We start from the raw sequence: 128,402 nt of genomic DNA on the forward strand, positions 1-128,402 counted from the left end.
AATTTTATAAAAACAAAATTATCTTTTTTATATTTAGTAATGCTTTCGATATCTTTTTTGTTCCTAAATTCTTCCCTTATCCATAAATCTGACAGATAAACTTCTCCATGTTCTCTTAATTTTTTATATCAGGGTTTATATGCAAATCATTTACCCATTTTGACCTTTTCTTGGTATACACTTAGATGTTGGTCTTTACCTAGTTTTTGCCATAATGCTTTCCAGTTTTCCCAGCAGTTTTTATCAAACAATGAGCTTTTGTTCCAAAAGTTTGGATCTTTGAGCTTATTATATACTATTACTATGGTCATTTTCTATATGATTTGTACCTAATCTGTTCACCACTCTGTTGTTTTGATAATTACTACTTTATAGTACTGTTTGAGATCTGATCTGGCCAGACCATCTTCATTTGCAGTTTTTTTCATTGATTCCTTTGATATCCTTGAGCTTTTCTTCTTTCAGATGAATAACGTTATTATTTTTTCTGGTTTTATAAAATATTTTTGATAGCCTGATTGCTATGTTTCTAAATAAATAGGTTAATTTAGATAGAATTTTATTTTTATTATATTGTTTAGGTTACCCATGTACAATTAATATTCTTTCAATTGCTTAGATCTGCTTCATATGTATGAGAAGTATTTTATAGAAGTGTTCATAGTTTGTTTTGGCAGGTAGAGTCCCAAGTATTTTATATTGTCCACAATTATTTTAGTTTTTAATAGTATTTGTTTTTCCACAATTATATATTGAGAACATTTTTAGTATTAATTTTTACAAGATTTAAAGATTCATATTTTTCTCCTTCATTCCCTCCTCTCCCCTCTTCTGACAATGGTAGGCAATTTAGTATAGTTCATATGTGCGCTATCATGTAAAACATATTTCCATATTGGTGTCAGTTGTCAAAAGGAAAAAATAATCACAAGAAAGAATAAAGTAATTTAAAAATATGCTTCAACATACATTCAGAATAGAATCCATCAGTTCTTTGTCTGGATATGTATAGCATTTCCCTTCATGAGTCCTTTCTATTTGTCATGGATCACTGTGTTGCTGAGAAGAGTTGGATCATTCAAAGATGATCATCACATATTGTTGCTACAATTATTCAAATGGAATTTCTCTGTTTATCTCTTGCTGTTGTTGGACTTTGTTGGTAAAATATAGAAATGCTGATGATTTATGTGTTTATTCTATGTCCTGTTATCTGTATTGTATGACTGTTAAAGTTGTTAATTCTTTTTTTTTTTTTTTTTTAGATTTTTCAAGGCAATGGGGCTAAGTGGCTTGCCCAAAGCCACATGGCTAGGTAATTATTAAGTGTCTGAGGCTGGATTTGAAATAAGGTATTCCTGACTCCAAGGCCAGTGCTCTATCCACTGTGTCTCCTACTCTCCCCCATAAAGTTGTTAATTCTTTCAAGTAATTTTTTAGGTGATTCTTTTAGGATATTCTAAGTATAACAGTATATCACCTGCAGAGTGATAGTTTTGTTTCCTTGTTGTTTATCCTCAATTTTTTCCTTCTTTTATTGTATAGCAACATTTCTAATACAATATTAAATAATGAATGTAATAATGGGAATCTTTGTTTCACCTCTGATTGAATTATTTCCAATACAAATAATGATTGCTGGTGGTTTTAGATAAATATTACTTATCATTTTAAGGTAAGCTCCACTTATTTCTATGCTCTCTAGACTTTTTAATAGGAATGGGTGCTGTCATTTTTTTTCTGAATCTACTGAGATAATTGTGTGATTTCTGTTGGTTTTGCTATTGATATGGTTAATTATATTGTTTGTCTCCCTAATATTGAACCTACATTACCGGTATAATTCCCATATGGTTATATTGTATATGTGTGATTCTCATGATCTATTGTTGTAATCTCCATGCTAGTGTCTTTCTTTAACATTTTTGTATGGATATCATTAGGGAAACTGATCTATAATTTCTGTCTTTGTTTTGGTTCTTTTTGGTTTGGGTCACAAAAGGAATTTGAAGGGCCTATTTTACCAAATACATTATATAGTATAGGGATTAATTATTCCTTAAAAGTTTAGTAGTATTTGCTTGAATATTTATCTGGTCCCTTCTTTTTCTAAGACTGGGTTATTTAAGCATTTTATTTCTTATTCTTTATTTTATTTTATAATTTTATAAAATTTATTGTCTAATTTTAAAAATATTCATTTCATTTAGATTGTAAATTTATTGGCATATAATTGGGCAAAATAACTCCTAAAATTGGTAAATTCATCTTTTTCATTTTTATACTAGTAATTTGGTTTTTTCTATTCTTTAAAATCAAAATAATCAATGGTTTATCTATTTTATTGGTTTTTTTCACAAAATCCAATTATTAGTTTTATTCATTATTCAATAGATTTCTTATTTTTAATATTATTAATTACTCTTTTGATTTAAAGGATTTCCAATTTGATGTTTAATTGGGGATTTGATTTTTTTTCTTTTTCTAGTTTTTTTTTTAACATATATGCCTAATTCACAAATCTTCTTTTCTCTGTTTTATTGATGCAAGCAATTAGAGTTACACATTTTCCCCTAAGTATTGCTTTGGCTGCAGTCTACAAATTTTGTGATATTGTTTCATCATTGTCATTTTCTTTAATGAAAACATAATTTGTGGGGCAGCTAGGCGGCACAGTGGATAGAGCACCGGCCCTGGAGTCAGGAGTACTGAGTTCAAATCTAACCTCAGACATTTAATAATTACCTAGCTGTGTGGTCTTGGGCAAGCCACTTAACCCCATTTGCCTTGCAAAAATCTTAAATAATTTTTTTTACAAAAGAAAATAACATTTGTCTCTGTGATTTGTTTTTTTACCTATCTGTGTTTTTTAAAGATTAGATTATTTAATTTCCAATTAGTTCCTTTTTTAAAATTCTTTTTTTTAATTGAAGTAATGGGGTTAAGTGACTTGCCTAAGACCACACAGCTAGGCAATTATTAAGTGTCTGAGACTGAATTTGAACTCAGTTCCTCCTGACTCCTGGGCTGATGCTCTATCCTCTCTGCACCACTTATCTTCCCTGCTAATTAATTCTTAATCCCTTACAATTGTCCATTAATAAATATAATTTTCATTGCACTAAGATCTGAAAAGGATGTGTTTGCTGTTTTAGCTTTTTTGCATTTTCTTGTGAGGTTTTAATATCCTAATTCATAGTCCATTTTTTGTGTAAGGACAATGTACTACTGAAAAAAAGTTATATTCCTTTCTATTCTCATTCAGTTTTGTCCAGAGAGCTATTATATCTAATTTTTTAACATTTTATTCACCTCCTTCTTTGTTTGTTTTTGTTTAGAGTTATCTAGTTGTGAGATGGAAAAGTTGACCTCTCCCATTAGTTTAGCTTTATTATTTCCTCTTGTAACATTCAATTTCCTGTTTAAAAATTTAGATGCTACAGGGCATTTCTGTTCAGTATTGATATGACTTCATTGTTTATGGTCCCTTTCAGTATGATATAGTTTCCTTCTTCATCTCTTATTTATTTTTGTTTTGTTTTGTTTTTGATGTGATGATGTTTGATCGTGATTTCTACCCCTGCATTCTTTACTTCATCTGAAGCAAAACAAATTTTGTTCCAGCCTCCTAACCTTTACCATGGGTGTGTCTTTCTGCTTAAAATGTATTTCTTGTAAATAACATATTGTAGGATGATGGTTTTTAATCTACTCTGCAACCCACTTTTGTTTTATAAATAAGTTCATCCCATTCACATTTATAGTTATAATATAATATAATATAATATAATATAATATAATATAATATAATATAATATAATAATATAATGTGTATTTCCCTCCATGCTATTTTTTTACTTTTTTCATCCCCTTTCTTTTTTACCCCACATACTTTCCCTATTCTCAGGTATTTCACTTCTGAACATTGCCTTTCCCCATCTACCCTCCCTTTTATCAGCTCCCCTCCCCTATCTATTATCCCATCTGTTTTTGCTTCCTTATAGCGTAAGATAAATTATATATATATATATATATATATATATATATATATATATCTGATTCTATATATTATTAGCTCTTTAAATCAGTTTTAATGAAAGTAAGACCTAAGTGTCTGCCCCGCTATTCTTTTCTTCCATTAAAATAGCTCTTTTTTGTGGGATAATTAACTCCATTCAATATTTCCCCTCCTCCTTCCTATACAATTTTTTCCACACCTTTTTCATTTTATTTTTGGGGGATATCATCCAAATAAAATTACATTTTATCCACACTAATTGGTCTAGAAATACTCCTACTTTCTCTTGTTGCAAATGTTATCGAGTTATACATATTATCTTGCTATAAAGAAATATAAACAATTTAACTTTAGTCAATTTCTTATGTTTTCTCTTTCTTGTTTCTATTTACTCTTTTTATGTTTCCTTTAAGTTTAGTATTTGTAAGTGAATTCTTTTAATAAATATTTTGTTTTCCAATTATATACAATAGTAGTTTCCACTTATCATCTTTGTAAGGTTTTGAAATTTACTATTTTTCCCCACAATCCCTTCCCTACACCCATAGAAGGCAGTCTGATAAGCTTTACATTGTTTCCATGCTGTACACTGATCAAAATGAAATGTGTTGAGAGAAAAATGATATCCTTGAGGAAAAAATAAAATATTAGAGATAGAAAAATTATGTAGTACATAAGACAATTATTTTTTAACTGAAGGTAGTAGTCTTTGGTCTTTGTTTATACTACACAGTTAATGGGGCAGCTAGGTGTTGCAGTGGCTAGAGGCTCTGGAGTCAGGAGGATCTGAGTTCAAATCCAGCCTCAGACACTTAATAATTACCTACTGTGTGACCTTGGACAAGTCACTTAACCTTGAAAAAATCAAACTCCACAGTTCTTTCTCTGGATACACATGGTATTCTCTGTCACAGATATCCTAAAATTGTCCCTGATTATTGCACTGAGTCAATTAAGGTTAATCGTCACCCCCCCCCATGTTGCTGTTAGAGTGTTATTTTATTTTTCTGGTTCTGCTCATCTCACCCAGCATCAACTCGTGCAAGTCTTTCCAGGCTTCTTTGAAATCCCATCCCTCCTGGTTTCTAATAGAACAATAGTGTTCCATAATGTACATACCACAATTTGTTCAATCATTCCCAAATTGATGGACATTCACTCAGTTTCCAATACTTTGCCAGCACAAATAGAGCTGTTGTGAATATTTTAGTACAAGTGATGTTTTTACCCTTTTTCATGATCTCTTCAGGGTATAGACCCAGTAATGGTATTACTGGATCTAAGAGTATGCTCATTTGTATTGTCCTTTGGGCACAATTCCAATTTGCTCTCCAGAAAGGTTGGATCAGTTCACAACACGAACAACAATATATTGTATCCCAGACTTCCCACATCCCTTCCAACATTGATCATTGTCCTTTCTGGTCATACTGGCCAATCTGAGAGGTATGAGGTGGTACCTTAGAGATGCTTTAATTTGCATTTCTCTAATCAGTAATGATTTGGAGCCATTTTTCATATGACTATGGATCACTTTGATTTCTTCATCTGTAAATTGCATTTGCATATCCTGTGACCATTTGTCAATTGGGGAATGGCTTTTTTTAAATAAATTTGACTAAGTTCTATATATGTTTTAGAAATGAATCCTTTGTCAGAAATACTAGTTGCAAAAATTGTTTCCCAATTTATTGCATTTCCTTTGATCTTGTTTACAGTGTTTTTATTTCTGCAAAACCTTTTTAATTTAATGCAAGCAAAATCATCTAGTTTGTTTGATGATGTTCTCCATCTCTTCCTTGGTCATAAAATGCTTCCCTTTCCATAGATTTGACAGGAAAACTATTTCTTGATCTCCTAGTTTGCTTGTAATATCTCCTTTTATGACTAAATCCTGTACCCATTTTCCCAACAGTTTTTATCAGAGAAAGTTGTTATCCCAGAAACTGGACTCTTTGGGTTTATCAAATACCAGATTACTATAATTATTTCCTGCTGTCTCTTTTGCACCTAGTCTATTCCATTAATCCACTACTCTATTTCTTAGTACCAGACAGTTTTGATGACTGATGCTTTATATTATAATTTTAGATCTGGCAAGGCTAAGCCACCTTCTTTTGCACTTTTTTTCATTCAATCCCTTGATATTCTTGACTTTTTATTTCTCCATATGAATTTACTTACAACTTTCTAGTTCATTAAAGAAATATTTTGGAAGTTTGATTGTTAAGACACTAAATAAGTAGTTTAATTTAGATAGAATTGTCATATTTAGTATATTAGCTCAACCTATTCATGAGCAGTTGATATTTGTCAAGTTTAAATCTGATTTTATATGTGTGAAAAGTGTTTTATAGTTGTTTTCAGTTTCTGAGACTGCCTTGGCAGGTAGACTCCCAAGTATTTTATATTGTCTGAACCTACTTTAAATGGGATTTCTCTTTCTAGCTCTTGTTGTATCTTGCTAGTAACACACACACACACACACACACACATGTGCACATGCATACAAACATATATATATGAAATGTTGAGGATTTATGTGGGTTTATTTTATATCCTGTGACTTTGCTCAAGTTGCTAATAGTTTCTAATAGTTTTTTTTCTAGTTTTTTGCAAGGCAATGGGATTAAATGGCTTGCCCAAGGCCACACATCTAGGTAATTATTAAGTGTCTGAGGTCAAATTTGAACTCAGGTACTCCTGACTCCAGGGCCAGTGCTCTGTCCACTGCGCCACCTAGCCACCCTCTAATAGTTTTTTAAAGATGATATTTTAGAATTCTTTAGGTATACCATCATGTCATCTGCAAAGAGTGAGAGTTTTGTTTCTTCCTTCACAGTTCTAATTCCTTTAAATTCTTTTTCTTCTCTTATTGCTCCTGAAGCTAATATTTTTAACACAATATAGTGGTGATAATGGGCATCCTTGTTGCACTCCTGATCTTATTGGGAATACCTCTAGCTAATCCCCATTGCATATACTTGTTAATGGTTTCAGATAGATACTGCTAATCATTCTAAGGAACAATCCACTTATTCCCATGTTCTCTAGTGTTTTTAGTAAGAATGGGTGTTGTATTTTGTCAAAGGCTTTTTCAGCATCTATTGAGATATTTCTGTTGGGTTTGTTATCGATATGGTCAGTTATATTGACAATTTCCCTAATATTGAACCAACCCTGAATTTCCTGGAATTAATACTATTTGGTCACAGTGTATTATCCTAGTGAAAACTTGCTGTAATCACTTTGCTAGGATTTTATTTAACATTTTTGTATCCATATTGATTAGGGAAATGGGTCATAATTTTCTTTCTCTGTTTTGACTTTTTCTAGTTTAGGTAACAGCACTATATTGGTGTCATAGAAAGACTTAGGCAGAGTTCCTACCTCACCTATTTTTCCAAAGAGTTTATATAGAATTCGAACCAATTGTTCCTTAAATATTTGATTGGATTCACTTATGAATCCATCTGACCATGGAGATTTTTTCTTAGGGAGTTCAATGATAGTTTGTTGCATTTCTTTTTCTGAGACAGGGTTATTTAGGTATTTAATTTATTCTTCATATAATCTGGGCAACATATTTTTGTAAATATTCATCCATTTTACATAGATTATCAAATTTATTGGCATACAACTGGACAAAATAATCCGGAATTATTACTTATTTCCTTCTCATTGGTAGTGAGGTTATCTTTTTCATTTCTGATATTAGTAATTTGGTTTTCTTCTTTCTTTATTTTAATCAAATTAACCAAAGGCTTATCAATTTTATTGTTTTTTTCATAAAACCAACTCTTGGTTTTATTTATTAGTTTAAAAGTTTTCTTGCTTTTGATTTTACTAATTTCTCCTTCAATTTTTAGAATTTCTAATTTGGTATTTAATTGGAGATTTTTAATTTGTTCTTTCTCTAATTTTTTTAGATGGATGCTTAGTTCATGGATTTCCTCTTCTCTATTTTATTCATGTAAACATTTAAAGATATAATGTATCTCCTAATAACTGCCTTAGCAATATCCCATAAATTTTGGAATGTTGTCAGGTTATTGTCATTACCTAGGATGAAATCATTAATTCTATCTATGATTTGTTGTTTGATCTACTCATTCTTTAAAATGAGGTTATTCAGTTTCCAATTAGTTTTAGGTCTATCTCTCCATGGACCATTATTGCACATGATTTTTATTGTACTATGATCTGAGAAGGAAATATTCACTATTTCTGCCTTTCTGCATTTGATTATAAGGTTTTTATGCCATAGTACATGGTCATTTTTTTTGTGTAAGTGTCATATATTGCAGGAAAAGAAGTATATATTCCTTTCTATCTCCATTCAACTTTCTCCAAAGGTCTATCATATCTAGATTTCCTAATATTTCAAATTTACCCCCTTAACTTCCTTCTTGATTATTTTGTGGTTAGTATCTGAGAGAGTGATGTTGGGGTCTCCCACCAGTAGAGTTTTGCTTTCTATGTCTTCCTGTAACTCATTCAGCTTCTCTAAGTATTTGAATGCTATACCAATTGGTGCATACGTATTTAGTATTGAAATTGATTCATTGTCTATAGTATCTTTTAGGAGAATATAGTTTCCTCCCTTATCTCTTTTAATGAGATCTATTTTTGTAGTTGCTTTGTCTGAGATAAGGATTGCTACTCCTACCTTTTTAACTTCAGCTAAAGCAAAATATATTTTTCTCCAACCTTTTATCCTTACTCTATATATCTCTGCTTCAAATGAGTTTCATGTATGCAGCATATTGTAGGATTGATTTTTAATTCAGCCTCCTATTCACTTACATTTTATGGGAGAGTTCATCCCATTCACATTCAAAGTTATAATTACTAACTTTTTATTGCCCTCCATGCCCCTCCATCTTCCCTTTGTTTATATTTTCTCCCTTTTTTAACCTATCCTTATTCCCCAATATGTGTTTGCCCCCTTATAGCCAACCCTCTCCCCATTCTTTCCCCTTTCCCTTTGTCCCTTCCTTCTGTTAGTTCCTCTTTCCCTACCCCTTCCATTTTCCCCTTTTAATACTTGAGAGGTAAGATAAGTTTCTTAACTTAATTGAGTGTGTGTATGTTGATCTTTCTTTGAGCTAAATCTGATGAGAGTAAGATTCAGGCTGTTCTCATCTATTCCCTTCTTCCCCTTTATTGCAATAGAGCCTTTGCATGTCTTCATGTAATGTGATTTACCCCATTCAATCCCATCTCTTTACTGTCCCCACCCCCATTTTAAGGAGATATTGTTTTTAAATCATTCTATCAGAGGCATGGACAGGTCACGAGTGTCCATTACTTCTGGATAAGGTCACTCAACTAGGTAATTATTAAGTGTCTGAGGTCAGATTTGAACTGAGGTACTCCTGACTCCAGGGCGGGTGCTCTATTACTTCACCACCTAACCACCCCTCTAAATTGTTTCTTTCTGGCTGCTTGCAACATTTACTCTTTAATCTGATAGTTCTGAAATTTGGCCACAATCTTCCTTGATGTTTTCATTTTGGAATCCCTTTCAGAAGGGATGGATGTATTCTTTCAATAACTATTTTGCCCTCTGCTTCCATTAATTATATCAGGGAAATTTTCCATCACTAAATCCTGAAATATCAGTTCCAGACTTTTTTAAAATCCTAAATGCGTTCAGGAAGCCCAATGATCCTTACATTATCTCTCCTGGATCCAGTCTCTGGGTCTGCCCTTTTGCTGATGAGGTATTTTACATTTTCTTCTACTTTTTTTATTTTTTTTGGTTTTGTCTAACAGATTCTTGTTGTCTAATGAGGTCATTAATTTCCACAAATCCCAATCCTTTTTTTAAGAGAAAAATTTTCTTCATTTACCTTTTGCAATTCCTTTTCCAATTGCTCAGTTCTATTTTTGAAGTTTTCCATTTGTCAAATTGTATTTTTCAAGAATTTCTTTTCTTGATGCAGTGTTTTCTCTTGCATTTCTTTTCCCAATTTTTCCAATTGATTTTTAAACTCTTAAATCTCTTCTAAGAAGTCTTTCTGGGCTGAAGAACAATTCATAATTTCATAAGTTCTAGCTTTCTTTGATTTAGAATCTTTGTCTTCAAGATTGCTTTCAATGGACCCTCCTCAACCCCTGATTTTCATTAGCTTATGTTCATTTTCTTAGGATCTTGTATTGGGGTAGGGCTAGTTCACAGACCTTTGGATTTGAAATTCCTAGAGAATTAGCTCACTGGACTTAGTAACTCCAAGTGGGCCTACCAGTAGCAGATGCTATAGGCTTTCTCTGGAGTGTCTGTGACCTTGATTTGTGGCCCACTTCCTTGGCCTGGGGTGGGGAAGGGAAGCAGCAGGGTCTAGATTAACCTCGAACAGTGTGGGCTGGGCCATCAGGCTATATAGTTAATATCCTTATTATCAATCGGTACTGAGAGTGATTTGCTGCCCACACCTGAGCCTGGGTGGGGTGAGGGTGGGTAGTTACTGTGTTTGTTCTGGGAAGAGTCACTTTCTCCACAGGGATGGGGATGGGGAGGGGGCTTAACTGGATACACAGGGACTCTACTGAAAATACGGGGCTTGCAGCCCTGGTCTCCCAGACCAGGTGAGCTCACCAAATCTATTTCTAGCCTCACTCTGGAACTATCCCAGCCACTGCAATGGAGCTCTCTCTCCAGCCTCACTGGAGTTCTCCTGCCCACCACTCACACAGACCAAAGCTTCCGAGGCTGTTCTCAGATTAATCCCAGGACTTACCCCATCATCCTTGTGCTGGCTCATTGCTTTCTGCCCTTGGCTCACTCATGCTCCCTGGAGACAGACCTTGTTGGTTGATGTTCTTCTTTTAGGTACTTTTTCTGCTTATTGTGTATCTAAATTCTATTAAGAGGCTTGATTCATTTTAGTTCTGAAGGAAAGCTAGGAGACCTTAGCACAGTGCCTGGCTTCTCTCTGCCATCTTGATCAGAGAAGTCTGTAGGTGAAATTTTTTATTCAGCTCTGGTCTTTTATTTAGAAATGCTTGAAAGTTCTCTATTTTATTAAATGTCTATTTTCCCCCCTGAGAGATCATATTCAGTTTTCCTAGATTAGTGATTCTTGGTTGTAATCCTAACTTCTTTACTTTCTGGTGTATTATATTCAAAGTCCTCCAATTCTTTAACATGGAAGATGTCAAATCCTCTGTAAGCCTGACTATAGCTCCACAGTATATGGATTGTCTTTTTTTGGTTGCCTACTATACTTTCTTTTGATCTGTGTGCTCTGGAATTTTGATGTGGTATCCTGGGAATTTGCATTTATGTATCTCTTTCAGTCAGTGATTGATGGATTCTTTCAATTTTTATTTTGCCTTCTGTTTCTAAGGCAGTTTTCTTTGATTATTTCTTGAAAGATATTATCTAGGCTTTTTTTCCCAGTCATGACTTTCAAGTGGTCTAATTATTCTTGTATTATCTCTCCCAATCTATTTCCTGGGTCATCTTTCCATCTATTTCCTGGCTCCATACTTTCCATTAAGTAATTTCACATTTTCTTCTATTGTTTCATTTTTTATTTAGTTTTATTATATCTTGAAATCTCATAGAATCATTAGTATCACTTTTTCAATATGAATTTTTAAGGAATTATTTTCTTCAGTGTGCTTATGTACTTCATTTTCCAATAGGCCAATTCTATTTTTTAGGGAGTTATTTTTTTCCAGTAAATTTTTATATAACTTTTCCCATGCAATTGATTTTTTTCATGATTCTCCTGCATTACTTTCATTTCTTTTCCCAATTTTTCTTTCATTTCTCTAAATTGTTTTTTAAAATTCTTTTTTAAACTATGGTTTTGGGGGCATCTAGGTGATGCAGTGGATAAAGCACGGGCCCTGGAGTCAGGAGTACCTGAGTTCAAATCTGGCCTCAGACACTTAATAATTGCCTAACTGTGTGGCCTTGGGCATGTTACTTAACCCCATTGCCTTGCAAAAAATAAAAAACCCCAAAGAACAAAACAAAATCTTAAACTGTTTTTAAGGGGTTTTTTTTGCAAGGCAGATGGAGTTAAATAGCTTTCCCAAGGTCACACAGCCAGGTAATTATTAAGAGTCTCAGGCTGGATTTGAACCCAGGTACTTCTGACTCCAGGGCTGGTGCTCTATCCACTGTGCCACCCAGCTGCCCTTTTTTAAAAACTCTTCCAGAATTTCTTTTCGAGTCTGAGAATAACATGCATGTTTCTTTGAGGCTTCACATGTAGTCATATTAACACTATTATCCTCTCCTAATTTTATGACTTGATTCTATCAACAAAGTAACTTTCTTCAGTTAAGTATTTTTTTCTTTTTTTGGCAATTTTTGGTTCATTTTTACACCTTTTTTGTGACTTGGTATTTTTATGTGAGAGTTGGACACTAGTCCTAAACTGTCCCAAAATTTGTGTGCTGGGCTGGCTTTCACTGAACTTCATGACTTAACTCTAAGGCTTATCTCCTAGTTTGTACTGGGGGATAGAAGATTTCTCCTGAGTATGGGGTTTAGTTACTGATCTATCCCCAAGGGGACCTGCTACTGAGTTGCTATGGAAGCAGGTTCTCTCTACTGATAGGCCCCAGGGGTAGAGACTCACTGTTGACCAGCCCAAAGGTGGAGTTTCACTACTAGCCAGCGATGGGGTCCAATCCTTGCTAGTGGCTTGTGCTGATGGTGGGGTCACTGGGGGTGGGTCTTGCTGAGTCTTACCTAGGGGAATTCTAGTTTGCACTAAGGTGAGGTCTCTTGGGAGGATTGCCCCAGGCTTGAAGCTCTGCTGTATGCCCCCTGCTTTGAGTCTGACTGCTATTGTTGCTGTTCTTGGTCCTAGAATTTCTCACACCCAAGTGAGAGAGACCTTTCCAGTTAGACTGGTAAGCTGCTTCCCTATTGCTAGATCAATTCTGAAGCAGTTTTCTAGTTGCTTGGAGGGGGTTTAGAGGATTTCTTCCTCACTCCTCCATCTGAGTACCGGAAAAACCAACCTGTTTGTTAATCATCATCATCATCATCATCATCATCATCATCATCATCATGATCAACATCGTCATCATCGTCATCATCATCATCTCCTTTCCTGACCACATTGCTTACTTACTCAGATATCTTCAGTGTATCCCTCTTACCTCTCTGATAAATTGCAAATATTTAAATCCTTCAAGTCCTTTGGCCTCAGTTTCTAGATGAATTTCACATTTCTTTTCTACATAGTTTATGTTCCATTTAAACTGATTCTTTACTCTTCTCTGAACTTTGTATTTCATCTCCCATATCTCTGCGCAAGCTTTTCCCCTTCCTGATATATCTATATCTATATCTAAATCTATATCTGTATCTGCATCTGCATCTGCATCTACATCTAATCTACATTGACATCGATATCGATATGTTTACTCCCTTCTCCTTTTGGGATCTCTAGCTTCCTTCAAGTTTAATTCAGGTGCTGCATCCTATAAAAAAAAACTTTTCTTGACTCACTAGTTGTTAGAATCCCTTGCCTCAAGTCATCTTGATTTATTAGATGTCTAAAGACTGTATTCCTTCAGTAGAATGTAAGATCTTTGAAATGAGGGAACTGTTCTTTGGTTTTGCATAATAGACCCTTCATAATGCCCCTGAATTGAATTTATATATCATAGCTTTACCTACCACAGGCACCAGTATCTAAGAAGTCAACTACTTCCCCTTTCTACTTATGTCCACAACCTGACACAAGGGAGCTTTGATGTTTGTCCTTCATTCTCAAAGAAGACCATGACATCTGGGATATGATGCCATGACAAGAACATGAATTAGATTTGAGTGAGGAGGTGCTGTGCTAAGTCACTAGTCTACTTTCTCCTCTGGAGTCATCAGGGTCCGGTAACCAGATTTGACCAGCTATGATTCAGGATGACTGGAGAAGGTCCTGGATGTGAGACAATCAAGGTTAAGTGACTTACCTAAGATCACATACAGTTGGTAAGTGGCAAGTGTCTAAGACTGGATTCAAATTCCCATTTTCCTGACTCCAAGGCCAGTGCTCTGTCCCCTGATCCACTTAGCTGTCCTAGCAGGGAACTTTAACTGTTCAAGCAATGATTTTCAATTATAAGTTCTCCTAAATTTCTGAAATGTATTGGTTTGATCATTTTTAATTAGAATCTGGAGAAAAGTCATATTGTGAAATTAAGATTTTTTTTAGCATGTAATTTGTAAATTACAAATGCAATATGTAAGAATGCAATATGAAATGCAAACATAGTCAGGAATGGCGGGTGTAGGAAACAGGGAAGGACTGACTCATGCAGGACCTATTTTCAAGGAAAAGTCTGATAGGTTATACAGAGTATATTCAGATATTCCCTGCCTTGTTTTCAATTCAATATCCAGAACTTTTTCCTGGGCATTGTAAAGTCTAAAGTGACTACAGAGTGACCAAGCCCAAGAATAATCACATCCAGCAATAACTGGCATTTACCCTTCCCTGGACCCTGTTCAGAAAAAGGGGGGAAGGATTAGAGTGGTTTCTAGAACAGCAGTGGATAATGAGGTAGTATACCAGATGTATATGAAAAAAAAGAAAAAATCTACCTTTCAGGGATTGTGATCCTGAATAACAAAGAAATGGGTTGGCTATGTACTCTGGAAGGGCATAAGTCCTTGAAACCCATGAAAATTATGCTAAAGAGGAAAATCTTGAGGTTTCCACAATAGTGTAAGATTCCAATTTACAGGTCTTACAAAGTATCCCTTTGCTTACACATGAACCTTATCACTACTGTACTTTAATTTTGACCCTATGACCCACAATTTTTTTGAGCAAGGAGAAAGTATACCTGTAGTTTGGACAGATTGTTTTGTAAACTTTGTTCTTGCTTTACTTCTAGGTAAATCCCTTTTCTAAAATCTAATGTAATTCAAATGATTCTGATTGATGAGGAGCACTGCAGTGAGAGCTAATGAGCAAGAGTATAGTGCCCAACCCCTCAGATATAGTAACTTCTCTATAGGGACTTGACCTTCCAATGAAAATGGGATGTTGAAAGGAATTGCTCTAAAGGGAATGCTACACAAAAATGCAGTCAATAGTTTAAAAAGAAGACTTTTGTTCTAAAAGTAGACACTCTTCAAAAACTCAGTTCTTATCCTTCTTTTCTTCTGACTTTCTACACTCTTATATGGAGAAATATCCAAACTATGAATGGCTCTACATCCTCTATACCAGTAACTCCCAAACCTGTATCTTTAACTCTGAAAACATTAATTTTATATATCTGCTTGCTGAACATCTACATTTAAATGTCTTATAATGATCTCAAATCCAATATATTTATAATTAAAATGTATTCCCCCAAAATGGATGTCCAATTTTATCAATGCTGCCATGATTCTTGCTATTATATAGTCAGATACCCATACACACACGCGCACACACACATACACACACACACACAAATATGTGTGTATGTATTTGTATAAATTGTTCTCTGAATATAGGGAACCAAAGTGAGGAACTCACAATCACCAAATCACAGTCATTCTTTCTTCAGTTTTATTGCTTTCATCCCTCCATCCCTTTCTTTCATATTCACCACTTGATTCAGGTCTTCTTTACCTCATTCCAAACAGGGTTTCTTGTCTTTAGGTTTACCACACTACAGTTCATACTTTATACTAACCCAAGATTAAATTTCATAAAATACTTCTTAGGTGATATATAAACATTCCATAGCTACCAATTGCCCAAAAGAGCCTGGGGTTCATTAGCTTACTTTAAAAATATTATATATGCACATATAGATGTATATGCACATAGGTGTATATCACCTATATGCATATACCTATATACTCAGACACGTGTATATATATATATATATATATATATATATATAATTTTGTTTCCTATATAATCTTATGTATTTTATTCTAAGAATTATTCAGATTCATAGGCTTCACCAATCTACCAAAAGGATTTATCACACATACACATAAAAAGTTGAATTATCCTGAGATCTATATAGGCCAAGGAGATAGCATCCCATGAAGTTAGATTGGGCCACATATACACACATAAATTCATACATACATAGACAAAATAGGATAGTGATGATAATAGGTATCAAGTGAATGAAATAGTAATTTCTGTCAAGATCCCCTAACCTAGTGTACTAGCTCTAAACTCCCTAAGATCCCTCAAGGATCTCTACAATCTGAACCCAACCTACATACCCTCTATTATCCAACATGAATCCCTTGCTTTAATTGTTCCTCCCTGTTTACTACTGCTTTAAAAATTACTGTTATAAATATTTTCTTCATACCTTTGTACATGTTGCTTTCCTTGTTTGAAATGCCATCCATTTTCTAACCATATGGAATTACTCAGACCTGTAGAACTTGATAGCACTTACTGTTTAATTCATTTGCCACTGATCATCATATACTGTATAATTTTGTTTATATATGTATGTATAAAAAAATCAGGTTCATGGGTGGGTGCTATCTCCTTGACCTGTATCCTTGATCTCAGGATCATTCAGTTGGGTTTTTTTTTACCTTTTTAAAGACTGAAGAAACAACACACCCCCAAAACCCAAACATTTGCTATAGGGCCAGGGATTCATATGCATGTACATACATATGTGTATAATTTTGTGTAGAAATATATTCCTACTCCATCATGTCTGCTACTTGAGTGCAGATCCACATCCCCCAAAAGTACTTAGGATTTCAGATAGATATATAGAATTTTTCCTTTGAAATAAACCAAAATACTTTAAGAAAATGATCAATATTGCCCCTATACAGATGACACATAGATCTGTATCCAATGTTAATCTCTTTTCAGAGTTCCAGAATGTAGGAATGTCAAACAATATATAATCATCTTCCCCTTATTCCCTTCTACAAACTTCCCTACTTTTCTTGAGAATGTTATCATGCCAATCATCATAGTTTTACAATTTCAGAATAATTGCAAATGACCTGTTCTATCTAATATGCCTCTCTGTATTTTTCTCTCTCAGTCTGTCTCCATCTGTCTCTCTTACACACACACACACACACACACACACACACACACACACACACACACAGAGATATACACATACCCAATCAATGGTCAAATCTTGGTGATTCCAACTCCACAACACTTTTCATAACTCTCTCCCTTTGTCACACTCACATGACCATCAGCCAAACTCAATATCCTCTCATATAGATTTTAGTAGCTTCATATTTAAATTCCTTGCTTTAAAACATGTAAAGAAACTTATCTTAGGAAAACTTTCCCCAACTTGGTAGCACTCCACTCTATTATCTCAAATTATATGTATATATCTTAGCTCCTAATAGAATTAAAATACCTTAAGGACAGGAGATTTGTTTTAATTTGTCTTTGACTACTACATGTCTGTCACACACTAGGTAATTAATAAAAGTTCATTGGAGTGGATTTCAATATAGTAGGCAAGTAACAATTAGAAAATGCTTAGAGAATTAACCATTATTGACAATAAAAAGGAATGAGAACAAGTTGGAATGACTGGCCTTTCTTCTGAAACTTCCTCACCTACTTTTCCTCTTCCTCATCCCACCAGAATAGGATAGAAAAGGAATAGATAAGATAAACACCAATATACTGAATTGCTTTCAAGATACTATGAAAGGAGTAGTAAAGACAGAAATTCTCACACAAAAAAAGGTGGAATAACACTCAGTCCTTTAGAGGAAAATGGTAATATGTACAATGAGCTAATTTATTTTAGAAGAGTAAAATCCTGTCTTAAAATACTTCATAATAATATGGATTTAGTAACACTGCTGCATAATTTTTGTGTATAAGCATGTCCTAACTATAACATTTATCTCTTTATAACACAAAAAATCTATGTAATATGTATTGTCTCCAGTGCCAGAGAAGGTAATATATCAGGGTCCTTCCTAACTTCCTTATAACTATAAAGAACTATCCAAAAATATATGTAAACATAAAAATTTGAAAAGCATAATTGGAAGGTCATCAGTTTTCTCAGGTAAGTGTCGCTTAAAAAAATAAGTACCTTTAGATATTTCAATTATTTATTTATTTATTTGTTTGTTTGTTTGTTTGTTTTGGGGTTTTGCAAGGCAGTGGAGTTAAGTGACTTGTCCATGGTCACACAGCTGGGTAATTTTTATATGTTTGAGACCAGATTTGAACTCAGGTCCTCCTGACTTCAGAGTCGGTGCTTTATCCACTGTGCCATTTAGCTGCCTCTAGATATTTTATTTCTTAAAGTAGTTATGAAAAATCAATTTAAATTATTTTTTGCTTAATTTTTTTATTTGGAGAATTTGGAAATGTCATAAAACTGCTCCCCTTTGAACATAAAGCATCACCTTGTATTCCCAGAACACACATGCAAAGCATAAACAGGTAGCTTACATACAACCCTTTAAATGGGAACAGTTCAAATGAGATAAAAAAAAATTTTTGATGCTAAAAATGAACACAGCAAGATTGACCTGCATGGTTTAATTTGTACCTGAGGACAATTTAGCTGTCTCTATTGACACACATTCCCAAAGACAAAAGAAGCTGAGAATAAAGCTAGTTCACTTAACCCCACATTTTATGTTCCACTTCATTTCTTGACTTTAGACCTATTATTATCCACTGTTCAATATCATAACACACAATATTTGCATTCCATTCTCAAACAATTAGTATTGGAGAACTCCCAAAAATACTAGATTATGACTTCTATATTTGGCCCACAATACATGTTCTTCTTAATATTAATATTAAATTGATTTTCACTAATAAATATTCATATGGTACTAGCAAGAACTATTGGGCAATCATTCAATCATAAGCAGAGATGAAGCTTCTAAATCCTACTTCTCTAGAGAAGCAGATACCCTAACAGAAAAGAACATTTCAATGTTCATTTGAATTTTCTTGACCCAAAACCAAACAACCCCAGGGAGATTTGAAATTTTTTTCAATTATATTCATTCAATTAAAAGACCACAGAATATATTCTATATATTATATAGGTGAACTACGCAGCCCCTACAAATTATACTGCTAATTAGCATTCATTTTTCAGTAGACATAATAAATACGAAATTAAAAATTTCAGAAATTAATTTTCCTCTCTTTTCAATAGGATGAACTATCTGGTTATTATGATAAAAGTACCTGGTCAGTAACAGTGATCATAAGAAATGTAACAATATCCATTTATAGGTTCATGAAATACAGATTCTTTTGAGAATTTATCATGGAATTGAACAATCAATCTCATAAAACTGAGAATTCCTATTGAAAGAGTTTGAAGAGCACCATGATTAAATAAGTTAGTTAAAAGTGAGGTAGTGAAGCTTATATATATATATATGTATATATATATATATATACATATATATATTGATAAAGGGAGGAGGGAAAAGAGATAATTTAAAAGAGACTACAAATTTACTTTTCTTTAAACAAAAGATATTTTAGGCATTGCTTCAATGAGCTGGTTTATGGAAAACTGAAATAAACTATGAGTTGTTCCGAAACACCTTCAGAAAATTCCTCTACAAAACACTAAATAGTCTCTTTTATCACTCAGGTGAACATCTCTCTGTGCGGTATGTTTAAACTCAGAGATCCTGGGGGAGATGTATCAAAAAAGTACATGAGATATTAAAACTGAAAATGAAAAAAAAATGTGAGTTACTGAAGTTTAGGAATAGATAGGAATCAGTTCATTTAATAAATAAGAATGGGTTCATTTACTTTCAATTGTTCCCAGATCATCAATTACATCTCCTAACAAAGAAATGAGAATAGCAAAGCTGATGTATAATTTTCAACTACACTAAGCATCTATATTTTTTTTGCACCTGAATAGGTATAATACGTACTTTCGTGAACAAGTTTATGTTTATTCCAAATCATTTTTCTTGCAAGATTAAGTGAGGTACAGATCTAATAGTTAAAAGCAGAAGTTATTTCTTGGATCAGCTAGGCATTTCAAGGTAGATTTGAACTTTCTCCCCTACTTGTATTTAGGCACTCAAGTTGGCTGAGAATAAATAGAGGCACATCACTTAAAAGGCCTTCCCCATTACTAAGGGCTAGAAGAGACTTTTTATCATTTCACAAAAGTATGAATATAATGACAATGACTTTTCTACTGGAACACATACAAAGCTGACAAGACTACTGTAAAAATCTATCCAATTTTTCCTGAATACGTGCAAAAGCATCTTTTCCCATGTAGTCTACACGCCCTTCTTCCCATTTCCTCCTTTCCTCTTCTGCACTGGGTTCCTTGACTTTCTGTTGAATAGAAAGTTCAGTTACAGAAAAGGCCAAATCAACCTAAAAGAAATAAGATGACAAAGATCAGCATTTTCCTCTGTTGATCCCAACAAAGAATTAAACTCTTGAAGCACACTTACAGAGAAAGTTTTTTTTTTTCAGGATCATATTTATTAAGTGGATTTTCTAAAGACCTCAGAATTACATATTTACCAACTTCTCAGCATCATTTTAGTGTCATACACCAATCATTTTTTCTAGAATAATATTTGACTTACTATTCCACAAAACTATATGCAGAGACACACAGAGATACATATACATATATTACAACTTTAAATTCATAGGAAATAACTTCAGACTGCTATAAAGTTTTTAATGTGTCCATATAAATATAAAATTCTAAATAATCTATTCAAGATTGCTTGTTAAGAAAAATAGAAACATAGTGATTATCTCAATCTGATAATATTGCCACTTCATCACATATGGGAGGAAGAAAGAAAATGAAGTAGAAATATATATCTATGACTTTTAAAGATCCTGCTGTAGACAATATTGTTATCATGGCTTAAGAGTGTATATATACATAATGTATAACTTAAGTTCCTTTGAAATTGAAAACACATCCAGTTTCTTCTCTGCTTAATACCTGTGACTATTGTTTAGAAGTCTTGGAACTATTTATGTCTCTTTAAGTGAACATGTTTTATTTAGAAGGGAGATGTTTAAGTTCCAGGGATCTTCATAGCTTGTCAACTGTTTGAAAATACAAAGTATAATTTACTCATTCAAAGATTGAAAAAGGTCTTCCCTGCTGAGAATCACCTGCAACTTCATTCAAATTAGTATATGTGACTTTAAGATTTATTTCCATATTACCTAATAGTATTAGATCCTACAGTAAGTCAACAACAATTGTCATCCAATCAATCAGTGAGAATGTATTAAACAGCTACTATGAGACAGGCTACAAGGCATTGAAAATGCAAAGACAAAAATAAAATGATTCCTGCCCTCAAGGAGTTTATGTTCTGTCTACCTAATTTATTATTACAAAATACTGAACACACACACACACACACACACACAGATCATTTGTCAAATCAATGACATGCACTTAGGAAAAGTAAAGCAATATTGCTCAGTTATCAAGCTCATAACTTTAAATTAAATGATGGATATTCTGCTGCTAGTAATAGCTACTGCTAGCTATTTCCAAGCCCTTGGACTCATAGAAGCATAGATTCAAATCTAGAAAAGACTTGAATGCATGAAGAAAATGAAAAAGCTCCAGGAAGTTAAGTGCTTTACCTAACATCACAGAGATGGTCAGTAGCAGAACCAGGGTTTAAATTTTTGGAATTTGTATCTAGAACATTTTTACTTTACCACATTACCTTCCCAATAACTAAATAAAATCTTATATATCCAAAGGTTGTTCTTGCTCCAGGTTATAAAGAGTAAGTTTCAAACGGAGGCAGAAAACCAAAAGTACCAGTAATAGGTCAGAAAGTTTAAATTGGCATTCAATATATTGGTAAAAAGTATATATATATATATATATATATATATATATATATATATATATATACATATATATATATATTAATCCTCATTTCCAAAAATGAATATAAGTCCTTGAAATATTTAATGGAACTTATAAAATTCTTTTCCAAGAGTCCTAGGAAAGTTGAGTCACATGAACTATTGTGAAAAAGAAAAGAAAAATTAAGACTTTTAATGCCAAAAATGACATATCTAAGGAATATTTTTGAAACAAATGATTTTATACAAAATATTTCTGGGAGCAAATGCCTGTTAGAATTAATATTCTCCTGGGCCCTTAGTTTCATTATCTAGAGAACTCTTCTGCCTGTGGAACACAATTTTACAAGTGTTGGACTGGAATAATCTTTCCTAGAAGAAGGTGCTATTAAAAGATCACTCAAATTGTTATTTATGAGTTCCACTTCAAATTTCAACACTAAGTTCAGTTCCCAGGCACTTTGTTCTTTATCATTTAACCAAGAATGTAAGTGTATTAGAACCTAATAAAAAGAATGTAAAAACATGGTCTCTATTCTCAGAGTAGAAATATAATTAAAGAATCCTTTTTTAAGAAAGAAAAATATAAAATAACATACACACTTCATTTGAATCAAAGAAAAAACATTCATTTCTCTTTGCCAGATGATATCTCCTCATCTCTGAAAAACATTAGACTACTTTGTAATCAGGCATTCCTTATTAGAAAATTAATTAACTTCAAATTTATTATAAGATACAGTACTATCCTCTCCAAACAATAATAGCAAGCCCAATCCTTGATTTTTCCTCATTTAATATATTTTTAGCAAATTATTTTTAAAGCAAACATAATTATCACATTCAGAATTATTCATATATTCAATAATTAGGTCATGCAATAAATCAACTACCTCAAGGAAAATCTTTACTGAGAACAGGAATCTGCAATCAAAAGGGAGATTGGCATGCTCTCATTTTGGTGTTGTAAGATTTAAAAATAAAACATCAGTAGAATTGATTTATCAGGTGTATTAGACAAAGTGGGTCATAAGGGTTACATATATCACCTCCAAATTGTGTAGAGGATCAGGGTCACTGGTAAACTGTTCAGATGGTTCATTGTTTGGTTCCAGGAAACACTCAGGAGAATTGGGTTCCTCTTTATGAACTGGCTGCTAAGAATATAACCATTTTTCCATTAGTTAACAATTGTTCTTGGGTGACCATGTATTATGCAATATTGCAAAATTTATCAGCCTACAACAGTTAAGTTGGATGTTTATTCTGTTTTTAATTTTTCCTAGAAAAGACTAACCAAAAAGGATTCAACGTCCCCCTGCAAAAATAAAAATAAAGCTATGAAAAGGTAGATTGGCATGCTTTCATTTTAATAATATCAGAATCAAAAATAATATTGATTAGTTGACCAAACATAACAATGTAGAGCTGATTCATCAATGTATTTAACAAAATAGGACGTAAAAAGGGAAAATATCACCTCCAAACTGTGTAGAGGAACAGGGTCACTGGTGAACTCTAAAAGAGGTTCATTATTTGGTTCCAGGAAGCACTCAGAAGAATTGTGTTCATCTTTATGGACTGGCTGCTAGGAATATAACCATTATTTTCATTAGTTACAATTTGCTCTTGGATTATTAGGTACTACCAAAAAGTGTAAAACTTATTGGCCTACAGGAATCAAGTTTGGAGACCTGTTCTCGTTATTTTTGCCTCATCATCTCTGCCCCACCCTGAAAAAAACTGAAAATTACTATTAAATTTGTAGATTGACACACTTTCATTTTAGTAAGGTAAAGTTAAAAATTACTTTTAATTAGTTGACCGAACATAATATTGTTGAATTGATTCTTTTGTTGGGGTTTGGTGTAGCCAAGTTAAGATTGAGAGCTTTTTGAATAGTGAAAGAATTCACATACAGCCCTGGGATGTTAAACCTGCTCAGTTTTTATTATAGACAGATTTAAACCTCTTCTCCTTTTAGAGAAGAAATAAGCACTTTGAGGACAGGAGTGAATAACAAAGGGCTAGGTGAGGTTTGTTTGGGAGATAAGAGACTAAGAGAGACAGTCAGGGAGTGCTGGCTGGGCTGAGACTTTGGAGTCTGCACACCATCAGGCAAGGTTTCTATATATTCTCTCTCTATATATATATATTCTCTCTCTCTCTCTCTCTCTCTCTCTCTCTCTCTCTCTCTCTCTCTCTTTCTCTCTCTCATATATGTTCTCTAGCTACTGAAGGGTCTGGAGACTGAGGGCAAAGGGGAAATCTCTCTGCCTCTTATGTGACTGAAACCAGGTAAAAGGTTGAAAGTTGGGGATGGAACAATGGGAGGCAATTTACATCACAGGAACAGATAGCAGTTTTTACAAAGTTTAACAGTATAAAGAATTACAAAATCTGTTTCCAGTTACAAATTCCATAATTCCCTGCATCCATTCATCAAGAGTATGGAACAAGATGGTCAAGAGGGCTCCAGTTCATTTGTGGCCTCAGGCACTTACTGGCTGTGTGACCCTGGGAAAATCACAGTCCCCATTGCCTCAAAAAGAAAAGCTAAATTTCCCTCCCCACACCCCCAAGACTGGACATTATCCAAAATTATAAAGCTTATCAGCCTAAAATAATCAAGATGAAGGTCTGTTCCAAATGTTCTTTGTTCTAGAAAACACAAAAGAATCCTGTCCAAACTGTCCCACCTCCAAAAAAACCACACAAATAAAAAAATAACCCTCCTCTTTCTTATAACTTGAATTTTCCACAGCCTCATATTTAGTCCAAAGATCTAACTCCTGAAAGATTATTTAATGTACCAATAGGATGTGTCTACTAGACACTACTAGACTTTTTTTGTCAGTATATTACCATAAAATTCTTATCATAGTAAAGGATTTTTAGTAAACCAAATTTGCTGATAGTCTTGGATAATGGATAAAAAGATTCAAATGGAAAAATAAAATCATTTATTACCAAACTCTCATTCCCCAATCCCGCAAAGCTTTTATTTTATTATCAGAATTTGAATATGACAACACTAAGAGAATTGTAGATGGATCTTCTTCCATTCACAGAATTGATCATAGATTAAGAATTAGAGCAATCTATCTTCACAACTAGGAGTTCTGATAAAGGTCTATTTTCTAAAATATATAAAGAATTACATCAAATTTATAAGGTTACAAGTCATTGCCCAATTGATTAATGGTCAAAGGATATGAAAAGATAGTTTTCAAATGAAGAAATTAAAGTTTTATATAAACATATGAAAAAATGCTTCAAATCATTATTGATTAGAGAAATACAAATTGAAACAACACTGAGACATCATCTCACACCTATCAGATTGGTCAAGATGAGAAAAAGGGAAAATGATCAATGTTGGAGAGGTTGTGGGAGAATTGGGACACTGATGCATTGCTGGTGGGATTGTGAATGAATCCAACCTTTCTGGAGAGCAATATGGAACTATGCCCAAAGAGCAATATGTTCACACCCTTTGACCCAAGAAATTATAAAAAAAGGGAAAAGTACTACATGTTCCAAAATATTCATAGCAGCCCTTTTTGTAATGGCAAAGTATTGGAAATTGAGGGGATGCCTATCAATTGGGGAATGGTTAAGCAATTTGTGGTACATGAATACTATAGAATACTATTGTCCTATAAAAAAACCATAAATAGTTGGACTCTAGAGAAGCACGGAATGACTTACGGGATCTGATGCTGAGCAAAGGGAATAGAGCCAAGAAAAAAATGTGCACATTAACAACAACATTGTGAGAGGAATAAACCTGATGGAAGTAGCTCCTCTCAACAGTTCAAAAAGCTAGGACAACTATATTAGACTGACTATTGACTATGTTATCCCCATCCAGAGGAAGAAAAACAAAACACACACACACACACACACACACACACACACACACACACACACATATGCACACCCAACCCTCCAGAATCTAAGAAACATTTCATAAAAATTATCTCATGTATCTCTTTCCTCTTAATTCTAATTTCTCATACCAAAAATAATTGATACTAATCTGTAAATGTGTTTATCAAAATATGTATTGGAAATGTTAACCTTATTGTTCACCACTAAGGGGAGGAGAGTGGCAAGGGAGGGTGGAAGGAAATTTTGTAACTTGAAAATATGCATGTGCAAATGGATGAAAATAAATAATTAAATTTTAAAAAATTAAAAAAAGAATTAAAGCAATCTTGGGATGGCCATTTTAGTTGAGATCTTTTATTTTACAAAGAAACTAAGACCCATAGAAGAGAGGTGACTTCTCCTAACGTACTCTAAAGTCACAAAGATGTAGAGACAGTGCTTTTGCTTCTTCCAATTTTAAATCTGGTTTTCTTTCCATTGCACAACATATCCTTCTTGTCTGGTTTTTACTTAAGGCACAAGGAAATAAAGAAATCACAAATTAATTAACTGCTTTGCCAAAGCATATTGACAAGTGCATTAAAAAAGAAGAAAACTGAAAAGTTACTGTCCTTATAGTCTGATATTCTATGCTATCAAAAGTAAGTTTTAAACATATATTTCTATAACAAGCAATTAGAAATTCCCCTATTGACCAAATTAAGGAACAGAGAATAGTGGGCAAGATACAATCAAAGCACCTCTTGGTAATTAAGGCAATTATAATTTGAAGAGGGTACATAGAGACTACTTCTTTAATGGCAAAAGAAAGGAAAGAAAGAAAGAAAGAAAGAAAGAAAGAAAGAAAGAAAGAAAGAAAGAAAGAAAGAAAGAAAGAAAGAAAGAAAGAAAGAAAGAGAAAGAAAGAAAGAAAGAAAGAAAGAAAGAAAGAAAGAAAGAAAGAAAGAAATCGAAAGAATGTCTCCCCTCCAACCACCAACTCTTTGACACCTTGCCCTCTCCCCATCCTACGCTGGGGGCTATACCCTTCTTTGATTGGACAAGTCAGCCATCACATTTCAGATCACACCTCCAGATAGACACTACTATTCAAATCTAGAGCTCACAAGTATGTGAGAGTTCTGGCTCTCTGGCTTAACTCCTCAATGCTAGAGTAATTCTTAACTAAGAGAAATATCATTAAATGTGCTTGCTAATCTAATTGTATTTTGCTCTTAAGGCCAAAATCTTTGTTAACATTCATCCTTGAATATGACAACACTGAGAGAACTGTAGTTGGATCTTCTTCCATTCACAGAACTGATCATAGATTAAGAATTAGAGTAATCTATCTTCACAGCTACGAGTTCTGATAAAGGTCTAATTTCTAAAATACAGAGAGAATTAAGACAAACTCTGTGAAGGTTAACACATATTTATTTCTAATAGGTCAAACTCAACCAGAACCTCTCCTGATTTTGGAGAGATCCAACTTTCACAATGACAATGCAGGTAGGCAAAGAGAAGGAACAAAGAAAATGCAATTGTTTTTCATTAAATAGCAAAACTAGACATCAATCTTGAGTACTCTTGAATTAACTATACTCTAATTTGCATAACAATACAATTGAAATGTCTGGGAATGCTAATGCCCAATTTAACAATTAATAAATCACTTGTCAAGTACCTACATTACATCCAACAGTGGTGAAAGAAGTACAAAGAATTTAACAATCTCTACCCACAACAAACTTACATTCTGTAGGAAAAAACTGCATTTCCCAATCAAAACAAAACAAAAAGAAATTCACAGTAAATACCACATAGAAAAAGGGTTTTGTTTTTATTTTCCTGATAGATCATGGTAGTGACTTAAAGGCATTATTTGGTTAGGGAAAGGAAAGGGAATAAGCTTTCATTAAAACCCTGCAACTGTTCTAAGTACAAATATTGTCACTTGATCCTTACAACATTCATGGAATGTATGTGCTATTTATTATCCCAATTTTATAGATAAGGCAACTGGCAGAGATCATGTGACTTGTGTAAGGTTACATAGCAAATAAGTGTCTCAGGTCAGATTGGAATACAGGTCTTCCTAAAACTAGGTCCAGTACTCTGACTCCATACTACTGTTAGAAAGCAATCAGCTGGGGCAACTAGGTGGCACAGTGGATAAAGTACCAACCCTGGAGTCAGAAGAACCTGGGTTTCAATTCAGCTTCAGACATTTACTAGCTATGTGACCCTGGGCAACTCACTTAATTCTGTTATCTCAGTTTCCTCACCTGTAAAATAAGCTGAAGAAGGAACTGGCAACCCACTCCAGTGTCTTTACCAAGAAAATCCCAGATGGGGTCAAAGAGTTGGATCTGACTGAACAACAAAAATGTGCTTGATAGTGGAGATTCAAGACAAAAAAAAGAAAACAACCCACTCTTTTAAATCACTTACATACATAAAGATTCTATAAAATGCAGAATGCTGAAAAAAGAGAGAACCCCTAAAGTTCCTATGACTATCAACAGGTTCCAGGTAGGAAGTAAGAATTCAAGCATAGAGTCTGGAAAAAGTTGATACTTTGCTTCCTTTCTGTTCATTTGGCTTTTCATAGATATTGGTATTTGTGGAGAAATTCAATGAAAGCACTTTATAAAAGATAAATTTTATAAAAGATAAATCTGTTTAATCCTGATTCTCAAACTGATAAGCAATCTAGGAAAATATAAAAATGTTACAAAGATGGCTTTTCAGAAGAACAAAGGTAGCTACGAACATACATACCCCAATACAATTTATTTTTGAATCTTGTTTTACCCCTGCTGCAGTTAAAAAACCAAAAGTTCATATAGTCCAACCCCTCACTTCATGGACGAAGAAATCTAGCACTCAGAGAGGCCAAATGATTTATCTAAGGTTAAAAAAACTAGTAAGTTAACTTACATTCAAACCACGAAGTCAATAATAATAATAATAATAAGTTAAATAATAATAATAATATTCAATAATTATATAGGCATTGGATGTTATAGAATACTTTATATTTTATCCTTCCAATAACTGCTAGTTACTAAAAATATTACAAAGGAGGAACCTGAAGTTCAAGGAGGTAAACATTTGCTAATGGATATAAATAAAACTCAGATCTCTCCTAACTTCAAGTCTAGTATTCTTTCCATGTTAGCACACATTAAGTTTCCTTTAATACAACAAAACACAATTCAAGTCTTTATTAACTCCCCTATTAAAGACAAAAAGGTAATGACTACCTCAAATTCCACTTTCTTTCATAGGTTCTTCTCATTTCCCCCAGCTGCCAGTACCATACATCTAAATTCTATTCATTTTTTTTTCTTTTTAGGTCCAAGGGAAACAGAGTTAAGGGGTGACACAGGACCAGTCCAATGGTGTGCTCAAGATGAAATAATAAGAACCACTACCCTAACAATAGCAGAAAAATATATCAGTCCTTGATTTATTGTTGCCATTCATCAGTCCAATTGAATTAAAAACAAAACAAAACCACATACCATTTAGGAAATGACTAGGGAAGGAAAAAAGCAACATTTGTAAATGCCAGTGTAAATACACAGTTGACAAACTGAATTGCATTTTAATGAACTTGATAACTTTTTAGAAATTATATGTAAGACTGGAAGCACCTTAGTCATTAATAGCATTTTCCTCATTTTATCTTCATTTTCTTAAAGATTCTTGGTATGGGAGAAAGAAATAGCACAAGCAAGGCAGGGAAAGGGGGAAAACAGAAGGAAAAGAGGTTTTTTTTTTAAACTTACAAAATGAATTGAAATTTGAAAAAAGCCAAGAAACCACTTTAAGTCAAGAACTTTTTAAAATATGGCATATTTTAAATACAATGATAATTTTCACACATTTAAACAGGTTTAAAATTTATATTGCAGAAGAGCACTAATCAGAAATTTCATCATTTCTTATGATCTCATCAACTTACTTCAATATCATATTCATAAGTAAGTGTTTTAAAAATAAAATTCCCAAATTTTTCCAACTTATTTCAGAACACTTCACATATTATTCAGGCCTTTATTTATCCTTTTCAAATTAGCATAAAAATTAATGGTAAATAAAGCAATTTGAATAAAATATCATTTTTGTTTAATCAAAATAATTTCTAAAAATTTTGATTTGCATAAGATCACAAATTTTTTCTTGGGTAGTCTCATTAATAGCAAAACTCCATTATTAAGTATATTTTTCTCCTTTACTGACTAATCTTTCTGGACCAAAGTCATGGATTGTAACCATTCTAAGAAACAGTGACTGCCCACCAAGGCAAAAAGTTCATGTACATGTCCATAAAGGAGGATATATTAGATTCAGTTTTTCATTAATTTCCCATTTAAAAACTCCAGATATATACTGTTTGCCCTTTGAGTCACGTTATCTTGAATATTAACATATCAGTTCTTTCTACTTTGCTCTTATCCTACACTAATGAAACAATGTCAATCAACTCATCCCCTTCATTTTCTAGCTGACTTTTCTTAAAAGCTTATGATTTTTCTTTTTTAATTTTTTTTAAAATTTATTTAAGGCAATGGGGTTAAGTAACTTGCCCAAGGTCACACAGCTAGGCAATTATTACATGTCTTAAGTCACATTTGAACTCAGGTCCTCCTAATTCCAAGGTCAGTACTCTATCCACTGCACCACCTAACTGCCCCAGAAAAAATGATTTTCATGGACATCGCAATAGGGAGATTTGCACATTCAATCCATATTTCCCCTTTTTTCTTAGATTTTTCTGTACATATTCAACTGTATTTTATATAAAGATATTAATATAATATGATTCAATTATGGTGTGACATTAATACAGTTTAATTTAAATAATAGTTGAATAAATGAAGTGATTTCATATCTAACAATTGTTTTAACATGGCAGGAGTATAGTATCAGAATGATTTCTAATAAGAACAAAAACTCAAGAAAATATTAAGAAATGAGTCAAGTATTAATATATGTCAGTAACTCTAAAAGAACAATGTAAAAACTCTGAAACTACAAATGAAAAATTGTAAAAATTGGCTATGCCATGCCAGCACATATTTCCTTTTCCCAACCCTTTCTAGTTCTCTTGCAGTCTAGTTCTCCTTCATTAAAATTCAAACTATTTGAAAGTAGGGACTGTCTAGTTTGCACCCTTGTATTTATATCACTAGCACTCACCGGAAAGTCTGGCTTCCTAATTTGTGCGTTGATGAAATCCTAATAATTTGTCACATACTGTATCCCTAAATTTTTCTCCTTTAACCTTCACTTTTCTCTCCCCAAACTTAAACTTACAAATTGCATACTTCTAAACACTGATTCTTTTGCTATTTATTCGAGATGAGAATTATACTGATAAACAATTTGGCATATGAAAGTAATAAATTTGAAGGGCCTGACAGATGCCTTTGAACATCTAGGAGATCTGAAATAATTATTTGGAAAAAATCAATGGTTTTATGTTATATATTATTATAGAGATTTATTACATAGAAAGCTTCTCCAAAATAAAAATTCATTATTTGTATTTACTGAATGACTAATATTCATAAGGCTCTATAGTATGCAGAGTTGCTGATGTTCAGCTGTTTCAGTCAGATCTGACTTTTAATGATCCTACTTTCTTGGTAGAGATTCGGGAGTGGTTTGCAAATTCCTTTTCCAACTCATTTTATAGATAAGGAAACTGAAGCAGAGTTAAGTGACTTGTACAAGGTCACACAGCTAGTATGTATCTAAAACTAGATTTAAACTCAGGAGGATGAATCTTTCTGACCACATAACATGCTAAAGAAAAACAAAAATTTTAAAGACATTATTCTTGCTCTCAAAGATCTTATGATCTAGATAGGGATGCTCTAAATCATCTGTCTATGTTATCATGCTCACAGTGTGCTACTTAATAATCGTAGGGTTAAAGATTGGAACTATGATTTCATTATTACAATGAAATCCCCATGAGGAATTTCCTCTACTGAACTTGCCCTACTGATGAAAGTCATTGCCATAACAGCAACTATACTCTTAAACCCATACTTTTGCCTAAAGTCCCTACATAGTATTAAATGAATTGAGAAGCATCACACAACTTTTATATTCCAAAGATGGGAATAAAATCCAAGTTTTCTTGTATTTAAGGTGAATTCACTAGGTTGGTCAGTGGACATAGATCTGGAGTCAAGAAGTTCTGGGTTAAAATCTGAAATCAGTCACTTTTTAGATGTATGATATTAAGAAAATCATTTAACCTCTGCCTGCCTCAGTTTCGTCATCTTAAAACAGGGATAATAATAATACTTATCTACCAGAGTAGCTATACAGATAAAATGAAATAATATTCATAAAGTGCTTCACAAGCTATATAAGGGCTAATGTTGTTTTTGCTCCTTAGTAACAAAAACCAAATTAATCCATTTTAATTGCTTGTCAATTTGTTAATTATATACATATATATATATATATATATTATTTTGCTAAGTGGTTTTGTTCAGATTGCAAATATGAGTAAATTAATGCATGAACTGCATTTGATTTTCTATGTCTTAAGTTTAATGAAACCTAGTCATTGAGGAGGCCAAATTTAGTCAACACTTTTGGTTTTTGGGTTTTTTGTTTTTGCAAGGTAACAGAGTTAAGTCACTTGCCCAAGGTCACACAGCTAGGTAATTATTGTCTAAGGTCAAATTTGAACTCACGTCCTCCTGACTCCAGGGCTGGTGCTCTATCCACTGCGCCACCTAGTTGCCCCTCAGTCAACACTTTCAAGTAGTTACAGGTATGATCAAGGTGCTTTGCACTGCTTAATAACAACTATATTTATGCTTATAAGACATAAATTTTAAAATATTTTTTCTGCAACAGACAGGACTTCTGTCTTTAGGTAATTTATGTAATGCAGAGATAATATTAAGACAAAAATGAGAAATAATGCAATTCTATAATTTTATAGTATTTAGGTATTATTTACATACATGTATTGACTGAAGCTTTTTTTAATTTAATATATGAATAATACAACAACACTTGGACCACTGCCTAAAGTCCTGATTACCATATATCAAGAAAGTGACAGTGACATTGGAAAAAGATAAAAGAACAGCTAAAAAACTTGCATTATGAAAATAGTTTTCAAAAATTGTTTTTAAAAATAGTTATACACAAAGACTATGAAGATCTTTATTATTATATTATTCAAGAAATGGTTAACGTGACTGAATTCTAAAGCCTAAGAGAAACAAATTTAAGACAAATAATACAGAAAATTAGTCTTAAACTGGCCCTACTGTTGGACAGTAAATTGGTCCCTGAGCTGGATAGAAGGGAGTAAATGACCCTGCCAATTTATGCAAAAAATTCTGTAATACATAATTTCATTAATCCTGAGTTGATTCAAATTCATAATTCTGTCCTTTGAATATCAATATTCTCCTAGAACTATTCTGTGACTATGGACCATGGAAAACTATAAAGGTATTAAAATTGTAGGTAACTAAAAAAAGCAATCTCTCTCTCTCTCTCTCTCTCTCTATATATATATATGTATGTATATATACATATATATAGAAATAGATACAGATATATATATATATATGTGTGTGTGTGTGTGTGTGTGTATGTATGTATGTATATAGGATGACTATAGGCTGTAGCTTAACACTATAATAAGTAAAGTTGTCACAGGAAAAGGTGATCTGATTATGCACCTAAAGTGAAAATTTAAAAGATGTATTCTTTTAAACTCTGCATGTGTATTCAGTAAATACTAAAAGATCTAAGGTGTTGAAAGAAAAGGCATTAGTTTGTGCTGTCATTCATGTGCCTATGAAACCTGCATAGTTTACTGAAGTCATGCCAGGAAATCGAACAGCTTCCATTTGAATTCTCAGGAAAATTTTGAAGATCACCTGGCAAGATAAAGTACTGGACTCTGAGATGTTTTCTATAATTGAATTGCCAAGCATTCAAACCCTGCTGCACAAAGTACAACCCCAAATTGCTGACTATGCTATTCAATGCAAAACATCCATTTCCCTAAAAATCTATCTTATCAAGAAGGAGAAATGATATAAGAACACTCAAGGTCTCTCTAAATGAATTTGTAATTGATTGTGAGAGATAGAAGAACCTGGCACAGGACTACCCAGCATGGCATGCCTATCTCAAAAATGGAAGGCTCTGTTCTGTGTCAGCAAAGCAAAGTTGCAGTAGCTCAAAAGAAATGAGATGTACAAATTAAGAGAAAAATCTCCACTCCTAATGGACTATTTGTGTCTGGCTTATGGTAGCTTTTATATTGTTCTAATTATCCTAGAACTTTTTGAGTTTTTAACAGTTTGAGCAATCATAGTTGGACCCACTGGACGCACTACCTAGATCTTAGAGATATTGTTTTAGTCCTCTGAACATGAAGAACAAAAAGTAAAAGATCTAAAGGTCTCCACTAAGTACTTGGGGTAGAGACTCAATTGAAGATTTTTGAAAACTACTTCCTTTTCTTGTTTGTTCTTTGTTCTAGAAGAAGACCATGATATCAAGGAGGTGATGCCATGACATTCATGTGAATTGGAATTGAGTGAAAGGGTGCTGTGCTAAGTCACCAGCTTCACTTTCTCTTCTGGAGTCAAATGGGTCCAGTGGCCAGATATGAATCAGGACAACTTAAAATATCCTGGATACAAGAAAATCAAGGCAAGATTTTCCCAGGGTCACACAGCAAGTTGTTATCAGGTGTCTGAGGCCATATTTGAACTCATGTCCTCCAGATTCCAAGGTCAGTGATCTATCTGTTGTGCCACCTAGAATCAGATTAAGTCATACCTCTGGAAGTATAATCTGCCATGATGAAATCAAAGATTTTCAAAAGAAAGCATATTTGAACTTTGAGGAAACTCATATGTAGAAAAGAAAGAATACAGGAAATTCGATTTATTATATCATATAATTATCAAAAGAAAAATATTGCAAAAGATCAGGAGACTGAAAATCAAAAAAAGGCAACTTTCACTTCTGGCCTTTTAACTATACAAGCTTGGCTGATTCTCTAAATGTCTCTTAGTCTTAATTCTAAACCTCTAAAATGGAAGGGCTGAATCAGAGGTCTTTTTCCAGCACAGAAATTTTGATTCTATGAGTGATCAGCAGGTGGTAGTCAAGGAACACAAACAATGGCAGCTTTCACACAGAATGAAAAATATCAAATTCATTTTAAACCCAAAGACTATCTTCTATTTAAACACAAAGATATCTAGTATTCACTGTATTTGTATTTTGATCATTCATATAATCTGTCCATACTTTCTCATCCTGTCTAATTCATATACATATCTTCTCCTTCCTCTGATTCTTTTAATATAAGATAGATACTGGGGAAACACTCAGTTGATCATCAGTAGCATCTTACTCTTGTATGACTAGCCCACCTCTCTTTTGGTTTTATAAGTCTTTGATGATATAATTTATGCTCTGTCTCACATATAAGTCATCATTGTTAATAATAGACTAATGTCTACTTATATTACTCATGAAATTCTCTTTTGATCAATAGGTCATGTGAGCCTTCTGATATGGGGATTTGTGATTCATAGCTACATAGTATTATAAGGAGAATTTTCATTTTATAACCATGGAACTTTGTGACAATGGGCAGAAAGGGGTAGTTTAAAATTCTGTGTTGTTTCTTCAATGATATCTAGTGCATAGTCCTATTTAATTCTGGGCTCATTATCTGTCCAAATTGTCTGCCCAAGTCATATGTGGTGATGGACGCTACAATAGATAACAATCTCGTCAGTCAGTATTCTTCATCTACTTTATTTTATTACATAAATGGCTAAGATGGTCAAGTGCTACAGTATAGAGTAAAACTGCTGCTATTGTAATGGGGAAAAATGCTTGATAGGCATTTAAGTGTGCTATAAACATTGGCAGTAAATATTGATTTTTTTTTAAAAAATAGCATCAATGAGTCTAATATCCAACAGCAGGATGGGTTATGGTTTTATAAATAATTCATCATTAAACTGACCAGTGAGTTATTTATAGTATAACTTGAAAAAATCAGACACTTTTTTCATCTTCATCAGGAATATTCCATTGGTCAACTTCAGAATACTATCCTCTTTGAATATTTTAATGATAGAAGGACAGGGTCTGAGACAGAACCTAAAAACTGTCATATACTTAGTATAAAAAGCTTCTGAGGAAGGAGCTACCAATACTGATCTGAACTTTCTCTCAAATTTATAATTTTAGAGAGCTGTCTGTAGAACTAAGAGACTATATTTAGTACAGGGTGACATAGCCAGTATAAATCAGAGGTAGAGTTTAAATCGAGATATTCTTGACTCCAAAGTCAGTTTTCTATTACCTTTATTTGAGATTAGAGTTAAAGTCAGGAAGTGCTACATTTCATGTTAAAACTTCAATCTTGGGGCAGCTAGGTGGCATAGTGGATAGAGCACCATTCCTGGAGTCAGGAGTACCTGGGTTCAAATCCAGTCTCAGACACTTAATAATTACCTAGCTGTGTGGCCTTGGGCAAGCCACTTAACCCCATTTGCCTTGCAAAAAAAAAAAAACAAAAACCTCAATCTTGATCTTCAGAGTCAGAGGGAGTCTTATTTACCTCACATTTGCTTATATGAACTCATCGATTTAGGAAATGTTGGATCATGAAATTAAAAACATCTTCATTTTAATAACCATTGTGAAGTGTGATGTTTTCAGAATACTCAAAATTGCAGGTGACTCAAAGGATAACAGAAAATGAAAGTACTCTCATAATTTGTGTAAAATTGTGATGGATAAACAAGAACAATTAATGGTCAAGAACTATATAGTATAAGAAGATAGCAGAATATAAGAAAACAGAATACAATTTTTATCAGTTTCTGAAGTAATTACATGATGAGACCTTGGAGCAACTGAAAATTGACATAAATGATGTTTTACATATGATTATTTAGATACTTTGAAGTATATAAATAATAATAAGCTTAAAATCTTAAATTAAATTTCTTCAATATATAATATCAAGATTTAGATCAGATTCATACAAAAGCATCACTATCTTGACATTTCCATATCCAAATTCATCCTTATATATAAAACTTTTAAAACCCGTCTTCAAGAAACTGAGCAATTCTTTTGAACATGGTTATTTAAATTTAGAAATCCATTCTAATAGCATATAAAACTATTGCATATAATAGAAATGGAATGAATGAATCACATTTTTTATTATTTCAAATATATTACCTCACCAATCTGATATCTTATTTTTGTTGGCTGAAATAATTTACTAGATACATTAATAATATATATAACTTTAGATGTATACATCAAACATTTAAAATATTATTTAGAAAACTCTTATAAATGTACTTAGAAATTTCTCATAAATGTATAAAATTAATACAAATTCAAATAATATTATTTAAAGTTACTTTAAAGTTATACCAAGGGCTTTACAAATATCTCATTTTATTTTCACAATTACCTTGGGAGATAGCTATTATTACTCTCCCCATTGAAAGGAAGAAAGGAAGAATCTGTTAAGTGCATACTAATTGTCAAACTCTGTACTGTGTTTCATAAATAGTTTTCAATTAGTCCTTTCAACAACTCTGAGGGTTGTTGCTACTATTATTCCAATTTAATAGTTAAGGAAATTGAGGCAGAGTCCAGGGTCACACAACTAATAAGTTTCTAAAGCTGGATTTTAATTCAAATCTTATAAACTGCAGGTCCAGTGTTTTGACCACTGTGATATCTAGCTGCCTCTATCAGAAAACACAGAGGTAATGAATATAATGAACAAACACCTGGTATTTGAATCAGGAAGATATGAGTTTATGTAACACCTTTGATACATACTGGCTGTGTAACTTCAAGCAAATCGCTTAACCTTACAGTATTGCAGGAGATATTTCTGAGAAGTTACTGACTTATACTGATAAAAGAAGGCTCATTGGAAACTTCAGATGAAATCTTAGTATATAATTTATAATATAATGTATTAGTATATAATATATAGTATATAATGTATTAGTATATATATTATATTGTATATAATATATAGTATAATAAATGAACAAATAAATAGATAACAGAAAATAAAGAAATAGATGAAAAATAAAATAAAAATGAGTGAATGAATAATGACTGAATAGGTAAATAGATAAATCAGCACATGTTGGCACTGGAGTCAAGGTTTTTTGGTCCTAGTGGCTATAAACCTTAAAAAAACACTTACTGCAGTAGGTTTTTAAAAATGCAAAGAATAGCTGCAGTAATAGGAAACTGCAACAATCAGGCAATTGGGTTCAACTGTGAGTCCAAAGAAAGCCAAAGTGATGCTGAACCACTCATACCCAAAAGCTGCCATGGACCAAATCATAACAGAGTAGAATTCTCTGACTCTTTCAGAGTGTAAGCAGAGTGGTGTATCCAGCAACATTAACAGGTCAGAGAAAATATTTGGGGTGGCAAACATTAGCTCCTCTCAAAGCATTCTCCACCTCTGTCTGGGTAGAAACTTTTATTGACTCTGCTTCCAACCTATATAAACCAAGAGGTTATTGTGTACTTACATCTTTCTCATTCACCTCTTCTGGTGTAAAAATAGAATATGTTCTTTCTGGTGTCTGACCTTGAAAATCCTGAAAAGGCAATAACTGCTTATCATTTTGGCTTGAATTTGAACTTTTCCAAGGCTCACCAGCACCACAAAAAGAAATCTAAAATAAAATAAAACAGAGTAAATTAGACAATGAAATGTTTTACTTTTACACCATAATCATTTAATTACTTCCTACATTACTTTCTAACTGTATTTGCTAATGCAGTGTTTATAATTTGTATTACTTTTCTACATTTGATCTACATTCTGCCTTTGACCATAAACACTTGATAAATATCATCTTTTTTCATAGTAGAAGGAAATAAGAATCTATTAAGTGCCTATTATATATTGGGAACTATGCTAAATGCTTTACAAATATCATTTCATTCTCACAACAATCCTGGGAGGTAGGTAGTTGAAGTAGACAAGTTAAGTGACTTGCCCAAGGTTACATTTTAATAAATGTTTCGCTTTTCATTTGAAGTCAAATCTTCCTGACTAGGGGGCATCTAGGAGGCACAGTTAATAAAATGTCAGCCCTGAAATTAGAAAAGTCAATTTACTAAGTTCAAATCCAGCCTTAGATACTTACTAGCTTTGTGACTCTGGGAAAGTCACTTAAGCCGGTTTGGTTCAATTCTTCATTTATAAAATGAATTGGAGAAGGAAATGGCAAACTACTCCCATGTCCTCAAAAAACCCCCAAATGGGATCAGTTAATCCAACAGCCTGAAACAACTGAAGATACTTCCCAACTTCCCATGTTCTATCCATTGTTTCATCTATCTAACCATCAGGTCTAAACAGAAGATTTAATAGAATTACTCTACTAAATAATAGGAAGTGCTTAGTGTTTTCTTATAGGTCCTATTCAGAATTGTATAAAGGAATCTATAAATTCTGAAACAAAATCTATCCTATTCCTTACTTACATTATATTTGCTTATATTAAAGCAAAACACTAATCATCTTAATTTATAATTTTCTGAAAACATCTATGTGAAGACTATTTTTTTTTCAGTTGTTGCAAGGCAATGGGGATAAGTGGCTTGCCCAAGGCCACACAGCTAGGTAATTCTTTAATGTCTGAGGCTGGATTTGAACTCAGGTACTCATGACTCCAGGGCCTGTGCTCTATCCGCTGCACTACCTAGCTGCCCCATGAAGAATATTTTCTAGGCAACAAAGATAGACTTCTAGACTTGGAAGTAGAAAGATCTGATTTCAAATCCTGACTCAAACATTTACTAGATATGTAATCCTAAAATGAGGGAGTGACCATTCCTTCTAGTTCTAAATTAATTATACTATAATTCCATAATACTACTACTAGTGTCCAGAAAAGTGAAAAGTTATGATTACACACACACACACACACACACACACACACACACACACACACAAAACACAAATAAAACTTTTCCAAGGGAAATGTTATTTCATATAATATTATATACACATATTCATATAAAATACATAAAATGCTTTTCTTTTACAAATAAAACACCTTTCTGTCACATATATTTACAGAAATATTCCTTTACATATACATATTTAATATTTTATACACAGTCACCTATATCTGTAGATGATTTGAAAACAATAGATGTGTTCAGCATTTCTGTATCTCCACAACCAAAGAATTTCAAGTTGTCTTAAGATTCTTTTGGCCTTCAAAGTAGTAACTGTGACTTTTCTGTTACAATTTTTCCTAACTCCAACTACCTTATATTTGATCCCAGGATACAGATTAGAGAGATTTAAGTTATCCATGAAATGAACACTAACTTCTTATTCCCACAAGCTAAAGCTAAATTTACTGAGGATTTTTGGCTGATTGTTGTAGGCAACTTAAAGTAATAACGAATTTTAAAATATTGCATAAGCTGCTGTACTGCCTTACCATAAATTCATGGATACAGTTCCATGTTATGACGTGATAGAACATTAAAGATTGGTAAAATGCATTAAAGCAGTAAAATGTACATATATATATATATATATATATATATATATATATATATATATATATATATATATGAAATTTGGCAAAGCAAATTCCCCACTACAAAGGGGGACTGAATATGCATGATTATAGGATTTTCTTAAGTTAAGAATTCACTTCTTTTGTATTATATTTAGTCTTTACACAGAAAAATAAAAACAAATCTATCCTAAATGTCAATCAAAAAAGTAAAGGATCCTTCTGAAGCACTTCTGGTTGCTATTTCAAATTTGATTTGAAATGAGAAAAAATTCTATTAAAACTAAACTGTAAAAAAACTAAACTAAAATGTAATCTGCAATCTATTCTAGTGACCTACATATCAGTGACTTTCTGAGATGGTCTCTAAAAAAATTTAACTACTAATTTAAATAACCAATTTTAGAAATCATTCTCATACTCTCTTAAACAATACTTTCTTTTTCTTGTCACTGAATTCTATGCAACCAGTAATTTAAAAAAAAATATGCACCATTAGCATTGTACAAAGATGAGTGGTCTTAAGAGTCAGAAGACTTGAGTTTTAATCTCAGTTTTAATCTCAGGTAGCTGAACCTCACAAGTCACTGAATAAGGTCACTTTGGCCCTATTTTTGCTTACCTATAAAATATGAATAAGGATGCCTTCCCCTGTCCTTGTTATTTTTTAGATTGTTCTAAGGATTAAATCAAATTACACATGTCAAAGTGCTAGATCAATTCAATGGGATCAACATCTTTATTTTTGAAAAATAGGTGATAGTAGATTAAAACCACCAGTTTACTTACTGTTCGTTCTTGAGATTCAAGTTCTGCTACATGCTGGAGTTTATTGAAAAAAGGCACAATGCTCTCATCGTATATTTTCCACCAGAGTTCAAGAAATGAGATATGATGCTGAGATTCTGAAGTTAAGTTCTCCGAAATCACTGAGCCAGTCTGACGGTTATATTTGTAATGCCAAGGCTTTGATGGCCCCAAAAAATGGACAACTTTTGCATCCGAGCCAAATCTTGGAAAACAATAATAATCTATTTTTTTACTTGAGTGATGACATATCCAAGTAATTTATTCAACAATTAAAAAGTTCTTAAAAAATGAAAGGGACCTGGGAGATACTTTCAATGCCTTTTTTATCGAAAAATCGCTTTATTATGGAAATCACTCTCATTTTTATTGAAAATCAATTCACTACCAACTTAGATTAAAACTATTTTTTCTCATCAATATGTCAAGGAACTCTGATTCATCTATGTGAGAACTTCAGACCTTAAAAACTCCCCCCCGACTGGGACATGTCACAGACTATTTAAAATAGAGATTTAGAGTTTTCAGAGGAGCACATCTGCAACCATACAGTTTATATACTTTATATAATGTCAAAGGTTGAGTTTGTTTCCAAGTCTTCCTAATCCCAAATTCAGCATTCCATCCCTTATGCCATACTCACTTTCATTTTTAGTGAAAAAGTTCTGATGCTTAAAATAGCAAGAATATATTTTTTAGGGGAAAAGGCAGTTTTGTTTCATATTTTCATATAAACTTTACTGGGAAAAGTGTTTATCTGGGAGCCAGAGGATGTAAATTTTAATCCTAACTATACCCCTAAATGACTATTAAATCTTAGACAAGTCACTTAACTTCTTTGGTCTTCAATTGTTTCCATTTTTAAGACTTCTAGATTTAAACTAATTATTCTGTCTTTTTGAGAATCCATCTAGTATGGTTGCTTTGAAATCAAAGGACTTGAATTTAAATTCTGTCTCTGATACTTATCATGTGTATAACCTCAAGCAAATCCTTCAATTTTCCTGGATTTCAAAATTACTCATTTATCAAATGAGCAGGTTGAATTAGATGGTCTTTGAGGTCTCTCCCAGGTCTTCATCTTTGATTCTATGCACTTATTACTTATAGACACATAATACTTAGTTTTAAATGCAGAACTCATTCTTTGCCTTTGAACTTTTTATTCCTCTTAATTACCATTTATATTGAAGGAAGGAAAGAAACAAACATGTATTAAATACCTACTATGTGACAGGCAGAAGAGCTTTACAAATATTATTTCATTGGTTCCCTACAACAACCATGGAAGGAAGATAGATGCTATTATTATCATTTATAGGAGAGGAAACTGAGTTGGCAGGGGTTAAATGACTTATCCAGTGGTATATAGCTGCCTTTTGTTTCAGACACTACCAACATTATAACCATCTAATTCCACAACTTAACTCTTCACCCCATTCCACCCTTATGGTACATCAAATGATTTGCCAAGTGTTACTAGTTGTATCTACTCAACATTTCTTGTTAGTCCCTTCCTCTCTACTCACATCACAACCATTCTAGGCTAGGTCTTCATCACTTCTCGCCTGGACTAAGATGATAGCCTCCAAATTAGATTCCTTCTCCAAACCACTCTATGTATAGTTGCCAATGTGATATTCCTAAAGTGTGGGTGTGACCATGTGATTCTCCTGCTCCACAATCTCCAATGCTTTTGTGTTTGCCATTTACAGCCTTTTACTAGTTGTCACAGACTGTATTTCTAAAGTAATCATGTTATTTTTTTCTCAAGTGCTCTTTGTTCCAGTAAAATTGATACTTGCTGTGCCGCATAAATGACATCTCATTCTTCCTTTTGTACCTCCACACATGTCTGGGATGTTCTTCCCTTACTTCACTTTTGGAACCCCAAATTCCCTTTTAAGATTCAATTAAAATACTATTTCCTTCATGGGGTCTCTTCTGATTTCCCCCATTGATCAGAGCTCCCCCCTCCAAGTTTCTGTAAACTTAACCTATATGTGTTTTGTACTTATTTTTGTATTATCATAACAAGCTCTTTATATCTCTAGGACCTAACACTTGACCTAACATATAGTATGCACTTAATGATTGCTCTTTGATTAGGTTGATTCAATTGTCAGCTCAAACACCTACTAGATATGACCTCTGAGTCTCTTTTTCCTCAATATAAGGGTGATAATGCTTGTAAATAATCATTCAGAAGGTTATTTTTTAAGAATTTAGCTTCATTGTAAAGTGCTGTGCAAACATTTATCAATGTTCTTTCAAATACTAGAATAGTGACCAAATACTATTTGAAGTGTATCCTTTTCAGAAATTGAAAATTTAATATTTTTAATATTATACCTTGACTATACCAATACATATGTTTTGTAAAATCATGTGAACTGAAAGGAATAACCTTGATAATTGCTAATAAAACTAATTTGCTTAGTATGTTTATCTACTTCATTAACTAATTCTAAATTTTTTCTTTTATGTTGTTTTTACTTCATTGGGATTCCATTCCCTAGACTGTTTACATAAGCATGTTCTGTACTAATCTTTATCACATAATTATCCCCAAGTCCCTGAAGCACTCTGGAAAGAAAAGAACTCTGGATTTAGAGTAAGAGGATCATGACTTCAAATGCTAACTGCTATTTTCTACCTCTATGACCATAAGTAAAATGGTTTCTCTCTGTGCCTCAATTTCCATTTTGGAAACTATTGTCCTTTCTAGATTGATATCCTATTACCAATAATAGATAATTGTGATAATTAGGAATTTCAGCACTTGGGGTAAATTCAACTAGTCCAAGGTTGTGGAGTGTAGCATGAATGAGTGAAGTCAAGAGGGTACATGAAAAGGGAGGTTAAAGTACACTGAAGACAGAAGTCCTAGAGGCTAAGGAATATATAATTTTTAGTCTGAGAAGAGATCCATAGATTTCCAGAGACTGTCAAAGGATCCCATTAAAAGGGGAAAAAAACCTTGAAGTTTAGTGTAAAGAGAAGACATTAATGTAGAAGCTACTAATCAGAGAAGAACTATGGCTAAGTTTATTACTAAAAGAGGACAAGTGGGAAAAGTGATAATGATAGACAACATAGTTAGGTGTGAACAGCCTTCTTTACTTGAGGCACCAGATGATCCAACACTGATACAAAGCAAAAACTGTGTCCCTTTTGAGGTGGTTCCTATGAAAATAGAATTAATGTAATTCCTCCTGATTCGAAGGGAAGGCAAACCAGAAAAAGGGTATGGCATATTCAAGGGATGCTGAAAAAGTGGCAAACATCCCACAAAGATGTAAACCATTTGGGCTTATCCTTAAGGCTTAGAGGGAAGAGGTTGACTAAGAAACCAGAAATAAGCCCCAACAATAGAGGGTGATCATACTTTCTAAGATGTGGGTATCTATATCTTAAGTACAATCATCGCATGCTAGTACCAGCTCTGCTTATGATTATTACTTATAAGTCAGAAATGCTGGCCTGTGAATAGAATAATCAGACACTTGAAATCTGTGAGTTTTGAGCTACTACAAGTATAATTTGTATTTATATATCAGAGTCAGTCTAACTGCCATGGAGAGAGAAAAAGCTGCTAGATTGAAAAATGAAAAAAAACTGAACAGCAATCAAACTTACTTATTGAAAGCAGGTCTATATGTATAGATGGTGCTACTGCTCAAGTTATATAGAAATGGCAAATGTTTGTGAATATCTGAAGTTGCCCAGTTACTGAAGAAACTATTCAATAATCCTTGGTCAGCCCCTATATAATTTAAAAAAGAAAAAAAACATAAAAGAGAAATACATAAATATAACATCTTCATATTAAGAAAATGAATACAAAAGAATATTCATGATCATGATAGAGACTAAGAACAACTAACTTCTCTTTTTTGGATAATATTGTTTCAGGCTGCTCCCTCTGAAGAATTTGCAATAGATTTCTCAAAAGCTCTCAGACAAAATCAGAAAATTGAAACAACATGACCATTAATTAAAATACCAGAACAAGAAAAATTGGGTCTAATAATTCAAGAAACAATATAAGAAATTCACACAACTACTGCCAGGTAAAACTTTATGTTTATATATTTCCCTTCCTAGAGATCTTGCTACTTCAAACTAAAATGTTAAGCACAGTTTTTCCTGAAAGAGTCATCAGTACATCCTCTGATGAGAACAATTTGGCATTTGGAAAACTTTACTTTCCACTCTATTATTTTCAGTTTCTAACATACATACCTCTATATTAAGGCAAATTATATTTTTTGAACAGATTTTTCATCTATTATTAAGATTTCATGCAACTATGTTACTATGGGCTGCCTTAATTACCTTAATTAAACCTAACTCCCTTTTCTCTTTAAATTAGCATAGAAATAGAATAGTGGGTTCCAATTCTGCCATGGAATGGTTGTGTGACCTTAGACAAGTCATTTCATTTCAGCCTATATTTCCTCATCTGTTAAAAGAAAGAAATTGGACTAGATGATCTCTAAACCTGGTTCTAGTTTTCAATAATCTATCTTTTATTTTATCCACTTAGCCGAATAACACTGTTTATGCCAATTCTACCTTTTTAACCTATCTATTCTTGCCTACTGAGTTATTAAAAATAGGTTAAAAAACAAAATCCAAGTAGGAATGTGCATAATTTCTAAGCAAGCAGTTTTTCTCTCTAAGACTTACCATCAAAACTTCCATGTTCTACTGCATGCTGCATCAGGAGGCTATGAGTTTCTAGAGATGGTCGGAAAACAAATACTCCACTGTTGAAACAATCTGGCCACCCAGAGTCAGGGGCCGCAGAGAGTTCTTCACGGTCAAAAAGGTCATCAATATTGCACAGCACCTAGAGAAACAGAAGACAGCTGAAAAACTGCATCAATATGTCTAAGAGGTTTGGCAAACAAATAACCAATAAAACTGACAAGGATTAAAAAAAAAAGATGGGCACTTTTTATTATTGTTTTGTTTTAATGTGTCATTTTAAATTTGATCAGAATCAAGAATGAAGTTTTTTGTATTTCTAAAGAAAAGAAAATGGTCCAATAACCCTGCCTGCGAAATCTAAGTGATTTTCTTCACATTCTTCAGGTACTAAATTAGATGTTCACCTGCCCTACTCTAATATGGGTGACAAGTGAAACTAAGGGTTTATATAAACAGAGTAAAGACCAAAGAACATGCTTAATATGAAACCTCTAAGAGTGATGCCTGCAAACAATGACTTTCTAAATGGTATTCTAGTTGAAAAAAGAAGGAAAGAAAGAAAAAGTATTGAAGAGTCATTTATTCCTATTCCCTTGCTAATTTGTGATTTCATTCAGACAGCTTTTTAAAGATGCACTGCAAAATAAATTAGAACCAAGTAAACTACCAGCACTCATTCTATCTCAGAAAATAGATTCTGATTAAAATTGATTATGGATTTGAAAAATTATATTTTTTTAAATCAATTCCTTTATTATAGAAGCTGAACATGCATTTTGTCAGCTACCCCAAAAATCAGATGGGTAATTACTGGTCAGACATAGAAATCCTATCTATATATCTAATAATAATACAAATATCTTCAGCCCCTTAGCATTCAAAAGGTGGTTTAATATACATTATTTTATTTAATCCTAATAATCCTGTGAGGGCAGAAATAGAAGTAGTATTATTATCCTACTTTTACAAAGAAAATTCAATCCTCATAAAAACCAGTAGCTTACCCATAAGTCCCATTCCAAATGTAGTATATTCTACCATGTAAAGATTTCTCCTATTGTATTTGTTGTTATGCACACACAATTTGGCACCTGACTGTATTCTAATAATCCAGGGGCTCTTAATGTAGGGTCCAAGAAATTTATTTTAAAAAAAAGTTTATTTCAATATAATTCATTTCCTTTTTAATAGTAGTATGTTATTTTAGAATCAAAAAGAAAAAATATTCTGAGAAGGGGGCTCATAGACCTCACAATACTGTCAAAGGGGTCTACAACATATGGAATAGTTAAGAACTACTGTTCTAATTGTTTTATATAACATACATTGAATAGTTAGATTGTAATTTTTTTTTTATTTTGGCAAGGCAAATGGGGTTAAGTGGTTTGCCCAAGGCCTGACAGCTAGGTAATTATTAAGTGTCTGAGGTAATATTTGAACTCCGGTACTCCTAACTCCAGGGTCCTTACTCTATCCACTGCGCCACCTAGCTGCCCCATGATTGTAAACTTCTTGAAGCAAAGGACCAAGTTTCATATTGCTTACATAACAAGTAGAGCAATAGTTGAGGATGCTGCAAAGGCCCAATAAATACTTGCATGTTGAATAGTTGATGCTGTATAATAAGCATGAGAATGTTGTATTCTCAGGTAGATGGGATAGCAGTTCAATATAAATGAGAAACTTTTTGCTATATGATATATAGTAAAAGGGCAGTTAGCCCTGGAGTCAGGAGGACCTGAGTTCAAATATAGCCTCAGATATTTGATACCTACTAGCTATGGGCCTTGGACAAGTCACTTAACCAGACCCAGTGTCCATAAAAACAAAATATACATATATATGCATATATATATATACATACATACATACACACACACACACACACACACACACACATATATATATAATTTAAAAGGTCAGTACAATATAGTGTAAGGATCTTAGTCTAGTTTGCTACCCTTTTTCATTATGAGTGAGTTTATCCTATTTTATCCTATCCAATCATACACACACAGGAATACTTTATTAATTCTCTTGTACTCCCCCTTTTTTGCTCCCACCTCTTCTTTCTAATTAATTATATAAGTGATAAAAGAAAGGAAGTTTATCTAACATCTATGCTCTCATAAGAATCACATCATGTCTTCTCTGACGCAGCTTTTTTTATCTTGCTTTTATGCCATTCCAATGTCAGGTTTTATCTTTATCTTCCTTTTGTTTTCACCACCTTCAAACTCCTCCCACAAATATCCAAATCTTTTTTTTTGCTTATGAAAATGCCTGTTTCAATTCTGTCCTCCCTCTTAGACCCCTTTCTACCCCCTTCTACTGTCTCCTATTTCCCTTTAGAATTTAATATATTTATATACAAAATTACTATGTATTTGTATATATTTGAGACTGTGTTTAATTTTCTTCAATCCAATTTATTTCATATTTATTTCCTTCACATCTTTCTCCATGACTATATATTTTTTCATTTTATCTACCTCTATTATTTAAAAGTGACTTTTTTCCCTTTTTTTACCCATTTTAGTCCTCTGTAGCTCCTATCTTTGTCTCCTTCAAGATAATTAAAATAGGGAAAAAGTACCTACAATCCACTATAATTTTCTCTATAACCATTAAAAGATATTAAAGGTCTGAGAATTTATTTGTTTTGTATCTTTCATTAACAAGTAAATTATTTATTCATTGATATTTTCTTTCAAATGAATAAACATGTAATTTTCTATATTTCTCTTTAGAGAATTTCTATTTAGCTCTAATCTTTTTATCAAGAACACTTGGAAATAACCTTTTGATTCTTTAAATTATAATTAAATTATTTAATTTTCATTTACAACCTAAGACTTAGTGACTTAGTTCTTAATTAAAGTTCTTTAAAGGTCAATTTCCCCATATAAAATTATATATATATATATATATATGTTGTTGGATTTGCAAATTATTCTTTATGGCAAATTTTTATCTCTTTCCTTTTGAAGAGTCTATCTGAAGTTCCCATCTTCTTTAAGGTTGTAATTGTTATGTCCTCTTTGACACTTATTGTGATTCTTATGGTACATGAACTATTTACTTTTGGGTGCGTACTGTATTCTTTCTTTGATCTAAAAACTTGGGATTTTTTGGTCATGCCATTCTGGAGTTTTCATTTTTGGGGTATCTTTATGGAAATAATGAGTGGATTATTTATTGTTTCACTTTACCCTCTGGTTGTAAGAGTTCTAAGTAGATTTCATTAATAAGATCTTCAAATTTACTATCCATAATTTTTTTCTGAACAGGGTTTTCAGATATTTTAATAATATTAAGATTTTCTTTCATGTTCTTTTCCAGGTCAGTTGTTTTTCATATTAAATTTCTTAAATTTTCATTTGTTACTTTTTCCAATAGAGCTTTCTTATCTGAATCATTATAATATTTCTTGAGGAAGGTTCTTCATCATCAGGTTCAAGTATCAATTTTACCTGGGATTCTTCCCTCTCTAATTTTAAATTCTCTTTCTCTCTCCCTCTCTTGATAACTTTCTTTCAGGTACTCCTTCAGTCTCTGTGCTGCATTCTCCCAGATCGCTAATCTCTCACTGGACCTTTACTGAATGCCTTGAAACTTTTTGTTTGAACTTTTTCAATCATAAGCTTTGGGGAAAAACTCGGGCTGAGCTTGAGCAGAGATTGTGATAATGGATCCATTAAGAATACCCTGGTTTTGCTCTCCCCAGCTGGATTTCTATAGCTATAAATTCTGCAAAGAATCAAATACTTGATGATGTTGGGTTCTGGCAGGGATTAATGGAGTGCTATCTGTACTGTATCTCTAATCAATGATCTAACCCAGCTTCTCCATGCCAATCTCTCTGTAGGATTCTAGATTTTTCTGTGAACTTCTTATTTAGGTAGAGGAGTTCAAAAGTGATTCATTCCCTTACCAGACTGGTACATCTCTAATCACTGTGGGATTATCTGCATCCTACTATGCCATCATCTTCCCATGATTTCCCTAAAATTATTATAAGTTTTTTTTAAGTTTTATAACATAGATACTGATTTTCATCATTTCCTGTTGTACTTACCATTGTATCAGCATCCATAAAGACACATTTGCTATAATGAATAAGAGTCCAACAGTGAATTTTAGTGAAGGTTACACCAAGCTCTGGTCTTTTCATTAAAGCCAAGTGGACATAATCATCACTGTCTTCCAACTTCACTTCAATTACTTCATCAAAAACTTTATAGAGAACATTCCTGAAGGAAAGGGGGGAAAAGATATCGATGTATGCATACATACATATATATATATATATGCATATATAAATATATACATCTCTATATATGAATACATATATACATATATATATAATCTCAGAGCAAAGAGTAAACATTTTATTACAGAACAACATTTATTTTTAAGGAATGGTCTTTTGTATTATTCCATCATAAATCACTGAATAGATTTATGTTTAAAAGCTGAAGAGTAGCAAGCAAAATCAACATATTGGTATATATTATTCTATAACAGAGACTGCTTTCTAAAAACTGTGAAAAACCTCCAAGGACATTTCCCTAGCAAAATCTTTAACAAAACAAAATTATTCGTCCTGCTGGACACATAGATTAGTGTATTGAAATTCACATAATCGAAAAAATTAGATTACTTTGATACATATAATATTTATATGGTAGAATATAATTTATTTTCATTAAGCAGAGGTAGATATATTACATAACATATTTTTATTCCTGTTACATTAAGTAGCTAAATTTAATGACTATATTCCATTTTGCCTTCCATTCAGCTTAAAGAAAAGTTTCTTGAGCAATCAATGATATCATGAAATAGATGCGTACTATTGGATTTTCTACCACAATTAATCAATCCAATGACACTTAGATCCAAATTACTTGTGACTCATTAATAGTCATCATTTTCATCTGGCATTTCATTATATATCCTGACTTTATTCAGAAATATGCCAATGAGCAGTCCTCTCTTCAAACTATCATGTAATTTCCCTAAAACATGCTTATCATTTCATTCCCTTGTTTATAAACTCCAAATTGATTGTTGCAGAAAATATCTAAAATTTAATTTGCCATTTAACATTCGCTATATTCTGGTTCTAATCTGTTTCTCCAACTACTTACTTTCTACTATTCTCTGAAAGAAGAGGAGAAATATTATGGAATAGTGGAAAGAAAGTCAGTCTTAAAGGTAAAAAGATCTGAGCTCAAGTCCTATTTGCAAATCACACTGGCTGTGTGCATCCTAGACAAATCACTTAATTTCTTGGTCCCCTGACAACTCTCTAAGACTAAACAGTACAAAATAAGTGTCAATCTGGATTTAGAATGAGTTCTCCATAGTAATGAATTAACAGGTACAGACTAGGAAAAAAATCCCCTTACATAAATGCTTTATTCTATCCAAACAATTTTACTAACTGCATCCAAGCATGTCTATCCTATATTGTCTCATTCCTTTGTTTATACCATTCTTTCCTATATGGAATACCCTACATCTGCCAGACCTATATCAACACAACTATGTGGATCCTACCCCTAATGCAAAATTCAGATCAAATTGGACTTCTTAAATGAAATCTGCTTTAACCATTCCAAAAGGATACAAAATTTCCCCTTCTATCACTGCTTTAGAATGCATCATATACTGCCTTATTTTATTTATTTAAGTACCTTTTTTAGGGTTAACATGGTGGTTATATTTGATGTCATTTGATCCTCATCAATGTTTGGAAGTTACGCAATTATTATTCTCTTCATTTTCCAGAAGAAGAAACTGAGGTTAGGAGATGTTGAGTACCTGGCTTATCATCATATAGTCAAGTTAATAACAGGAACAGGATACAAATAAAGTTCTTCTGTGCCCAAGTAATAGACTTTATGCATTATACCATGCTGTCTCTCTATACATATATGTGGGGTCCTTGAGGATGGGTACTGAATTTCATACTAATTTACCCCTTCATTGATTCAACACAATATTTTATAGATATGCTATCTACAAATCAGTGATTAAAAATTGGTTCATAGATATATACTGATTTACAAGTGACTGAAAACTGATCATGGGCAAAGGTGAAGAACCAATTACAGATTAAGATGCAATGAGGGTGGGCTACTAGTTTTGCCAACAAGCACTGAACTCATAGGACAAACAAACTTAAAATAATAATTTCAAAGTCCTATATACTTTATTCCTAGGTTATTTTTTGGGTTGTCATGAACATTAACTTGGGGAACAAAACAACAAAAGTGCTGACTTTTTCTGCTATCTTACATTTGGCTTATATTTACATAGAGATTTAAGGTTTTCAAGGAACATTATACCTGTCATATGATCCTCATAATTATTCCATCATAATGACTGTTTTAATTATGAGAAAACTGAGGCTGAATGATATTTTAATATCTTGTACAGTTCCCCTACTAGTAAAATGTGAAGTTGAATTCTGAATATTTGGTTGTGACTTCAAGTCCATGGCCCTAGACACCAGTTTCCAGACTTCTCAGTCCAGGGATCAACAAGGTCAACTTGGAAGGTTAGCGGGAAAACTGCCACACCAGAATGAGCACAGAGGCCAGGCCAATGCAGTCCTCAATGTAGACCTGGCTTAGGAACTAGAAGCAAGCCTAAGGAGCCAAACAGTAGCTGATTACAGAACACTCAGTTATGAATAATAAGGGGCTCAGAGGAGACTGTAGAGGTTTCTCCACTAACCCTGTTGCTTTGCTCATAGTCAGATCCAGGCCACAGTCTGGAACCCCATACTGCCATATCAGAGCAGGGACCCTCTTCACAGCTCCAGGGCAGTGAGGAGTACTTGTGGTCATCCACAGACTATAGTCAGGAGAGCAGTCAGAGCCTCCCATAAGACACTGAAGGAACTGAGGTCTGTGGGGGGAGTTGTCCCCAAAATCCTCAAAAGCTTGGAAATCATGACCAGAAAAAAAGCCTAGACTTTATCTTAAAAGAAATAATTCAGGAAAATTGCCCTGATATTCTAGAATCAGAGGTTAAATAGAAATTGAAAGACCCTCCCCACCGATCACCTCCTAAAAGAGATCCTAAAATGAAAGCTCCCAGGAATATTATACTCAAATTTCAGAATTTCCAAGTCAAGGAGAAAATACTTACAAGCATCCAGAAAGAAACATTCAAATATTATGGAGCTATGATGAGGATAACACAAGATTTACATAAAGGGCTCATAGAGATTGGAATATGATATTCCAAAAAGCAAAAGAACTTAAATTACAACCAAAAATCAACCACCAAGTAAAACTGAACATCCTCTTTCAGGGAAAAAGATGGACATTCAATGATATAAAGGACTTTCAAACTTTCCTGTTGAAACAACCAGAACTGAAGTTTAATCTTCAAGTATAGGACTTAGGAGAAGCATAAAGAAGATGAAATGGAAGGGAAAATTATGAGGGACTTACTGATGGATGTTGAACTACATGTATTCCTGCATGGGAAGATGATATTGACAACACATATGATCCTTTTCATTTAATAGAGTATTTAGAAGAAGCATACATAGACAAGGCATAGGAGGGAGCTGAATATGAAAGCATAATATATTATAAAGATAGTTAATGGGCAAAAAAGGAATGTACTGAAAGAAAGGGAAAGGAGAAGTAGAATTGAAAAATATAGTTCAAATAAAAGAGGCATGAAAAAGCTTTTGCAATGGAGTGAAAGGGGGGGTGAGGAAGAATGAGTGAGCCTTCATTTTCATAGGAAGCAGCTCAGAGAAGAAATGACATACCCATTCAACAGGGCATAGAAATCTATCTTGCCATAGAGGAAAAAAGGAGAGGAAAGGGATGGAAGAAGGTAGATGGGGGAAGTGGGGGATGTTAGGTGATAGAAGAGAGGGAAGATCATGGGAGAGGGTAGTCGGACACAGCACATTTTTAAGGACGGAAAGGGTGAAAGGAGAGAGAGAATCTAATGAATGGAAGCAGGGAGAAATAGGATGGAGGGAAATACATCTAGCAATAGCAATTGTGAGAAAAAATTATTGAGGCAACTTCTCTGATAGATTTATGATAATGAATGTGATCCATCCCAGAGACAGAGCTGATGATATCTGAACATAGACAGAAGTATACTATTTTTTCTCTTGCTTTATTTTTCTTGAGGTTTCTCTATCTTTGTAGGGGTGGGGGAATTATGTTTCCTTTTACAACATGACTACAGTAGTAATGTGAAAATAAATAAACAATAAATGTAAAAATAATAAAATATAAATTATAAAAAATACTATAAGTTGACCAAAAATGCTGATGACTTGAAAAGAAAACTGATTTTTGATCCATCTCCATACTTCATTGTCAGCCTTGTTCTATGTGAATCTCCTACTCTTAAGGATCTCCCTTTAACAAAGGGGCAGGACAACAGAGGGCAGGCAGGTTAAAACCTGAAATTTTTTTTAATTTTGAATTTAAGAACATAAAGAATAAAGAGAGTGAAGAATCACAATGTTACCAAGTTTCATACAGGTATTTATTTTTTTAAGTCTTACTCAAACTGCAATTTTATTTTCAAATATAGCATTCTTTAATCTTGATATGACAAACTGTCTTTTAATGTCCTCTTCAGTATTGACATATATATGTATATACATATATATATATATATATACATACACATTTACAAATATATATTATACATACACATATACTTATACATATATAAATATATATATATATATATGTTCATAGAATTTCTCCATATAAACCAGAATAATTAAGTGGAAACTTTGAATTGATGCATAGTGAAGGGAGCTGAATCAGAAGAATATGCATAATGACTATAAAATGTAAACTGAAAGATACTTGAACTCTGATTAAATGTGATAACCAATCTTGGTCCTGGAGGGGAGATGATTAAATATACTTCCTCCTTGGCATAGAGGTAGGGTATTATTCTCAAGGAATATTCTACACACTGCTAGATGCAGTCACTGTGTTATTTAGCTTTTGCCAAAGTAAGATAATAGCAGTTTCCCTTAGACCATCATCCTTGCTTCCAGCAGTCATCATAGGAGTAACTCTTGTGGCAGAGGAATCTGTCATCCCCATAAACAACTGTCCCTGAATTGTATAGGCAAACCAAGTTAGCAAAACGCCCTAAGGAACATATAGGGGATGTTGTTTGCTAGGTGAGTCAACACCTCCTTGGCCATCAGCTTCCCTCAGAGCCTGTCAGAGTTAGAAATACAAATGGAGATGATAGAGATAGAGGACCGAAGCCCTAGAACCCAGGAAATAGCAATGCAAAGCAAAGCAACAACCATGCATTCAGGTGAGCCCTTATAGCAATCATTGAAGGCAACAACTCTTGAACCATGCACCACTAACAATGCCAACATTGATTTCTTTTTTAATTTTAATCCCCAGAGCGTAGTACTCTGCACATAGTAAAACAATAAATGCTTTTTTATTCACTAATTAACTATTTTTTCTTTCCTACATGGGAATTTTAATGAAATGGTGGCTAAATTGCAAAAACACTGCAATGAAAAGCTAAAAGGCATTAATAAAACTTTTTAGGGGAGGAGAACTGCATGATAAGGCAGACTTAGCTCTCTATCATTTAACTGTCTTTGGCATGCTGACGGCTGAAGTCTAACTGTTCATATCACAAGGCTTTCTCCCTGCTCACACAGAAGGAGAAATAAGCAGTTCCTTGAATATAATTTATAAATTCAAATGGAAAATAATAGAAGAAACATCATAGCACCTCTGCCTATAAATAGACACATCTCTACATAAAGGACATAATATTCTAAAATATTCAAATACAAACCAGGACCCTATTTCCATAACCATAGACAAGCATAAAGAACCCAATGACTTTCATTACACATATTTGGATATGTTGCAAATAAGTTCATGTTCCCTGAAATAATGATGGTGTATCAGGCTTTTACTCAGTACTTTGTCTAAAATGTTCAAGCATTTACTATATAGAAGACACTTTCAAAGCACTAGGTATGCAAAGTTGCCTAATCCCTTCAAGTTGTTAACATTGTGTTAAGAACTGGATAAATGGGAAAATGAATTGGTCCTGTTCAAACATTATGTGTACATACACACATGTGTGCACGCACATACACAGCCATAGAAATTGATACTGAACTGACTAGCAAATGAATGCATAACCTTAGAGTCAGGAAAACCTGAGTTCAAGATCTGCGACCATAATCAAATTATATAATCTCTCAAGATCTTCAGCAACTCTCTAAAATTACAAGTTACATATGCGCTAAATAGGGAAATAAATAAATACTGTAGGAGTTCCTAAAATGAATTAAATAACTAAATCACATATAAGCAACATATATACACATAGATATCTATGTAATATATAATGTATAAGCATATATGCACATATGTATATATTTACATAAGTTACAAATTACTAAATGTATTAACATGTGAATTTATAAGAATTCTACTGCTTAATTTTTCCAGATATTCTACAAATGCCTTTTTTCTTCAAAAGATACAGTTTGCCTAGAAATAATGTATAATTTACCTGTATTTAATAAGTTGATTCATAATATGAAAAGGAGTTACAGTATCACTACTAAATTAAACAAAAATATACAAATATAGAATTGCCTTTTATGCAACTTACCTTAATAGACTGGAAACTTGGGATGTAATTAGTATCACTAATTTTCTTGTTATCCTGTGATTTTTTAAAGACTGTCCAAGAACAAGAGCTCCCTGGCAGTAAACATCATTAGTAGCAAGTGTCACAAATGCCTGGTCTGTAACTAAATATTTAGAAGAAAAAAAAGTTTTACTTTTCTGACCCGCAGAATGGCAGACTTATTGTAACTACTCTTTCTCCCAAATTTTAATGCTTGAAATACAGAACATAATATACTAGCTTGACTTCATGCATGTGGGTATATATTCATTTGTGAAGGGGGGCAGGGGGTGTCAGAGTGGATAGAGAGCTGGACTTTGATTTAGGATGACCTGAATCCAAATCTAGCCTCAATCACTAGTTATAGGTCCCTGGGCAAGTCATTTAACCTTTGTCTGTTTCTTCAAATTTAAACTGGAAAACATAATAGCACCTCTTAATTCATATAGGTGTGAAGATTTAATGAGATAATATAGACTAAAAGTGCTTAGTATAGTGCCCATACCAGCTATTATATAAATGCTTATTCCTCCTTCTTTCTCTCCCCCCCCATCGCACAAAGGCAAAACACAATTCCCACCCCACCTCTGACTCAGGAACTTATTTAATGAGTTAATGGTTCCCTTCCTTTTCCCTTCTCCTGTTCCCACCACCATATATAAGAATGGAGCGATGAATGGATGGATAGATGTGTGAAAATTAACATGAGTTCATGGACACATATAGTTGAGAGTTGGTCTTTGATCAATCCTGAAATACCAAATTCTAATAACAAGGTGTCAAATGATATGACTAAGAGGTGGCTAGGTGGTATAGTGGATAAAGCACCGGCCCTGGAGTCAGGTGTACCTGGGTTCAAATCTGGCCTCATACACTTAATAATTACCTAGCTGTGTGGCCTTGGGCAAGCCACTTAAACCTGTTTGCCTTGAAAAAAACCTAAAAATAAAAAAAACCTAAAAAAAAAACAAAAACAAAAAAACAAATGATATGACTAAGTACAAAGGGATTAGTCATTATAATAATCATTTTGACTTGTCATTTTTACAATATAATTTTACTAGCTTAATTCTCTTCATATAATAAACAGAGTCTGGATGACTTAGTGACTAGAATCAGCCATGGAGCCAGGAAAACCTGTGTGCAAATCCTATTACTGACACATCAGCTACTAACTTTGAGCAAGATACCTAATCATTCAGTGCTCTAAGCACTGTAGTTGCAGAGAAGTGATTTCTTATGCAGGAGAATTTTCTACACTAATGAAATTATAGGTCTAGAGCCTATAGCTATGTAATGACTAGGGACCATTCCTGTTGCATGTTAGTGAATACCATAATTATAATAAGTAAATTGCCAAGTTGTGGCAGAAACCACAAATGTCAATAGAGAGAGATGAAAGATTTTCATATCAAGCATCATGTGGTAATCTAGACTTTATCACTTCAAGTGTTTGTTTAATTAAAAAATATGCATGCCAAATGTCTTTTTCAATGATTGGTAATCTGTATTTTATTACAAGCTATGTTTTTATATAATACACTCCAGTAATGTTTTGATTTTTTATAAGGAAGAGAAGGTGCACTTCTTCTCAAAATAATTGTGTTTAGGTCCGGTCAAATCATAATCAAAATCTCTACCTGCTTCAAAAATCAGTTTAACAGAACACCTCAATTCTGAGAGTGAAGTTGGAAAGGGAGGTTATAGTGTTTCACTAAGAGAAAGGTACTCTCTCTCTCCATAATTTCTCACTAGGGATACAAGAAATAGTTTGTTATCTGACCTAGTTTACAGCCCAACAATGAAGTTCACATACATACCACTACTTTGCACTTCTATAGCAACTTTCAAACAAGTTTGTCTCTCAGGCCCCAGAGAGTTCGTTGCCAGGATAAAGACAATAGTTCTATGAGGAAAAGAGACACACAGAGAAATCCTGAGCCTTGCCCAAGGCCACTTCATTGTCTTGAGAAATTTGAATTCCTAGCATGAAACCCTGTGCTCAGACCACATAGTATCTTAGTTTCCCACAAAGCAGACTACAGTAATTCCTGAAATTTGTAAAACTCCCCTAGTACTAAAAATCATATGAGTAATAAATGAAATCATGAAAATGAAAACTTCAGAGATTAAGTTCACAAAGTATATTCTTGGATGTTCCTTAACATTTCAAAGGAAAAAAAACTATATAAATGAAGCTCTCTTCTTATCCACCATACTCTCCCTCGACTTGAACTGAGCACTGTTAGGCTAAGAAAGTTTCAGGTTTTTTCATAGTAACGATCAACTTTGGATGCAAGAAATGTATTTGTTCATTTTTCAGGTGATATTTTTGAGGGGGGAAATCATAATTCACATTTATCTAGTACCTAAGATTTATAAATACAACAAATTTATAAGAAAGATACAAGTATTATTAGCCCCATTTTGCAGATGAAAGAACTGAAGCTTGAAGATTTTAAATGATTTGTCTATGGATACATACCTAAGATGTGTCTGAGCCTTGATTCAAATCCAGGTTTGCTGAATTAAAATTCTGTACTCTTTGCACTAGGTCCTGATTCTTTCCTCATAATATGAATTGTGAATTGAAGTGACTGCTGTCATGAATCTTGTTTTGGAAGGCAACTGAGTATTAGACAGAAGTATAGTCTATTAAGACCTAGGATGGCTGAATTTCATTTTTGATGTTTCAAAAATTTTGGATACTGACTATTCACTATTCATCCCTTTAATAAACAAAGTTAGCTTTCTTTATTATATTGCTATAATACCAAAGTAGTTACATTGTGTATTTAGCTTTATTTCCTTGGTCATAAGGGGAAAAGAGTGGTCAAAGGAGATTGTAGCCAAAGATGCTTCTTAAAATATGCAGTGACAAAATAGAACCCTGGAAAAACTCATATAATTCAGATTATCCAGAAAGTTAACTTTCTAGAATTTTTAAGCAGTCGATCATTATTGCCATTCTTACATGATAGACTCTTGCAAGATTTCTCTAGATGCCTCTCTTATATTCTGTTATTTTTGGAGGAATATTAGACAAGTAGAAATTTTTGGCTTTTTTGATAAAAATATCTGAAACATGTTTAGAGGTTTTAGACTTTAAATGCCTGAAGTGTTAGGACCAGCAGTTTTATTAACATTTCCTCTACCAGCAGACCTTTTATTTAGGAGACTATATTATTTTTAAAACTTACAGCATATGGCATAGTACAAATTAAATAGAGCTGAATTTTTTAAAAGTAAATTAGGAAGAAAGGAAACTATAAACATAGAAAGCTTTTTTTAAAATGAGAAGCAGGATGCAAATCTGAATTTTTATTCCTTCTCAAATAAAGTTCTGTCATTTATATAATTTCAAAGTATATACATATATATTCTAATTCATATTCTCCCAACAGGTCAGGTCCTGAGAGAGTATTTGAATAATTTTTTTCTTCTGGATTTTATGGTAGCCTTGAGATTCTAGAAGGTTTCTAATACTATAGATGGTGAACCCCTATCCAGTATGTTTCCCAATAATTAATCGATTAACCAGCCAGAATTAAAGCTTTAAAGAAATATTTACTAAAGTAATATCCTAGAGTTAACATAAAACTATAAATCTGTGACATATTTCCATAAATTTATATAGAGTTCAGTGAAAGTGGGCTCAAGATTAGAGAGCAAATATGGCAAAGAGTAATTTACAACTGATTTTTGAAAGTCTTTTTTTTTTTTTTTTGTCTTCATGGAGTCATTAAGAAATTGCCCTGAGGCTTATTTCTTTGAGTTCCTAAGGTCAGTGCTTTTGTAGAGCCCATAACCAAATATCTCTAAAAGAAAGAATTTGTGTTCCCTGAAGATATATTTCTTCCATATATCTCATTTATCTTTCTTTAAGCTTTCAGCTAAATACATTATTTGGGGTGGGGGGGAGGTTGCAAGGCAATGGAGTTAAGTGACTTGCCTAAGGTCACAAAGCTAGGTGATTATTAGGTGTCTGAAGACAGATTTGAACTCAGATCCTCCTGACTCCATAGCCAGTGTTCTATCCACTGTGCAACCTAGCTGTCCCTAAATGCATTATTTTTTAATGGACCAAGTATCTCCAATAATATGGTCAATGGTGGGGTACAAGAGGAAGAAGAGAATATAATATTTGATCTTGGCATTTAATTTTCTTTCTAGCAGTTCTCTAGAATGGGTCTAAAAATCTTCTCAATCTCTTCCCAAAGTTGAGTTGCCAAAGAAATTATTAGATTAGTTAGTAGAATGTCTTTCTCTAATATACATAGGTCTAGATATGTAGTTAATTTTTCCAAGCAAACCCAATATATTTCCTGAGTCATCATTCAATCTCGTCTGGTGAATCAAAACCATTTCCCTCCTAATTTAAACTGATTGATTAATTGAATATTAATTGAATATCAATATCTAAATTTAAATTTAGATTTATTGATCAATTGAATATCAATATCTAAGCCTATTCACAAAATGTATACTCAGATGTTTTTCACCTGAGAAAGTTATCAGAATATAGAATATCTTGATAACTACATTGATGATGAAGGGTGTGGGATGTTTTATTTGAGCTATTAAATTTAAGAGCAAATAGACCCAAGAATTTGGAAATAACATGATTGATAAGATATCAGAGAAGATAATGACTATGAGAGGGAAAGTCATACAACTCTCTTCACTGAAGAGTAGTTCTTCATATTTCCTTTATTTAAGAGGCCAGACATGCTTCTTTCTCTCCATGCCACTCCCAAAATTTTTTTTACCTTCATCCTTCATGAGCTTTTTTCTTCTGAGGGCCAGCAAATACACTAAGATGTCTCTATCTACATTTTCATTTATGTCATATACTTACGTCACTCCCAATTACTCAGTGACCAAATTATTTGGCTTATGATACTCTCCTCCAACCAAGTTCCTGCCATTATCATAGGAGATTTAAACATTTGTAATTACTTCCCCTACCAAGCTGACTATTGAAATTCCTCAAGTAAAAATAAATCACTTGCCCCCCCACTTCATTTGTACAGCTACCTGAGAAAACATGAAATTAGCCAACTTTTATAACATTACATCTCTATGATAAAGAACTTTGAAATTCTACTCTCCAAACACAACTTTATGTAGTTTCACCTATCCCATAATGTCATATAATAAACCTATCCTTTATTTTTCTGACATCTAAGTCCCTGATTCATTCTTGTTCTCTCAAATTATCTCTCCAACTCTGGCTTACCTTTTTTCCTGTATTGTTGACTAAAGTTTTATAAGCTATAATCCTAGAATACCTTGTCCATCTGAACTTCCATCATTCCATATTTGTGGGTCATCATCAAAGGAAGTGAATCCTTCTCCTTGGATAATTGCCAACATCCTTTAACTATACTGTGACTCCAGGACTATTGAATATCACTGAAGAATATTAAAGAATCAAGGTGATTTCAATCTCAATTCCAATCCTTCCTACAATTCCAGATTATTCTTCCTAAAGCATACAATACTATCACTTTGGCATTCAAAAACATCAGTGACTTGATCCAATCTACCAACTTATATCTAATTTGAAGTCCTATAAATCAAGAATATGCCCCCTAACTTTTCCTGTCTTATTAATCCCCTAATACTCCATATCTATCTGACAATAGGTAGGGATTCATGTTTTATACATATATGAATACATTATATATAAATGAATATGTATATATATATATATATATATATATATATAAATTTTATTTAGTCTAAAGAATGATCCAGTTTTCCAGGGATAGATATTTAGATAGTTCAATTTATATCTTGAGATTTATCTCCCTGGAAAATTACCTCATTCATTGTTACTTTCAAGACACCTTGAACTTTCCTGCCTCCACATTTTTGATCATATTGTTACCTTTGTCTGAGACCAATTTCCTTCCAGTTCCTTTCCTTCCTTTATATAGCAGTCTACTATAATCTCATTCATGAAGCCTTTCCCCATCTTCCAAATGGATAGGATTTCTTATTCATTTGAATAGTATAGCATTCTCTTTGTATTTCTAATATTACATTTACCTTATTCTACTTTGTGTTGCAACAACTTTAGTCACAATTCACTGAAAAAATAACATTTTGGGGGCAGCTAGCTTGCTTAGTGGATAGAGCACTAGCTCTGGAGTCAAGAGGACCTGAGTTCAAATGTGACGTCAGACACTTAATAATTGCCTAGCTGTGTGACCTTGGGCAAGTCACTTAACTCCACTGCCTTGCAACCCCCCCCAAAAAAATAACATTTTTAAGGCTCACTATGTGCAAAGCATCATGCTAGGCACTAGGGGAAAAGAGTTTAAAAGGCAATGTCCTCATGGAACTTATATAGCTAGATTTCAATCAGTGCCAAAAATGAATCCTCCAAAATGATTACATGGATTTGAATTCACACTATTTAAAATTGTAATTATGTAAGAAACATTAATTATTTCCAGCCCAATGGAAATAGACAATACAAATTTTAATAATGCAACTACATCAGAAAATTATTATTTATACTATTTGGGACCTTGCTGTGTCGTCTTGAAGGGGGATATGGCACATATATAATAAACTACAATGTAAAATAATACTTAAATATATAATAAGTTACCAAGGTATTATGTGATATGTTAAGAAGAAAAATAATTACCATTAAGAGGTAAGTATGATGAGGAAATCAGGGGAAGTTTATGGAAAAAGAGATGTTTGAATAAAAATGTAAAGGATAGACAAGTTGAGGTGAGGTAGTAAAGTAAAATAGGGACTAGCACAACTAAAGATCACAATGTGAAATAGCAAAGGATCTGTATGGTAGGTACATGAAAGCAAGCCTGGGACAAAGTAAGCTTTAGAAATTGCATTTCCCTACATCCATCTTTCCCTCACCTTTGAAAATTTTACTGCAATTGGTTTCATTTATCCCTGACTTTAAATAATATTTGCTGAAATGAATGTGATGACCTCAATAGTTCCACAAGCACTGTATATGTGTGTGTGTGTGTGTGTGTGTGTGTGTACATCTAATTCATATTCAAATGCAGTCCTTTCATTTTATTTTTAATTGAATTTTTTTAAGGCAATGAGGCTAAGTGACTCACACAGATAAAAATTAAGTGCCTAAGGCTGGATTTGAACACAGGTCCTCCTGACTCCAGGGTCCACTGACCATATAGTTCTGCCCATGCCCTTTCATTTTAATGAGGAAGTTTAATTAGTGCTGAAATTTGTTGATAAAAAGTAATGTGAACAGAACTTCAGTTCTACATTAGAACTGTCTATTTGGGATAAAAAAAGAATTTTTCAAAAGATTTGCTTAATAATAACCTACTTTTATATAATGCATTAAAATTTGCAAAGCATTTTACAAGTAAGCACTTTCAATCATACCACACTGCCTTTCATATCATTGTGATTTATACCCTTCCCCCTTTTCAAGATTTGCTAAAAATCTCCTTCATAAAAATACTTCTTTACTAGTTTAAAGTAATCTCTTGCCCCTTGAATTTTTCAGATCACTGTGACCTTTTCTAGATACTTAATCATTTTTAACATAATATAGTTATTTGGTTATATGTGTTTATCTCTCATCATATATATTTTAAGTTCTTTGAGGAAAGGGTCTATATTATTTTCATCATTGTATCCCCAGTATCTAACACAATTCCTCATTCAAGGATCTATCCAATTACTCGATCACTTTTTTAAGATCTTTTTTTTCAAATTATTGCACTCTAGCCTCCTGGGACTTAAGTTTTCCTCTAGCAAATGAAAGATGACAATTGGATGTTGAATTTCTCATGCTCATCACCTTCATCCTGTAAAGGAGATAAGGTTCCAAGAGATAAAGTGTTGAGGTCAAAGGTGATTTTTATCAAGGGGACTAAAGTGAAGTAGATTGAAATGGAAGGTGAAGAAATAGAAAAGATTGAAATTATGCTCTAAGGTAACAGCATGTCTTTTAAAAAAGCAAGAATGTTTTCATGCAATCAAATTTGACATGAGTACAGGATTAAAGAGTAAATGGCAAGTCAGTATAGTACCTGTGTATAGCTGCCCTACCCTTTAAAAATAATTTAGATCTACCAGAGAAGGAGCTTCTGTTACTTTTATTCACTGGAAGGTTATTTTTTTTCTTTGGTAAATAGTTGGTGCTTACATAAAATCTAAATTGCACATTCCAATGTTGATTAAAATCAATTTTAAATGCTTGTTTTAAATGGTTTTCGAATTGGAGAAATCCAAACAAGCAAACTACAGAGTCATTTTTCTCTTGCTCCAAAGGAGGGAATTCTGTGGTATACTCTTCCTTAAAAGCAGTATTCTGTTTGCAACCTAGAAAATATACTGACCATTCTCCTTTATTGGACAGCAGGGATGAAAGGATAAACAGTACAGTAATTAGTCATAATCTTCTGGTTTCTAAAAGCAACTTACTAAAATAATCTCTCAATGAGATATCAGATATTCATTTTTACTAATATATCAAATAAATAGACTTTTAAAATAATATAGATGCTATGAAGATGCCTTAGACAGATCTATAAAATTCACAAGACTGTGAGGATCCAATTAGATAATGTGCATACAGGCTATTAAAATCTTATTCACCATACAAACATCAGCAATTATTGTTATTCCTCCTCAGAATTCTATTATGATACTTCATTGTTTGGGGAAGATCTCTCTCTTGGTTCTCAAAAATTCTGCCAATGGAGCTCTGAAAACTATTACACTAAAATGTCAGAACTATGGTCCCAGTAACAAAGTGAGGATAGTCTTTCTGAGGATAGCATAGCTAAGAATGACAGGCATGTATCATCAGTAGGTTAGCCACTGTGATGAATCATGTCAATAATTGAAGTTTGGCATGATACAAGGAAAAATCTTAACTGATCCTCAGTTCTATGTATCCTCTTTCTTCAGAAGGAATGACAAAATTCAGAAATGACAAAAAGGAAGCAAACCATGTGCCAAGAATCAAATAGTTTTTAGACCATCAAAAATACTAAGTGGGTAAACATAAGATTTATGTTCAATTGCCAAATTAATAGAAAAGAACCATATCCATATCCATATAATTGTAATGAAAAAACATAAGACAGAAAAGGAAAGTGCAGCTAAATGAAAGATTGACTCACTGGTCTTCCTTGGAGAGGTAAGAAATTACTGGGATTGCTTTCATCATGTGCATAAAGGTAACAAGAAGTATCATTTGATGGAATTCAGCCATCTTGTTATGCAGAAAGAAAAGACTTTTGTGATGTTAACTACAATTCATGAACCAATATCTTTTGCAGACGATAAAAAGGGAGAAAAATTCTAGCAAGAAAATAACAAGATCTCACAATCCAAGTCAATATATATTTTGCTATTTAGTCACTCTGATGAAAAGGATGATGATCATATGTACACATTTGTACATAGATACATGTGTGAAACAATGGTCTTATATACATCTATAATCAGATAGGTTTCCTATACACATGTGCATATGATATCTCTTAAGAAATGAACGTCTCAATAGTCTTTAACTCCTTACATCTAGGCATATTTCCAATTACTAAGAAACCACATACATAATGCATATATGTGTGTATACATGCATACATAGACACATACCTTTGCATATACATACATGCCTATAATGAATACTTTCATTCCAAAGATTAGGAATGTGATGGAAATGGTAGTTAATAATATCTCCTTTTCCAAAACAATTGCCTAAAAGTATGGCTGGGTTTTTTTTGCAAGACAATGGGGTTAAGCTACTTGTCACACAGCTAAGTAATTATTAAGAGTCTGAGGACAGATTTGAACTCATGTCCTTCTGACTCTAGGGCCAGTGCTCTATCCGCTGTGCCACCTAGCTGCTCCGGGACTGTCTTTTTTAAAGTGGAATACACACACACACACACACACACACACACACACACACACACACACATCAAAAACAATTCTGCAAAAGTTTAACAGGAGACTCAAAATAGTTGCATCATGCTAAAACCATTGATAGAAACAACTGATGAGAAATAGTAAATGGAACTTGGAATTAATGTGTCAGCCCTTCTTTAAAAAGCTATTTATATCATTAATAACAAAGCAACTACCTCAATTACAGAAACTAAGGCTTTACTCTTCAATGTGTTTTAAAATCAAGCAGGAATTAATTAAGAAGAAGAATTTGGAGAAAGAATCTAGAAAAGAAAAAATAAATACTAATAAAGTTAACATAGTCTTGAAAATATTGCAAAATCACAAAATATCTCAGGGAGGAGCTAACCAAAATAATTGGAAAATTATACCAGGCATATTCAGGCAAATAATACTGCCTATTTTCTCATTTCTACAAAATATTTATGAGAATGAGCTTCATCTACACAGAGAATACTTTGGATAAAACTGAGAAATTATTAAGAAGGTCTCTCAATGATTCTCTGTGACACATCATAACTTTACAATCATATAATGACCAAAAGGTGCAGAAAACAATAGTTTCTGCAGTTTATTGCTTCTTGCTTTAAAAAAAAATAGCATTTGATTTAGGGCACAATGTACCTCTCCAACAAAAGGAACCTCTTTTACATAAATGTTAAAATTAATATGGAAATTTTTGATGATTGAAATTCCAGAGATAATTTTTAAAGGAACTTCTAATTATTAAAAATAAGCAAGGAATATGTCAGGGAGACATATAGTGACCAATATGTTCACTACTTTCATGGATAATGTTGCACACAGGATAAAAATGTATTAACCTTACAGATGGCAAAACCTCCAATATTTTCCTTCTTGTGGAAGCTATGCAATGAGATATTTTATTTTTATTGATAGCTTTTGTTTTCACATCACATTCCTTCCCACTTAAGTTCCTCCAACCCCATCCACTGAAATAACAATTTTAAAGAAAAGTAGTTTCACAAGGGCACATGCTATTGCTCATCCAGAGTCCATAACTTCTTATAGGTAGTATTTTGCTAATTAATCAAGCACCAAAATATTCATTATTTCTCAAAGAAATTCAAAATTATTCAAAAGAAATGAACCTAAAATTCATATAAAAAACTAAATAGAAAGAAAATATCTATTGTCCAGACTGGGATGAACAGTTGGGATTGAGTTAGTACATCAGTGTAAATATTTTGTACTGACAAATCATGAGTTGGATCCAGAAGGAGTGAGTTGGATATCATTTAGTCAACTTTGTATCATCCAATGGGCAAAGAAATGCATTGTGGATCCAAAGCAAATGGAAAATTCTAACAATTTTGCATTCAAGAAGAGGTATAATAAAATGATATCTATAGAGATCTATTAAAATAATTTAAAAAATAAATGTTTGATGGGAAAAGGAGGTAGGCCAGAAATGAGGTTTGTACAAACAGTAAGAGTGATTCACTGAAATCCACAGAATGTAAAAAGAACCAGAATAAAGCCACTAGATTTCTACAGAAGAACAAGAATCACTGAGCATGGAAAGCATAGATGAATGACATCTAAACCCATAGAACCTACAATGAGATCATAGATTCCCCTGAAATATTTAAGTATTATCACCTAATCCAATCTATTTTACTTTATAGATTTGTAACTGAGGTACAAAGAAAATAAGCACTATACTCATGGTTACACAACTATGAAATATCTTTTTTCTTATATATGCCGTCACTTTAAGTTAGGAAAGGATTTTCTGGTGATTAGATTTGACTCAAGGTGGATTTAGCACACCGAAAATGTCCAAACTAACTACTCAGGAGAATTTTTACTCTGAGAGAGAGTTGTTTGAATAAATCTACTTAATGTTGCCTAAATTCTATCTCATAATATTATCTTTGTGCAAATATATATTTCTATATTTGTGCAAGAATACTATTCTTTTAGTGATTAAAAATCTGTATAGCTTTTAAAATAGTTCTGAGGCACATGCATATTCATTAAAGATATATAGATTATGGTTACAATTTTGAAATGGTTTTGCTCAGAGAAAAAAATGAATAAGAAAATTCTACCAATTAAAAACTGATGCTTGTTTATCACTTCAGGATTTACTAAATATATATGTTCATGTAGTATATATAGTATTTATTTCATATGTTATAAATGGATGTGTGTGTGTGTAGTCTCTTACATTTGAAGAAACTGAAGATCATAGAGCTTGCCTAAAGACCCACATGTGTAAAGTTGGGGGGAGGGGTGCATAATAGTCTGACTCTAAGGCCAGAGATTTTTCCACTGTGCCATGCTTCATGGCATTCTACAAACATACTACAAAGAAAACAACACATGGGTAGAAAAATTCTCATTACTACAGGAAGCCCAAAGATAGCAGGAGTCCAATTCCTGCCATCCCCCTAACCAGATGGTAGAATTTCTAATGTGTCTGGGCTATTTATGACAAAGCATCCCGGTTGCAGTAAATAACTGAAAATGGTTTTCCTTGCATTGCTTCCCCACAAGGGCAGTCATGGAGGAAAAGTTATCATGAAATATATACCCACAGTGGAATCAATTACAGGAACTGAGTATTTTAACACTGAATAAGACTCTCAAAATAAATGGAATGTTTACCACCCCCAGGGTTGAAAAGGGAAGAAAATACACCTACTTACCAGACATCATCTAAAGCCACCAGGATAAGGGGATGAGAACAGGGGGCGTATGTGTACGAATTTCTGCACTCCAGCCCACAAGAGAAAAGACAGCAAGTATAGAGCTTCACCAGCTCCCAGAAAGGGCCCAAGATGAATAGATGAGGTTGCTCCAGAGGAAGAGGGGTGTGAGGGGTGAGGGAAAAGATGGAAAACCTTGCCTGATTTTGCAGGTCTCTTTCCTGCGAAAGAGAGTAAATTAATTTTCCTGGATCTGCCCACAGCTGCAAATGTCCCCTCCCCCTCCTAGGCAGCCGAAGCAGAGGCAGACATGCCACGGACACCGAGCGTCCAGGCTCACCCGCAAAAGCCTGACTGCTAAGGGCATGCCATCCCTGGGACCAAGCTGCTCTTGCCCACACACACCTCTGCCCTTCCCCCTCCCCCTGCACCTGCGCGGGGCTCACCCTCCTTTCCTGCACTCGGTCAATGCCCTCTCCCCCAAGCCAACTGTGGCCCCATCCCCGGCCCCGAATCTTTGTAGATGCTGCATGGAGGCACTCCCCCGGGCCAGGGTAGCCCCGCACCCCGCTCGGCTCCCTCCCCAGCTGAATCGGGGCTACCTCGTCCCCCCAGCACTTGGGCAGCCTCTGTAGTCCAGGTCTGGAGAGCTAGGAGTCCCTGGAGCCTTCTGACCACCGGGATTGGTCGTTCGCTGAAAAGCCAGCCCCGCCCCTGCTTCTGTGCTGCCACCCCCCAACCTCAGGCCAAGAGACTACAGGAACCTCCGGAGTCCCTACAGTTCTCTCCGCCCTACCAATCACCCCTAGCCCCAGGACCCCTACAGACAGGGGTGCACCTCATTTTAATTTGGAGGAAGATGGAGGTTAAGTCTCCCCATTCCGGTCGTCTAAATATTCAGTGACTTCTATGCATGGACATTTAACCTTTAACCCACCAACCTCAAAGTCAATGTTTACACAGGCCTCAGGGGGAATGGGCAAAAGGCCAGAACGCTGGTCTCTGTGTGGAAATTCATCTCTCTTTGTAAAAGGAGAAAAAGACAGTAAAACTTTACTGATTGAAAATCAGACCTCTATATGTAGAGTTCACAGGTGGACCAAGAGAGCAATTGGAAAGGAAGATCCCTGAGCTTCCCTGAAGGACTAGATCTATCCAAGGAGAAAAGGGGCCCAGAGGAACTAACTTCGTTGTCAGAACAGATGTCAGCAATGAATATTTGACTTTATCGTATTATGGGTATCAATGAGCAAATAGGAAACATCAGTTTCAGACCAGTTCAGAAACATCAGAACAGTATTTGGGATATGTGGACAATAATTAAACAGGCAAGTTTACCATTTTAGACTAGATAAAAAAATGTAACTACAGAATACTTTAATCTGTGATGAAGTGATAAATAGTGGAATGCCTAAAAGATGTGGGTGCTAGAAACAATAAGATAAAAGAGAGAGTAAAATAGAGAAAATTGAATGCTGGAAGAAGTAGGTGACAATTGAGCTGGGTCTTCCTTTAAAAGGGTAAAAATTAAATTAATGGAAGAGAAAGAGGTCTTTCAGCAGCTATCACCTAAGACAAGCCTCAGACAGATCTTATTTGCCGCTATGGACTATGGGCACTCCAGAGACATTTATTGTCCAAGAAGTGCTATGTCTCCAGTGAATTGCTCAGCTAATAAAATTGTTTGCTAGATACTTAGTATATATGGTTGATTGCACTGAGGAGGATTGGACTACTTCCACAAAGCAAACTGAGCAAATCCCCTTGATGTCGCGTCATCAGGGAATTTGTAGAGATGACTGGTTGCTTCTCCTTTTTTCCTCTCTTATAAACCAATTCCCCCACAAGCACCCTGCCTCTTCCCCCAGTCCTTCCCAAAAAGAAAATAAACGTGCATAGATTGTTTTGTGTATTTTGCAAAAAGGTGGGGGGGTGAGGGGGGGAGATAAAGACAGTCTTGATGGGTACCACCAAGATAGATCTCTCATCAAGACCCAGAAGAAGAGATAGGGTCAAAACTGAGACCATACATAGCTAGGAGATAGTCTGCCCCTAAACCAAAGAGAGCAGGAGAAGAGCAAAGAAAACACTTTCTCCCAGTACCTGGCATAGGTAGGTTTTGAATATTAGGGGATAGTGCCTTTTTTTGTATTCCCTAAGCTTTTGTATTCCCTAAGCTACTGCTGGAGGAAAGAGAACATATTTTTAACCATTTCTATATTATTTGTCTGTGTGTCAGTACAGATGCACACATATGCATACACACACATATATGCATAGTATAGAATGTATGTATATGCATACATATATTCACATAAGTCTATCTGATCCTGCATCAGTTTTGATATGGCTATTTGTGAGTGCTCAAACTTGTGTATGTTTTTGAGAAGTGAGTCATTGTATATATGTCAGCTTCTTGTTCCCACTTCACACAGGTAAAGCTGCCTAAGAAGAGGGAGGCAGAATGAGGAAAGGATGAGAAATCCCTATAACATATTGGATGACAGATTTAGGTTCCAAAAAGATATACAGCATTAGACTGAATCTAATTAACAAGAAACTTAAAAAGAATACAATGTATGAAACCAACACCAACAACAGCACCTTCACAGACACAACATAGGCAAAGCAGAATCTGTTGGCAGTTGTTTTAAAAATGATCTGGAAATTTTAGTAGACTGAAAACTCAATATGAATCATCAGTGTGATGTGTCAGTCAAAAAAGCTAAGGTAATTTGAGACTATATCTTAAGACAGAGCTTTCAGAAATAAAACAGATGATAATGCCATTGTAATTGGTCTTCATCAGACTTCATCTGGAGCATTGCATTCAATTCTTGGTGCTCCAGTTTAAGAATATCAATATGCTAGAAAAAAGCCAGTGAAGAGCAACCACAATGGTGGTGGAAATTGAGTCCATTTTCTCTGAGAATTGGTTTAAAGATCTGTAATGCTTAGCCTAGAAAATATAGGAGTTGTCTTCAAGTATTAGAAGGTCTTTAAGGTAAAGGGAAGGAAGTGACTTATAAAGTATCTAGAGGCGGTAGATTCCTCTCAATCTTGAGGTCTTCAATCAAATACTGTATGATCATTTGTCATCATGTTATAGTTGAAGTTACATTTATATAAAAGTTGGAACAGCTGTACGGGCAAGGAATGGCTTTTCAGGGAGTTTATAAGGAAGATATGGTGCTCTTGAGTATTTCACCTGAGTAAGGTTATATAAAGTATAGCGAATCTGGTTTTGGCCCTCACCTAAACACAGAAGGAGTTTGGGCTAATTGCTAAACTGATGTGAAGATATTTCTTTGGATCATTCAGTTGTACATTTTAATGCATTTACAACATTGCCAGCACCTTATATGAGTCAAGTGTCCAGCAACTTAGAAATATATAATTTTCTACTATGTTGACTATATTACTAATTCTCTAATAACTTTTTGTTATTGTTATTCACCATAAAAATTTAAAGTCAATATTTTACTCTGGAAAGAAAAATTAATGTACATGGTGACTGGGGTTCATTTGATAAAAACAGTAATGAACTTCCAGAAATTCTCAGAGCTTCCAGGAAGAGAATACATTTTTTCTTGGGGAGATGTATCTTTTGCTGTTTTAATAATTGCTAAATATCTCAATAGTCTACTGTATTAGAGAACCAATCAATTTCAATTCTTTAGGTCACCCTTTCCTCTTCTACTTTCTCTAAATTGAATCACTTTTTTTACTTTATTATTATATATTACAAAATGAAACAATTCTTTTTAGAGAAAATAATAGTGTGCAATACTGAAAAGGAAAAGCAATTAGCCATAGTAGATAAAGGTCTAGCCTCAGAGTCAAAATAACTGGGATTTAGTCTTACCTCATGCAATCTGACCAGGTAATCTCAGGTATCTCAATTAAGAAACATAAATCAACTTGGTAGTTCAGACAAATTATAATAGAAGATGTAAAACAGCTATAGCTCTGCAGAGTTTCCACATGAACAACTTATAATGTTTAGAGCACAAAAAACCAAAAAACTGAAATACAATAGAGTCTTGATTTTATAGTCAAAGAATTTCTTTTGAAGTCTTATTTTACTACCTATTATCTGCATGACTTCAGAAGAATCACTGAACTACTCTGGGCCTCATTTTCTTCATATATAAAATGGGAATACTGGACAAATGATCTCTAAGGTATCCTAATAAAAATGTTGATTTATGTATTTTTTTCAACAAGAATGCAACTAATAAACAATAGACAGCAGATAATAGGAAGAGGATAATTCCTGTGGTTGTTATAGATGAAGATAATAATCTTAGCTCTGAATTCTCCATGAGGCTCAGAAATGATCATACAGCAAATGAAAGTTTTCTAGGTAGAAAAGGACCTGTAACTTCTTCAGTCTACAAATCATACAGATCCCTAGGCAGAGAAATGAATTTTCACTTTTTATACTTCCAAGGTTTCTACATAATTGTTGCCCAAGATACTTAAACATAGTTGAATAAAAAGCAATTTTAAAATCACAGTTAAATATTCTTTTTTTAAGGTTTTTTTTTTTTTTGCAAGGCAAATGGGGTTAAGTGGCTTGCCCAAGGCCACATGGCTAAGTAATTATTAAATTTCTGAGGTCAAATTTGAACTCAGGTACTGCTGATTCCAGGGCTGGTGCTCTATCCACTGCACCACCTAGCCTCCCCGCACAGTTAAATATTCTTACAAAAAACATTTAAAGAGAGGAACTGATGAATTTTTTGATGAGGCGAATGAAACAGAGGAGTTTTCCTCACTTAAGACTGATTTCACTTTTTTCTCTACTTAGTATAGTTTCTCTTTCCAAGAAGAACAAAAGTTCAGAATTTCTTGCTTCATACAACTTTTAACTGGACATTCTTACAGAGGCCAAATAACATATCAAATTCCAGACTCTAAACTTGGCTTTCACTTCTTGGAGTACAAAATATGTGACAGAAGGCTCCCCAATAAGGGATTAAGCTGAAGAAGGAGCCAATTTAGCCTGCAAGAAGAAAAATAATTATACTCCCTCATGTGCATAGTGTGCCTTATTAAACTTTGCACTTGGTTTTCCTTTCAAGACTGGGTTTATTCAAGCCCCTTCTAGGTATGGAAAGCATAACTTAGAATCCATGAACTCTAGTTAGATACTAATAGTAAGGCATTTTATGTCCTTTCTCCACAGTTTTCCTAAAACTAATTCATTATAACAATTATAGTAATAAGTACTCTCAGAATTTAAATTATTTTCCAGACTACTAAGAATAAAATGAAATTTGAGTAAAACAGATTTTTTGTTTTTGAGTAAGGCTCATTATTGAGGCACAACTTTTGCATCTCAAGTGAGAAAAGGATGTCACGAAATTCTTTCAAAATAGTTTCAGGATTTTATTGAACTATACTGAACACTAAAACTTATTATTTGCCATATTATTAATATTCTCCCTCCTTCACATATCTCAGTGATGTCTTTAACAATTTTGTATAAAGTTTTGATGTTATTTTATAGAATAATAAAACTGAAGAACAGAAAGAGACTTAAGTGAGAATCTCTCTTCTTTCCATTTTTACAGATAGGAAATTAAAATTTTGAGAAGTTAATTGACTTGCCCAGGGACACAGATAGTGGGTATCTAAGCCAAGACTAGCAAAGCTAAGAAATCTAGATCTTTTGACTTCTTATCCCATCCTCTCCCACAATGCTTCTTCTTGAACTCCTGCTCCAAATATTTCAGGGCACATGTAAGGGCCAGATTAATGCAAATAATGAATCCAGCGAAATGTTTATATTATTCAGATTTTCACTTTTTGAAATTATAATTAGATGTAAAATGTTTTCAATCCAGTGGAAATATGTAGTACAAGTTGTAAATTTGAGTAATTCCACCAATACATGGGATGCATTGTGCTAATCAGGACCTAGTATTACATCAGAAATTCTATAAGGTATGATAAATAACATGATTTTAAGAGACAGAAATTTTGGGTAAATTATAATCAATTTTGTCAGTCACAGCCAGTATGTGATTAACAAATTGGTTTCCTTATCCTCTTGATGGTCAAAGAAATAACAGTACCACTTCTTGAGGTTTATATATGCCTTTGGATAAGAGATGTTCCAGCAGATAGTGATCAACTCTGATTGGTTAACAATTAACAAGAGGTGGATTTTACAAAGAGAAGTGAGCTCACTCTAATGTGAAACTGAGAATGACAACACTTCACTCTAGAACAGAGAGACTACCTCAAACACTGAAAAATCTCTTCCTGGAGCAATTCGTCCAAGCCATGGAGTGGAATTCACCTTTGTCTAGAGATTTCTTCTAAGGTTAGACTAAGGACAGATAGATGAGAAAGCTCAAACTTTAGAGACTTTAGAGAAATGATGATCTCCCCATATCATTATTTCTCTCAAAAGAAAAACTATTTTCCCTAAATTGTATATGTTTCTCCAGCAACTAGTCAAGTGCTCAGTACACAGTAAGTGCTTAATAAATGTTTGTTTAAATGAATTGAATAAGGTGGACTATGTTAATTTAGACACATTTTCTCAGAGTTCATGTGTTATTTACTCATTATTTCTAAGCACAAACTTCCACCAGTTATATGTAAAAAGGACCTGTGATGTCTGATTCTAAAGATTCTAAAATAGTGCTACATTAAAAAATTCAATTTTAAGTAACTTTGTAGTACATGTATGTTCCTAGCCATTTGCTAATCAATTAATTTATTAATTCCTGGGATTAGTAGCAAAAATTCACAATAAGAACATGGGAAAAGTAATTCTCTCAAATTCTTTAGAGTATGTGTACAAGAGGGGTCCTGTCCAATTGCCCTAGCTCTGAAAAGAATTTTCTGAGTAGCAATGATAAACTGACTTCCATCAAACTCAGCTCAGTTATACAGTCAAATGTCCAATAAGTATTATAATAGGTGTGATAAAAATGTCACTTTAGGATCAAGAGAAAATTGGGAAATTGTCATACTATTCCTCATTTTTATACTATTTTCTATTCATAGAAGAAAACTTATGTTTTGATTAGAGCTCCTTTAACTAGCTAAGGAACAGAAGGTAAGGACTGGGAAATGAGATAGTGAGAATGACAGATGTGAAAACAGTCAGCTAGAAATAAAAGTTTTCCAAACTTTTAGGTGGAGATGACTGCTTCAAAAGTGTCAACTTAAAGTTGTGTTTCAGTCAGGTAATCCAGATGGTTAAAACCCAAAGTAATGAGAACATTATTATATTAAAACTCTTCTACATTAGAATGCAAAAGTTCAATACTTTGATCTGAGACTCTATGAAAAGCATTTTTCTTATTTTGACTTCTATAGAAAACTGAAGAAATACATCTCTTTAACTCCTTAAAACATTGTTTTAGTCACTATGTATATATTATTCTTTTGGCATTGCTTTCTGCATCAATTTATATAAATCTTTCCCCATTTCTCTCAATTAGTCATATTTTTCATTTCTTATTGCACAATAATATTCCATTATATTCACAAACCATATTTATTTCAATAACAACAGTGACTTTTCATGGAGTATTGTTATACCTATTTTGGTTTATATTGAACCGTTGTTTCTATCTTTAACTTCCCTTGGGCAAGTGGATTTTAGTAGAATTGTCCTATCAAAGAATATAGATATTTGATAATTTTATTATTGCATAATTCCACATTAAGTATAAACTTGTTTAATTTTACTGATCCACTGACAATGCATCAGTATACCAGAATGCCCACAACCCTTTGACATTGACAATTCCCAACTTTTAAAATTTTACTTATTTGAGGGGAGTAAGGTGAAAGGTTAAGAGTACTAGTTTGCATTTCTCATATTAGTAATTTGGTGAATGTTTCATGCTATAGGGAAATCTTTTTTCAGAAAAACTATTCTAATCCTTTTACCACTTATCTATTGGAAAAATGACTCTTGGTCCTAGATGTGTATTACATGGAAAATCTTTGTATGTTTTGTTTACTACATTTTTATTAATAATATTTGATAGAATGAATTTTCCCACTCCATTCTCTTTTGATTGTTTATATTGATTTTGTTTATACAAGTATTTTTAATTTTATGTATTCAAAATTGTTTATTTTATCATTGTGATCTCCTCTATTTATTGTTTCATTAAGAATTTTTCATCTAACCATAGTTGTGAAAGGTATCTGACATTGTTCTCTCCTGACTGTATATGTATTAGGGATATAGAAATGCATGCTTGCTATCTGTTAAGACCATTTATATTCAGCTTCCATATCCATCTACATGGCTGGCTCAATGGATAGAATATGGGACTTAGAGGTAGGAAACCCAGAGTTCAAATCCCCCTTCAGACATTTACTAGCTATGTGATCCAGGGCAAATTACTTTTTAGTAATAGCACCTACCTCCCAGAGTTGTTGTGAGAATCGAATGAGATAAAATAAGTAAAGCAATTTGCAAACCTTTAAGGTGCTATAGAAATGTGAGTTACTGTTAAATATTGTAAAGTATTAGTTTAATTGTACTTTCTGTCAAAGTATTTTCCTATATTTCCCAGAAGTTCTTAAAAAAGAGAAGTGGGAGAGATTCCCTCAATTTACTTGAGTTTATCAGACAACAACCTACTTGTTTCACTTCTTCTATCTTTTGCTTATTTAACCTATTTCACTGATTAAGATTTCTGTTTTATTTATATCATTAACTTGGACCAAATACTTTCAGGACTACAGTTTTATAAATACCCTTTGAAGACTGATGGTATACATCTGTCATTTCTACTTTTTCCATTTTCCTTGAAATTCTAGATCATTTGTCCTTTCCAATTAATTTTCATATTTCTTTACTTCTAAAAAGTATCTTTTTAGTAATTTTATTGCCATATGGCTAAAGACTACATTAACATCAGAAATAAATTTGTTAGTATTATATTGCACAATCTGACACAAGGAGTAGAATAGTTTTTATAACTTTTCCAGTTGTCTTTTTTTTAAATTTCTGTATATAATTATAACAGGTATGTATATAACTAATAGGTTAACTCCTTACAACTTTATATATTTTATAATTATGTTAATGTTATTATGCCAAATTATATGAAATGGAATATCTCTTAAATGTCAAGTTTTTAGAACTATGTAGAAATGCTCATAATTTTTTGAATTTACTTTGTATTCTGAATCTGTGCTTTAGCTAGTAATAATCCTAATTAACTTTTTTGTGTAAGTTCTTTCTGGAATGCTTTTTATCATTTTTATATAAATCACACACACACACACACACACACACACACACACCCTGCCATTTTATATATTTTGTAATTATTTTAAATTTTAATTAAATTAAATTCTCTCATCTTTTGTCCCTTGGTTTTTTTTTATGGAAAGTACTGTAACTATTAATCATTTCAATTAGATTCTTCTTTTATTTTCTGGGTTTTTTTTAAAGAACATTATCATGTCTTTTTTAAAATAATTTTTTCCCTGCTTTTCACCTATGTTTATAACTTTGATTTTATTTTATTGTCTTATTCCTACAACTAAAATTTCTAAAACAAAGGCAAATAATAATGTGGAGAATGAACATACGATCTATAACTAGAATTGGAAGAGATCTCAGAGATTGCTGAGATCTCTAGATGAGAAAATTAAGACACAGGAAGGTAGCTAAGTGACCCTAGGGCAAGTCACTTTAACCTCTGTCTCAATTTGCCCAGCTGTAACATGGGGATAATAATATCATCTACTTGCCAGGATTGTTATGGGGATAAAATGAGATGTCATTTGTAAAGTACTTTAAATATATTAAAGTACCTTGTAAATGCTATTATTATTACCCAAAGTTATAGTTATTAAATGTCAGAGGAAGAGCATGTACCCAGAATCCTTTGTCTATAAAGCCAGTATTTCCTCTATATCACACTACCTTTCAAAGGGAATTTTTTTCCCCTGTATTTAATAGGAAAGCTTTTATTGTCTCTCCATTGTAAACAATACTAATTCTTGGTTTTTTGTGTTTGATATATTAAAGGATAACCTTTCCATGATAAAGCTCTTAATTTTTTTAATATAAATTAATACTGAATATGAACAAAAGCATTTTATTTATTCAAATGATTGTGTAATTTCTGTTGTCTCTGTTATCTATATGATTTATTATAGTAATTATTTCTGATGTTTAACTGTTCTTGCATCCCTGATATTCTTTGAATTTTGTCATAGTAAATTATTGAGGCTTATGATGATATTCTAGAAAATGTCACGTTAATAATGCAGAATATTGTTATTACAACTAGACTGGTGCTTAAGGCAACATTAAATTAAAAACTAGAAAGGGTTGTGATGGATCAAAAGCAGTCATAATTTCTGTCACTTTAAAAAAAAAACACAAAAAAGTCCTGAAAACCAGTGGAACAATAAGATTCCAAAAAAAAGGCAAATTCAAAATCATTACCTAGTGAGTTGTTTTAATACCTTGAATTTATTATCTAAACTCAAACATTGTTGTCTAATGGAGTGTCTTTTGTTGACCAATTGAAGGTTGCCCTTGTTAAGGTTAAATAATCCTGAGTCATTTCACAAAGAATTAAGGTTGAAATACGTAAGAAATATAACTGACTTGGGACACTTTCCTAATGAAAATATCTTTTGAATGAGCTATATCTCCTTCATTTCATTGTTTCTAATATAAATATCTCATGAGATAGGAAAGCAAGTCTTTAATCTCCCCTCCCAACTTGATAATATCAACTTTAAAGATTGAGTGCATCCTACAACAATCAGTCATCAATCAACAAGAATTTTTAAAATGATTTCTATATGTCAGACACGGAGGTAAATACTAGGCACTCACTGATACATTGTGATTGTGAAATACAAATTATTGTCAGTAGGAAATGTGAAGGATATTGCATCAAACGAGTTAATCTTTGATTGATTAAAATGTAGACACCTATGTAGATTTTTTTAAAGCATTTGAAGTCGTGATCAAGGGTTTTCTTGCCAGCAGCTGAACATTCTTGGGGCCTACGCATCAGTCAAAAATACTTTTAGCAATGTTTGTTGCTACTGTGCTATGTGGGGTGGAGAGGAGCTATTATGGTCTTTTTTTTTTTCCTTCTCTAATTTTTCTATTACCGTAAAAACAAACACTTGGCATGACTGCCTTTGATTACAGGATACAGCTGCTTCAGAAAGTGATGATTGCCTGTTAGCCAAGGCTAGATTATTTTGATTTTTTTTATCATTTAAGAATCACTGACAAAGACAATCATTTTCACTAATTCTTTTTTTAGGTTTTTTTTTTTTTTGCAAGGCCAATGGGGTTAAGTGGTTTGCCCAAGGCCAAACAGCTAGGTAATTATTAAATGACTGAGGCTGGACCTGAACTCAGGTACTCCCGACTTCAGGGCCAATGCTCTATCCACTGCACCACTTAGCTGCCCCTCACTATTTCTTTATAATGGTTATCAAATACTTTTTAAAATTAAAAAATACTTTTAGAAAATCTTATTTGGATCAGTAGAGTTTATTTTGATTTTAAATTCAGTAAAGAATAATAGTTAGTAAAACACCAGTCCTGATATGGTTTTCTTTTTGCTTAAAACTATTTTGCTTTTAGGCTTGTACAGTACAATTTTACCATGAGCACTTTCAGTCATTATCATTCAACATTTTCTTTCTTTGGTACCTCTCATCATTGATCTCCAAAGGTCTCTTAAGGTTGTTATTATCTAATGTTGACCCCAAGATACTCAGCAGTTGCCTGTGCCCCAATTTTTTATTTTTAGTGGTATGAGCAGGTATCATGTCATCTCATTATTTTTCCCTCCAAACCCATCCTTTCCTGAGCTTCCCTATTACTCTCAGACACTATCATCTACCAATTGTCCTGATTCACAACTCAGTGAAATTCTCTGCTCCTCATTCTGCCTTCACTCCACATATACATTCTTTTGACAAATCTTACTTCTTTTAATCTCTCAATCTGGCCTTTCTTCCTTACTAATATGACAACTACCTAATGACCACCACCCTCTATACCTTTTCAAATGGACTTTTTAACCTCACTATGGGAATTTCTCAGCATAGAAATTTTAAGATCCTTTAGGAGGGCAGTTATATTTCCCTAGGTGGGTTTGATAGCAGGTCAATAAATCAAGAAGGAACGCCTCAGCTAATGGCAGTTGCTAGGTGGTTAGCAACAACTTCTAATAGAGGAAGAAAGATGCATTTATAGGGTTTTATACAACTTTAGGGAAGGCAACGAAAGGAGACTATCAGGTGAGGTTGGTAAAACACTTTTCTTATTTCTGAGACTGATTAATAGGGAAGGTTAGGGATTTGGGGATGGGGAAAAAAAGATATTTTAATTTTGGAGTAACCTTGATGTCACCCAAAAGGAATATTTCCCTATAGCTAATCTCATCAGACTATCTTGGTGGGAAATGAGGTCTTTAATTAATCTCATGAATTATTTTTAATAACAGCACCTAGCATCCATGCTTTGGGACATTAAATGATATAATGCATGTAAAGCACTTTACAAATCTAGAAGTGCTGCAGAAATGTCAGCTATTACTAGTATGCTAATGTTAATTACATTTCTAAAACTAGTTTGAGATTATTTTTTGCATTTTGAGATTTTTAAAGTGTTTTCCTTATAATAGTCTAGTGAGGTAGTTAGTATAATATAATTGTAGGAATTTTTGCAGATGAAGAAACTGAAGTGACTTGGGGACAGCTAGGTGGTGCAGTGGATAGAGCACCAGCCCCAGAGTCAGGAGGACATGAATTCAAATCTGACCTCACATACTTAATAATTCCCTAGTTGTATGACCTTGGGTAAGTCACTTTACCCCATTGCCTTACAAAAAAAAACAAAAAAAATTTAACTTGACCAAAGTCACATAGCTACTAATAGCCATAATTGGGCTTTAAATCTATGTCTGCTTACTGAAACTCCAGGACTCTTTCACACATAAGAAAACCTCAAGGATAATTTTAGATTTTTAAAAACTTAAATAAATAAAGGTATCTATTGTTTGTAGCCTTAATGAACAGGCTTATAACACAGAACATCTTCAAAGGCTAATCTCCTAATAAATCTTCCTAAAAGTTATAGGGTTAAGCTTTAGCCATAACCTTTACCTTACAAAAATAAGTTAATTTTCATATTTTCAATGACTCAGTAGCACATATCCAGTTAAATCCAATTTAAAAGCAATGGTAATTGTGTGATTCTATAAATCCTAGGTATCATTTGTTTCTTGATGTGCTTGAGAGTGAATTTAATTCAGTATAACTTCACTTGAGATTCTACAATTCTGGGTTATTTCTGACTAAACAACTGATTTGTGTACACATACACACAAACACACGCACAGAATCACTCTCTAAAAACTGTTTTTTGAGAAGGGAAAATAAAAAATGTATAAAAGGGAAAACTACCACACCTAAAAAAATACCTTAAAGGAAAAGAGATAATTCTTACCTCCAAAATGAATGTTTCAATAACTAATCAACCAACAAACATTTAAGTAGTTTATATTTGTCAGGCATTTTGCTAGGTGCTAGAAATAAAAATATGTTGAAATGAAAAAATCCCCAATCATAAGGAGTGTGTATTCTAAAGGGGGGGAGTGTGTATATTTATATATACATCACAGATAGATATTGAAAGAAGAGTTTATTAATAACCAATGATTTGGGGAGACCTTGAATCCTCATTTCAAATCTCATTCTTTGAAGATTGTACTTTCTCTTTATTCTGGTCAAACCTCATACCACCTTACAAGTAATCATATCTGCTCTTTGTGTTCCACTAAAGCGAGTTTGGGTGGAGGTGGAGTATTTGTCTAGTTTGTCCATTGCTGAGAGTGACCAGAGGTATAGTGAGTTTCTTTGTCCAAGAGCTCTCTCAGCCCCTCACTGGATTGAGCCCACTTCTCATTGTAATATTCATTCTCTTCTTAATTGCTAATCAGTTAAAGTTTATTGCTACCCTAAGGTATACCACTCTTCCTAGAGCATACAAACTATCAACCCATGGCCATGAAGGGTCTTTGGCATTCAAGAGTGCCAAGTGTTCATAACTAAGAGGCAAGAGATTTATGTATCTATAAGCTTTTGACTTTTCATATTTTTTCTCCTCTAGTATCCTTTTTTATTCCTCTCCATTCTTGTCTTTCCCCCACCTTTACTTTGAAGTCACCAGAGATCAAAGGGTATATTACTTGACATGAAGAGACTTTTATAGAATTTCTCAACTGTTCTATTCTCAGTAATTAATGCAATATTTTTTCAATGTGGTCTTTTTAAAATTATTCCACAAGAAATATTTCTTGCAGACAGCTAGGCAGGACAGTGGAGAGAGTGCCCAGCCTGAAGCCAAGAACACTAGAGTTCAAATTCACTTAATTAGTTGCGTGATTTTAGGCAAATCACTGTTTGCCTCAGTTTCCTTATCTATAAAATGGAGTTAATAATGGAACCTTACTTCCAAGGGTTGTTTTGAAATTCAAATTATAAAGTATTTGCAAAACACTTAACACAATGCTTGGCAATAGTAAGTACTATGTAAATGTTAGCTATTTATAACTATCATTATTATTATTATTACTGTAGATTTTAAGTATCAAAACTTCCATTTAGCTATAACTTCCTTTTCTTTCTTGTGATTTCATTTTTGCAAAAACGTCAATATATTTTTCCAAGTTATTTTAGTTATTCCCATTTTCTTCCAAGAAATAATACATTTTAGTCATTTGAAAAGGATTTTGTATTTAGAATAATATCAGTCAAATCAATTTTTTTTATTTATAAGCATCCTGCCCTCTTTACCACCACATCACCATTACTGCAAGAGGAGATTTTTTTTTTCTGTTTTGTAATTATTGTTGTTTAATTTAAATCATGTCTGATTCTTCATAATTCTATTTGGGTTTTTTTTTGGAAGAGATATTAGTTTAATTTGTCATTTCCTCCTCCAGTTCATTTTTTCCAGATGAGGAAACTGAGGTATGCTAGATTGATGGACTTGCCCAGGGTCATACAAACAGTAAGTATCTGAAATCAGATTTGAACTCAAGAAAATGAATCTTCCTAACTCTGCCACCTAGCAGCCCAAGGTTCCCCAGCTAATGAGTGATGTGTAGGAATCTGAAACCAACTTCTCCAAATCTAGTATGATCTCCTCTGTCATATTGTTTCTGGAAAACATGGTCAGAGAAAAACTATACCACTTACTGGAGGATGGGTCTGACCAAGTAGCCATTTTTATATTCTCAAGCAAATTTTAGAAGAAAATGATCCTGGATTGTAAATTAGAAATTGATCACATCACTACTATAACCATTTGGCAGAAGTAATTATTGAACTGGAGTCAGGAGATGAGGGGTTTCTTCCTGACTCTTTAACTATTCAACTATATGACATTAGACAACTCACATCCTCTCAGTTCTTTATCTTTAAAATCAGGGTGTTCTAGATAGCAAGTTTCTCTATGGTCTTGCTTGTACATTGTTTCTCTAAAGAATCAGCAGGTGGCAGTCAAGCTGCATAATTAACCATGAAGACACCATGTGGAAGCACAACCTAGAAACTAAAGAATGCCAACTACAATAACATCAAATAAAATTGCTTGTGTGGATATTGATCTTGGAGAAATACTTGAGGGAGTCATTTTTGTGTAATACCCAGACCATGATTTAAATAAACAAACAACAACAGAGTAGAGTCAGCCTGGGAATCAATGATTCTTTGGCTCCAATTCCCATTCTGATATTATCTGAGGGACCTTGGGCAAGTCAATTAGCATTTCAGCACTTTATGTACTTCCTAAAGCTCCAAGATGCAAACATGTTAGCCTTCATTGCTTCAGGGAATTTCAGTATCTTGGGATATACTTCCCTCTAACAATGAACTCATAGGTGCCCACTCACTATCCTTTTAACATCAAAAGGTGTAACTCTCAAACAATTCAACAGCAAACTGACAAATTGATACTTCCCAATCTAATCTTTAAAATAAATCAATCAGGCTTTACTTCACTTTGTGAGTGTTTTTTTTTTTTACAGGCCAACTTCAAATCTTTGTCCTTTTAGCAGAGAAGAAATTAAAGTTATTATATGTTCCATTTCACCTCAATCTTCACTTTCAAAGACTGAGAGAATGCTTTTTACTCTGGATATATTTGTGAGAGCTCAACAACCCAGAAAGTGCTCCCTCAGAATGTTTCATATATTTTTATTTATTTTTATAAAATTTCTGATGCTCTACATAGAAATACATGCTAATAATACACCATCTATTGATAACTCCTTGATTGATTACATTGATTACAACTCGAACCTTTAAGTCAAACATTATGGGCCAGTTGAAAAGCTGTGATAGATGTAAATAAAAATAATTTCTTCATTTTCAACCCTCTCATTCCCAATTTCATCCCTACACATAAAACTGAAAGCTATGACAAGGAGATAAGAAGCAAAGCAATCATTTTACAAAACAGTTATAGAAAAATCAGTAATCTATTTAGACATTGTAGGAAATCATTTCAATTTAAGACAACAGAATTATAAGATACAAACACCATGACTTTATTTAAAATAATTTATTTTGAAACAAACTAATATCTTTTTTCTTGCTTCCATGTACAATTTAAATCAATTCAAGTGCATGCATATACAAATTCACATTCACTTAAGTAAATTAATAATTTGTATGACTTCTGCATCATTAATTTTAAATAACATTTTTTTTCTAAAAGTGTCCCCTGATTGGGACATTTTTTGGAGCATAACTGAAGGTACATTAATAAAAATGCATCATTTATGTTATCCAGTGTAAATAGGCACTGTGTTGTTTCAGTTCATTCATTCCACAGTGGAATTTGGCTGTGTCCACCTGTGTAATTTAAAAGTACACTTGTAAATTTGCCTGCAATGATTGCCACTGAACAATTCTTTAAAACAGATTCCAGCTTGTGTTCAAAAAATGTACACATGTTGAGTTCTTCTGTAGAGTAATATGGAATTTAGCCACCAGGTGGCAATACTTTCATTCATCCTGCCAAATGATTTAGTTTTCAGCATTTCCACTGATGATCAATGAGAGCATATAGCCTACAAGGACCTAGATTATTCCCCTCCCACCACCCTCAGTTTATAAGACTCCACTTAGCCTTCATTGCCTCACATTCAGGGACATCTCCAGTCATCCTCATTCATTTGTGGCCACTGGACCCCAGATGACTCTGGAGGAGAAGATTAGTACAGCATCTGCTCACTCAGATTCAATTCATATGCTTGTCATGACCTCCTCGATGTTATGATCTTCTTGGAGAACAAAGGACAATCATAAGGCTCTACTTGGTGGCAGGCAAGAGTGACTCTGATTTCATACCAATCTCTAGGTATGAACCCAAATTATGGAATATTATTCTACAACATCAAAATTATGAAACTCATTTTATTATGACTTTCACAGTTACTCTAACCCCATTACACATTTGGCAAAACTTCCATCAAATATTCTCATTCATAAGGCTTAGACAAATGACTTTTTAGTGACCACATGATTTGTTAAATAGTAAAGTAATTATAATTATGTTTTTGTGTAGCAAAATTATGAATAAATCATTTCACTTGATCATTCCTCTTTCACAAACCTCTCAGTCAATAGATGGGAAAGAGTAAAGAAATATTTGGCATCAATGGAACCTGCTGAACAACTTTACAATCATAGAAATGTTGAAGGACAGAGAAAAAGCAGGGCTACAATTAACTTCTTCGCCTGATCTCACCAATATGAGTTTTCAAGGCAGTGTTACTTCACCATTAATCTGTTCTATCCTGCTGGTTCCATACTTTTCATGGATCAGTAGTCAATAAACATTTATTAAGTACATACTTTGTGCTAGGTCCTGAGTTAAGCACTAAGAACACAAATTTTAAAAAAAAATCCCTGCTCTCAAAGAGTTTACAATCTAAAGAGAGAAGACTATACACAAGAGAAAACTGAAAAAGGAGGAGGTAAATTACTTGACCCAGAGTCATGGTGAAGATGTCAAAGAATTACAAAATGAGCACAGCTGCCTGGGAAATGAGATGTCCCCTCCTGTGTTTTCTCCCTATGAGGGTTTGAGGAGTTCAGAGCTACACCATGGCCCGTCAAGAAATAAGTTCTACATAAATGTTTATTCCTTTCCTTCCCCATGCCAATCAGAGGAGCAGAGGATCTTGATGGGGCGTGAGTGCTAGAGCTGATTTGGATCTTGGAGCATGATGAGGTTTCCCAGAGTTGAGATTCCTAGGGGGATGATGGAGAAGTAGAAGACTAAAATGTGTCAGCTGAGACTCTGGTTCCACCCCTGCTCTATGTCTTTACTTTTAATAATTTGGTACATTAGGATCTAGTCAAACTCATCTTTCACTGTAGTCACAGACACAGTGAGCAAAAAGCAGCTGACAGAAGGTATCTGTCTAGACAGCTGCTAGTCCTGACAGTAGCATTCAAAGAATGGTCTGGGAATCTGATAGGACAAAAGGAAAAGGAAACTTGAGGAAGTTGGGAAATGTACTCCAGTATATATTTTCTATCTCTTTCATTTTCTTGCTGATATAAATTGCTTCAGTCAACTTCTGGGAAGCACCTGTTACAAGTACTAAAAATATAAATCCAAAGTTTTAAAAGTTGTGCCTCACTAAAATTAAAGTGTTTTCATATTTCATCTCTAATGCACTGACAGGTGGTAATGGATCTCAGTTAATTCTTTTTTCTTTTTTTAAATGTTATTTTATTTTTCCAGTTTCATGCAAAGATAATTTTCAACATTTATCTTTTTGTAAACTTTTGAATTCTACATTTTTCTATCTCCTTCTGACAGTAACTAATCTGATGCGTTATACATGTATAGTCATGTTAAACACATTTCCATATTAGTCATGTTGTGAAAGAAGAATCAAAACTAAAGGGAAAAATAAACCTATGAGAAAGAAAGAAAGAAAACACATAAAATAAGTTTTAAGAAGTAAATATAGTATGTTTGGTCTACATTCAGACTCCACAGCTTTTTCTCTGGATGTGGGAGGCATTTTCCATCACACATCTTTTAGAATTGTCCTTGATCACTGATTAGCTGAGAGGAGCTGTGCCAAGTAAGGTTGATCATCTCACAATGTTGCTTTTAATGTGTACAGTGTTCTCTTGGGTCTGCTCACCTCATGCAACATCAGTTCATACAAATTATTCAGGCTCTACTAAAGTCTGACCATTCATTATTTCTTTTTTTTCAGTTAATTCTTAATTGTGGGGTCTAGAAACCTAATCAAATTGCGAGGATAGGCTGAAAAAGAGGCAAAAGTAGAGAAAAATAATTTTTGAGTCCAGGACACTTTTCTGTCCTTGGAAAGTTGAGTTGGCATGTGGGTTTCAGAAACCATGGAGAAGAGCGAGAAGGTGCAGATCAAAAAGACTGTTTTAAACAATCATATCTGATATTCAAACATCATATCAAAACAAAAGCAAGGGGATTCCCAAACATGTGATTTTTCCCCTTAATCATGTCTTCTAAATGGTTTCTTTTACTTCCTCTGAACTACATAAAATTACATCTTCTATATTTGATTCCTCTGTCAAGAGAGTAGAATAAACCATTACCAGTTTTTCTTCTGGAAGCATCTGAACAGGGGAAAACTCATTAGCGTTTCCAATGAATTATCAATGACAATAAAATATATCAAAAACAAACAAGAACAAATTCCACAAAACTCAGACAGTAAAACTTAATATTTTACATTGTAACAGTTTTATGATCATTTCAGAAGTTCATACCTTACATTGCTAAGTTTTGCAAGTTGCATTATATTTCCACAACTACACACTCAAGGATCACAAATGCTTATTAAACATCACTTCCTCCCTACCCCCTCATCTAGGGGCATCTAGTAGTTCAGTGGATAAAAAAGTGGGTATCAAAAAGGCCAGAGTTCAAATTCTTTCTCAGACAAGTACTTGCTATGTGACTCTGGACAAGCCACTTAGTTTCAATTTGTCTCAATCCTCTCATCTCATAAAATAGGGAAAATAATAACTTCTTTCAGAGGTCTGATAAGGATAAAATAAGATATTTATACAATGCATTGCAAATTTTGAGCCATATAATGCTATATCATCATTATATATTTACTATATATTATAATTAATATACTAGGCTGGTTGCCTAGAATAGGAAGAGTATATAATGATTTAGGTAGGGTAATGCAGTAGAAATTTTTAAGTGAAAAGATATAGTTTTCAAATCCTACCTCTGAAGTTTATTGACTATGTGACTTTGGGCAAGTCCCTTAATATCTCTGAGTCTCAATATTCTCATCCATGATATAGAGAAAATAGATAATAAATGTTAATTGCTTGCTCTATCACAGAATTGGGAAGTGCTCCCTTGAGCCAGGAACACCCAGGTCCAAATCTGGCCTCAGACAACCAACGATCACCCTACCATGCGTCTCCAGGCAGGCCACCCAGGCCCAAATGCCCTGCACCCTCTCCCAAATAATAATAATAAAAAATGTGCTTCAATCTTTGTTCCAACACCAACAACTCTGTCATGGGTGGATCACATTCTTTCTGGTAAGTCCATTGCAAAAGTTACTTCCATATTTTTGCAAGGTTGCCATTGCTGATCGCAACTCCCTCCTTTCTTATTTCTCCACTACACTCTGACTCTGCTGTAGGGTAGTTGAGTGGTGCAGCAGACAGGACCCTGGTCCTGGGGCCAAGAGACCCTGAGCCCCCATACCACCCCTTAGGCCTAGCATCCACCTGGCCCTATGGTCCTGTACAGGCCTTCCAGTCCCAGCCCCTTGCAAGAAGTAAAGAGGGAAATGTGTTATATCTGACCACTCTCCCGCCATGGTCCATCCTCTCCTCCTTTATTCACATGTCCACCCCTTCCCCCTGCTCCCCACTCCTTCTTACTCCAGATGTCTATACCCCATTGAGTATATATGCTGTTTCCTCTCCTAGCCACCTCTGATGAGAGCAAAGGTTCCCTCATTCCCCCTTGCCTCTCCCCTTCCATATCATTGCAATAGTTCAGTGTAATAAAGAAAAATCTTATTATATGAAATATCTTGGCCTATTCCCCCTCTCCTTCTTCTTTCTCCCATTACATTTTCCCTTTTTTTCTATTGAGTCCATTTTTTGTGTTTTTGTTTAGGTTTTTGCAAGACAAATGGGGTTAAGTGGCTTGTCCAAGACCACACAGCTAGGTAATTATTGAGTGTCTGAGACCGGATTTGAACCCAGGTACTCCCTGACTCCAAGGCCGGTGCTTTATCCACTGCACCACCTAGCCGCCCTATTGACTACATTTTTACACCATATTTTATCTTTGAATTCAACTTTCTCCTGTGCTTCAACTATAAAAGCTCCCTCTACCTGCTCTATTAGCTGAGAAGGTTCATATGAGTATTATCAGTGTCATTTTTCTATGCAGGAATACATGCAGTTCATCCTCATTAAGTCCCTCATATTTTCCCCCCTCTCCTCCAATCTCCATGCTTCACCTGAGTCCTGTATCTGAAGATCAAACCTTCTGTTCAGCTCTGGCCATTCCAACAGTAACATTTGAAATTCCCCTGGTTCATTGAAAGTCCATCTTTTTCCCTGGAAGAAGACATTCAGCCTTGCTGGGTAGTTCATTCTTGGCTGCATTCCAAGCTCTTTTGCCTTCCAGTATATTGTATTCCAAGCCCTACGAGCTTCCAATGTAGTTGCTGCTAAGTCCTGTGTGATCCTGACTTCAGCTCCACGATATTTGAACTGTGTCCTTCTGGCTGCTTGTAATATTTTCTCTTTGACTTGGGAGTTCTGGAACTTGGCTATAATATTCCTAGGGGTTGGTTTTTTGGGATCTCTTTCTTCCGGGGGATAGGTGGATTCTCTCCATTTCTATTTTGCCCTCTGCTTCTAGAGTATCAGGGCAATTTTCCTGTAGTAATTGTTTGAAAATGATGTCAAGGCTCTTCTCCTGATCATGACTTTCAGGTATTCCAAAAAATTTTAAATTATCTTTCCTAAATCTGTTTTCCATATCAGTTGTTTTTTCAATGAGATAGTTCACATTTTCTTCTAATTTTTCATTTTTTTTTTTTGGTTTTGAAGTATTGATTCCTGATTTCTGGTAAATTCATCAATCTCCCTGAATTCTATTCTTTGTCTGAAGGATTTGTTCTCCTCAGAGAGTTTTCTTATCTCTTTTTCCATCTGGCCAATTTTGCTTTTTAAAGCATTCTTCTCCTCAATAACTTTTTGAACTGTTTTATCCATTTGACCTAAGCTGGTTTTTAGCATGCCATTTTCTTCAGCATTGTTTTGGATTTCCTTGACTAAGCTGCTGACTTCATTTTCATGTTTTTCCTGCATCTCTCTCCTTCCTTTTCCCAGTTTTTCTTCTAGCTCCCTCATTTGATTTTCAAAGTCTTTTTTGAGCTCTGTCATAGCCTGAGCCCAATTTCTGTTTTACTTGGAGTCTTTAGATGCAGGAGCTTGTGTTTCCTCATCTTCAGACTGAATATTTTGATCCTTCTTGGGCTCATTTGCAAAATATTTCTCGATGGTCTTCCTCTTATTTCTCTGCTTGCTCATTTTCCCAGCCTGGGCCTGGTTTTGGGGGTGCTTCCTGAGCTTTTGGGATGCTCCCACAGGGGTCTCAGTGTGTGAGGCTCTGTCCTCCCTCCTGGTCTGTGAATGACCATACGTGCCCCCCTCTGCCATGGGGCTGAGGTGGAGGGCGCCGCTGCTGTTCTGTGTGGGGGCCTTGACTGCAATCAAGTTCTCAGTGTGGTCAGAGCCCCAGAGTCCTGTTCCAGGGGCAGAGAACAGAGCTCTGCAGTCTCTCTCTTGACTCCCCTCCCTCAACTCAATGAGCTTATGCCCTGGGGGCTGCTGCTTACCTGCTCAGGCTGCTTCTGTTTCCTGGATCTGGGCTGAGGTGGCCACTCTGCTTGTGTGCCCTGAGGGCTGGGCTCCAAGTGCTCGCTCTGGCAGAGGTCCCCCGCTGTTCCCCCACTTTGTGCCCAGTGCTCCTCGGGGTGCAGCTCAGGAGACTCCCCCGCTGCTATGAGCTGGGGCTCCCAGCACCCTGGGGCTGCCTCCAGGAGGCTGAAGTTCTTTGGCTCTGACGGGGACCCCTCTGGCGGGCACCCCTCCAACCCTGGGGAGCAGAGCCTTTATGCTCTTTTCCAGGTTACTTTGAGTAAGAGAACTGCCGCACTGGGTCCCTGTGTGGGTTCTGTCTCTCTAAAGTTTAGTTAGAATCCTTAATTTATAATTTTTATCAGAGAGCGCCTAAGACCCCATCCTTTCTTGTCTCCATCTTGGCTCCAATTCCCCTACCGGTTTCTAATAGAACAATAGTGTTCCATAACATACTTATACCACAGTTTGCTCTGCCATTCCCCAATTGATGGATATTTACCCAATTTCCAATTTTTTGATACCACAAATAGAGCTGCTATGAACATTTTTATACAAGTGATATTTTTATTCTTTTTCATGATCTCTTTAGGGTATAGACCCATTAGTAGTATTGCTGGATCAAAGGGTATGCACATTTTTATTGCTCTTTGTGCATAATTCCAAATTGCTCTTCAGAAAGGTTGGATCAGTTCACAACCCCATCAACAATGTATTAGTTTCCCAGATTTCCCACATCCCTTCCAACATTGATCATTGCCCTTTCTGACCATATTACCCAGTCTGAGAGATGTGAGGTGGTACCTCAGAGATGCTTTAATCTGTATTTCTCTAATCAATAAAGATTTAGAGCAATATTTCATATGACTATGGGTCGCTTTGATTTCCTCAGCTGTAAATTGCTTCTGCATATCCTTTGACCATTTGTCAAATGGGAAATGGCTTAGCTCAATGTTCTTCTTGCAGAAAATGAATGAATTATTAAAGACTTATGAGTGTATTTTAGTGTTATAGTTCAAGAAGCACTGGACTTGGAGTAAAGAGACATGAGTTTGAATTCTATCTCTGCCATTTACATTACTTGACCCTGGTCAATTCATTCTATTTCCATGAAATTCAACTTCTCTTTGTAAAATGGGAATAAAAATGCTTATCCCATCTACTTCTCTGAATCATTAAATAGATCAAATGAAGTCACATGTGTTAAAGTGTTGTGCCAGTATCACTTATAATTATTACTTTTCCATGTGATCAACTTCAAAAAATAGATGGATTTTTTTTGTTTTTTTCTTTTAAAAAAGCCAACAGCTAACCATTTGGTCTTGGGAATTAAGCTTTCCAAGTACTAGAAACTTTTTTTTACACAAATGCTAATACCATATATGTTTGATTATTAAGATTCTTAATTAAACATGATAGACAAAAAATGCAAGGAAAACTGAAAAGCCAGGAGAAATTAATTATAAATAAATATCAGATAACATATATTTGCCTGGTAGTCAGGATTCAAGATTAGATCAAAATGAGATGCTTATTCAACAGTTAACAGCCATTTATTTACCAATTTTATGGAAAGGATGCACAGTAAATATATAGTACTGCTTAAAAATAAACATGGCCTCCTGGTCTCTATACATGAGGTGGTATGTGACAGCTCATGTGACTGTGAGACAGATGTCAAGTTTCAAGAGAGCTGACTCCTTATGGACCAGATTCTTTTCTGAGCTTAGATGACTGGGAAGCCTCATCAAGGGTTCAACTCTGCAGTCCCCTGAACCCCTAAAATATTAGGAAGACTTTTCTCATGTTTTAGAGGAAACTAGCATATGTGCTTGGTGAGAAAACTTCATGGATATTACTTCTACCATAAAGTATTTGGGCACCATAATTGGTTGGGGATATCTGCCTTCTGAGATATAATTCTCTTTTCATTTTAAAATCCACTCAAATTCCATTACTATTAGCAAAGGGATAAAATGAAGCTGGTTAAGTATAGTTTACCTCAAAAGCAATACATTTTGAATCCCTTCATGCATGTTCTCCAAGATGTGACAGGCAAGTGAAAAGTTATTATGAGAGTATCTATATCTATATCTATATGTCTATTTATGTGTATATAAATACATATATGCTACTAAATGTGCAAGTATAATATATATATCTTTATATAAATATATTAATATGTAATTGCTAATACAAATATATATATATATATGTTGATTTGAGCTATCCTATGTGAATTGCACTATCAATTAGAAAACAATTATTAAATACGTACTGAGAAAACTGAGGGGAATAGGACAGTAAGTAGGTTAATTATGGGAATTGAGCAAACCACACTAACTCCTTCTTTTGACTCAATTCTGGAGCTAGCTTAGTTTCTATTCAATTATGGGTCTAATTCAATTCTGTCTTGTGAGAAAAGTTTATTCATTTATGGGAATTGGAAGAAAATCTTGTTGAATTGTTTGAACCTAGCCCTGCAAGGCTGGGAGATTGGAACACCTTTCCCTGTTGCTTAGAGACCCTTAAATAAGGACCTTGGTTAGATTTCCAAGAAATCCAGTCAGATTCAAAAACTAATGCAAGGCACTTTCTCACAATTATAACACATCTCAATATAACACAAACAACCCACATGTCTTATCTGAAAACTGGCCCTATACTGACCAATTAGTTATTGTTTCCATTTTCCCTTGATTGTAGACAGATACTGGAGGAGGGGGATACTCCCTTTTTTGATTCAGGGAATTTCATCTGTTCACACTCCCCCCTTCAAACTTGGAAAGTCCCTGATCTTTTTTCCAATTAGAAACCAGATTTCCTAATGTCGTATCATTTCATTTCTACCTGTTCTTACTTTATTAATTGTTTTTACTATATAAAAATCCGTCTCCCTCTGTATTCGGGATCCAGGTCTAAATTAAGAAAGCATGGTCCAACTTTGTTAGACAATTGTCATGGGTTGCTTAATTAATTTACACACTTAGAAAATTAAAACTTTGTTTTCCTCAATCATTTCATCTTTCACTTTCTATACTATTATATTTCAGGCATTATGCTATACACTGGTATTACAAAAGAGAAAAAAGATAGCTCCTGCCCATCTAATGGGGTAAAAATACAAATATATATTTACGAAGTCAGAGATATTACAGGATAAATGGAGAATAATTGACAAAGTGAAGGCACTGGATTTAAGAGAGGTTGAGGAAGAAAGCTTCTATTGAAGGTAGAGTTTAGTTGGGATTTAATAATTTATCCATTCTTGATTGTAGAAAGATCACCCTAACCCATCATTTTTTATTATTGCATTCTAGAATTTTTCCAGAAACCAAAGACAAGCTCAATGGCTTATAATGGGAGGAAATATTAATCAAAACCCACTCTCAACTTCTGAAGCCTTCAGCCCACAAATTCAGCCAGTTACCAAATCTTGTCAATTCTGTCTCAACTATGTCTCTTGCATCAGTTCCTTTCTTTCCATTCACATGACCAACAGCCTAGGTCAGGTCCTAACAATCTCTGCTTTAACTAGTGCAATAGCTTCCTAATTGATCCCCTGCCAAAGAGATATTCCTAAAGTATGGAACTAACCATGTAACTCTTCTTTATAAACTCTAGTGACTCCTTATTCCATCTAAAATAGAATATAAACCTCTCTTTACAACCTGGCTTTAGACTGATTTTCAAAACTTATCACATATTATTCTCTTCATATACTTCTAAGTCTAAGTCAAATGAACTTCATGTTATTCCTCACACATAAAACTCCGTCTGTCATTTATGCGCCTTTCACATTCTATTCCTATTCCTGGCATATGCTTCCTCCTTATCTCTATCTCCAAAAGACCTATTTTCCTTCAAGGCTCACCTCAAATATCTTCATTTGCAGCCTTTTATTTTTGTTCCTGTCAGATGTTCATACCACTACCTTAAATATATGCAATGTTCACACTCATGGACTGTTTTAAAGAAGTGGACTGGGGGATGTTTTCTCAGACTCCTTTGGAAGGCCTTCCTTTGACCTTGGTTGTTCTTTGCAATTTTGCCAACATTCACTTGTGATTGTTTTGTAATGGTTGTTCTTTTGGTTTACAGTTTTTGTTACAGTATATCTTATTTTCTTGTTTCTACTTATTTTCTATGCATCATTTCATGAAAAACTTCCCAAGTTTCTTTATATTCGTCATATGACATTCATATTCCACAGTTTGCTTAATCATTCTCTAATCTATAATCTACTTTATTCTAATTCTTTGCTATTATAAAAAAGTTATATTGTGAATTTTTTTATGTATATGGAAGCTTTCTTCCTATCAGTGACCAATAGTGGAATCTCTAAATCAAAGGATATGGACATTGCTCTCTCAAATGAGTGTATTGATATACAACTCCTCCAATAAAGACTCATGTGTTGTGTTCCCACAACCTCTCCAAAATTGACTATTCCAATTGCCAATTTGAAGAATGTGAAGTTTAATCTCAAGATTTCTTTTGAGGTATTTTTAGGTGTTTTTTTTTACAAGGCAACGGGGTTAGGTGGCTTGCCCAAGGCCACACAGCTAGGTAATTACTAAATGTCTGAGGCCGGATTTGAATTCAGGTACTCCTGACTCCAAGGCCAGTACTCTATCCACTGTGCAACCTAGCTGCCCCTGAGGTATTCTTTAATGTAGTTTTTTAATAGTTTACAATTCCAATAACTTTGTTCATATCCTTTGAACATGTTTATATCAGGAATGTCTCCCATTCTGTTTTTTTTAGGGTTTATTTTTTTTTGCAAGGCAATGGGGCTAAGTGGCTTGCCCAAGGCCACACAGCTAGGTAATTATTAAGTGTCTGAGGCCGGATTTGAACTCAGGTACACCTGACTCTAGTAGGGCCAGTGCTCTATCCACTGCACCATCTAGCTGCCCTCTCCCATTATTTTAAAGAAGATTTAATTATCCTTTTTAACATATATATATATATATATATATATATATATCCTCTCAACTTTTTAAGTAGAAAAAGAAACTTGAATTTAGTCTATATTTATTTGTTACTTAGCACTAGATAATTTAAGCACACACATACACACACTCACATAAAGATATTCTCTGCATGTCACTGCAATATTTCACAATTACTAGAGGTCATTTTGCTGATATTCCTTTTGACCAACTTCCATGACCAATTTATCTGTGATTCCTATTAGTAATGCTTAGTTATAAGATGCTTAAGCAAAATACATTTAGAGAAGATTATTTTCTGCCTTTTCTCAGATTATGATGCTAGGTCTTCTCATCTCTTTTTGATCAGTAATTAGCAGATACCTTTGAAAGATCCACTACAAATTAAAGATTCCATGAGCCATTGTCTTTGAGAATGTTTCAAATAAAAATTCAGCTTCCAGAAATGTCTCAGTTCCTCCTACCTATTTCTTCCTTCTATTGATCTGACTTTGTATAATTAACCCCATTCTGGCCCATACCAGACACAACAAATACTTGTTGATTGAATACTATTCCTCTTAAGGAATGTTCTCTTGTCTCACTAAGAAAATGAATTTTGCACATACTAATGAGACCACATCCAGGCAGTGTATTAAAGTCCTTGAAAAAATGCCCTTTCAGTGACTTTGATTGTTGAAAAATTTCTTAGTTCCTCAGTTATTATCCTGAACTTAAGTTAAGATGACTTTTAGGGACAGCTAGGTGGTACAATGTATAGACCACCAACCCTGGGGTCAGGGGAAATTGAGTTCAAATCCAGTCTCAGACACTTAATACTTATTTAACCAAGTGATCTTGGACAAATCACTTAAACCCATTGCCTTGCCAAGATAAATCATAAAGAAAGACTATATTTATTATAGCTAAGGGAAAAATCAAGAGTTGTCATATTTTATATTCTAACACGTGGAAAGAAAATTCATAATTCTGGTATTTTAACCTAGTCTGTATATCTAACTAGATGAGGAAACTGAGGAGATTTATTTAACTTCTCTACAACAAAATATCATCACCTCTAAAGTTTCTTCCATCTTTGTATTCTATGAGCCACTCCTTTCCCCAGGCTAGTCTCATAGACAGTCTGTGCTCTTCTAAATCTTTGTCAGAGAATACTATGTGATAAGTTTTGAAAATCAGTCTAAAGCCAGGTTGTAAAGAGAGGTTTATATTCTATTTTAGATGGAATAAGGAGTCACTAGAGTTTATAAAGAAGAGTGACATGGTTAGTTCCATACTTTAGGAATATCTCTTTGGAAGAGGATCAATTAGGAAGCTATTGCACTAGTTAAAGCAGAGATCCTTAGGACCTGACCTAGGCTGTTGGTCATGTGAATGGAAAGAAAGGAACTGATGCAAGAGACATAGTTGAGACAGAATTGACAAGATTTGGTAACTGGCTGAATTTGTGGGCTGAAGGCTTCAGAAGTTGAGAGTGGGTTTTGATTAATACTTCTTCCCATTATAAGCCATTGAGCTTGTCTTTGGTTTCTGGAAAAATTCTAGAATGCACTAATAAAAAATAATGGGTTGATCTTTCTACAATCAAGAATGAATAAATTATTAAATCCCAACTAAACTAAAGGGGGAGAACCTGTTCCTGACCCTCTAATCAAGCAAGGTATAAAAGAGGGAGATTTGTAATATTCAGGTCCAAAGTATTCATTATTTTAAAGGAGGAAATTCAGCAAAGAATTCAGACCCAAGAAGGATTCAGTGTGGAAAGTGGGGTTTTTGATATCTCCTTGTTTGCCTATGACATTGTGCCTCGAGTGCAGAAGTATTACAGAGTCACCTAGAACAGATTGGTTTGACCTATTTATTCAAAAAGAAAAGACTAAGTGAATGAGTGATATTTGTTAACAAGATTTCAACATTTATTTGGATGGACATCTTAATGAACTTTTCTGATAATAACTGTATGTGGAACAGAGTAAAGATGGACAGCAAGTTGGACTCAATATTGCAAAGTTGGAAAACAGTAGGCTGGATTATTGCTATATGATAGAAAAACATGGACTACAACTATCTCCAAAGAACTACAAAAAAAAAAAAAGAATCACTCAGGGCAATGGAGAGAATTTTCATTGGTATAAGCAATTTATGCATATAACTAATGAGGAACTTCAAAGATGACTAGGAGTAAAAAAAGAAAAAATCATCAAGGAGTCATATACTAATAAGAGAAGATGGGCTGGTAATTTGGCAAGAATGAATAGGGGCAGGCTGAGAGCCTAAGTGTTTCATTGTATTCTCAATGTTAAAAAAAACTAAAAGCAGTCATTTAACATGTTGAATAGACCTCTCACATCAAACTTAAGGGAGGCTGTGGGTAAGAATTGTACAGATGGGCAGGCATAAGTAAGTTTTTATCTGCTTCCTTGGAGAGAACTCCTGCATCAGACTCTTTTGAATATTGTGTGTACTTTGTGTATCAGTTGTTTCCTATTGTAAATTCCTTTAGGGAAAAAAATTGTTTCACTTTTATCTCTATGTTGCCAGGACCCAGATTATAGTAAGCATCTAGTACGTCTTGTAGAATGGAATTAAATTAGTTGTTGAAGTCTTGATTAACTTCTAAATAATGAAAAAAGAACTTCTTTAAATATTCACGCAAACATACTTTATAAAAGTTAGAAAATGTGTTCAAATTAGACTCAAATAAATATTGATCATAAAGATTATTCATAACTGATTAATCCTCTAAAAGCATTAACTCACTTACCTTGACATAATGATCAGGATCATTTGATTCCTGCTATTTACTTCAAAAGAATTTACAGTCACTTCCTCCTCATAACCAAAATCAGAAAAATAGCATGATAAAAGTTTTTAAAATATATAAGAAAAGAAACTGAGCATAAAAGCCCCCCCCCCAAAAAAAACCCCAGTAAGGTTCAACTCACATACTGCTATCATCAGAAATTTTATCTTTATTTTCCTTCTCTGAGGAGGGCTATTAGTTCTAATTACCAATATTATATTCTTTTAAACTCTTAACCCCATCTCCTAATAGTATCTAGTTAGAACAATGCTTCTTCAACCACAGAGCCATTTTTAATGTTCTTTGCTTCTTTGTTTCCTCATGTGTAAATAAAGAGGTTTTTTAAAATATGCACATCCTGTCAAACTCCAAACTCTACCAATACTCTCCTTCTCTACTGTTCAGATGCTGTTGACCAGATATGGAGGACGTTATGCAATCTAGAAATCTGGATTAATTACAAATATGTTATCTATGAATAAATGAAATGATCAGTTATTAATACAATCTCTTAACTTCTCTCTAATTGATTCTCTTTTTTTTTCATTTTCTTTTTTATGTTTTTTGCAAGGCAAATGGAGTTAAGTGGCTTGCCCACGGCCACACAGCTAGTAATTATTAAGTGTCTGAGACCGGATTTGAACCCAAGTACTCCTGACTCCAAGGCCAGTGCTTTATCCACCACACCACCTAGCCACCCCTCTAATTGATTCTCAAACCCATTCAAAGCAGGTGCTGTTTCAGTATTCTTTTCTCCTCAAATTTCTATATTTCCTTCCCTCATTCTCTAAACTGAGGACCTTGATTAACACATAAAATAGAGGTTTTCCTGTGAGTTTTCTCTCCTCTTTCTGCAACTATCTTTAAAGCCCTTGACCTCCATTCTCATTCTTTCACCCTTTATTCCAGCCTCTAAACTTCAGACTTTAAAGAGATTTCAAAATCATCCCATGTACATGAACTTTGAATCTCATCCCTTCTCATATAATCATATTCTCTATGTATTTTCATGTTTGTGTTTACTGATTTTCTCCATGCCCAATGTGAGGATATATAATGTATATTGTTAGCTATTCATAATCTTTTCCTCTCATCAGTCAAACTGTAAAGAAAGGGGAAGAGGGAACTATTCATACTCATTAGGGAAAAATTTCCATTAATCTTTGTTGATGTTGAGAAAGCATTCCGATACCTTTCATCCTTTTCAAATTACCATCCAATCTTCTCTTCTTATTATTTGATGATTTCTAAAGTCCTTTTAAGCTATATTCTTCTTTTATCATGAGATGGCACTCATTACTACTAATCTAGATCTGTTCAAGAGGAAGGATGGAATAAGTGGTTCAGTCCTATATTCATGCCAGTAGCATAAATGTTGGAGAAGTTACCTAGAAGTGTGGTCCTTAAAGAATAGATGACCTTTTATTCTTCCCTCTTGTCTATCTTAGGTAGACACATGAATTTGAAATCCAGGAGGTATGGGTTATTGTGGATTTACCAAATGAGAATCAATCAAGTCACCACTCCCTTTGTCAAATCCTGCTTCTTCCTTGACTTTACTATTTATTTTTACTGAGATTCCCCCCTCCCCCCACCGAAACAAGGAAATTTACTACCCATAGTGATGGACAGGAACATATGGAGACTCCATGCAGAAATTTATTACCCTTGGCAGCAAATCAATAAAAGTAATAAAATTATATATAAGAACAATGAAACTTTACATACTAAAACATCTATCACTCATTTATATCCCAAACCCGAAGTTTCTAGTAAGCAAATCTGCTAGTGGCTATACCCAATGCACAGTTTAACCTGATTTGCCAAATTCCCACTATCAAGTCTTCCTATAGGTAATCAGTGGAGGGTAGTCAATACACTCTAGTGTAGTGCCTCTAGTAGGGCAAGTCGTTAAGTGAAACCTCAGGAACTAGGAACCCAAGGTCTATCATAGAATGGATCATGGATTCCATATCCAGCGAAAACTGGACCTTCTAAAGACCACTATTTTTCCAGTCATTAACATAGACCTCTGGTTCTTAGTTTCTTCAACAAAGAAAATAGATTCAGTAACCTGGCCTATGAAGGAGAGTCTATTGCTTAGTTCATTTTGGTGATCTACTCCTTTGAGACTTTTAGACTATATTTTCTCTTTCCTGTTGCCATGTCATATCATTTTCTATTTCATCTTAACTCTGTAACAGCAGAGTATGGGCAGACTAGCCAGGGGTAAATACAATTATATGCTCTGTTCTTACAGTTCATCTTTAAATCCTTTCAATAGTTCCTTCAACCAACATACCAATTTTATGTTCCTTTAAGCTCTCTTCACTCTGCCTCCTGCCCACTTACTAGATTTTTTCATTTCTTCTTTCATTTTGCCTAAGTCTTCTATCTAGATTCCCTTTTCTAACTGCCCTAAACCTTTCTTGGATGAAGAGAACCAGGGATGGAGAGATTAAAAAAATAATATTATACAGACAAAATCCAAGCATTTGACATCTCTGAATTTTATCATCAAATCTACCACATTCCATAGAATGTTGTAGAAGGAGGCAGTGGATTTCTAAAGAAGATTGGTTAATAAAAACATGATTGCTGAAATAATTTGGCCTTCCAGAATCTAGCGTGACAGGAAACCCTTCATGGTCAGATCATTAATATTGTACAGTAGTCCCTAGAGATACAAGTGGAGAAGGAAATGGCAAAGCACTCCTATATCTTTGCCAATAAAATCCCAAATTGAGTCCCATGGAATTGACTGGAAAATGACTGAACAGCAAGAGGAACAAAAGCCAGCTAAAAGTTTTATCATATTATAAGTCTAGAGCTGAAAGAGAAGTTGGGAATGACGTAGTCCAATCCTATAATTTTGCAATAGTCATAGAGGGGTGAAATTTGCAAATTTGACAGAGGTTAAAAAGACTTGCCCAGAGTCATTTGGTAACAGAAACATCAGAGGCAGTTCTTTTCAATGTATTTAACTGATCCAACTCAACATAACTCAAGGACGTAGGAAATAAACTTAGGGGTATAGCAAGGTACACAAATGTCATATTTTTAAAGTGACAATTTTAGGTTCTTTCTAGTCCAGCCATAACTTTTTTTCCTCTATCTTAAAAGGGAGGAAAGTTGACAAGTATGATTACTATGCATCCCTTTTCCAAGGTTATTTTAAAATATGCCATTCACCCTACTTTTAAGATCAAAATGATTTTCTTTAATAACAATAATCAATAGAATATTGTCTTTTTGTGAGTCTAAAAACTTATGGTGGGGCAACAAGAAAGGATCCAGTCTTAGGTGCTCTCTGATAAAATTTCTAAACTAAGAACTCTAACTAAACTTTCGAGAGACAGAACCCACAAAGGGACCCAGAGAGGCAGTTCTCCTCCTCAAGGTAACCTGGAAAAGAGCAGAAAGGCTTTGCTCCCCGGGGTCAGAGAGGAGGCCCGCCAGAGGGGTGGCCAGCCAGAGCAAAAGAACTTCAGCCTCCCGGAGGCAGCCCCAGGGCGCTGGGAGCCCCATCTCACAGCAGCGGCAAGGCTCCTGAGCTACACCCCGGGGAAGCACTGGTCACAAAGTGGGGGAACAGCGGGGGACCTCTGCCAGAGCAAGCACCTGGAGCCCAGCCCTCAGGGCACACAGCCAGCAGCTTGGTCTTTCCACAGCCCAGATCCAGGAACAGAAGCAGGCAGAGCTAGTAAGCAGGAGCCTCCAGGGCATGAGCCCATTGAGCTCAGGGAGGGGAGTGAAGAGAGACTGCCTAGCTCTGTCCTCTGCCCCTGGAACAGGACTCTGGGGCTCTGAATACATTCAGATACTGATCACAGTGTAGGCCCCCACACAGAACAGCAGCAACCCCCTCCACCTCCCGTGGCAGACTGGAGCGCATATGGTTATTCACAGACCAGGAGGGAGGACAGAGCCTCACACACTGAGACCCTTGTGGGAGTGTCCCAAAAGCTCAGGAAGCACCCCCAAAACCAGGCCCAGGCTGGGAAAATGAGCAAGCAGAGAAATAAGAGGAAGACCATTGAGAAATATTTTGCAAATGAGCCCAAGAAGGATCAAAATATTCAGTCTGAAGATGAGGAAACACAAGCTCCTGCATCTAAAGACTCCAGGAAAAACAGAAATTGGGCTCAGGCTATGACAGAGCTCAAAAAAGACTTTGAAAATCAAATGAGGGAATTACAAGAAAAACTGGGAAAAGGAAGGAGAGAGATTCAAGAAAAACATGAAAATGAAGTCAGCAGCTTAGTCGAGGAAATCCAAAACAATGCTGAAGAAAATGGCATGCTAAAAACCAGCTTAGGTCAAATGGATAAAACAGTTCAAAAAGTTATTGAGGAGAAGAATGCTTTAAAAAGCAAAATTGGCCAGATGGAAAAAAAGATAAGAAAACTCTCTGAGGAGAACAAATCCTTCAGACAAAGAATAGAATTCAGGGAGATTGATGAATTTACCAGAAATCAGGAATCAATACTTCAAAACCAAAATAAAAAGAAAAATTAGAAGAAAATGTGAACTATCTCATTGAAAAAACAACTGATATGGAAAACAGACATAGGAAAGATAATTTAAAAATTATTGGAATACTTGAAAGTCATGATCAGGAAAAGAACCTTGACATCATTTTCAAACAATTACTACAGGAAAATTGCCCTGATACTCTAGAAGCAGAGGGCAAAATAGAAATGGAGAGAATCCACCTATCCCGCAGAAGAAAGAGATCCCAAAAAACCAACCACTAGGAATATTATAGCCAAGTTCCAGAACTCCCAAGTCAAAGAGAAAATATTGCAAGCAGCCAGAAGGACACAGTTCAAATATCGTGGAGCTGCAGTCAGAATCACACAGGACTTAGCAGCAACTACATTGGAAGCTCATAGGGCTTGGAATACAATATACCATAAGGCAAAAGAGCTTAGAATGCAGCCAAGAATGAACTACCCAGTAAGGCTAAATGTCCTCTTCCAGGGAAAAAGATGGACTTTCAATGAACCAGGGGAATTTCAAATGTTCCTTTTGGAATGGCCAGAGCTGAACAGAAGGTTTGATCTTCAGATACAGGACTCAGGTGAAGCATGGAGATTGGAGGAGAGGGGGGAAAATATGAGGGACTTAATGAGGATGAACTGCATGTATTCCTGCATAGAAAAATGACACTGATAATACTCATATGAACCTTCTCAGCTAATAGAGCAGGTAGAGGGAGCTTTTATAGTTGAAGCACAGGAGAAAGCTGAATTCAAAGATAAAATATGGTGTAAAAATGTAGTCAATAGGGCGACTAGGTGGTGCAGTGGATAAAGCACCGGCCTTGGAGTCAGGGAGTACCTGGGTTCAAATCTGGTCTCAGACACTCAATAATTACCTAGCTGTGTGGTCTTGGGCAAGCCACTTAACCCCATTTGTCTTGCAAAAACCTAAACAAAAACAAAAAAAAATGGACTCAATAGAAAAAAAGGGAAAATGTAATGGGAGAAAGAAGAAGGAGAGGGGGAATAGGCCAAGATATTTCATATAATAAGATTTTTCTTTATTACACTGAACTATTGCAATGATATGGAAGGGGAGAGGCAAGGGGGAATGAGGGAACCTTTGCTCTCATCAGAGGTGGCTAGGAGAGGAAACAGCATATATACTCAATGGGGTATAGACATCTGGAGTAAGAAGGAGTGGGGAGCAGGGGGAAGGGGTGGACATGTGAATAAAGGAGGAGAGGATGGACCATGGGGGAAGAGTGGTCAGATATAACACATTTCCCTCTTTACTTCTTGCAAGGGGCTGGGATTGGAAGGCCTGTACAGGACCATAGGGCCAGGTGGATGCTAGGCCTAAGGGGTGGTATGGGGGCTCAGGGCCTTTTGGCCCCAGGACCAGGGTCCTGTCTGCTGCACCACTCAGCTACCCTACAGCAGAGTCAGAGTGTAGTGGAGAAATAAGAAAGGAGGGAGTTGCGATCAGCAATGGCAACCTTGCAAAAATATGGAAGTAACTTTTGCAATGGACTTACCAGAAAGAATGTGATCCACCCATGACAGAGTTGTTGGTGTTGGAACAAAGACTGAAGCACATTTTTTATTATTATTATTTGGGGGAGGGTGCAGGGCAAATGGGTCCGGGTGGCCTGCCTGGGGCCACATAGCAGGGTGATCTTTGGGTGTCTGAGGCCGGATTTGGACCCGGAAGCTCGATGCTCAAGGGCCAATGCTCTGTCTGCCACCAAGCCACCGCTACTATTATTACTATTTTATTTTATTTTGGGTCTTTTTTTTTTTCTTCTTTTTGGTTTTTGCAGGGCAGTAGGGACCAGGTGGCTTGCATGTCACATGGCTGGGTGATTGTTGGGTCTACGGGGCTGGATGTGGGCTCAGGTTCTCGTGGCTCCAGGGCTGGTGCTTTGTCCATTGCACCACCTGGCCATACCTACAATTATTACTATTTTTTATTTTAATTTTTTTCTCTCCCCCTTCTACTTTATCGCTCAAGCAAGTCTATATTCATGGGGGGGGGTATTTCATTTACTCTTAAACAAGAATATTTTATTAATGTAAAAAAATTGTACAAAATGAGAATAAAAAAAATAAAATTTCAAAATTTCAAATAAAAAAAACAAAGAAACCAGGAGGGATGGGATTTCAGAGAAGCCTGGACGGATTTGCATGAACTGATGCTGAGTGAGATGAGCAGAACCAGAAAAACACTGTACACCCCAACAGCAACATGGGGGTGATGTTCAACTTTGAAAGACTCACTCAGTGCAACAATTGGGAACAATTTTGGCCTGTCTGCAAAGGAGAGTGCCGTCTGTATCCAGATAAATAGCCGTGGAGCTTGTACAAAGTTCAAGGACTATTCCCTTTAATTTAGGGGGAAAAAAACAGATATCTTATTGCTGGATCTTGTTATCTCTTAGACTTTTTGTCTCTTCCTTAAGGATATGATTTCTCTCTCATCACACTCATTATGGATCAATGTACAACATGGAAACAAAGTAAAGATTGACAGATTGCTTTCCATAGGGGGGGTGTGGGGGGGGGAGGAAGATTGGGGGAAATTGTAAAACTCAAATAATATCTTTAATAAAAAAAATTAAAAAAACTTAATTTGATTGCCTCAAACTTTTTAAATGAGACTCTAGAGAGAAAAAAACAAAAATTGAATCCTTTTTTTCCTGCTTTCTCATTGCTTAATTCCCATTTAATTTCAGTAACATTTTTTTCGTTGAAATAACTACACTACAGATTTTTTTGTTGTTCAGTTGTGTCAAACTCTTCATGAACCCTTTTGGGGTTTTCTTGGCAAAGATACTAGAGTGGTTTGCCATGTCCTTCTCCAACTCATTTTATAGAAGAAGAAACTGAAGCAAACAGGGTTAAGTGACCTGTACAAGGTCACACAGCTAGTAAGTCTCTGAGACTATATTTTAACTAAGAAAGATGTCTTTCTTTCTGACTACAGGCCCTGCACTCTATCCACTGAGTCACCTAACTGCCACTCAATACGGAATAGACAAAACCCACCAGCCCTCTAGTCCATTCTATTGAGCAACACAAATTCAAGCACAAGAAAAATCAGTAAACCTTACAATATTGTTTACCATTTATCATCAAGAGAATGATCTCTTTTTGTCCTGCTACATTATGGACTGTAGAGTTTAAATCCTTAACCAGAAAACCAATGATAACCATTTCCTAGTTCAAACCTTGATGTTACATGATTTATTTTCTATATGTCTTTGGAAGCTCACCAGAGGCTCTTCCCTCAACTAAAATAACTATAGACACTTTGTAAATAAGCCAAATTGAACAGATGGACCTTTTCCTGTACTTCAAGCTAACAGAAATTTTTCTTCAAATTTAGAGGAGGAAGAATAAAAAATTATGATTTCACTGGAGGAAGCATTTGCCTACAGTTTCTCCATATTTTGATCTATCCTGGACAATCTAGTTAGAGTAATTTCCTAAAACAACATTTCTGTCATATAATTCCCCAGATTAAAAATTCTCAGTTTTTCTTCATTGTGTACAGACCAAAGGTCTTGACTCCTAAGCCTGGCATTTTTTGTTGTTCAGTCATATCCAACTCTTCATGACTCTTTTTTGGGTTTTCTTGGGAAAGATACTGGAGTAGTTTACCATTTCCTTCTCCTGCTCATTTTTCAGATAAATAAACTGGGGCAAAAAGGATTAAGTGATTTGCCCCGGGCCACACTGCCAGTAAGTATTTGAGACTGAATTTGAACTCATGAAGATGAATCTTCATGACTCCAGACTGAGTGCTCCATCCCCAGTGTCATCTGGCTACCCAGGCATCTAGGGCTCTTATAATGTTTCCAATTTACCATTACAACCTTACCTCCAAGTATTCTCCTATATAAATCCCCTGCTCAAGTCAAACTTGTTTACTCTCTCTAATCTATTGTGTCTTACCTGTCTCATCTCTAGGCCTTCCTTCATACTGTTTTCTCCTATCTGAAAGACTTCCTTACCAACTTTCTGAAAGAAATGAAGTAAAAGAAAAGTTGGTTAGGTGGTAGAATACAAAGGATGTGGCTACCCCACATATTCATATCCTGGCAGCACTTGGCTGCAAACTCTAAGATGTCAAGATGATAAATGTAGAATAAGGGGTTACTTGAGTTCACTACTTTGCACATGCTTAATAAACTAATGCATATTAACTTCTCTACCCCAGGCAGAGCTTAAGCTCATTTATCTGTACATGTGAAATATGAAAGATATCAAGAAATAACATACAGGAAGTAGACTGAGAAATTATGGATTACATAATCCTCAGCCAATGGTACTTGAGGGAGCTATCCTGTTTTTTGGGACAGGAATATAGGCACCTGCTTCCTACAGGAATCATAAATAATGTCTTGGCTACTTCATTCAGTCTGGAGTCTTGACTTTTTCCTTTAAGGTGTTTCTTGTATTTCAGACTCCTCATCCTTCTAAACCTACTTTAAACTTGGAGTTTCTGATGATCCATAATGAAAATACTCTCTCCTTTTTGTAATAATATATTTGGCGGGTTGTGAGGATTTTGTAGAGGTGAGAGCAAAGTGAGTTGAAAAAAAAATCTGATTTCATGGTTAACAATTCAAGTTCAGGGGCGGCTAGGTGGAGCAGTGTATAGAGCACCAGTCCTAGAGTCAGGAGTACTTGAGTTCAAATGCGGCCTCAGACACTTAATAATTACCTAACTGTGTGGTCTTGTGGAAGTCACTTAACTCCATTGCCTTGTAAAAAAAATATTCAAGTTCAGCCTCTGACACATAGACTCTATGACCTAAGTAAGTTATTTAATGTCTCAGAACCTTATGGGGAATTCCCTATGCCAGGGGGCATATGGGGGTTTAGGAGAATATAATTGATCAAGATCTGATCTCATAGTTAATGATTCAAGTTCAGCCTCTGACACATATACTCTATGATCCTAAGTAAGTCATTTATACTCTCAGAACCTTATGAGGAATTCCCTATGCCAATGAAACCTCAGATCTAGATCCTTCTAAATCTGTCTATAAATCTATTTTTCTACAAGAGCACATATTTGCACATATATAAATACATGCGCAAATGCAGCCATATACATTTAAAGGTATAGGTTGATATCTCTTAGCTCTCTATGTCTCTTATCTTTATCTCTTTTTTTCTCTCTCTTACCTCTTTATATTTCCTTCTTTTCTCTTTTTTGCATCTTATCTTTCTAGATAAAAGCTTCAAAATCCATTTCCTCTCTCAGATTCCTTCCATCTTACATTCCAAAAGTCTAAATTAATCAAATATCTGCTAAATATTTACTATGAGAATGGCACTGTGCCAAGTATTGTCCATCCAAAGAAAAAGCAAAGACAGTCCCTGAGGTCAGGGACATACTTAATAATAGAGGACATTCACAGATATTCTCTGCCTGGTTTTAGTTCAATTAACCACATGAAAACTTGATATCATTGTGGCTAAGGGGCTGGTACTTTGTGACTATTTTCTAAGTGGCTATAGATCTTGGAAATGGGAGCTTGTCTGAAACTGAGGGTATACAAAAGAGATAACCTTATCTTTTCATTTCTTTTTACTTTGCAGCTGAGAGGAAACAAAACTACTTTTAACTCCCTTAAAGATAGTACTACATTTTACTTCCTGGATAAGGAAAGAAGACATAGAACAGCTTTAAGAATATGACCAACTCTTATATTTGTTTATTAGCAATCTTAGGTAAATGTATCTTCTGAGATTCAAATATCCAAGTGACCTCTTAAAGTTAGAAAGATCGAAAGGTACCATCAGAGGTTGAACCAGCTGTCAGAGTTAACCTGTCATTTGAAGTCGTAATAGTAACAGTAGTGGAAGTAGCTACAGAGACATATTAAAAGATGGACACTGAGGGAAAAACTGTCAGCTATTGACCATAAAAAAAAACACTAATGTTCAGAACATAGAACACACCTGAGAGGAATTTCATAAAGATTCCGCAATTGAAGAAAAACTATCAGTCAACAACGGAAGTTAATTCTTTGCCACATTCATTTTTCTACATGAGCATATGTATTACCATTCCAATCTTACCTCCAATTCTCCTATATGAATCCCCTGCTTGAGCCAAACTTATTTACTCTCTCTCTCTCTGACCCAGTGTGCATTACCTGTCTTATCTCCAGAACTTCCTTCATACTGATTCCTCCTATCTGGAAGGCTTCCTTACCAACTTTCAGTCTTCTCATTCTTCTAAACCCAGCTGAAATGTGGAGCTTCTGAGGACCTATAATATGTGTTCCATTTTTCTTTAAGTTTCAACCTATTCTCTCCATGTACATTGTTTTTGAAACTGTGCTGACTGGGTACACTAAAATTTATGTTATATAATCTCAATTTGTCCCTCACTGCTAAAAGGCAATCCTTTTACACATTATCCCACCACAGTGACTTTGCCAAATCTTTTCATGCCTCCTCAAACCTTTTGTGTCCACCCTTGCCCAGACTCTCTCAGTTAAGAAACTTGCTTCATATTTCACTGAAAGAATTAAGAACTCCCTCTTCTCCCCTCCTCATCTCACATCACTCAGATGCTTTCTTGCTACTATTTCCTCCTTCACACCTCTTTCACATGAAGAGGTAACCCTCCTCCTTGCCAAGCAAATCCCACTACATAAAACCCCTAGAGAGTATATATCATTGATGTCTCCACTTCCTTTCCTTTCACTCTCTCCTTAAATCTTTACCACATTCAACATCATTCTGTCAAAAGTACTCCCTCCAAAGTTACCAATGATCTCTTAATTCTTAGCTTTCATGATCTCTTTGCAGTCTTTGATGTTGTCAACCACCCTCCTCTCCTTGATGCTCTCCTCTCTAGATTTTTGATACCTTTCTATCCTGGTTCTTCCCTTATCTTTTAGATTATTCCTTCTTAATCTCCTTTGATGGATCTTCATCCAGTTCATGTCCAAAAATCATAGATTGTGTTCTGAGTTCTTTCTATATATACTATATTTCTTTCTATATATACTATATTTCTTTCTATATATACTATATTTCTTTCTATATATACTATATTTCTTTCTATATATACTATATTGTTTGTTAACTTCATCAGTTCCCATATATTCAAATACTATCTAGCTCATTATGCTCAAATCTATTTATCAAGCCTTAGCCTCTTTTCTAACCTTCAGACTCATATCTCTAATTGGTGATTGGCCATTTTAACAGTTGGTCTTGAAGACAGCTTAAATTCAATATGTACAAAACGAATTATTATCTTTATCGCAAATCTTTCTTACTTTCATTTCACTGTGGAGAATTCACTCCAATCCCTTCAAACTCATATACAATATGTTGCCAAGTTCTGTTGTTTCTACCTTCATAGCACCTCTCATATAGGTTCTCTTCTTTATTGTACACTGTCATTGCCTGATACAGGCCCTCAACACTTTATTCCTGGACACACAAAAGCCTTCTGATTCATCTCTCTGACTCAAATTTCTCTTCTCTCCAGTATATCCTTTACACAACTGTCAAATTCAAATTTATCTTTCAAAAACCCAGGTCTGATCATGTAAACCTTATTCAGTGACTCCCTGTCATCTCCAGGATCAAATGTATAATTTTCCCCTTATTGCTTAAAGCCTTTCCTAAGTCAGCACTTTCCTACCTTTCCAGTTCTCTCAATGGACCTTCCCAATAATTCTCAATGTTCACTGATACTTGCCTTTTCGTCTCTCCTCATGCAAGACATACCATGCAAGACGTAGGAGGCTATTCTCCTTGCCTGGAATTCTCTCTCAATATCTCTCTATCTCTCTGTCTCTGTCTCTGTCTCTCTCTCTTTGTGTCTCTATCTCTCTGTCTTTCTCTCTCTCTCTCTCTCTCTCTCTCTCTCTCTATATATATATATATATATATATACATAAATTCTTTTCCTCAATATATATATATATTTTATATGCATTATATACATATAAACTTCTAGCTTCCTTGGTTTCCTTCTAGTGCCAGCTGAAATTCCATCTTCTATAGGAAACTTTTCCTGATCCCCCTTAATGCTATTTCTATATACAAAGAGACATAATATACACACATACAAACATATAAATGTATCATATATATATATATATATATATATGTATATACATGGAGAGAGAGAGAGAGAGAAAGAGAGAGAGAGAGACAGACAGACAGAGAGAGAGAAAGACAGACAGAGAGAGAGACAGAGAGAGAAATCTTGTTTTTACAGTTGTTTGAATACTGTCTCTTCCACTAATCTCTGGGAGATCAGGAACTGGTTTGCTTTTCTCCCCCCCCGCCCCAACCCAGTGCTTACCATAATGCTGGGCAGAAAGTATGCTTAATAAATATTAGTTGACTACCTCATTGTCTATACCTTACCTAAATAGTGACTCTTCTCCAATATGTAACCCTCATTTTCCTACCTCCATTCCTTTGTTCCCTATTTCCTATTTGATCACTAGGTGGCACTACTAACCATTGAACTGATCCAAAAATACTGATTACAACCTGTCCATTCCTGCCCAATGTATATATGCTTGTTTCCATATATACTTGTTTCTATAAGCTTGATGGGGGTGGGGGTGAGGGTGGGGGGCAGTGGGCGAAGGTGCGTTGGGGGGACGCAGGGAAGGTGCATCCAATATGAATTTAAGGGACATCCTTATTTCTCCTGACTTCATGAGGTGCACAAAATGTCTCTACTTGTCATGCTTCACCCTCTCCATGTAACTAGGCTATCTTTTTTTCCTATCATACATTTAATAATGATATATTTTATTCTTGTTTTTCAAAGGTTTTCATTTCCTATTTGTTGCCACCTGCTCATATCTATCAAATACCTCTTCACTGTTTTCTTTAAGTTATTTACTTTCATTTATTCAAAGACTTGTATTCCATGTTTTGCAGCTATTTAAAATTATTATCAGAGTACTGATATTTTAAAATATAGCACTTTGCTTATGGGAAAAATTTAGAGGATAGCTCCTTTAAGGGAGCTTTGTAATTTCCTGAAGGCCATACAGTCAATTCTCTTCCTATTTGTTTCCCATAAAAATAATAATAATTACATGACTTTATAGAGCATTTTAAAGTTTGTAAAATCTTTTACTCAAAGCTAAAGTAGTTAGTAGGCTATTATTATACCCATTTTATGGAGGACACAGAGGCTGAACTAGAACACAACTACTCTATGATCATTGCTGTTTAGTCATTTTTTTCAGTCAAGTCTGATTGTGGTTTTCTTGGCAAAGGTTCTGGAAAAGTTTACTCAAAGTCACTTTACAAATAAGGAAACTAAGCCAAACAGAGTTAAGTAATTTGCTCAGGGTCACACAGCTAATAAGTGTTTGAGTTCAGATTTATACTTGGGATGACAAGTCTTCTGGCTCCAGGACCAGCACTCTATTCATTGAGCCATTCCATACTTTCTTTTTCACTTTAATATAAAGGTAAACCTTTTGAATGTAATTCAGAATTCAGGCCTAGGCATTTGCATAAGACTCTTCTACTGGTAAAGAAGATTATTTGGTTACAGGGCAGAGTTGATGAATAATCATTCTCTTCACCATTGTGGAAATACATCAGCCAATATGGACAAATGTATTGGCTTGAATCCTGAGTTACTTAAAATTACTTTAGGTCCTGGAGGTCAGTTGTTCAGTCCTTACATCTCTATAAGTTCAGACTGGAGGAAAATATCTATTCACTTTTCCTGTGACTAGATATACTTAAAGTGTATTTATTAACCTGAAAATGTTTAATCTATCTACCCAGGAGTATTTTACACTGGGAACTCTGAGTAAGGTTATAATTATTCATTTTCCATAAATGCTAAAGAATATCATCTAAGCGACCTCATTAAAGGTTAATTAAATGCTTCAGAGTTTTTGAAAAATAGTACTAATCATTCATCAATCTACAAATCAGTGATAAAGGTACATGTTTTGAATCCAAATTCTGACACTAGGTTTTAGTGAAGAGAAAAATTTAATTTAAATCTTACAAACCTTAATGCCAATAACATTTATACAGCACTTTGTGGTTTACAAATAGAATATAAATTTCACGTGGGCAGGGACTGTTTTTAGTTTGTCTTTGTATGCCCCTGAATTACCTAGCACACTTTTGTTTGTTATTGTTGCTATTATTGTTTGGTCCTGTGATTTCCATTAAGAACATCCTCCTTCCCTTCCCCAAACCATTGCAGATGAGCAACTATTTTTCATCTTAGTGTCATTGCAAGTTGGCTGGGGATACAAAAAGGTTAAGTGATTTGCCCATGGTCAATATTTTTCAAAGCAAAATTTGAATCAATGTCTTCAAAACTCTATCCACTATGTCAGGGTGCATCTCTCCTTGTCACAGCCAGTTAGTTATTATTTGTGGAATTGAATTTTAAAATAATTTTGTATATGCTTATTATCTCATCGATCCTCATAGCAATCTAATAAAACAGACTGGCTGATCATTTTTTATACATGAGTAAGCTGAGAGATTTTTCCTAGTTCCCATATCTAAAGTTCAGAGTCAAATCCATGTCTGAATCTAATTCCAGTGATCTTTCCGCTATAACATGAAAACTCTCCTAATATGGTTATGATATAAAGTTACTAGTACATGACAAAATGAATGTTATTACTATATAACTCTCAGAAACAAGTCCAGTACTCTTCACAGTGACCAAATGGTAGAATGCCTAATGTAGCTGTAGTATTTATGACAATGAATCTTGGTAGCAGTAAATAGCTAGAAGCATTTTTCACTGCATTGCTTCCCACAAAGGGAGTTGAAGATGGAGATATTAATATGAAATGTATAACCAAAATAAAATTACTTCAATAACTGAACACTTCTCAAGATAAAAAGGTACTTTTAGCATCTCTGGGGTCATATGGGGAAAAAATACACTTCTTAAACATCATCTAAAGTAAAAAACGATAGCTGAGGATGTGGGTATGTTTGTGGTACAGTTTGAAAAGAGAGCTCTCCAGATTGTTACTGGCTAACTGAAAGGTTACTGATCATTGATTTGCAGGCATAGAAATGGAAATGATACGGGCAGATCATCTTTCCTAACTCTCTGATTTCACAGATGATGCTCTGTCACTCACGTGTGATTCCCCCAAATTTAATCAAATAATATATATCAAGGTTGGTCTTCTGACTTCAGATGAATTAGCTTTTTAATTAGGCTGTTCAGTGAAGATGAATAGAGTGTCGAACTTGGTATCAGGATGACCTGAGTTCAAAACGTGACTCAGATACTTCTTAGATGTGTTATTCTGGGTAAAACATTTAACTGCTCTTGATTTCTTCGTATGTAAAATGGGAGTGATAATAATAGCACTAACCTCACAGAATTGTTTTGAGGATCAAGTAAGAAAACCTGTGTAAAGCATATTGCAAAACTTAAAGTATTATATAAAAGAGTGTTGTCATTATTCTTCTTCAAGGATACAAATGTATTTAAGTGAGTATGTTGGGATGAGAGGGGGAGATAAGACAAAAAGTTTCATTTCTGCCTGAAAAAAAGAGTAAATTAATTATCCTCAGTATTCCACAGATAGAAATATCTTTCTCTTCTCTTTTACTTCCTTTAGGCAGCTTAGAGGAGAGGAAATAATAAACTGGGGGCTACAAGCCCAATCTCACCAATGATTTTTCTCCCAGCATACTTCCATACTCACCTAGGTTTGTTCATGGGCTCACCCTCTTTTAATACTCTGAAACCTTTCCATTCCCCAGCTGACACCTTAAGGAAAACTGCCATGCTACCTTGGCTCTGGAAACCTGTTAGGTGTCTAAAAAAGAATGTGCTCAACTTCCTGCCTCAAAGTAGCATCACCCTCCACTGAGCCTGGGTCTATCTCTTCCTACTCAGCCAGCTGGTGATATCTGAGTTTCTGCCAGGAGGGATTGGGTTCAGCAGATCCCATCCCTGACTCCATGGATTCTTTCATCCAACTATTCAACCCCATCTTCTATTCCCAAACCACCAAATACTAAAATTGTTCTGGATTCTGAGACAGTTTCTATTCCTCAACCTTCTGGTCCAGCATGAGGAGGCAAAAAGGGGATAATCACTCTTCTTTCTAAGGCTTCTGAGTAGCCAGTGACTTCTAGACTTATACATGCAATCTTTAATCCATCAGAAAACAAATGCTTGCAGGGTCCACAAGGGGAATGGTCAAATGTCCAAATCTCTGAATTCTGTGTAAAAATCTCTGGCAAGAATAACCCCAAATCATCCTTATTATAACTCTAATTTTTTTGAAAGTGGAGAAGACAGGTTTCTGTACTTAATATAGGAAGGACAGAAAATCTTATGTTCCCTCTATGTCTTAGGTACCCTGGAGGAATTTTTGTCAAGAGAAATGCTACATTTCCAGTGAGATAACCCTGATAATAAAATTACTGTTTATTCATTGTGTGTGTCTAATTGGATTGTTAAGGTATGAACTACAAATGCAAAGCAAACTAAGAAAGTAATGCTTAACTATCAACCAGGCAATTTCTAGTGTTGCCCCAGAGACACTTCCTATCATTCAGAAAGCCCATAAAAAATAGGTTCCAGGTTCTCTATGGAAACACATTCATTCAAAAGTATAACAATGTCATTAGTAGAGAACTAAGTGTTCTTGGTTGTGTAGACAAACATAGAGGGGCAACTCGTGCCTCTGTTAACATAAGACCACTAAATTCCCATGCAACATCACGGTGCTATTCTCAATGGACCTATTCCCAGCTATATGTGGCATCCCCATTGAATCTATGGCAGAGTTGTCATAATCATTGGGGAACAATCACTCTGAAGTGAATGGGCCTACCTTCTTTAATACCACTTAAACCAAGTGCTGACCAATTACCATTAACAGACAGGTTAATCCAAGAACTCTGGGAGTGGCAGTTCCCCTACCTCAAACCATTGAACCTACTTCCATTTCAGCCCCAATAGTCATCATCCTAGGTAACAACTCTTGTGGAGATAAGGCCATCCACTCAGACCAAATGCTGACTATCATCTACAGGGTAGACCAGTCAATCTGTCTGAAGCAACAAGATACATTGAAGGACAGACAGAAAATGTCAAGTGTCAGAAAAGCCAAATTATCACCACTACCTCTATGAAAACCTCTCTTCAAACACCAATGGAAATAAGCCAGAATTCTATTCCTAAAATCCTTGGCAACAGTGGATCTTTCAGCCCTACCTACATAAGCATCATTTTAGGAAACAACCCCAATGGAGATGGGACCTGGCAAGCCCTACAGATCTTATAGTCATAGCAATTGAAGACCTTAAAAGTTCTTATCTCTGAAAAATGTCTAAGTACAATTAGAAACTATTTGCATTGCTACTGCAGTGGAACATTGGGATCTCTCCATCTGATTTGCAGTTGAAACCTATACTTGTCATCTTCCTATTGGAATTTGGACTCCCTGGTAGTATGAACTATCTATTGTATTTTTGTCCATAGAGGTTAACAAAGGGCTTTACATATAGTAAATACTTTTTCATTCTTTCATTTATTTGTTCAATTCCCTGGGTAGGGAATTACTTTATTCACTCATGCAACTGCTGGATCCTCTAATTACTCTTGGGTTGGGCTGGTTTTGCTCCCTTCTGAGCATAATCTTTTCAAGTCTAGTTGTTAACTAACAAATCCACTTTTCTAAAGCAAAGAATCAGAGTGTCCACAAACCCTTCAAGTGCAGCCCAAATTAGATTAAAATGCAATTGGGAAGTAGTTAACAAAATCAATAAAAATATAATAAAGCATAGATAATGTTAATGTGTGGTTTTCTAAGTAAATATGCAGACTGTAAGGATCATTATGTATGGTTTAATTCCTTTCCTAACCATCCCTATTTCCATTTGAGTTTGTTAAGTCTACTGTATAGTCACTAAAATCTCTCCCTAATATAGGCAGATTGACAACTCAGTAGTCATAGCTACCATACCTGCCTGACAGAAGCAAGGCAGAATTCCCCAGGCTAAAATGATTTTTTTTCTTTTCACCCCCTAAGATTGGACAGATATCTCAGCCCCCCTTTCAGAAATCTATCTCACTTATACTTAGAAATTCTCAGGAGATTCTCAAGCTTAGTTTAGAAATAAATATGAGAGAAATCAAAATATAAAGTAAGGAGTAACCCCTAGGGCCACATTGCTGACTTTATTATGTGTATCATAGAGATGTAGCTCTAGAGTAAGAAGGGAACCAGAAAGCTTATCTATCATTTGAAAAAGAAAAAAGAAAAAAAAAGTTTGAAAAGATAGCTGTTATCTGACCAGTACCAAAACAAACAAAAATCACCCCAATCATTCTTCCTTCTGTAGATGTGGCAGAAAGGTGATTCTATCTTCCTTCACTCTTGCCTTTATTACCCCAAAGTGCAAGCATCACAGGTGACAAGGAAATATCAAATTCTCTTTTATCTTATCAGCCTAGTAGCAAGGAATTGGTCCTGTTGAATCAATGCCAACTCTATTATACTGGCAGAAGAATCCTCCTGTCTACTTATTTATAATCCCATCCTGAGTTGGTTGGTCATAACTATGTTTATTCCTTTCAGAACTGCTTTAATAAAAGAAGGACAGGGGAAGCTAGATGGTACAGTGGATAGAGCACTGGTCCCGAAGTCAGGAGGACCTGAATTCAAATCCCACTGCAGATACTTTATTTATTTAATTATTTATTTTGCAAGGTAAATGGGGTTAAGTGGCTTGCCCAAGGCCACTCAGCTAGGTAATTATTAAGTGTCTGAGGAGGGATTTGAATTTAGGTACTCCTGACTCCAGGGCAGGTGCTCTATCCACTGTGCCACCTAGTGGCCCCCCCAGACACTTAATAATTGCCTAGCTGTGTGAACTTGGACAAGTCACTTAACCCTTAAATAAATAAAAATTAAAAATATAATAAAATGGAAGGGGTGAAACTAGCATTTTATATGTCAATACACATGAAACTTTTGAGACTTTGAAACTTAACAGCATATAGAACATATACCATCATCTTTCTACATGAGAGATATAAGTGTTCTTTCTCAAGGCCTTAGTAGTTGAACATCTTGATCAAAGGTAGGGTGTGATTAAGTGTATTTCCTTGTTTTACAGTCCTACCATTGTTATTACTTCATCATTTTCAGTAGTGTCTAATTCTTCATGACTCATTTTTTTTTTTTACTGGAGAAGTTTGCCATTTCCTTCTCCGGCTCATTTTACAGATGCAGAAACTGAGACAAACAGATGTGATATGTCCAGGACTATACAGTTAATCAGTGTCTGAGGTCAGATTTGAACTCAGGCCATCATGCTTTCAAGCCCAGCTTTGTATTCACTGCACCATCATTCTCCATATTTAAACTCTCCAAGTCTGATGACAGAGGGAGAATACAAGAACTATAGTGATATTATTTAAAGTCATATTAAAGGTATGTCCATTCTGACTTTGTCCCCAAGTTAAATTCAGAGATAGTACTCTAGGCTACTTGTCCAACTTGGGATTTTTAAAATGTGAGCCAAAGTTTTCTCTCAGCAATCAGATTTTCATTTTTATTTTCATTTCATTTCATTTTCAAATACCTCCCACCTTTTAATACAAAATTTCAGTGCCTAGGAACTGAGCAATACCTAGGAAACCTATCCATACTCTGCCACTGCTTTCCTTGCCAACATAAAAATTTATGGCCATAACCATAAAAATAGACATTTAACAGCTAGGGTCAATTTTGACTAAAGTAATATGAAATATCTCTGGCATTTCCCATAGCTTCAGAAAAAGATAATATATGTTTTCTGATTTTTTCTTCTCTTATTTTTTTGCCAAATGTTGCAGTAGAATAATATTACAGGAATCATTAGTCTCAGTTTTTACAGGTCCATCCTTCCCTTCCATTTCTTTTTCCATCCAAAAATTATCATTTCATTTAGCTCCAATGCAGCCACCTTACTTAACTACTATACATAGATCATGTTGGAATCTTTTCCCTTTACCTTTTCCCCTTAAAGAAAGATGTTCCTTTCCTCCTCTGCTAAAATAATTGGTGTTTCGGAGGGAATAAATCATTGACTAATATTTTCACAATTCTCCCTCTTAGACCTTCCCTTTTTTACCATGGATAACTGGCCAAGAATACAATGCATTTTGCTTAAATTTTTGTTTATAAAATTATCTCTGATTTGGGTGATATAGGGAATTCTTGCAGACTAGCTATTGTTCTATAAATTATACTTTTAAAGAATTATTTTGAACACATGACTTGCTCAGTAACATATAAAATATTTTTAAGATAGGATTTGATCCTGTCTTGTTGACTCCAAGGGAAGCACTATTTTCAAAGTACCATATTGTCTTGAATAGTCCTGTCAGCTTGCTTTAAAAAAAATCAATACTGGGGGCTGAGCCAAGATAACGGCATGAAGGTAGGAATTCCTGGAAGCTTGTTCCCCCAAAAAACTCCAGAAGCTGTCAAATTATGACTCTAACTAAAATTTAAAGGGGCAGAACCCACAGAAAGACTGAATGATACAATTTCCCAGTCCGAGATAACCTAGAAGTTCTGCAGGAAAGGTCTGTTCCACTAGGACCAGGGATTGGAAAAAGCCACAGTGTAGCTGAAGCCTCAACCATAGCCACAGAGTAGCACAGGCAGGTTGGGCACCTGGTCAATGGCAGAGGGTATGGTTTCCAGACTTCTTGGCCCAGGGCTCATTGGGGACAAGCAGAAGGGGTGGTGAGAGATCTCTGCCATGGAGCTCTGGCCTCAGGGCAGCCCTGCAGTGAGAACCTGCAGCAAGAATTGGCAGACCCACCAAGCACATCCAGAGCTCTCAGTCCATCCAGAGCTCTCAGCCCATAGCTCTCCACCCATAGAAAGTAAGGGAGTCAAGAGAGACTGCAGAAGTCTTTGTGCAGTCCCTAGAGCAGGACTCAGCTATTTGCCTACATTCAGATCCAGGTTGCAGTCTGGTCCTCCACAACACCACCATAAATGAGCTCAGACCATCCTCACAGCTCTAGGGCAGAGGGGAGGGCCTGAACACAGGCAAGAGAGCAGTCAAAGCCTCTCATAAGGTCTTGGAGGAATTAAGGTCCCTATGGGACCTTAAGGAATTAAGGACCCTGTTGTCCCAGAAACCCACCCAAAGCCTTGGAAGTGTGGTAAATCAGTCATAGGCTGAGGAAATGAGGAACAACAGAAAAAGAAGAATCTGACCATAGAAAATTACTTTGGTCTCCTGGAGTATCAAAATATAAACTCAGATGATGACAAAATTGAAGCTCCTGTATCCAAAACCTCCAAGAGAAATATAAAATGGAGTCAGGCTATGAATGAACTCAAAAAAGACTTTAAAAAGCAACTAAAGGAGGTAGAGGAAAAACTGGAAGGAGAAATGAGAGCAATGCAGATATATCATGAAAACCAAGTCAGCAACTTGGTGAAATACAAAAAAAATACTGAAGAAAATTAAAAACCAGTTGAGGCCATATGGAAAAAAATTACACAAAAGGCAAATGAGCAGAATTGGTCAGTTGGAAAAGGAGATAAAAAATTTCTCTGAAGAAAATAAATTTCTTCAAATGCACAATGGAACTAAAGGAAGCTGATGACTTTGCGAGAAATCAGGAAGAAATAAAACTATACCCCCCCCCCCAAATCAGAAGAAAATGTGAACTATCTCATTGGGAAAACAATTGACCTCAAAAACAGATCCAGAAGAGATAATTTAAAAGTTATTGGGCTCCCTGAAAGTCATGACCAAGAAAAGAGTCTAGACTTCATTTTTCAAGAAATAGTAAAGCAAAATTGCCCTGAGTTCCTTAGAAGCAGAGGATAAAATAGAAATTGAGGGAATTCACTGATCACCTCCTGAAAGAGATCCCAAAAGAAAAACTTCCAAGTCAAAGAGAAAGTACTAAAAGCTGCCAGAAACATGCAATTCATCTACTGTGGCACTATAGTCAGGATTACACGGGATCTAACAGTGTCTACATTAAGGGCTTGCTGGGCTTGGAATATGATATTCTGGAAGTCAAAAGATCTTGGTTTACAAACAAGAATCAACAACCCAGCAAAACTGAACATCCTCTTTCAAGGGAAAAGATGGACTTTCCAGTGAAACAGGACTTTCAAATTTTCCAATTGGAACAACAAGAACTGAGCAGAAAGTTTGATCTCCAAGTACAGGACTTGGGTGGACAAGAAGGACTAATTATGTGGAACTTAATGATGTTGAACTGTTTGTATTCCTGCAGGGGAAGAAGATATTAATAACTCATATGAACTTTTTCACTTATAAGTGCAGTTAGAAGGAGCATATATAGACAAGACACAAGAAGGAGCTGAATATAATGGTATAATATAGTAAAAAGATGGAGTCATGAGTGATAAAGAAAAATACTGAAAGGAAAAGAAAGGAGAGGAAGAAGGGGCTAAAATATTTCACATAACAGTCTAGAAAAAGCTTTTTCAATGGAATGGAAGAAGGCAGGCAGAAATGAGTGAGCCTTCATTCTCATCAGAAATGGCTCAGAGAGGAAATAACATATACATTTAATAGGGTACAGAAATCTATCTTACCCTAGAGAAAAATGAAAAGAAAGGGATGGGATAAGGGGGAATTGGAGGAGGGAAGGGGAGAGTAGGTGATGGAAGAGAGGGAAGATCATGGGAGAGGGTACTCAGATACAACACACTTCTAAGCAGGCACAAGATGAAAGGAGAGAGAGAATGTAACAGATGAACGTGGGGAGGAATAGAGTGGAGGGAAATACAGTTAGTGATAGCAACTTTGGGAAAAATATTGAAGCAACTGCTCTGATGGTTATGATGGGGAAAGCAACTTATCCCGGAGACAGAGCCATTGGAATCTGAACACTGACTCACGTATACTTTTTTCTCTCTCTCTTACTGTTCTTGAGGTTTTTCATCTTTTGGGGGGGAGGAGAGGGGGTTTATGATTATAACATAAAAGAATAATAAACAAGATTATTGTAATAATATAAAATAACCAGAAAAACAAAAAATCAATATTTAAGAAGAAATTGTGATTTTTTTAACACCCTGAACAAGTTGGGAATGGGCGGGAATGGGCCCTTACATCAAAGTCATTCCTTCAATGTGTCAAAGGAAGACAGATATTAGTATTTAACATTATATCTGAAGAAGGACCTAGTGCCAGACAAGGAGTCATTTGAAACGTGGGGACAACAGGATCCTTGTTTCTGTGACAAGCTTATATTTGGCCAGAAGTTGGCAAGAGTGTTGATGAAAAGAATTCTAAAGGAAGTATTCGGTCTGATACTGCAACAACTTAAATTGATACACAATGACAACTGCATCTCCTACCAATTCAGTGACTTCTTGGAACAGTAGTGAAGACTATAACCTGGGGAAGAAAGGATAGAACTGGGGAAGAATAATTACTGATGTCACCTCTCCTGGAGAGAAAAGTAATCCTACATATTTGAGACTATTAGTCAAAGATTTTTCTAAGACAGTAAGTAATTTATTCCTTGAAAGGTTTCAATTTGATTTGCTATAATTCCATTTTGTTTTCTTCTTTCTTTGAAGTAATGTTCTGCCTTTAACTGGGTTTACTGTGTGATTGGAATTCCTGTAAGCATGGTGCATGGTGATTAGTGATTTTCCAAAGAGATAGGAAGTCATCCAAAGCTGGACCTGTTAAGAAAGATTCTGACAAAGTAGGTTCTTATGTAAAGAAGAGCTCTTTCACTTTCTCTACCTCCTGGGTATTTACATAATTGTTGCCAGGAACACCTGGAGATAGTCATCTAAGATGTGACCCTGGTAATGATTAAAATTAATCCAAAAAATGGTTAAATATAGGACTTATCTGGTAGAGGAGTAAAAAGAAAAAGTTGTTTGCTTTAAGATCTAGTTTAGGATTTTTCTTTCCTTTTACCTACATATCTTTTCTTTTCTTTTCCTACATACCTTTCTTTTCCTTCCAGTATTTTTCTTTATCACTCATGACTCCATCTTTTTACTATATTATACCATTATATTCAACTCCCTCCTGTGTCTTGTCTATATATGCTCCTTCTAACTGCTCTTATAAGTGAAAAAGTTCATATGAGTTATTAATATCTTCTTCCCCTGCAGAGCAATAATTGTTGAGCTTCTCTAAGAATTTGGAAAGAGTGTTGGATTTAGAATCAGAAAAGACACAGTTTCATATTTCAACTCTGACTTTTACTGTTCAAATATGGGCAAGTCATTTAGCTTTTCTCAGTCTCAATATCTGCTAAGCCTTAGTTTCCTCACCCCTTATATATATATGCCTTACCATATAAAGAATGATGGAAAAAAGAAGGAAGGAGGGAAGGAAGGAAGGAAGGAAGGAAGGAAGGAAGGAAGGAAGGAAGGAAGGAAGGAAGGAAGGAAGAGCATGAAAAGTAATTCCATATTTTTACCAAAAAACCCATGATAGAAACTTGGAAAATATAAATATGTTTGTCCTTCATTTTTGTAGGAGACCATGATATCAGGGAGTTGATGCCTTGACAAGCACATGAACTGGATTTGAATGAGGGAGGCTGTGCTATGTCACCAGCCTCACTTTCTCCTTCAGAGCCATCTCGGTCCAATGACCAGATATGAATCAGGATGACTGGAGATGGCCCTGGATGTGAGGTGATCAGGGATAAATGACTTGCCCAAGTTCACACAGCTAGTTAAGTGGCAAATGTCTGAGGCTGGATTTGAACTCCCCTGCTCCTGACTCTAAGGTCAGTGCTCTATCCATTGCACCACTTAGCTGCCCAGTCAGTAAACATTTATTAACCACCTAAAAGCAGCAGGCTTAATACATAGTTTTATTTCTTCCTTTTCCCTTTCTCTAAATCAAAGTAAATCATTTCAACTAATAAATGTGCTCTCAGAAAGTTGGCTGACTTTGAATATAAATACGTTTCTGAAATCCAGATGAACAAAATGCAACCTGAGTTATATTGCAGTAGCTTCACTATTAGCATAGCTTTGCCACTTCAAGTGAAGATTAGTGGATATCAATAAACCCTTATAAGATAACTTCAGGCTTTAAAGAAACTTCTCAGAGAGTCAAATTTATGCTGGCAGTCACTGTATGAAAATAGTTTTGCTCATGTACCTTGGGAAAGTCATTAAAAACCATATAGGAATCTTGATTCTGTTTCCTAGAGTCAGAGATGAAAGAGACTTTGGTGATAATCAAGGAACAGATTCTAGTCCAACTCCCCACATAATTTATAAAATAAGGAGACTGAGTTTCAGAAGTTAAAGTTCAGATTTAGACTCAAGAACCCAATCTGGTTCTCTTGATTCTTGATACCCCAATTCTTACATTCCTGTGCCTAAGAAATAAAATCTTCTATTAGATGTTAAGTTCCATAAAAGCAAAGGTATCTCTAATCTAAGACTTGTATCTTCCTAAATCCTAACACAACTTTCTCTACAAGATTGGTACCTAATAATTGTTGGTTAAATTGAAGTAACTCAGACATTATCCATGTAATGTTAGATATACTTCTCTTAAAAATATTTCCAAATATAAGACTTTCCTCCAACTCCAGTCTCTTATAAAAACAGTAAAAAAAGAGGGGGATGAAGAAAATAGTTCATGCTAGATATGGTTTATCAGAGTATAAATTTACCAAGAATGATCCAAAATCTAAGGACTTTCCAAGTATTTTAAACTATTATGCACGTGAATTAATTTTTAGTAGTTACAATGTACACTAGGAATCATGGTATAGTGGATAGAATGTCTGCCACAAAGTGAGGAAAATCTGGGTTCAAGTCCTTCTCTTACTGTGTGACCATGGGTAAGTCTCTTAACCTCTCAGTGCTCTAGAATAAGCTACCTCATGCTGACTCTCTAGAATATGCCTATTCTAGCCAGATGGAATAGGCAGGTAATGTAAATGACAATTAAAATGAATTTAGTAGAGTGAAATCACAAGTCCAGATCCTATCTACAGTCAGCCATCATTAAGTCTTTATGATTGGTCAAAAAGTCTCACAAAAAGGCTCTAGCCAGGGCAGCTAGGTGGTGCAGTGGATAGAGCACCAGCCCTGGACTCAGGAGGACCTGAGTTCAAATCCGGCCTCAGACACTTAATAATTACCTAGCAGTGTGGCCTTGGACAAGCCACTTAACCCCATTGCCTTGAGAAAAAAAAAAGGCTCTAGCCAGAGCATAAAGGGAAAAATTCCATTTCCAAACTCTTCTCTGTTTACTTTTGTTGGGTTACAGAAGATTTGGTCCAACTCTGAAAAATATTTGCTACATAGACCACTAACTTAGGATAGAGCAAGCCTACATAGGCTCTTCCCACCTCCAGCACCAGCACCAGCACCACCAATCACCATCATACCTGGCTTAACTGTCATGAAATGCCCTAACCGTTCAAATTAGAAATTAAAACAATGTTAGTTTCAGGAATGAGGGAAAAGTGAGAAACTTGCATCTTGTTTCTTGTCTACGCATCATTTTCTATTCAAAGAGCAAACCTTGTATTTTGACTAGTGTTCCTTTAACTAGAAAAGGCGCAGGCGGATAGGATTGGGAAATAAGACAGCTGAGAATGACAGATGTGAAAATAGCTAGCAGGAAACACGAGAGTATCCTGAGCTTATATTTGGAACTGGCTGCTCCAAAAGTACCTACTTAAGGTTGTCACCCAATCAGACAGATGTGGTTTGGCACCAAGCCAACAAAAGTAACAGAAGGCCTGTAACATTAGAACAGTAAGATACATTATGCTAGGCTCTGTTGAGAGGATTCTTCTATTGGTTACCTAAAGAAAACTGGATTAAGTAATATTTTTCTATTTTTAAAATTTTGTTTCTTTTATTTTTAATTTATGGAATAAAACAAACATTTCCATGATAATACTATAACTTTAAAAGGATCTTTGCACATGAAATTGAAAATCTATTATGTACAAGTTATAATTTCTTTTAAAAATATAATAAAGTTAACATGTAAATTTCTTTTTTCCCCCTAAAACCTCTTCAAATAGTGAAAGCAACTGAAGATTCTGACTTTATACTAGTAGCTATGAGAAATTAAAATATCTTGAAGTTATATAGACCTTTAACAAAGATTTATGGAAAGATATAGCTAAGAACTGAATAGAAAGAGGTCAGACAACTTCTAATCTTCATTGTAGGAGGTAGTACTAAATAGATGAAACTCCAGATGATTCAATTGAATAAGATTTTGATCTGGAATTGAATTAAAATTAAAGAGAAGTCCAAAAAGTATGAAAATTGTATGAGGATATAAACGCACTATCACAAGTTCACAATGATTCTCATGTGATTTGTGACATAAAAGACATCATGAAGGAAATACATGACTGGGAAAAGAGGTTGGCCAGCAAATGTGTTGAGAATGAGAAAACATAGATGTTCATATTGAATTTTGGTACTCTCATGAAGTTAAAAATTTCTAGAAGGGAGACTTGCTGGGTAGTAGATTGAGTAAGAACAATAACAATAATAGTTAACTCTTACATCGTATTTACTATATACCAAGGATTGTGCTTTACAATGATCTCATTTGAATATTAAACAGCTCTGTGAAATAGGTACTATTATTATCATCTCCATTTTTACAGATGAGAAAACTAAGTCAAACAGAAGTTAAATGACTTAGCTAGGGTCACACAACTAATAAATGTCTGAAGTTGGATGTGAATTCAAGTCTTCCAGACTCCAGGTTTAGCCTTCTCTCCACTGTACAACCTAGTTGGCATATATCTTCTATAGAGGATTAATGGGAAAATATGGCTCAGAATAAGCAGGATGAGAAGAGTCTAGGGAGATTTGGATAAACATTGTTTGAAGTAACATTTGCATTGATGAAATCATAAGCCTGCTAAAGTGTGGCCTTGAAAGTAAGGGTTAAATGGTCTAAAGTATTGCTCTGAAGGATGA

The 128,402-nt window shown here is 34.6% G+C and overlaps 1 protein-coding gene across 5 annotated transcripts; it reads right to left on the bottom strand.

The window, feature by feature from the left end:
* Nucleotides 1-16,888: 16,888 nt before the first annotated feature.
* GYG2 (glycogenin 2) lies at nucleotides 16,889-69,291 on the bottom strand. 5 transcript variants are annotated; one of them, XM_074213630.1, is made up of 10 exons: nucleotides 69,200-69,291; nucleotides 56,565-56,706; nucleotides 49,963-50,137; nucleotides 45,861-46,023; nucleotides 44,808-44,934; nucleotides 41,151-41,373; nucleotides 38,346-38,492; nucleotides 23,330-23,437; nucleotides 22,899-23,003; nucleotides 16,890-20,361 (listed from the first exon to the last, which is right to left on the bottom strand). In XM_074213630.1, exons 1-10 carry the CDS (start codon nucleotides 69,207-69,209, stop codon nucleotides 20,200-20,202), a joined length of 1,362 nt encoding a protein of 453 aa, XP_074069731.1. In that variant the 5' UTR covers nucleotides 69,210-69,291; the 3' UTR covers nucleotides 16,890-20,199. The 5 variants fall into 5 exon arrangements, with proteins under 5 accessions (XP_074069734.1, XP_074069731.1, XP_074069730.1 ...); XM_074213629.1 differs by having other exon boundaries at nucleotides 22,899-23,006; XM_074213631.1 differs by lacking the exon at nucleotides 16,890-20,361 and adding an exon at nucleotides 20,368-21,060 and having other exon boundaries at nucleotides 22,899-23,006.
* Nucleotides 69,292-128,402: the final 59,111 nt, after the last annotated feature.

This window comes from Macrotis lagotis, chromosome 1 (genome assembly GCF_037893015.1).
Source record: "Macrotis lagotis isolate mMagLag1 chromosome 1, bilby.v1.9.chrom.fasta, whole genome shotgun sequence".
In the NCBI taxonomy this organism is placed as follows: Eukaryota; Metazoa; Chordata; class Mammalia; order Peramelemorphia; family Peramelidae; genus Macrotis; species Macrotis lagotis.

Bases quoted from the DNA above. Each gene is read 5' to 3' on its own strand.
- GYG2 (XM_074213629.1), bottom strand. The intron at 46,024-49,962 runs GTAAGTACAACA...CTGTTTCTCTAG, and splicing joins TTATGGATGCTGATACAATG to GTGCTGTGCAATATTGATGA. The intron at 23,438-38,345 runs GTAAGTACACAA...TTATATTCCTAG, and splicing joins AAGAGGTGAATGAGAAAGAT to CAGCCAGTCCATAAAGATGA.